The sequence below is a fragment of the Rhinolophus ferrumequinum genome, chromosome 16 (genome assembly GCF_004115265.2).
Source record: "Rhinolophus ferrumequinum isolate MPI-CBG mRhiFer1 chromosome 16, mRhiFer1_v1.p, whole genome shotgun sequence".
NCBI lineage: Eukaryota > Metazoa > Chordata > Mammalia > Chiroptera > Rhinolophidae > Rhinolophus > Rhinolophus ferrumequinum.
The window spans coordinates 23833063-23949764 of NC_046299.1; the positions used below are offsets into that span (position 1 = coordinate 23833063).

General features: G+C 50.8%; 1 protein-coding gene across 5 annotated transcripts; it reads right to left on the minus strand.

Annotated features, from left to right (window-relative positions):
• Positions 1–3460: 3460 nt before the first annotated feature.
• PAX2 (paired box 2) lies at positions 3461–83275 on the minus strand. Of its 5 annotated transcripts, XM_033131427.1 has the most exons (12): positions 83174–83275; positions 82015–82569; positions 78340–78508; positions 77362–77559; positions 50229–50314; positions 48610–48729; positions 42992–43060; positions 25379–25554; positions 23008–23134; positions 8577–8678; positions 6293–6379; positions 3502–5782 (listed from the first exon to the last, which is right to left on the minus strand). In XM_033131427.1, the coding sequence occupies exons 1-12, from the start codon at positions 83184–83186 to the stop codon at positions 5661–5663; spliced, it is 1824 nt and encodes a 607-aa protein (XP_032987318.1). In that variant the 5' UTR covers positions 83187–83275; the 3' UTR covers positions 3502–5660. The 5 variants fall into 5 exon arrangements, with proteins under 5 accessions (XP_032987321.1, XP_032987322.1, XP_032987318.1 ...); XM_033131428.1 differs by lacking the exon at positions 42992–43060; XM_033131429.1 differs by lacking the exon at positions 42992–43060 and having other exon boundaries at positions 3502–5801.
• Between the last annotated feature and the right edge of the window lie 33427 nt (positions 83276–116702).

Below are 116702 nucleotides of genomic sequence, written 5' to 3' on the forward strand. Positions count from 1 at the left end.
GAAAGACAAGAGGAGTCAAGGAAGATTTGGGGTTTTGGGTCCAGAGACTGGTAGACGGGACTGCCCTTGACTGAGATGAGGAAAACTGGGGAATCCCCTCAGGGTCTCCATTGGGCTTTGCCTACCATGGTTAATGCCTCATTCTCTCCATACTTCTTAGTGCTGTGTCCTGAGAGAGGGGGGCTGATTGGCGCAGCTTGGAGTCATTGGCATAAATGTGGTGGTTACATGGGCAGGAGGGGCTATGAGTGGGACAGCTTCCTTAAAGAAGCTGTGTGTGTGTGGCCGGCCCAGTGACTCAGGCGGTTAGAGCTCCATGCTCCTAACTCCAAAGGCTGCCGGTTCGATTCCCACATGGGCCAGTGGGCTCTCAACCACAAGGTTGCTGGTTCAATTCCTCGAGTCTCGCAAGGAATGGTGGGCTGTGCCCCCTGCAACTAAGATTGAACAGGGCACCTTGAGCTGAGCTGCTGCTGAGCTCCTGGATGGCTCAGTTGGTTGGAGCGCGTCCTCTCAACCACAAGGTTGCTGGTTTGATTCCTCGACTCCTGCAAGGGATGGTGGGCAGCGCCCCCTGCAACTAGCAACGGCAACTGGACCTGGAGCTGAGCTGCGCCCTCCACAACTAAGACTGAAAGGACAACAACTTGAAGCTGAGCGGCACCCTCCACAACTAGGATTGAAAGGACAACAACTTGACTTGGGAAAAAAAAAAGTCCTGGAAGTACACACTGTTCCCCAATAAAGTCCTGTTCCCCTTCCCCAATAAAATCTTTAAAAAAAAAAAAAAAAAGAAGCTGTGTAATTGATAAATACCATTTTGACATTTCCAGCTGTCATGGCTCTCAACTACTTTTAAGCTTGATCTCCTGCTACCTCCCCCTAACCCCTCTGTCTCTCCCCAGGCACATGATGCTCTAGCCACATTTTATCTGGTCTATTTCCATGCCTCCATGTCTTTGTTCCTGCTGTTCCTTCAACCCAGGAAACCTTTCTTCACCTATTTCTAACTGTCAAACTTGGTGTGCCCCAGCTGTGGAGGGTGGGGTGGGGACAGGACTAGCAGAGTCAGAATTAGGTGACTTCTGGAGAACACTGAAGCTGGAGAACAGGCCTTATTTGTGTTTAGGGTATGTATATGGGACTGCAGTTAGAACAGGCAACTGGCCAAGGACTACAACAAGCCAATTCCAAGCAGAAACCAGCACTCCAGGAAGGATAGAGCATGAAAGCTTCTGGACAGAGGTGGTCACTGTCAACAGTGGGACCTATGCTGTCCAAATCAGACCAGAAACAGAACAGAAGGTGAGGAGCTCTGGTGAGAGGCCCTGGCTCTCAATTTGATGTATTGAGGAAAGCAATGCTCCCAGTCTGGGGGCACCTGGAGGCAAAGCCAGGCAATGGGGCCAAGTAGCCTGCTACATATGATGAAGGCAGCATTGACTAGGCCAACCCAGTGCCCTGACAACTTCCAAGAACATACCTGGGCATGAGGCAATAGTCAGATGTTCTGCTATGCTGCGTTTTGATGGGTTCTGAGCAGGATCTCCAAAGGGGAGTGTACCTCTTCTGGGGGTGGTGGCAAGATAATCCATTTAGGCATGAGAAGAGAACATTAGAATTTCTATGTTTATGCATTCCAATCTCATTCTTTTTCTATTTTATGTCTTAAAAATTAATAATATGTTAGTTCAATAGCACATTTATGCAATTTTTAAATAAGTAAATATTTAACTATATAAATAAATATATAAATATTATACTGAGAGTACACATTAGGAATTCTTTTTACTACCATGTTTCCCTGAAAACAAGATCTAGCCGGACAATCAGCTCTAATGTGTCTTTTGGAGCAAAAATTAATATAAGACCTGGTATTATATTATATTAATTATATTATATTATATTATTATAAAGACCTTATAGTAAAATAAGACTGCGTCTTATATTAATTTTTGCTCCAAAAGATGCATTAGAGCTGATTGTCTGGCTGGCTAGGTCTTATTTTCAGGGAAACATGGTAGGAGACTGATGTTCAAGAGGGGGAGCACTGTGCAGGGTGGAAGCTGAAGGTGGGACTGTCATTTAGTGAGATGGGGAATAGGGAGGGGACACAGGTGGGGAAGAAGGAGGAAGGGGATGGGCTTCACTAGGGGCTTGCTGATTCATTGGGGATGCTGGTATCCTCCTGCAGTGACATGATGGGGGTGAAGCTGGGCAAATAGGCTTGGGGAAAGAAAAGCCTCTGGGATCCTGGTGGGAAGGAGGTGTCTGGGACAGACTGGCCCCAGCCAACATAGAAGGTCACTCTTTAGTCAGCCTGCAGGTCCTGTTTGCAGCCCCCCCCTTCTCCCCCAGCCATGCCTGACAGCTCAGAGCGTCAAGAGCCTTCCATGTGGAAGGAGGCTGAGCTGGAAAATGAGCTGGGAAATTTTCCCAGGGGCAGAAAAGGAAAGTCTCCAAGGGCAGAGACCATGTGGAGGCTGCGGCCTTTTGGGGAGGGCTGGAGTTGGGAAGTGAAGGGATAGAGAGGGGACCCCTTCCAAGAATCTCAGATGCCGCCTGGACAATCCTGGACAATCACTCCATCCCTCCCAAACAGGAACAGAGACAGAGGACATACAAAAATTCTTCACTGGACACGTGGGCACAAGAACAGTAAGAGTGTCTGAAAAAGCAAACAGTTCCCCAATTCCCCACCCCCAGAACCACCCAGGGACATATATTACCTTGGACCAGTAGAAACGGAAGCACCGACTGACCCAAAGACAGGTTCCTGCTCTCCCTCTCCAGGACACACCCAAACCCAGCAATCCTAGCTGCTGCTTTCCCGGGCCCGGGACTCCACAAGACACAGGGGGCGCGCGAGGTCTCGGGAACCCGCAGGTTCCCCCCGGGGCTCCGCGGGGCAGGGCACCGTCCGCGCCCGGAACAATATGCGCGGCGAGGGAACTTGTGACAAGCGTTTGCGGTCTCCGCAGTCTCTATGCGGACTTGGGGGATAAACTTGCGGCTGCGCGGGGAGCGGAGGAAAGAGACAGGACAGCAAACAACCCCCCACCTACCCGGAGAGGGCCTCCGAAGTCGTTCCGAGAGCCTGAACCTGAATCTGGGTGCGGGTGGAGAGGCAGGGCGACCCATCGGTCTGGTATAGACACGTAATTCGAAGTTACTCTGAAGTTTTGGAAAGCTCGTTGCCCCAAATGAGAGGCAGGTGGGGGAGGGTGGCTACTAAAGAGCCCACTCATCTCGACCTTGCCTGCTTTCAGCTGCCCCCAAGAGGGTCTTGGCAAAGGGGTGGGATGGAGGTCGCAGTGGGAAAGTAGTTGGGAAGATCATTGAAGGGGTTTTTTGGGATCGACCAGTGTGAGGGGAGGCCTGTCCCAGAGACAGGGAGAGACAAACCTGGAGCCATGGGGAGTGACATACAAAATTTTTTTATTATTATTATTATTTATTATTATTTATTATTTATTATTATTATTTATTTATCATGTGCACAAAAAAAAAAGAAAGAAAAAGAAAGAAAAGAATAAAAACGAACCGACGCGCTCAAAGTGGCCAAGGAGACCAAAGCTGTCAGGGGCTCTCTCGAGGGTTCGCTGGGTCCTGGCTCTGAGAACTCTGACCCTCCAGCCCTGCGAGGCTGGGATGGGCCGGCGCTCGGAGTTCGAACCTCGGCGCCCTGCCGTCTAGCTCGGGCCACTGGAGCCTGGCTGGGCGCCGACAGTTCCCTTAAACTATTCTCTTTTCTCGTTTTCCTTTTCAAATAAAAAGGCTCGAAGGGGAGAGAGATCTGGGCGAGGACTCCAAGCCTTTTCGCATTTGTTCAAGGATTTTTATTTTATTTATTTATTTTCACTTTTATTGAGTTTGTTTCTGTTATTTCGAGTCGTCACGATCCACGGGTGAGGAGACATGCAGGGCGCATCGCCGCTACCGAGAGAGCAACTACGGGACGGGGCTGCCCGGCCGCCGGCGGCCCAGGGCGCGCGTGGCACGGCCGCAAGGGGACAAGCCCGGGGGTGGAGCTGCCACCTCTGATCTAGGCTGCGAGGGCAAGGCGGCCGGGGCAGGGCTGAGGGAGGGACAGAGACAGAGAGACAAAGACCGAGAGACACAGAGATAGACGGGGAAAGAGAGATGGAGAGAGGGGAGAGATGCGCAAGAGAGAGATGCAGAGGAGAGAGCGAAAACACGGAATTAGAGAGAAATAGCTAACAAAACAGAGGCGAGAGGAGTCCACAGGACCATGTTCGTCATTTTGCATAGAGATTTCTTTTGTAATTTTTTTTGTAACATAAAAAATGCCACCCTCCCCCAGGACGTGCTGTGCTTTAGTGTGTGTATAGCTGTGTCCCCCCCTCCCCCCCCAGCGAGCGGCGACTCTCACAGCAGACAGCGGGGCGCATCTACAGGCAGGGCTGGCGGGCAGCGGGGACTCTACTGGGCAGGGCGGGGCGGACGGGGCGGGGTTATATACACGGGTTCGCCTTCACACGACACACACCGTCTTTCTACAAAGCAGCAGCCTGTTGGGTTTTTGTTTGTTCCTTTTTGCAAAGACCATCATATTAAATAAATGTAGACTTTTTTGCGGTTCTGTTCAGTTTCTGCGGGAGGAGGAGGCTGGGGGGGAGTGGGCGACCTCCACTTCCACCCCGCCGCAGCTCAGACGCCAGCTCAGAAAGAACCTGCTCCTACCACCCGCAGATGGAGAGTCTGTGTCGGGGGAGGGACATCAAGTAACTGCTGGGGAAGACCAGTGCCTCATGGCCTGTGGGAACTGGTCCTGCGGCAGGCACCGGACAGCCTCCGATTGGGCAGCGAGTTAGGGAGGAGAGATGCAGAGCGATGGGAAAAGGACCGGCATGAGGGGAGACTGGGAGGTCAGCAGATGGTTGAGACGCTGAGGTAGGGGCAAGGTGGGGTTGAGAGTCTGGTCACTAGAAGGAAGTGCCTGGGCAGTTCAGATGGAGAAGGGAAGAGCCAAGAGTCGGGTTCGGTGGCTGCGGGCTGCTGGGGCCTCCTTGCCTCGGGTCCCAACCTTGGAAAGACCTGAAAAACCCAACCTTTGTCCCTAGAGCCCAGCCCCCATTCCATTCCACCTCCTGCCTGGGGCTGGGCACACTCGGAAGGTGGTGGCAGTCCAGTGGCGCGGGGTAAGGACTTTTCCCCGAGGGTTCGGCAGGAGGCTCTTACTCCTTCTGCAGAAAATCGGTTTGTTCTTTTAATTCCCTTTGCCCAGTCCCTTCAGCGAGGCCTCCTGGCGCAGGAGCGTCGGAGGTGGGCTGCTCCGGGCCTGGACCGCGCTGCAGTCCGCGCTGATTGTGTGTCACAGAAACGTGTCCCGCGCGAAGCGGGCCTGGCCAGAGTCCGACGTTGTAGATGGTGCTCCGGGCCGGCTCTGACGAGGCCGGATGAGCTGGGTCGGGCCCACCTCGCTGCGCCGCGCAGTCCAGGCAGGCGGGGATGGGCAGCGGGCGGGGTTGGGGGCGGCGGGCCCAGGCCTGAGGGTCCCGCCCGCGGCTCCACTCGTCCTGTCCGGTCTTCGATGGGGTGACTGTGAAGGGCTGCAGGCTTCCTGGGTGGGGATGGGGCTGGGGCGGTGGCGAGAGGCTTCGCGTCGCATCGGTTCTCCCTCTCTCCGGGGTGGGCGGTCAGACAGGGACGATGTGGAGGCCGAAGCTATCGGCCTGAAGCTTGATGTGGTCCCCGCGGTAACTAGTGGCGGTCATAGGCAGCGGCAGCAGCGGCAGGGGCGGAGCCCCGGGGGGCGGCACTATAATAATAAGGGGAACCTGGAAGTTAACACAGGAGAAGAATGGGCTGGGTGAGAGGACAAACAGGAGAACAAAAAAGGAAAGAAAAGCAAAGCAAAGACCTCCCGGGCCTGGGGTCTGGTGGGATCCCGGCAGGGAGGCTTTGGCTGGGCTGCAGGTCGCTAGTCTCCTGGAGAGCTGCATCACTGGGTGGGAGGGGGACTCAATCAGCGACCACAGCAGCCCTACTGTGGACCTCCCAGGAGGGTGGGGGCGGCGCAGGGCCTTCCAGGGAGCTGAGAGGGAAAGGAGAGGAGGGGTGGGGAGGGGGGAGGGGAGGGGAGGGAAGGGCGGGAGGCGTGGGCATCCTCAAGGGATCCTGGCCCTCAGTGATGCACTAACGAGCCTGCCCGGCCAGCACCCAAAGGTGGGATGGCGGGGAGCCAGCCGGACGTGTCCGGAAGCAGCCCCGCGGAGCCCGCCGGTGGGCGGACGCGCTGAGCCGCGGGCCAGCCAGGTGGCGTACTCACTTAGTAAGGCGGGGTTGCTGAATCTCCAAGCCTCGTTGTAGGCGGTGTACTGGGGGTGGCTGTACGGGTTGCCGGAGAACTCGCTCCCTGCGAGAGGGTAGGGGAGTGCGGGTCAGACACCAGCAACACTGGGACAGACCCGACACCCCTGACCAGCGGCTACCCCCGGATCCAAGGTGCAGGTGCTGCGGGCCGGGCGGAGGTGGAGCAATCCACTGAGTCCACGTGGGGAGAGCCTGTGGTGTGTGTGCGGGGGGTCGGATGCGGAAACACCCACGCGCCTCGCGTCCCCGCATGGAGGCAACTGCAGGGCAGTGCCCGCCGGGACCTCCCCTGTGGAGGCGCTCTGGGCCACCCAGGAAGGGTTTGTTTCAGGTCTAGGCTCCCTGCCCCGTTTCATTCGAGGGCCAGAGCCTTTTTAGTGGAGATTCTGGTTCTGGGAGCCAGAGCACCACGGGGTGGAAGAAGGGGAGGGTGGCAAAGAAAGGCCCTCGGGACACTTTGTCCCAGAAAGTCCTAAGAATAGCATCTCAGCACGGTGCCAAAACAAGGGTGGGGGCTCTGCTGGGAAACACCCTCTCCCGCCTTGCCCTCTAGAGATTCGATTCTTGGGCCTCGCAGCAGGGGAAGGAGGCGGCGGGGAGCAGGTGGACTGCCTGCTGGTCCTCGAGCTGTGAGAGAAGGGCCTCGTGGGCTGGAAGCCGTCGGAAGCGGCTTCACTCCCTCCGCGGGAGAAAGGCCAGGCCTCCGGGTTTCCCCCTCGCCCTTTCTCCTGTGTGATGACCCCAGACTGTTTACAGTGATCCCTAACCGCGGGTTAAGTAGAGGAGAAGGGGCCCCTCTCAGAGAGAGAGCTGGGGTGGGGGTGGGGGATGCAGCCACTGGAAAGCCTGTTTATTGACGAGGAGGGAAAGCATGCGTGCAGCAGGATAATGAGCTTCTGAGCTCAACTGTGACCAAGAGGAACTGAGCTATCTCCTTCCCCATCGCTAATGAAACAAGTGTAATTTCCTCATCAGCACTAGATTCTGTTTAACGACTCCCCCCTTGCCACCATGAGCTCTCTGCGGCTCCCCTCATCCCCACCTCCTTGCAGACTCCCCCCTCCCTCACCCCCACCTCTCTAAGACCTTCTTCAGCCTCCACCTGCTCACTGCTAGGACCTTCCTGGAAGAATCTTCTTGCCCCCAATACTTCTACTCCCTCTACCCCACATTTGGGTAGGACTCCCCTCACCCTCACCTCTCCTTACCCAGTTCCTCTAACTCCCTTCAGCCCCTATTCTACCACACCCTGCAGCAATGCCCTCTTTATCATGCTCTCTTCCCCAACTCTGTTTACCCAGGGCTGTCCCTAGTTGGACAGTCCAGGAATGGGGCCAGTCTCCTCTTCTATGACCCCCCCATGAGAGTTGAGCTTCAGGGAAGGGGCACACAAAAAGGCAGCCAGCAGGAGTGGGTATAGGCCCAATGAGTCTCACTGTCTTTAAAACAAGAGGTTTTTTTGGTGTTTATGTGAATAGGAGCTTCTACTCTCTTTGGCTTCATGTCTGGCTCCCACTCTGGGAGCCAGGGTTTGGGAAGAGTACAAGCTCCAGCTGCCATCACCAGAGCCTAAATGCAGCCTCTGCCTCTCTGATCCACACAGCCCAACCCAGCTCCTCTCAGACCGCCGGGTGGAGCAAGGAGAGCCTGTTTCCTCTGAAGATATGTGGGAGTGCTCTATCTCATCTCTCTGAGGTCAGCCTCTCTGGTTCCTGCTATAGCCTTCCTCTGTTCCTCTTCCTTAGGGACTAGCTCTCTCCTCTCTCTGGGGTGAGGTGGGTTCTCAACACTCGTCTTCCCTCTGGGTTGGTGTGGACCAGGCTTTGTCTGAGTGACTGACATGCCCCTGGAAATGGTTCTTGATTCCAAGTTTCCATGGAAACCAGGGCAACTTCTTCCAAGCAGTGTCAGCTGGCTGGGGTTGGGCTGGGGCACTGAGGGCAGAGCTGAGGCTGAGAGCTCCCTGGGCACAGGCTTGGATGGGTGGACTCTGTGGAAGGGCCATGAAATACAGTGGGGTGCACATAGGGGCACTTCCACAAGCTCCCTCTCTGGGTTGCTTATGAGGGAGGATAGGGGACCTATTGCAGCCTTTAGGGAGAGGGATAGAATAGCAATGGTTTGGGGGAAGGGATGTTGGGTCTCCTTGCACCCCCAGCCTCAGACTATAGATCACTCAGCAGCTCACCCACAATTTCGTTACCCCACCTAAATTAGGCAGCTGCAACATTGTCACCTACCAGGCACCATTCCTGCCAGGGTGGAGGTGGGGTAGCTTCCCTGGCCAGTGGGGGGCACGTGAGGGGGGTAACCAGGCAGAGTGGTGCTCGCCATGTCACGACCTGGAAAAACACAAAGGGGAAGGGGTGAGGCCTAGAAGAGAGGGGGCTGCTTCTACTCACAGCAGGCTATTTCATGGAAAGAGAACCCCTAAGAGAGGAAAGAGCTGTGTGCAGACACATGGGGTGCGGATGATGAGCAGGTCCAGGTGCCTTTACAAGTATCTAAGTTCGTTACCTAAATATCTGTCCTATGATAGCTGTGCGTGTGCACCTCTGCTCTGCTAGCTCTCTGTCCAAGTATGTGCATATGTGTTTGCCTTTGCTTGTGTCTCTTTGTAACCCAAACCCAGAGGGGGTGACCTGGTTTTACTCCTCCTTTCCAGCAAGATATTTGGCTGTGGTCTCTCCAGTAGCCAAATGGACCTCTGTTACCATATCTTGCTCACCTCCCCCCTCCCTAACACTCCATCTTTCCCTTCAGCTTGGAAGACACCCCACCACCATCCACAAAGGCTGATGGGTATTCCTTGTCCTTTGCAAGTGGTGCTGCAGGTGCTGGACCTGGCAGGTGTGGAGAGCAGGGGGCCAGCCAGTGGGCTTTTTTGCTGTTAGTGTTTATGGCATTTAAATGGAAAACCACCCCTGAAGCGAATCAGGAGCTTTTGAGCCAACAGTGCAAGTGGATCAGATCAAGTTCCAACGAGCAAAATCTGCTCCCCCCACTAACTGCTGGACTTCTATCCTGGGAGGCCTCTATTAGCTAGATAGAGACTGGAGGGTGGGAGACAGGGATTTCCTAGTTGCCTGGAGGGAGGGCAAATCAAGTCAATATTAGGGAAACACCCATAATCCATACACATCTCCTCTGGAACACAGCTACACCTGAGTGGCCTCCCTTCCTTGCCTTCGCCCTCCATCACCATGAAGGGGTCACCACCTCCCTTTGCATTTTAGCATGCTCCATTCTCTAATGACAATAATCTGCCCTCCTTCCTCTCCCCCACTTCCATGCCCTAGAGACTACTTTATGCTCTCCTGGATCCCATTCATCCTCTCCAGATTCTTCTTATCCTCCTCTTCAGCCAGTGCCACTCTCCCACTCTAGTGCCTCTGTCCAAATCTGGGAAGGCAAGGTGTGGCTGGAGGAAGCCATCCAACTATGCATATCTGGCCCAGTTCAGTTTCTTTTTATCAATCACACTAATCCGCATCCTCCTGATGGCTAGTCCAAGGTACCTCTCTCTCTCTCTGTCCTTGCCACTCCCCCCTTGAAATTGACCTCACCTCCTCCTTTTCTGAGACATGTGAGTTTCCTCACCCTCACCGTAACACATCTGAGTGATTCATCCTTCCTTCCCTCAGTCTACAGAGATACAGCTCCGATTTCTGTATTTCCAGTTGCCTGCTGAACATTTTCATTAGGTGTCCCACTGTCACCTCAAACCTGACAGGAATAAAAGCTGATTCATCTTCCCCACAATCAGTTCTACTGATGACCCACTTGAAAACCATCAGACCAAAAATATTGGAGTCCGCTCTTGACAGCCTTTTTCCTCCCCCTCTGTATGAAGTCAGTCACCAAGTGTGGCCAATTCCTCTTAGCAATGTCTGTCACGTCTGTCCCTTCTCATTTCCTCTACCACATCCATAGCTCAGCTCCTAAGACCTGCCCTCAGTTTCTCACAACAGTTTTCTTGCTTGTATAGTGTGTCTCCACATTCTTCCCCCTCTGGTGTCGCCCAAATGGGACTGCTTGGCTAGTCCTCGTGAAACCTTGCTCTCATCACATCACTTGCCTTGTAAAAACCATCATTGATTCTCTGTAGGCTATAGTTTGAATCTAAACTCTGCCAGGCTTTTACAACCTCCCAGGTACTCTTCCCCACCCAGCTTTCTCAGTTCTGATTTGCACCCACCCTGGTTTAGTTTGACTGTTTTCACTGGCTTGTGCACTGTGAAACCTCTGTGCTTTTGCCATATAGTTTTCATCTTCTTACTCATAGTTTCCCTCTCCTTCCAGCTGAAGTCTTACAACCCCTACTATTCTACTTATCAGAGAAGTTTCTCTTCTAAATTTCTGTAGTATCTCTGCTCCATGGTTTACCACGTCATTATATTTCATAATGGACCAGCCCTGTTGTTTCATATCATGGCTTGCTTCCTCAAATAGATCAGAATCAAACCGAGGGCAGGACCCTGTCTTCTGTATTATCTTGCACAGTTGAGAATATGATAGATGCTAAATAAATACTTGTTACTTAATTTTCTATCACCGTTGCTTTTATAGCCAACTCCAGGTGGGTTATATTGTTTTTTAATTGTTTCCTATGTGTTGGTCTCCTTTGAAGTGATAAAGGCTGGGGCAAAATGTAAATGTTTGAATCTTTTTCTCTAAAAATAATTTGAACAATGGATAATGGATTATGAATTTTTATAGGATCATGAAAGATTTACAGTGAGGGACTCATCGTGTGACTTAGCTTTATCATTCAATAAAATGATTTTCCTCTACATTTATCTGATATAGCTAATATCTTACATTTTAAAACTCAAGAATAAACAACAGAGTAGACCTGTAAACAAGAAATCACAGAGAGACAGAAGAATCTGTGTTTGCTGGGTTTGTGGGTTTTCTTTCATTACTTCTATTATCAATAAAAGGTACACTCCTTTTGACCACCTCTCACAGGAGTAGACATGAAGTGGACGAGGACAGCAATGTCTATCAATTCCTAGAGAGGTTAATAATATGGCACTTACTGGTTAAAAAAAAAAAAAGGCCCATGACAGGAGAGTTAGGGAGGATGTAGAAGTTTTGAAATTAGAAAGACATAGAAACCCAGTTCTACTTGGTCCCGCGATCTTAGTATCTACAAAGCAGCCAGGAAAATGCTTCTTTCTTAATAAATAGGAATTTAAATGCATCTGAATTCTGATTTTCAGCTGCATGGTTTCCACAACCTGTCACACATGAATTCCTTGTAATCTAAGGTTTTGTCACACAATCCTCCAACTAGCTTCAGGGGAAAGGAAGAAAGGCTGGATGACTGGAAAGGTGTTTCCAGGTAACCTGGAGGTACACCTACTGCAATGTTTATTTTCACTTGCTTTTCCTCTTGCAAAATGGTAAGTCCAACTTATAGAAAATTTGCATGCTGAAAGTCACCCACAGAATTGTTAATTGAAAGACACATTTCCAAATTCTATGGATTTTTTTTATGAAGGTAACATTGGTTTATAACATTATGTAAGTTTCAGGTGTACGACATTATAATTTGATATCTGTATTTATCCAAAAAATATGAAAACACTAATTCAAAAAGATATATGAACCTCTGTTCATTGCAGTATTATTTAAAATAGCCAAGGTATGGAAACATCCTAAGTGCTCATCAACTAATAAATGGGTAAAGATGTGTTATTATATATATAATGGAATACCACGCAGCCATAAAAAGATGAAACACTGCCATTTGCAACAACGTGGATGGACCTTGAGGGTATTATGCTAAGTGAAATAAATCAGACAGAGAAAGACAAACTGTATGATTTCACTCATATATGGAATATTTTTTTTAAAAAAGAAAAGAAACAATGAACAGAACAAAACAAAAACAAACTCATAGATACAGACAACATATTGGTGGCTACCAGACATTTTTAAAATGTGAGAGAAGAGACCCATGGTGAGGAAAAAGCTTGCAAGCTTCCTAATATTCAGCTACTCATATGGCTGTGCTTCTGCTGCTGCAGATTCTGGAACACGAGTATCACCACAAAGAGGTGTCTGTTCAAGACCCCTAAGCCAACAAAGGTGCAAGCCACTGCATACAAAGCACTCTCAATGGCTTCATTAGTACACAGGTGACACCTGATGAGCAGGAAAAAAATTGACCAAACTCTTGCCAGAGTCATATATTCTTCTAGAACACCATTGTCAATAATGGAAAACACATACTGCAGGAAGTTTTCAAATTACTAAGACCATCATACCATTTGCCCGGCAGCATTCTTTGAGCAAGCCTCTTTTAGTGAGAGAATATGAATGGATAATGGAATCTGTGCACGGAAGAATCGACAGAGCACTGGGCCTTGCATTACTATAGACAGATGGACATGGGAGCGGACACGATCTCTAAAACTGTAAGCACAGCCACGTCCTTAAAAAAAGCAAAAGTGCAGAAAGAGAAGAAAACAGCTATCCAGCAGAATACACCAGTTATAAAATATGTGCCATCCGACATGAGATAGGAAGCGCTAAAGTATTTGCTTTGCTCACTGACAACGCCACTAACATGAAAACAGCACCAAGAATCACAAATGGATAAAACCCCACATATTACAAGAAGATGGGCATTTCATGTTGGATACTTGCTTCCTAAGGTTACAAAGTTTACAAAAGTGGAAGGGCCTTTGAAATGATCAGCCTAACTTGCTTTTGAAGTTGAGAAAGTGGAGGCACGGAAAGCCCTAATGACCTTCCTATGGCTACAGAACTAGTAAATGATACAGCCAAAGTTTGAAGCTACGTCTATGCCACACTGCCTTTTAATGATAACACAAAGCCAGGTACTTGCCAAAAGAGCCAAAGAAAAGGAAAATAAGTCATTCAACAAGCAACATCTCATATTGTCACTGCCATCGTTAAGACGAGGCAAGAAAAACAGGATACAAAGAATAAAATTCCGACACCAAAAGTCTGTAGTAAAACTCCATGGGGTGGAGTATTAATCTCCTTTGAGAGTTTTCTGAAAAACAAAGAGGCTCTTCAAGACACAGTAGTAGCTGAGAATCTTAAAGTACCCAGAAGTGTTAGACGCACTGTACTTGATGAGGATATCTTCTCAGTTCAACTGCAGAAGTCCCTGAAGATTCTAAAGCCAATTTCTACAGCAATCACTACATCTGAATCAGACAGTGCACTTTTGTCAGACATTCCTTACCAAATGGGCCAGATCGAATCAACTGTTCTGGAGAATCTAAGTACCCTCTTACAAGTACAGAGAAAAGCAAAGGGAAAGACTATTAAGAAATTGGAAAATTTCAGTCACCAGATAATTTACGCTATTTTTGTCAGGTCTAAGAATCAATGATAAAGTTGTGTTTCTGCTTGCACCTAGAGTAGCTAGCACCTACTATATGGTAGGCACTGTCCTAAATATTTTCTATGTGTTAGCTCATTTAATCCTCATCTCAGCCTATGATGTGGATCTGTTTTTAATCACCGTTTTATAGATGAGAAATTGAAACTCAGAGGGGCTAACTAAGTATTATGTCCAAGATTTCACAGCTAGTAGATGGCAGAACCTGGACTACAGAACAAGCAGTATACTTGGGTAATTCTAGAATGACATTCTCAAATACTGTAGACCCAGAAAATAGATAGGTATTTGGTCCAGGAAAGTGCCCTTGGTCTAAGCTAAGCGAATCCCTCCCTATAACAGAACATCTTGTACTTTCTTGTTTCTTGCATGTTTCAGTTTCTTCCATTTTCTACTGCAAGAGGTTTAAAATGGGGTTCACTGGTCCTGTAGGACTCCACAGATGTGCTTCAGGGAGTCCATATAAAACCATACATAAAATGTTATGGGTACACACATAAATAACATCTAGATGGCTTTCATCATATTCTCAAAAGTATTCATGACCCAAAGATTAATAAGCACTGTTTATATAAAAAGCAAAAAGAACCTCTGTTCTTTGGCCTAAGAAAGACACTGATTTGTTTGAGACCACTTGAATTGTACCAATAAATAAGGTCATACAAAGACTAGCAAAATAACATGTGAAAGTGCAGAGCGGCTTACCTCAAGTCAGGAAAATGTCAACATTCAGAAGACCAAGGAAATAATAAAAAAGAAGCCGCCAAAGCAGCAGAGATGCTTTGGCTCAGTGATGGCTCAGACGACAAGACTTATTAGACATAGATTTATACAGCAAAAGTTATATTCAATGAGTTTAGAGATGCTTTTCCTCAGCATCTTTCTCTGAAAATGAGTGCTTTCGGTATCCACTTGACACTGTGGAGGACCCTAAGGCCAGAAAACATAACTCTTGTTTTACTATCCTACCCTCAAGTTTGCTGCTTCTCATAAGGTAGCGAAAATGAAGACATTAGATTGCTTCAAGGTTGGCGGTCTGTGGCTGCATTTGACACAAGCATTTATATACTACTTCCAAAGAATACACAGTTATTAAATTTGTAATCACTGCCTAAATATACTGTATGCTTACATTTACTGTACTAATTATGATCACTTTATGACCAATCCAAGTTACATAATAACCTAAAGTAACACACTTGAAATCTGTAAGCAATGCTTTAAAAGGAGAGGGGAAGAGTTCTTTTGCATGTTTCATTCTGTTTCTTATTCCTCAGGTTTCCAAATCCTCCCCAAGGTACCTACTCTAAGGCGGAGGTACCTGTGTGAGGGCCCCCAGCCTTAGGCCCGTCTTGGCCCCAGCTTCTCATCCTGAGGTTTGCCTTCTCTGGGCTCCAGCAGAGGGGGCTGTGGCTGCTCTCCTAGCTGATCTTGCTTCCCACTGACAGTTGGCCCTTTCATCTAGTCCCTGGTATGTCCTAGGCAGAGATGCCGCCCAGATCTGTGTGGTCTCGTGAGGTCTGCACCTCCACAGCCAACCAGCTGGACACAACCAGTTACACTGTTGCGTCCCTTCTCACAACACACAGCCTTCATCTGGGCCATGGTAGTCTGCTGACCTAGGGCCCCACAAGAGAAGACTTCCAATTCTAACGCGGCTGGACCACGGATGGAGCTGCAGCCTCAGGGTCCTGAAATACGGCTAGGGAGTACTGGGGAGAATCATGTTTTCAGAGGGCTGATAGGGAATTTGGTTATCTTCTAGTTCAACTTCCTCAGTTTACAGAGGAGGAAACTGAGGCTCAGAGAGAGGAAGACATCCTAGCCCTCTCTTCTTTTCACTTCCCCACGCTGCCTTCTCTGGCTCCATTAGCAAACCATAAGTGAAGATTGGAGTTGGGCAGCTGCTGGCACTCTGGAGGCTGGGCTCCGGCTCACTGATGGGCTCAGAGTAAGACAGGCCCTCGTGCTGGGTGGGCAGAGGTTAAGCCTGTTTGCACAGTCTCCCGGTACTCCAGCTCTCCAGTTCCTCTCTGGCTTTATTTTGTTCTCGGAGAGCACTGAATTGTCAGCTCTAATCCTTCTGAAAGCGCAGCGTTTTTCAGGCGCTCTGTGTAAGTGAAACCCTAATCCCAAGGAAAACGGCCACTTAAGCTGCTGGAGCATTAGGCTGCTCTCTGAGCCTGCCCAGGATTTCCTCCCTCCCTGCCTGCCAGCCCCTCCGCCACCAGAGAGGAGAGGGGGGGATTCCAGGCTGAAAGCGCTCAAAGCCTTCTTAGAAGTAACAATAGTGGCAGGGCCTGCCTTCCAAAGCTCAGGGCTGAAAAAGTGCTGGCATGTTTGTCCTGAGGCTACAGCTAATGGGAGGGAAGGCAAGATTCTGATCACCCTGGGGAGGGAGTACGAGGGTCTTCCTGTCACCTGTGTGTGTGTGTGTGTGGGGGGCTGGCTCTCTGGGGGAAACAAGCTTTCAGGTCTTGCCTAGGTGGCTTTGAGGCCACCTGGACATTTCTGAGCCCTTGGTCCCAATACATACCTGTAACATTCAATGGGATACCATTATTTACAATTTCTGGTCATTCAGAAAAGGTTAGGTTGACTGACTTTACTTTTACTTAGCCGAACTTTACTTCGTAGAAAGTGCCAAATAAGGGAGCAAACAAGCTTAGGGCTGGGGTATTCCCCCCTTTGGAGGACTCTTTTTTGGGACAAACCAAGCATCTCTAAACATCTACAGCAACCAAAATGTTCCTTATAACCTGGGTAATCATGAAAGCAGTGCCCAGTGTTTTCTACTAGGCAACCCTTTGTTAGCCAGAGTTGGCTACTACATGCGCTTGAAATACAGATCATTGATTTCTTGAAAATATTGTCACTAAGATTCAAACCGGCCTCTCTCTGATCTCCAAATGAATTGGTGAGACCAGGCTGTGGAGGGCCAAGCAGAGACCAGAGAGCGTGCTCAGCTGTGGGTCTCCTGGATGCAGGGAAAAGATGAAGGGAGGAGTCAAGAATAAAGGCCCGGGGCAATGGGTCAAATTTGAACTCAGCTTAGAAAGACCATAGAATTACATCTTTGCTAAGATGCCTGGGAACCATCCATACCTTCTTCATCTTCCCCAGGGACTCTCCTCCCCTCTGCAGCTCCATTAGCACCCCAGGTGCTTCTGCCCAAGGCACCCTGCTGTGGAGGGCAGCAGATCACCCCTGGGAGGGCTGGTGGGCACAGACATGGGCGTGGGATTGTGGCTGGAGAGTGAGGTGGTACAGCTTTTATTCTGCTCTAATTTGACCTGATTCTCCCAGTCCTGGAGTAGATGAATGCCTCTTCTTTTCAATATCCTTTCTCTCTAGAGCTGGATGGGGTAAAGGAGGACGAGAAAGAGCCCTGATCCAACGATTCCCTAGGCTGCAGGCCCAGGGCCCTCGCCTTATCTGTCAATGTCTCATTGCTATGGAAATGCCCCCATAATTAAATCAGAACTGAGGTCTGGTGGCTGGAGGTCCTGGGGGATGTGACTGGAGGCCTCAGGGATTTGGGGAAGAAGCTAACTCTTTCCATGGGGCCTTCTCAGCTCACATGAAGGGTGTAGGGCCTGGGGGTGCTGAGGAGAAGCCCTCGGGCTTGGTTCAGCCTCCACAGTAAAAGGCTCTCTGACTTGCAGCATGTCGATGTTGCCCTAGTCTTCTCCTTTCAAGGTTGGAGAGAAAATCTGATGTCTGTGCCCTAAATTCCTCTAGCTAATCAGAGGCTTTGAGCCGACAGACAAGGCTAGGAGACTCCCAGCCTCCTTCAGAAACATTTCTCAGCTTTTATTGCCCTCTCCTCCCCCAGGGGCTGGCCAAGGGCTAAGCTGTTTGTTTTATGGAGGGAAATGCAGTCGCATTGGAAGGGGGTTGTTAACTACAGGAAAGAAGCAGTTCCTGCAGGTCCTCAGGACTCCCTGAGTAGTAGGAGGGCTTCCCGGGGTCCACACCGCTATCTGCTAAAAGGCCACTTCTCTGACCATCCCAGATGTGGGCAAGGAGTCTGAGCTTCTAAGGGTTTGCAATCCTTTCTCAGAAGCTGAGCCCACACGGCTCTCCCTGGCCTCCCTCCAGGCCCGAGGGGTGGGGTGGCGGGGCAGCCCGTTGCTTTTTTAGAACTTTGCCTTACTGGCACCCCCATCTCTGCTCAAATCTGCCAGCTTCCAGGAAACCAGCATCTTCGGCTCCCTCTCCCTGTCCTGGATGCATCCCTCTTGGGCAGCATGCACATCTTCTTCTTGTTCTTAGCTATCGGTTCCTTCAGAGCTGCAGTGTCTAGGCATCAAGAGAAGTTTCTCCCAAGCTTTTGAATAAAACCACCTTCTCTCCACCAGGGTGGAGAAGCTAACAAGGCTTTTTATTTTTTAACCACCACCCCCTCCTCGCTGGGAGGAATGAATCGCCCTTGTCATAGTTCTCCAATGTTCTGACATTTTTCCAAGGTAAAGGGAAGATTCTCTACTGAGACTTAACCATCTGGGAGCTTGGAAACGCAGGGACAGGCTCTACTTTCAGGGCTGCCTGAGGCTTCTCTCTTTCCATGGCTCCAGAACCCCAAAACAATAAGCCATAGGTATGGTCTTCATTCTTTACCCTTTATTATCTCCATTATCTTACAATTTGCTGAGCCGTGGTAGGGAAGGGGCTGTGGGGTCTGGATCTGTGATAAATGCAAAACTATACTTCTCTCTTATCTTGTTTAGAATATTAAACATGCATCTTTTATAGTTGCTTTTGGATTGTTCTATGATCTCCAGTTCTTGGGGGTGTTAATTGTCCTATTTATTACTTCTGCCAACTCTCCCTCATGACAGTTTGTGTTCATATGAGGTGCGTAATTTTTTATAGTGAGCTCATCTTTAGTAGTGGATTTTTTTCCCCCTGTGGGAGTCCCAGTGCCCTGGATTATGGGATGTCTCTGCAGAGAAGGTCTGCTCTTCTTCCTGCTGGGGTTTCTGAGTGGATTACTATCCTGGACACATTTTTATGTAAGTTCTCGGCTGGGAGTTCCTGTCATATATTCCTGGTATAAATTTGGACTCTGAACCAGGGTCAGGGTTGGAGTCCCCATTTCTCATGGAGATTCCCCCCACCCCTCACTTGTTTCCCTGGGCCACTGGGATGAGTTTGTTGTGTGTCCCTTTCATGAATAGTTGTCCTGCTCTGTTCCTGGCTTTATGAAAGGTAGTACTCTATTCTAGCTTCCTGCTTCTCTTGGGCCCAAAGTCATGTCTCCTATCTGGTGGGTTCCAACCTCAGCCTCCCCCCGTTAGGGTTTACCTTCAGCGTGACCCCAGCAGTCTCTCACACACTCTGGCTTGGAGTTTCCCTCTATTTCTGGCACCAGAGAATGAGGTTTATTTGTGTATTAACAATTCTTGTTATATTTTACACAGCTATGTTTTGGTGAGTTTGATCTGCCTTGTTTCTGGACCTCAATTTCATTCCTCCATTACCTGTCTGGGACTAAAGTGAGGGTGGCAAGAGCTGCACTTGCATGAAGCGCTCCCAGTGTGTGGCAGAGATGCCCGCTCGAGGCCAGGGAAGCCTGTTTGGCGTGGCTCTGGGGGCTGGTGTATTCCTCTGCTTCTGGAGTGAGCCCAGAGAGCCTCTGCACACTGTCTGACTTCTTCCAGCATCATCGCACTCCATTCAGGCTCCAGGTAGGGAACCTGCTCTCACCTTTAAGGTGGACTTTCACCAGGTCAGGGGACTCTCTAAATGCTCCAAAACATCTCCAGGGGACTTTGGGAATCCTGCAACTACTACTCATCTTCTCCTCCCAGAGCAACATTACTGCCAGCGTCCCCTTATGTTCTTCCATGGCTGCAGACCTGGCCAGACATAAGAAGGGAGGGGCTGAGGGGAGGAGGTCGTGGGGAAGAGGGGCCCTTTTCTACCAGTGATGGGAGACTTGAAGGAATGAAAGCACTAACTTGCTGACGAGGCCCTGACCCAGCGGCCTGGACTACTGAGGGCTTGAGGGAGGCCCCCTGTGGGGTCCTTTGGAAGGGCAAGAAGTTGCTGGAAGGTAGCAGCCACAGCCAGCCAACCTGAGGAAGCCTGGGGCCAGAGTGCCACCAACCCACTCTCTCATCTAACTGGTCCCGTTTTCCTTATCACTTAGGAGCGACTCGGCTCCGTTCCAGACCAGCAGCCTAGAGCAGTGGGCTGGAGAGAAGGGACGCCGCTGAGCTAGAGCAGCCCAGCGGCGGAAGGGAAAGTGGGTGATAAATTTAAATAACCAGCTTGACTTGGCAGCTTGCTGAGTTGTGATGCAGTGAAATTAAAATCTCGGCAGAACTTGCAAACACTACCCAGAAAAATCGGTCTCTCTCCTTGGTTCCATGATGGAAGGTGCAGAGAGGAGGCTATCGGCCGAGCCCCAGCCTCTGGCAGCCACCCTTGCTTGCAATGTGATTAGCTATGTCCTGGCCCACTGGGCCCCACACTCCCCTCCACACAATAGTCCAAGCTCCTCTCTCCTCTCAGTCTTGACCTTGTGGAACAGATGTATCAAGTGGCTGGTGAAGTTTGAAATCAGCCTCTAGTGCCAGGAGATGGCAGGAATATCAATAAGGTCAGCTCTTCAAGTTAGGCTAGGGCATTCCTGGGCTGGTTTCCTCAGGACTCATCCCTGGAGGTTTGCAACCTCAGCTGCCTGTCCCCAGAGAAGAGGATAAGCTGGGTGCCTGAAATGTAGGGGATGAAGAGGGCTCTTTGAACCCCTGGGTACACCTAAGCCAGGCTGTGGGCACAGAATGACCCCCTTGCCCTCTCACTTGGAGTACCCACCTGGCCAGTATCATCTACCTGAAAGGGCCCTCCTGGTTTTTCCTCTAGCAAAGCCCTTCCTATTTTCCAACAAAATCACCTTTTTAAGAATCTTTGTGGGAAATTTCTACAAATACACCAAAAGCCTCTAGCACACGGCAGCCATGCTTAGAGCCTGATTCTCACAGATGCCCACATCTTTCTAGAAGAACTCTTGCGTCTGTTCTCCTTGCATCACTGTTCACTGCTCCCCAAAAGCCCTGGCCTGAAGGCCAACATGCTGGCCCCACTCCTGAGATGGCCCATGAAGTCTCTGGGCACTGCCCCCTTTCTCACCTTGACAGTACCTCCAGCAAATTCTGTTTGTCCCCATAATAAACACATCATGAATCATTCATCTTTAATAGATTATGCAAATTAGGAGGACATAAAATCAACAAAGATCAATAACTGCAGCCGTTTAATTGCCGGCAAAAACATTTTAAGAATGAGCAGCCCTTTCTCGAGTAATGGCACCATTCATCCAAACATTGGATCTTGGCCTAAGTGTAGAAAAATCATTTTGTGCTCCCGCCCCCCACCTCCCCTCCCCCACCTCTCCACACACTTCTCTCTTTTTTGGTAATTTCCAGTTTCTGAGCGAGTTTCCCCGTCATTACCACTGGTGAACAGCTCCGAATGTTAATGGTTCTGCTTTTGTTACTCCTCGCTTGATTGAAATGTCGCATACAGATTGAGATGTTAGTGCTAACTTGCCACCTGGGAATGTCAAGCTGGGTCTGAAATGAACTTTTCTCACACTTGGATCCAGATGGATCAGCCGGAGATGTTCCCAGGCTGAGCTGGGACCGTTCCAGGGCCATGGGGGGGAGGCGGGCGGGGGAGGCGCAAGGTGGAAGGACTTTTCTGCACCAGGCCAAGTTCTCCTGCAGCAGAAGCTCTGCCCCAAAGTTCCATCTCTTAACCCCAGGAAGCCCCTGCCTGCCTTCTGGACTGGACCCAGGGACGGACAGCTGGGATTAGAGAAAAGCCTCCTGGGCTCTCTTTAGGAAGAGACCACTGTCACTCTCAGCAGGTCAGGAGAAAGGTAGCCTGGCCTAGGCCATCTCTCTGCTTTGGGTCAGAACACTCAGAGAGCTTCCAAGGTGGGCTAAAGTGGGCTCATGCCGAGGGCCAGTTGATAATAGTCTGTGTCCTGATCCAGCTAAGGTTGTCATTCCCAGAACTGGTCCATCCAGTTCTCTGACACTTCCAGAACTCAACCTCTGATTGTCTAGCCAAAGAGCTCTACTGTGTCCAAGCCAGAAACAGTTGTATCAGGACACTCCTTAAGAAGATTCTGGGAAAGCTAACAGCAGGGCTCTCCAAAGACCCCAGGTGGCCACTTGCATCTACCTCAGACCTGAGCTATACCCAGATCAGACAGGTCAGAAGCAAGGCCCTATCCTACAGCGAGGCCAGGTCTGCTGCCAGTCTTCGCCACTGGCTGTGATGCTAGCTGCTTGCAGCCTGCTGCCAGGTCCCTAGGCCGCCTCCGCTTGCCTTGCTCTGCAGGTAACGCCTCAGTGTCTCCCAATCCCCACCGAGACCCTTCTCAATCATTCTGTCTCCCAAGGAACAAACGGCACATTGGCTTTAGTGTCTCTAGAATAATTAGGTGAATTTTAATAACACCTCAATGTGTGTCTCTCCCACTTGGGCACTTTCCTGGCCTGGAAACCCTTCTGCAGTGCCAGGCGCCTTCCACAGCCGGCAGATCTGAGGCCTAGAGCTTCATCGACTGGGCTCTTCACTGAGCCACACCTCGGCGTTCTTCCACTCTAGCTGCCTCTGCTGCTCCTAATCCATGGGAGCACCTGGATTAGGTGCCCCCTCCCCCTGTTTGACTGTGGGACAGGCCGGACCCTGCCTGGCCTTAAAATCAAGTCTTGGGCTCTGATTTTTCTGGGAAGCAGAAGGGCTGGGATCATTGTACTTATCTATAACCACAGAGCTGGATGACATGTCCTGAAGCCCAAAGCCACAGCGACCCAAGCTGCCCAGAAGGGAAGGAAAGCAGGTTCCCAGCTGTCTTGAGGAAACAAGGGCATGGAGGCTGGACACTGGGCACTCATGCTCTGTTCTTGCCATTCTGGCCTATTTACCCTCTGCGTTCTCTCACAACAAGTCCTAGCAACAGGCTTACAATTCTGGGCCTTGATGGAGGCAAGAAAAAAATGCAAAGAGAGAGGCAAGAGGATTTTTGCTGGGCAAAAAGAGCCAGCAATAACCCCCTTTCTAGGCTGAAGTACACAGAGACCCTGACCGCAATTTTTCCTGCTCACATCTGTACACATCTATTTGGGAAGCACCCTGGTTTTTGGAGGCTCACTCTCTCTGCAGATATCATGGCAGGGGGGCCCACTTGTCACACTGGGCCCCAGATGGCATGGGCTGAGGCACCTGCATTGAAAGCTGTGCCCCCACCCTCCTGGAAGCCCCCTTACCGGTCACAACGGGGTATGTCTGCGTGCCTGACACGTTGCTGCCCAGCTCGGGGTTGGTGGACGCAGATAGACTCGATTTGACTTCATCAAGCCCAGGGGTCAGGGCTGGGAGGGAGTACTCGTTCCCCTGGGAGGAGAGAGAAAAGCGACAGCTCTCTATTGATGCGCGCACACACGGAGAAAGGGCTCAGTGTGCAGATGGGGAGGAGGACCGAGGAGCCCTCCCAGATGGGGTGGAAGGAGATGGCCAGGCAGAGGGAGGGGAGAGTGGGAGGGGCGGGCTCCACAGACGATGCAGAGTTTTGTGTGGGTGGGGGTAGACCTGACCTGTGAAGCTGAGGTGCAGCCTATACTTTATCAGTGGTTATCCAGCACCCTGTACATTTCTGTAACAGTTCCTGCCTAAGAAGCCCCAAGAGTGGAGTGTAGCAGTGAGGATCCCACTGCCGAGAGGCAAGGGGAGTTTTAAGGTCCCCCTGGGGTGGGGAACCCTGAGGAGGAGGGGCGACCATGACATGATGGCAAAAGCAGTAGCTGGGGGGAGGGCCTAGTGGGGCCTCCAGCCTGGCACTGCTGGGCCAGCTGAAAGGGTGCTGGCGCCCCTTTTTTAAAAACAAACAAAGACAGCCCCACAGGCCCCTTGCTCTCTGCCTGTGCACTGGGGTATGAAATTGGGGAGGGGGAGAGTCCACATGGCTAACAGAAGGGTGGGAGGGGGCCAGTCATTGACTCTGAAAGGGTGTCCTGCCCGAAACACTCGGGTAATTGCCTTTTTATTGCAGCCACCGCCAAGCCAGACCCCAGAGCTGGGCAGGCCAGGAGCCTGCACAAAGCAGGAAAAGTTGCTCTGATTAATATTACGTTAAATTAAAACTGATTTTCTGCTCTTTCGGGTCCGTTTTTTTCCCTTCCGCTTCCTGGCCCCCCCAGAGAACCCCCTCCCCTCCCTGGCTGGACGGGATTGCCTCGTCATTTCCAATTCCTTCTTGTATTGATCTTCCTGTAGAAATCAGTTTTGTAATTAGCTGCAAATTAGGCCTTCTACTGGGGGTGAAGCTGCCCCCTGATTTATCACCAGAGTAATTCGCTGTGATCGGAGAGAAATTAAAATGAACTCAATTAGGCTTCGGATTTGCTTTATGGGCCCTGCTCCGAGTTTCAGGGGGAAAAATGACTGTGCTGGTGTTTAATAGTCTAATGAAAGTAAATAAAGGTTATTCATTGTAATACAGCCGGGGACTCGGGGAGGGTGCACCGAGCCGCCCGCCTCAGCCAGCTCCTCCTTTGTTGGTTTATGGCTCAGGGCACCTTAAAAAGACTTTTGATTTTTGTTTTATGAAGACAAACAGCTTATGGGATAAAAGGACGGGCGGGGAGAAAGGCGAGTAGCTGAGAGCTGTTGGAGTCCTAGAGCCGAACTGTGCTGTGTGGAGCCAGGGTAGCTGTGCTGGCGTGTGTGTGCTTGTGTGTGCATGCACGCGCTTGCATGTATGCACGTGTGTGTGTGCGGGTGCAGGTGCAAGCAGTGTGTGGTGCTGCGGCTGTGGGCCTGGCCTAGGCCATAGATCTAGGAGGAATGGGGGTGTGCTCCTGTGTTTGAGCACATGCACTGCAGGCTACACTGAGGTGAGGGTAGAGGTGAATGCTGGAAGGTGCTGAGCTGGTGGTCTGGGGAGAATGCTGTGAGTACTACGGGCTGTGGGGGGGGGCAGGCGGGTGGTGGTGATGTGTAAACATGTGCACTGGGGTAAAGGTGAGGAGTTAGGAGATGTGTTTCTATGCTGCATAGTGTAGAAATGTGCTGTGGGATACGTCCCATGCTGTGTGTTCTGAACTGTTCTGCATCTGTAGGACTCAATAAATGCCAGTATTGGGTCCAAGAGGTAGGCAGTCAGCCGGCCTGGGGTCACTTTGTACAGCTGGGAGCAAGAGGCAGACAGCTGGGCAAGAAGAGTGCCACAGGCTTGCACAGACTTTCTGTAGGACCCTGGGGGGCATTTAGGCAAGAGGACATTTCCCAGTACTCTATGGCAGAAGCAGGGAATGTCAGGACCAGAGGAGACCTGTTAGATCATACATCTTAGCCCTTTAGTCTATAGACAGGAAAACTGAAGCTCTGAAAGGGATAAGACTCACCCAGGGCCATACTCGAACTAAGAACTCACCATTTCCAGCTACCACATATCATAATGATTTGTCCTAACTACTATCATGTCCTATATGAGCCTATTCACACGGCCCACACACGGTATACCCATATGCAGCACATGCAATGCTGGGTGTACACATGGCCGATGGCTGTGCACATTCTCCAGAGGCCTGTTCTACCCAATTCCTTTCTACTTCTGCACGCAGAAAGCGCCTTCCTCACCTGTTCTGATTTGATGTGCTCTGATGCCTGGAAGACGTCAGGGTAGGAAGGACGCTCAAAGACCCGATCCAAAGCTTCCAGCTGCTGCTGGGTGAAGGTGTCAGCTCGCAAGTGCTTCCGCAAACTGTCCACGCCACTCTGGGAGTCTCCATTGGGGACTGAGCCCTCGGACACATCTGGAGGACACATGGACACTCGGGGCATCAGTGTAGGCCAGCAGAGGCACAGAGTAGTGCAGTGGGCAAAGAGGGGGTGCCCTGGCTTGATCCCTAGGGCTTTGCACCTCTGCTAGGACACCTTACCCCCAGCTTTGAGGCTAGAGGGGCTGGCCCAGGAGCTGGCCATGCCTCAGAGATCTGGCTGATGAAGCCAGAGTCTCTGAAAGACCTAGGAAGAGACAGGGAAGTTGTCCCAGCATGGACGGCGGGGGGCAGAAGGACTAGACAGAGGTAGAGCCGGAGGGGCTCCCAGGGGCCATCTCCCCTGCACCCCTTCTGTCCCCTGGCCTGGGTCAGCCTGGGGGAGGAGCTGGGTGTCTCAGATCGGTATTACCCAGCCTGTGGAGAATTGAACTTGGCTCTGAGATGAATTTCAGTTCCACTGACTCCAAGGGTGGAAAATCATCAAATCTCCGAGGCTGAGTGTAACAGGGAGACTGAGTGAAGTAATTAACTTCACCACCAAGGGAGGAGGGACTTGAAGTCAAGCTGAGGCATTCTGTTTGCATTAGGCCAGGACTGAGACCAGAGCAGGAGGACAGCAGGTGGCAGGTGAGCAGTAAAATGCTAACTTGGGCAGAGACTGAAGACAGTGTCTTTGTGGATGCTGTCGTGCCCAGGCCACCCACTCAGCCTCTGTGCCTGGCCTGGACTCCGGCTAGGCCTCGATCAGAGGCCAGTTCCTCAGCCACCTGGGTCCTCCCGCAGTTCTCCATAGGGAGCTGAGACTTGCTCCATGAAGGAAAGGCCATGGGGGTGCCACACTAGTGCCCCTCCCTGGGCTGCAGGCCAATCCTGTCCACGTCCTGCCCTAACCAGTCTCTCTCACCATTCTGTTCCCCTCCCACCCCAGCCCTGCTCTTCTGCATTGGGTCCACTGTAGTTTCATACTATACAGTGGGCCTGCCACCTCTCACTGAACCCCTCCGCCACAACTCCCCTGGACCAAGCTGGGTGGGTCCTTCCTAGACACAGCTTGGCCAAGACCAGCTGGGGAGGCTTAGGCCTGGGGCCAGCTCATGCCTAGAGTGTTTCTCTGTAACTGTTATATATATCAGTTTATAGGTGATTATACGATATGATATAATCAATATTGCATTATATACAGTAACACCATACAGTATCATTCGGGAGACCATAGAAAATATTACATATTGATTAACCTCAACCTGCAGCCATCCTCTCTTGCTGGCCTATCAGACGAAGCACGGGGGTCTGCTTTTCTAATGGGACCTCTTGTCTTCCCTTCACTGTAGTCTGGGGAGGGGGGGAAGCAAAGAAAGTAGTGTGCGTGTGTGTGTGTGTGTGTGTGTGTGTGTGTGTGTGTGAGAGAGAGAGAGAGAGAGAGAGAGAGGAGAGGGAGAGAGAGAGAGAGAGAGAGAGAGGAGATGAAGAGGAGAGAAGGAGAGCGAGGAGAGGAGAGAAGAGAGAGGAGAGAGAAGAGAGAGAGAGAGAGTGAGGAGAGAGAGAGGAGAGAGAGGAGTGAGAGAGAGAGAGAAGAGAGGAAATGAAAATCAGATCAAGTCTGAGGAGGACAGAGAGAGACACGGGGACAGCCTCAATGGTATTTCTGTTCTCTCTGTTCCTATGGACACAAAACTCGGTGGGTGTGTATTTTTCTGTGTAAGCCTCTGCAGTGATTTTCTGTCTGAACCACTCCATATGAGTGACATACGCATCTCCCCATATGAGTTTGAGTTAGGGTGTGGCATATTTATTTTTCCCTTTTGTGTGAGTATTCTCTGTGTAGATACATTTCCACACACATAAACATCCAGATAAGTAAGTGTCTGGGTACGTATAAGTGATAGACAAAGAACTTTTCTGAACAGATGTGTGTGATTACACGGGGGGCAGGCGCCCACGTCTCCCACGTTTCTCCTGTGCTTTCTTCTCTTTCAAGGATTGCCATCATCTCGGTTCCACCCCTTATATCTATTTGCCCGTTTCATTGTGTCTAATTCTCTCTTGCTGGATTCCTCCTAGCTTCTGGGAAGCCCTGCTGTCAGGGTGGAGAAAGGCAGTGAGTGTCCTTGCGTGTGGTTATTGTAGTGTCACCAGTGGGTTCTGGGGAGTAAAGTGTGCATTTATCTGTGAGTGTGTGCTCACACACGTATTATGTACCCGGGTGTAGGCATGTGTGGCGAGACTCATACCATACCTCTGCATAGATTTGTGTATATGCCGGTGTGTGACTTGGCTCAGCCTGTGTGTGTGTGTGTGTGTGTGTGTGTGTGTGTGTGTGCGCGCGTGCACGCGTAGGGGCTGAACTGAAGCTTTGTCCTCAGGTCACTGGCTGGAGGAGTCTCTTTTCCTTCATTATTCAGGGGCCCTTCAGATCTTGACAAATCTGTCACTCTAAATTTGCGAGAGATTATGGTGCTCTCTCCCCCAGCCCGCAGAGAGGTGATATATGATATCTGCTGCCCCTATTGATTGCCTGATCTGGTGGCAGAGGCCGGCGAAATGAACTTGAAATGAACATCATGCCTCAACTCATTGTGCGTATAATACACTACTTAATCCCACATTTTTCAGCCGCTATGGAATTCAATTGATCAATCATGTTCCACTGATAGTACTGTTTTAGGGGTTATTGCTGCTCCCTCCACGCACTGACCTTTTTATTTATTTATTTTTCGGTATACTCAGGCCCTGGTGATAAGACAGGTTACAGAGGCGGCAATGGAGAGAAACAGGGTGGGAGGAAGGAAAGGCAAAAGGAACCCTGCTACTGGAAGAGGTGGCAGTGGGAGGCGGGCAAAGGGGAAAAGAGAAGGAAGGGGGTGGGGGAGAAGAAGAGAAAGAAGGTGCTAGAGGAGCAGCCAAAGCAAATGGGTGTGATGAAAGCATGCAGAGAAACCCCAGAGAGGGTAGGGAAGCTTGAGGGAACTCCCAAAGGAGAAAGAAGGTGATAAGGAGGCGGGAAAGGTGGCAGTAATGATGAATGGTGAAGGAGCACAAAAGAAAGTTCTGGGAGAACAGGGAGAAGAACCACAGGGCAAGGAGAGGGCCAGTGACATGATGGGGGGACAGGGCGGCAGGCCTCCCAAATCAGCCAACGGGCCCATGGGCTCTCCCAGGCTCTATCCAGAGGACCAGATGGCACAATTCCTTCAGCTAGAGAAGGAAGAGAGGAATGAAGGTAAGGAGGAAGGGTGGGAAAGGAGTGAGGAAAGGAGGTTGGGAGACGCCTGAGGAAGGGCAGAAAGCAAGAGGAAGGAAGGGAAGAAGATTTCCATGCTAGGAGCCCAGGGCAGCATTGGCTAGAGAGAGAGCACTTGCCACAAGAATAAAACCAGCTGGCTCTGCTTCCCCGGAAGCCTGGGTATCCAGCTAAGGAGGGCAGCCCAGAGTCTGGATGGGGGTGGGTTTGGAGGAGGAAAAGGAGATGAGAGCAGAGGAGATCAGAAAAGACAAGAGAACACAGAACAAAAGAAAGAAAAAATGAAGTGGTTGACAGTGCCAACCCCTTGGAGGGACCTCCTCAGGACAGTGGAGAGAGAGCTCAGAGTGGGATTTCCCAAGGGTGGAGTCTCAGAGGTGACAGGCAGAGGGTAGTAGAAACTGCGCTTGTGACACCCCCTGAAAGGCTTTTGTTAGAGGAGGAGGCAGAAGCAGGACTTCATCGAGGCTTCTGAGTGAGCAGGGAAGGAAAGTGTGTGAGTAATTGGATACATCTTCCCCTCGCGAGCTCCTTGTGGGCAGGGACCATGACAGATGCATCTCCGGGGCCCCAGAGCCAGGCACAGAGCTGGGCATACAGATGGTACTCAATGAATGAATGAATGAGGCTTTCTGGGGAGCATTCAAAGCCAGACCCCAGGCAGGAGGTCTCTGGACTGGCCCCCTGACGGCTTGGCATCCCAGGACACCCATTCACTTGTCAAGCAAGTCCCATGCATCCCTAGCTATCAGAGGACATGGGAAGACCCACAGAGGGCCCCTGGGTAGACCTAAGCCCCTCTTCACTCACCCCCACTGCTTGTCAGCTTCTGGAAGCATTGACTCTGGTCCACAGGAAGCCCTTCCTTTTCTCATCAATACCATCCTGCCCACCTATAGTGCCTCTACCGAAGGGACAGAGAATATTGTGTTCCCAGTTAAGAGCAGAACTTAACCTTGGAGTTCAGAACTGCCATCCAAAGCGGATGGGAGAGGTTGCTTGAGAACAACGTCCAGGTGACCTTTGCATTGGACCCCCCACACCAAGGCTCCAGTCAGAGAGAGCAGGGTTGGGATAAAACAGGCCTATTTGCCTGTGGTGGGAGCTGGTTGCAGGGAACACCTTTCTTAAACGATCAGAGGAGACCCTTGGCCTTCACCTTGATGGGATAAGAAGCCCACTCCTTGTCAAGCCTCCAGGAAGAGGCTGGAGTATGGTGGTCATATGCCCTGGGCTTTCTGGAACAATTCTAATTTCCAATATCCTTTCCTACTTTCAGGCCACGTTTTTCTACTGAGGTTGGAAAATGTGGTTCTGTAGGTTTAATAAGACTGCACAGAGCAAGGAGCGAACCGTGTGCTAGTTGGTCTCCATATGTGGAGAGTACAGCCTTGTTTTCCTGCTGTCCCCAGCCTCCATCCATTCATTAGCAGCTCACAGTACTGAGAGCTTATTACATGCCCCTGCTGTACTTTGTACAGCTCTTTTTAAATCCTGCCCCCAACAACCCTGGGAGGTAAATACTGATTTAGGATCCCTATTTTAAAGATGAGGAAACTGAGGAAAGAGAAAGTAAGTAGCTTATCCAAGGCCACGCAGCTGGTAAATGACAGTCAGGATTTCAATTCAGGTCTTTCTGATTCCAGACCTGCCCCCTACATCATTTCACTCTGCTGCTTGGGTGCCAAACACAGGGTCCCAGCTGAGCGCCACTTGGCCCCATCTGAGCCATGGTTTCCAGCATCCCCATTTCTCTGCCTTGCACCTCTCCCTATACTGATGCTGCAGCCCCTGAACTGACTGCCCAGAGTGTTTAGAGGACACCTGGTCTGAAGTCTTCATTTTACAGTAATGAAAACTAGTGGGGTGGGCAATGAGGTGGAGGAGGGGAGGTGACAAGTTCAAGGTCACACAACTAGGTACTAGACTCTAAGGACTGGAGCCCATTCCAAAAGCTTTGTCCACTACAGCATGGAATGAAGCAGATACAAATAAATTAAATTAAACAAACTGCTGAGTTAAAACTTTGACATACATTACTCTTTCAAGGGGAACAAAGGTTCATATTGTCTTCCCCTCTAATTGCTTCATATTTGTTTAGCAGTTAATAAAAAGCTTTCAAAAACCTTAGGTTATTTGGGTGGGGATTATAATCCCTTTTTTACTGGTGAGAAAACTGAGGCTTGGAGTAAATGAGCTGCAGATTAAATGAGGAGAAGTGGCTAGCTCAAGGACATATCCACCAGGGAGCCTGGCACAAGGAACGTATCCTGTAATCAGTCGTGGACTAAACCAATGAGCAGCAGCAGCTGCCTGCCCAGCCAACATCCTGAGCATGGGCTCCAGCAGCAGGGCCCCAATCTCCATGCAAATGAAGACAGCTGCAAAACCAAAGACCATCTTGACTGGCAGGAGAGCCACCCACATGGTAACAGTGGTTAGTTCCTGATCATGAGCAAATTATTTTCTTCTCATCTAAGTTTTTTCATATCATCCAGGCTTTGTACAAAAAGCACGTACTACTTCTAGAATCATTAATAAAAATGTCTTTTACTCCTCAATAAAAAGATCTGATCTCCTCATTCATTTAGCCTTGTCACTCCCCATCTATTGATTCCTGGGCTTCTCTGGAGCAGAGCTCTACCTTCCACTTCTCTGACCCCAGACTAGACCCTCTCTATGGCCAATCACAAATGAGGCTGCCCAGTGAGGTCTCAGTAGCTTGGAGAGTGGGAAGTCACTGAACGCCATGTTTTTAAAGGAGGAGAGCTAGGGATAAGGACAAAATAGAAGTGTTCTGTCCTCTTCATGTGTGGATATTTCTGCCCAAATTCCAAAGCCGGGACCTGCGAGGGGCAAGAGAAATTCTCCTGCACTGACCAAAAGGTAGGTGGGGGTGATGGTAATAGACAGAATGAAATAATGCCATTCCTTGGTCAGAAAGTGCCAAGGTCATCAAAGTCTACAAAACCAAGATGGAATGTGCAGGAGCCGCCCACCAAAACCCAGGAAGTAGGAATGAGGCATTTGAGGGGACTTTTTAAAAGTATCGTAAAAAAAACTTACTAACTTCAGTTTTATAAACCCAAATACAAATATTTACCTGTTTGTGGGGAAACTGACGATATTAGGGCTTTTGCATAAGCTAATTAAATCCATTCAAATTTACAAAATTATTATTATTATTATTCTCATTTTTCAGATGAGAGGCAAAATTATTTGTTCAATATCATCCAACTAGTAAGTAGCAAAGACCGGATATTTGAACTCAGGGATGTCTGACTCCAAAGCGGTCTCCACTCTATCAAATTTGCCTTCTTTGTCAAAGATTGTCATTATCATCGTATATTGAGCACTAACTATGTACTAGGGAGGCTTGAGATGCTTTACACACACTCTCTCTAATCCTTACAGAACACATGCAACAGAGATACCATTAGTTCAATTTTACCACAGAGGAAACAAGCTCAGGGAGAGTTAAAAGCATGTGCAGGATCGCGTAGCTGACAGGAAGCTGGGGGAAAGTAAGTCTTATTTCATCCACAGACAGAAAATGACCTGAAAAAGTGATACAGGAAGAAAAGAGAAAAGCGTGGAGGAAGTGGGAGCAGTGGGTGATGGGCGTCAGGCCTCTGGGGGGTTGGGGGGAGCAGGAGGGGTCAGCTGTGGTTGGGGTTGGGGGCTCTGTGTAAATGTTTGCTCCATACCATTTCGACCTATGGCCTCTGCCCCCCTCTCTCTCCTCCTTAGCTCCTCTAACACCCCTTTCCCCTTCTGAGGGGTTCACACCCAGGCTGTCCCCCCAGTCTCCCCAGCTGCCAGTTGTTGCAGTTTCAAACTCAATTGTTCTCCTCGGTACTGAGGCAAATGGAGTCATTAATTACCTTCTATCGGCTGGGCTGAGTTCAGAATGCGATCAATATCTCCGCTTGTCATTCAGGGCAGCCCGCCTGTGCAGCCCCAGCCCCACCCCCACGGCGGCAGGATGGAGGAGGTCTGGGCTGCCACCCTGGCCCTCCCATCTGATTGAGAACAGGGAGTGAGGTTTGGGACCAGGAATGGGGCTGATTCCAGACTGAAGAAGAGAAAGGATTCATGGAATGGGGAGGGGGTGGGGAGGAGGGGAGAGGGAAGTAGAAAAGAAGGGGAAAGAGTGTGAGGGAATGAGGAGAGAAGGGCAGGAGACAGGAAAGGGGGAGGGGAGAGGAAAGAAGTGAGGAAGAGAGGGTGAGGGGAAGCATGATGGAAAGGAGAAATAGATAGGAAATGGAGGAGGGAGGAGGAAAGCAGGTGCTGCAATGTGCTAGGAAGAGGCTGGGCTGGAGACCATGCTGGCGGAAACACTGTCTAAGGAGCTGGGCTGACATACCCCATGACCTCCCATCCTTAAACTGGACGATCTGTGAGACTGCCCTGGCCAGGAACCCCAAGACGAGCTGAAGAGGAGGCTACGAAGAAGCCCTTGGAAATCTGGCCCCAAAACAAGGTTCTGGTCAGCCTTTCAGCCCTGGCAACCCATGAGCAAGGGGCTCTCCTAGACCAAGCCCAGCTTCAAGCACTCCATGAGTTCACGACAGGGTGAAAGGTGGGCACTGGCATGACTAGCTTCCTGTGCCTCTGTGGGCACCAACTGCATCGTGACCCTAACTTAAATGCTGGACTGTTAGTACTATCTCCTGGGTTGAAATCCTAGTTTTGTTGCTCACGTGCCATATGACCTTGGCCAAGTCCCTTGAGCTTTTCTGGATTGAGTTTCCTCAGATGTACACTAGAGGCTTGCTGGTTCCTCCCTCAGCATTACTAATTTCTCCTTTCTCTGTATTCCAATAGCCATCTATCCAAACCTCTATTGTAGAAATAATAATAATAACTAAAATCGATCCAGTTTCTATTATGGTGCCAGACACTCTGCTTAATGTACATCCTTACAATAACAGCAGCTAACATTAAGTGCTTACTATATATTAGGCGCCTATCTAAGAATTTTACATATATTAACTCATTTAATTTTCACAAGAATTTAAGCAGGGAGCTTCTATTATCATGCCCATTTTGAAGGCAGGGACCCACCTCTTTCATCCTTCTAAGCCTAACATTGGGTATGACACATAGTAGGTGATAAAAAAATGTTGGCTGATTTGTTGAATAGGACTGCAAACGCAAAGACTAATAAACTCTTAACTTGCCTTACTCAATGTTTTACCTTTTAAAAGGAAAAAGAAGCAACAAAGGAAATTGCTCTTCTGGAGTGAGTGTCATCACATTTTACAGCTGGAAAGTATAGCGATCACTTAATCCATTCCCTCTTAGAGATTAAAAAAACAAAGAGGCCCGGAAAGGTTAAGTAATTTCTCCATGTCACACAGCTAGTCATTGTTAGGATGGGAACAGAGGTTCTCACAGAGCCGTTTCCATTATTTCAAATTGCTTAACTTTGACCAAGATAGAAAAACTGATAAAAGGGAAGTGATGAGGAGAAAGCAACCATGTCCAGAGTTGACAGTAGCAAAGCAAGGGGCACTGGACAGAATCCGAATTGAGGAAAGCAAACTGCTATGTGTTAAGGGAAGGAATGGTTGTGTGATCCCATGGCAAGAGATTCTAGAAGGGAACATAATTCCAGAAAGATAGGATGCTCTAAAAATGAAATTCCTCCTCTACAAGCTCAAAGAATCAACCTGACAAAGTGAAGAGAGGAAGCGTGGGGGAGGGGTGGAAAGAGAGGACATTTAAGGAAAATCATTGTTGTTGCACACGAATAAGCTTTAAAATATGATGAGCCTAGATTTTAAAAGGACATGTACACCGAACAGTGGAAGATTATGCGGCCATTAAAAAATCATGTTTTCAAAGAATATTTAATGATATGTGAAAATGGTCCTATATAATGTTAAGTGAAAATAGCAAGACAAGCTGTATATACAATATCATTCCAATCTTGATAAAAAATTATATGTATAAAATTATACATGCATAGACAAAAAAGACTGTAAAAGAACATACCAAATGCCAACAGTGGTTATGTCTCAGTGATGAGATTATGGGCGAATTTTAAAAAAATTTACTGTATCTTCCAAATATTTTATAATGAGCATATATCGCACTTTTTATCAGACAAAAACATTTGTTTTCCTCTGGTGAAGGACACAAAACCGATGGAAGGAGGAGACCATAACCAAGGGTGGGTATAAGAGTAGCATGAGCCTGTCAGGAAGACAAAAGCTGAGACAACAAAAAAGGGCCTTGGTAGCTCTCTTTGGAGAAAGAACAAAAACGAAGGCAGGTGTAGGCTCAGTGCTGGGGAAGAGGATATAATACTGAGAGAAAAGAGAGAAGGCGGAACTTCTCCAACCTCCAGCTTGCCTTTGTCTTGTCCACCAAAGAAAAGAATCTTCAAAATGGGACCAGCAGAGGCTGCCCAGGTCGGGAAGGGGCAGGCAGGTACTCCTAACCATTTGAGTTCACTTTCCTAGGTCCAGATAAGTCATATAGCAGGACCCTAGGGACAAAGGTAAATAGGATCCTAAGATTTTTGTTGATAATCCTTGAGAAGTCATAATGAAAAGGTGAGGCAGTGACAAAGCCCAGTGCTATCCTGCCTTGCAAAAAAAGGTAAGCTTACGCAAATAACACTCTAATAAATTTAATGGTAAGGTCTGGAAATCTTCTAGAAGAAATTATTATAATTTATGGGCACTAGAAAAGAAAATGGTGATACCCTGGAGCCTGCGTGTAGTCACCAAGAATAAGTCACGTCACATTAACTAGAGATCAATGCTTAGATAAATGCCATCCCCACTAAGACTTCAAGGCCCCTGGTTGGAAGCAACTGCCCTTTTTAAAAAAAAACAAAAACAGAAACATTCATCATGGCATTTTATAACTTGATCATAGCACCTATCACATTCCGCTTGTATAATGATGTGCACATCTATCTTCCTACTAGATTAGAAGCTTCATGAGGTCAAGTATTGTGTCCTATTTACCTTTGTAAATCAGTCCTGCCATGCTTCATACACAGTAGGCACTCAATCTGCATACCGACTTAAACTGGATTTTTTTTTATCGATTGATTAAAGAAATGCTGTGAATGTAGTGAATGTTAACAATTCACAAAGAATCTCCTTCCTAACTTTATGGACAATATGAAGAAAAGTGACATGGTTATGGCTGCTGGACTCAGTAGTACCTAAAGCATTCATGTATCGCAACCAGGAAGGAGGTCTCCACTGGTGGGCCATGCGGCTCTCCTTCACTTTAAAGGAAAATAACTCTTTTAAAAATCTACTAGAACGGTGATAGAGAAGATATGCTTATGATTTTAATCAGGTGGAATTAAGAGCCAAACCAACGAGATGAAATGGAATACCCTATGTTTAGGTTTTGAAAAATCAATCACACAAGTGCAGAACGGGGTAGACCTGGCTTGATAGCAATTGATGTGAAAAATATCTCAAGGTTTTAGTTGACCACGAACTCAATATGAGTTTGAGTCTGACATGGCTGCCAAAAAAAATAAATAAATAAAATAAATAAAATAATAATAATAATTCAAATGTAATATTGTAAGTTTCTTGAGCTCCACGTCCTGGGTCTTTGCTCCCATCATACCTTCTAACACAGTGGACACTGGGGCCCACAGTGATACAAATATCCCCAGAGAAGTAAATGTAAGTTTTCTCAATAGTTCACCTATTTACACGCCAAAGCAAAATCATAGACTTTCAGCAATCTGAAATGGTTTATAGGAAATCTTCCCAAGGACAGAGTGATAGGTTGAAAAATCATTTAGGGCCCTCGTAGTTCCTAACCAACCAGGAAAGAAGAGGGAAGTATGGGGGAGCCCTAGAACCCCAGAGAATTATACCAGTACAGTTACTTTCCCTGTTTTGAATGTTAGCTCCCACCCTCCTCCCGAACCCCTAGGTTACCTAGGAAAGAAGGGCATGGGCACCCACTGCCACGACCAGCCTGAGTGTGTGCAACCCATACTGGAAGAAGTACAAGGCGGATGAGCAAGTACAGAGGAGGGAGGAGGAGGGGAGGCCAGAGGCAACACACCGGCAAGGGAGCAAACAGGTAGTGGAGACAAGACAGATGCACAGAGAGAGGGGAGGAGTGAGCAGTGGGTGGGTTTAGGTGAATTCCCCAGAGTGATCAACTTTCCCGCCTGAGAGCATGCGCAGTGTCTTCCTGCTGGCCTGCTGGCAGAGGCTGGGGCTCCAGGCTCACTGGCCGCTGGTGAGGAAGGAGGGCTGGCTGAGGGTCTGTCTGTGTAGGACCTGAGTCCTCCTTCAGCCCTCTGTGAGCTCTCAGGGATGGGCTGGAGCCTTCTGCAAGGTCCTGGACTCCAGCTGGGGCCAGAACCAGTTAGAAACCTCTCTGGAGCCAGAAGGAAAGGGGGCTTTGTTAACTCAGAGAACACAAGCAAGACGAAAAATTACATACCAGGCCGCTCTAAGTATGCTTGTTTAGAGAAACTGCTTGCATTTATGAAGTCTTTGGTGCGGAAAGCAGGGTTGCAAATGACTGCATCAGAGCGACAGTAAAGGCCATTAATTTCCTGTTATGTTTTCCTGTGTTGGGGGCTTTATTAATTTAATTTTACACTGTCGAACAACAGCGAGAGCTGACACTGCCACACCGCCAAGGCTGGGGTTTTCTTTTTGTGTGTGTAGCAAGGCTTTGCCTGGCATGTAAATCAACGCTATTACCGGAACCAATAAAGATGTGTGGAGGGAAGAAGGGAGGGATAAGGAGGGGAAGGAAAAGAGGGGAAAGGAGAGAGAAGGGAAGAAAAAGGTCAAAAGCCATCCCTGGCCAGTTGCAGCTGCCCTCCATGCCGAGCGTCTCCTGGCTTCCCAGAGTAGCCTCCACAGTCGGCAATATCTGCCCGTCCTTCACTTTCCCTTCTGTTCTCTTCTTCTCTCCAATCTCTGCCTTCGGATACCTCTAACTCTGTTGCCCTCCTCTGTCCCAGCAGAACTTGAAAAGGGACAAGAAGTTCCCAGGAAGAGGCGGGAGACCAAGTTCTCCCACTGCCCATCCCCAGCGAAGGCGGGTCTCGGAAGCACAGGGGCAGGAGACCGGACGTTGCCCACCTGACAGGCCTGAGTAAAGGCCTTTGCTACATCTTACTGCCCTCTCCAGCCATTTCTCTCCTCCATACAACCCTTTCCTCTAAAGTCAAGGATCCTTGCCCATTTACGTATTATTGGTACACACACACATGCATCCATGTGCTGCGCACATGAAGAAAAATCTAGAAAGGCAGATATTCCAGCTTGCTTATAAGTCCCTCTAAGAGCTCCCATATCCTAACGTTGTCAACCATTTATTTCTTTTGAATTTCCAGGAAAGAAAAATACTGTCTCTTATTGTTTCTCCTTAAGAGAGTCCAGCAGTAGTTGTAAGGTATCTACTCGGTCTAGTCCAAGGTGCCAGAGAAAAATGGATCCCCAGCCTAAGAAAAAAGGCAGGTTTCTGGCAGACCACATCCTGACGTCTTTTATTCCCTAGACCTCACACCCCAAGACCACCCATACTGCCCCTCACCCAGAGTGCTTCCACAAGCTTGTTGCCCCAGTGGTCCACACTGCCCTCGGCCCAGCTTACCACACCAACAGTCCACCAGGTGTCCACACTGCCCACGTGTCTGGGTTGGCCACACTGCCAAAGGAGATGGGGGTAGGGGTGGGAAGGGAAGCGGGAGGGAAACGGAAGCTCCTGGAGTCACTCCTACCACACTGTCTGCATCCCTCCATCCTAGTCTTCGAAGTCTGTGGGGCCTAGGGAGATCTGTGTGAGCCAGTGAAAGAGAGAGAGAGAGAGAGAGAGAAAGAGAGAGAGAGAGAGACAGAGAGGGGGGGGGGTGCGTGCCCGCGCACACGTGTGTGTATGTAGGTAAGCACACATGTGTCCATGCATCTCTCCCTCTGTCACTGGCTTGCCCACGCTCCTGCCTGCACACTTACTGCTTCAGGAGCCATTTGGCAGGCTCTGGGAGGCTGTTGGATAGAATCCAGCTCTCCCTGGGAGGAAAGCATAAACTTCATAAACTACATTTACTTTAATGCAGGTTGCTGGGGCAGTTTTCCTTAGGCTTTTCTTCCTTCCCTCCTCTGCTGTGTCTCGATCACATTTTATCCCAGCCCCTGTGTGCACTCAGACCACACACACACACACACACACACACACACGTGCAAATATGCACACACGCGTGCGTGCACACACACACACACACACACACATTCTATAGCCAGTACTGAAAAAGGTGAAGCCTGGGGCAGGACGAGCATGGGCAAGATGTACAAGCTCTGTTTAAAGGAGAAAGCCTCCGCTGACCCTGGAAAGGCCCCTGTGAGATGCCCACGCACTCGTCTCCGGGTGGAGATGAGCACAAAGGGTGCTGCAGTGAGGCAGGTGCCTCCGGGAGGGAGGGATGCTGACATTTCCCGGGGATGGCCAAATTAGAAGACACCTGGAGGCTGGGCTACAGGGCTCCAAGAAAGGGAGGGCCTCCAGGAAGGTGGAGGTTTGTGAGGCCTCCCTTGTCTAGTGCTGTCAAGGTCAGCAGGTTCGGGTTCACTGAAGGGTCAGGATGGTTTGAATTACTGGCTCTGCTGCAACTCAGCTCTGAGGCTCGCGCTGTCTCCCAGCCCTCCCCCAACTCTTTCCCAACCCTCCTTGCCTTTCTACCCCCAAGGGGCAAAATGGGGAGGGTCATGGAGAGCCCTCCAGCCACCACGGCCCTGGGGAAGGCAGGCAGGGGAAGGGTCCTTCCCTGGGCTCTAGGGCTCCTTGTGTAGCCACAATGGTCAGAGAGGCTGCTGAGACCCGGTCCCCTGGTAGGCAGCAATCCTGGGTCTCCCCAGCCTCCCTTCTCTCCAAACCCTTTCCCTGAGGGGTCCCCCATGCCCCTGCCCTTCTCAGCTGCCTGCTGGCCTGCAGAGGAGGAGGTGCCCAGGGAGGCCAGTCCACAAGCAGCAGCAGGGCCTGGGGGACAGCCTCAGAGCCTGGCTCCTCCCTCCTGTCCATGGCCTGCACTTGGGGGAGAAGGGCAGTGCTGAGGCAGCGGATTTCTCGCTTGGTGCCCTTGCCGGGTGGGGGAAGGAGAACGATGCCTACCTGCAGGGCTAGAAAGTAGTTGCCAAGTGGAAGACTAGGATTGGAGACGTAGTGTGACAAGATGGTATGCACACAGGTGCACAGGCGCGTATGGACACGGTGGGGAGGAGGACCTGAGGCCTTTGCTGAGAAAGTTGTAATACTGTGCTACACCCACCCCAATTTCCAGCGGTAGAGGGGCACACACAGCCCCCTCTAGGGCAACTCTGTACGTCTCTCCTGGGCCATGGGGTCGACTATCTATTCTGACTTTTGGGCACTTCATGAAAAAAAAAAAAATTATTTTGTGCTAAATCACAACATATTTCTTCATACAAGCAAATATAACTCTTTATCCACAACAGCACGAACTGCCTGGGAACCTGAGATGGTTAATGATTTAGCTATCGTCTCTGGTATAAACGCAGGGATTTATGGACAAATTCATGCCCCCATGTCAGCTACCCACTGCCATGGCTAACCCCTGGTCCTTCCCCACAGAAAAAAGTAAATCCACGTATACACAGGGCCCAAAGGAAAGGTCTTCATAAAACATTGACATTAAACTACACCTACCTCTGCATAACGACACGGTCAGTGTTTAACAGGCTCACTGCCAACACTGCCCAGAGTTTGGCTAAAATATGCGATCCAACTAAGATAGAAAAATTCTCCCCTCAGTATGAACGGTCTGATTTCCCAGGTTACTGGGAAGATATAATCATGACAATGAATGTGTGTTCATAAGTGGATTTTTTTTGGTGTCTTAGCAAATGCTGACCTTTGAACCTTAGCTCTTTCTCGGACTGGAGTGGACATTAGCCAGAGTTTGAAAGTTTGTTGGAAAATGAACATAGGTTGAGCTTTGTTAATGTAGTTAAACTCAGGCACTTGTCTAGACAGATGATGGCCTTCCTGTGGACTTAGTTTCTGAGCTTTCATAGGACCTGCCTCATGAGGGGCAGTCCGGTATGCGAGAAATCATATAATTCTAGCAATAACCCACAGAGCACCTCTCCTTAGAGAAACTCAAACTCTGCTCGGCTTCCCTTTGCCAATATGTCTTCTTACAGAGCCTGGCCAGGGCCTGGAGGAGAGGGAAAGCAAAAAGAGGCTCTGCGATTCCCGGCCCGAGATGTGAGCTCACTTCAGAGGTCTGAGGGCATGTGACCCCAGGTCCATACTCCTGGGTGGCGGTTCTCTAAGAAGGGAATCGGATGGCTATGTGTGTGTGTGTGTGTGTGTGTGTGTGTGTGTAAGGATTAGGTAGTGAACAGATAGAACGGTGCCCAAGTGCTAGAATCAGTGCAACCTCGTTCTATTTACCCAACATGGTACAACCTCACTGTGTCTTCTGGGCCCTCCATGGCACCCCTCCCAGGTCCTTCGGGCTGAATCCTGTCCCACTAAAATGGTGTGTACTCAGCGAAACCTCCCTAAGCTCTTCCCATGCAGGCAGCACTCAGATCCCTCTCTGCTTCTGCCAGCCCCCTGCATCTGGACCAAAAAGTCACAGAGGACAGGCAGGCTGTGGGCCTGAGAGAGTCAGTCTCCAGCTCCTCTCTGTCTCTAAATGTCTGCCCATGCAAACCTACCAGGGAGCCCTCACCTGCAGACTTCCTCCATCAGCCTCCTCCGGGACCGCAGGCTGTGCCCCAAGTCCCCAGGCCTGGCAGTGGGGCCGGGGCAACCTCTCTACCCTGGGGTCCTCCTTTTTCTGACATCGGCACTGCTCCCAATTCCTCTCCAGAAAGAGAGCGGGGAAGAGAGACTGGTGACCAGGGCATGCCTGGTTTACATTAATGAGATACACCGTGTGTAATCCAGCATGGATGCAGCCTACAAAAGGAGGCGATCCCGGGCGGCCAGGAGCAGAGCTGCTCAGGTAATTGGTTTATCTATCTGGAAGCAGGGGGAGCAATCTCAGCACAGACAGACTAGCAGTAAAGTCTCTTCCTTAAGGCTATTTCCTTTGTCTTTTCAATTGCTTGCACATCCATGTGAGAGAGGGAGAGAGTGTTAAAGAGAGAGGGAGAGGGAGAAATGTTAATTTGTGAATTAATGGCTTTTCTCAGCGGAATTGTAAATTCAAATGTCACCTCACACGGTGACACCACGGCTGGTCTGCTGAAGAAGCAATGATAAGATCCCCCACCTCCCTCAGTGCCCCTCCCTCCCCAAAGATAGCTGTGGAGTGGAACATGCTACTTTTAATTTGCAATAACAACACAACGGAGGTATGCAGTAATGACTGCCTTCTTCCACCCTCCTCCTGGTTTCCTTCCCCCAGTCCAGTTGGCTCTCCATTTCGTCCCTCCCCACCCTTTTTGCTCTTCTGAAACAACACCTCACCCCACCCTAGCTGCCCCCCTCCCCACTGCACCCCAGCCAGGGCCTGATCACATGGGGGGGGTGCCTTTGGAATTGACGATGCTGTAACCCTCTCTTCTCCTTCAATAATCAGGGAATTAATGACCCTGAAGTTAAAGTGAGGCTGATACCAAGGCCCTACCCAGCGTTGGGAAAAAGCCTTCATTGTTTTCAAGCAGGAGGCGGGCAGCAGTGAGGGAGATTCATGGATGGAGATTGAATATGCAATTTTCTTTCACCTTGCCAAGAGCTGCCCCTGGGCTGTGCCTGGCCTAAATTTTTCCTTTTACCATCTCTGCCTTATCCGGCCCTCCCACCTCCCTTCCATTCTTTCCAGAAAATTACCTTCAAAATTGATTTCCACTTTTACAAACAAATATAATGGGAACACAGGAAAAAACTTGGGCCGTGATGAATTAGGGCTGTCAGGTGCTTCCAGGTCTCCTTTGCTTTTGTTTTACTACCCGATCTACTCTTTGTTTTTCCAAGAGCTGGAAAAAGTGCCCCCTTCCACTGAGTGCCTGACCCTCCATGCCACGGGGCCTCGGCCCCCAAACCCAGCAGTGGCCCATGGTGGAAGTGATTCAGGCTCTGAGACTCTTGTTAGCCTCCTGGTTTCGCATTGGAAGCCTGAGCCACCTCCTCCTTTTCTGCTCACTGGCCCTTAGGAACCCACTCTCTGAATAGTCTCTAACCGCCACCCCCCAGCTATTTCCCCTGACCCCCACACCATGTTCCCTCTGGCCCCCATACCTCTTAAAGTCCAGACCAGATGCAAACCTCCACCTCCTCTAATGTGGGCAGGATCAGTGTATACCTCGACTAGAGCAAATGAGAGACAGACAGACACTGAGAGATCCCGAAAGACAGGCAGGTAGAAGATGGGGGCAAGACTCCAAGATTGGGAGTCCAGGCTCCTCTTCAAAGGGCGTGTGAGGGTTCTGAGTGGCAACTCCCACACAGCCTGAGGGCATAAGGGCTCCCAGCCTCAGTCTCCCTCGCCTTGGGCCCAGGCCACCCGTGGAGGCAGGTTCAGTACAGTCCATCCATTTGCCAACAGGGTGCAGGGTGATGCCTACGGGGCCCTTTGGGCGAAAGTCTATATACACACCTGTGCCTCAGGACCATGGACCCTAACACACTCAGGCCTGGCTTCAGTTCTCCCTGCTCACGGGCACTGGCGGACATGTACCTGCTCACATCTGATCACTTCTTCAAGTATATACACTACCTAGAAGACGGCATACCTGCCCGACGCATGGCATTCCACATCCCCTTTCATCCAAAGACCTCAGAATGGCAGAAAACACACATATACACACATTTTCATAAACCATGCAAATAATTACATGTGTCCGTAAACAAACATACATTTCCCAAGTAAAAAATAAACTTGCCCTTGGGAGTGGAAATGCACGGCAGTAGATAGAAGGATGCCTCCATGTTAGAGAAGAAGGGGGTCTTATATTTATTTACATGCAACCAAAATGCTTGCAGATGCGAAGGAAGGACATGTGGCCCAACTGGGTAATTGCAGAGCAAATGAGCAAGCAGAGATGGCCCAAGGTCCTCCCAATCACACATGGGAGGTTGACATCTTTCCCCCACTGCCCTGGCCCTCCAGGGTAGCTTATCCCAGAATCAGCTTCCCTCGGCTGCCCTACTTAAAAGGGACCACACCAAGATTAGGGAGCCTGTGCCCAAATAAGTTTCTTTCTGACACAACTCCATTTTCCCGCAAAATATGAACTTGCCAGTTAGGCCTTCCGCCCCAGACACACAGCAACCCATCTTCCAAGACAGAGTTGGCTCAGCACCCTACCTCCGTGAGCTTGCTAGTGCTCTCCACACTCCCTGCGAAGTGAGTGCTGTTACGATCTCCACTTTTCAGAGAAGACGGAGCTGATGAAGGTTAAGTGACTTGCCCAAGGCACTAGAGTTCAAAACTGGCTCTGTCTGACTCCAGAGCCCACACTCTTCCGCACTGGGCCAGGCTGCCCATTCATGCCGTACTCCAGGGACTGCCTGCTGGCCCCCAACCCGAATTCTCCTTCCTGATGGAGGTCTGCAGCCTTCTCTTGCCTGAAGCCAGGGCTCCTGGACAGGGTAGGTGCCACTCATTTCCACAGTCTTGTCCCCTTATTTGCTCCAAGTCTAACCTGAGCAACACACTTGGGGACCTCTAGGAGGGCGACTAACTGAGGAAATAAACCACTTCTTCCAGTTATGGCTCCATCTAAAGCAGAAGGGAGCTATTGAAGGCAGGACTCGGCCATTTGCAGCCTTGCAACCTGCCCTGCCTGCAAACGCACAACTGCACCAGTTTGGCACCACTCAACTGCACAACTCATTGTGCACCTAATTAATGGAATGCAAAATCACAGCCCCCTGCAATCTCACACATCAAAGGATGCGACCAACACACCTCCCTTCCGCAGATCAACAGACTCAGACCATATGACTTCATTTAGATTTTTGGACAAGTTACGTAATTGCTCTGTGTATCAACACCACCAATGGGCAGCAGTGCTTTGGGCCACGGCCGAAAGCAACTTAAGTGAAGCCAAAGGACTTTGGTTTTTCAGCTTGAAAAAAAACACAAGCATCTCTATCCTCCAGCCATATAAGCAAGGGCAAGCAACATTTAGGGAAGCACTATCCCTTCAGAGGACCCCACTACACCCACCCATACTTGTAGCCAAAAAGATATGAAGTTTTAGCAGGGTCCTGAACGGGGGTCTACCCTCTCAGACAGCCTTCCGGGTGCTTTGTGACGTAACTTCCTCATTTATCCCTGGTCTGCCTACATGTCTCATTCTGGGAGCTCCTGGTCTCTTGGGAGTTAGGGGTCAAAGCTTCTTGACTAGCACATTTCTCAGAGGAAAGTCTGGGGATTCTTCTATAATTTCCAAAGGCCAAGGCATGAGACGGCATCTCAGGCTGGCTCACAGTCACTGTCAGGTTCCTTTCTTCCCCGAGTCACAGCTGATCAGCCCTGTACTAATATCCCCACAGATATGATTGCTGCAGATACTAATAACACTGTCCATATTCCGCGTGCCAGTGCCAATACTGCTCTGGGTATTATCACTGTGAACACCAATAACTACTGCTGAGATTGTCTCCAATAACGCCGCACACGCTGCAGTGACTGTCCTCGCTAATGCCCACCACCATGACATTGTTAGAGCTGAAGAATAGGCTGAACTGTACCCAAAGGCAGAAGCGGGAGTGGCTTCCTTGAGGACACAGAGGCTCACAGCTTGCCCTTGGGATATGACACTTCTAGGTAGATGCCACAGTACATGGGGCCAAAGGAAAGCCAGCCAGGCAGAGGGCATCAGGGTTCTCCTGGAGGAGATGTGCCCCTCGAGGTCTGGTCCCTGGACACATACACCTGTTCCCATCCCAACACCCGCCTTCCTCCCCCCACCCCCAGTATCCCACGCCAGTTTTCTCCTTTGTCTGCAGTGCTGGCCCAGTAGCTAAAGGACATACCTGGGTGTCTCTGCAGCCCCTGCCCGAGGCTGCCTCCTGCGACCGGCCTGCCAGCTGCTGTGCTACCTTGGCCTGACTGCAGAGTTGGGCTACATCATCTTGACACATAATTATCTCCCCTGTTCTTAATCATCTGAGCTGCTCCCTAATGCAAACTGGGCCTGGCTGCTTGGAGGCACCCAGAGTGGGGGAGGGGGATGGGCTGTGAAAGGTCTGCCTTTGCTCTTGCCTTTCTTTTCCTCTCCCTTCCCACCTGGGTCTGATGGATCAAGTGTGTGTGGTGTGGGTACGAGGTGTCAGAGAGAACAGGCCTCCCTCATAGGCTCTGGCCTCTACTAGGGAAAGGACGGCATCATCTGGTCTGTGGTTGGTCAATAGGAGGGGAGTCCAGGGCAAGAGAACCCTCCCACCTCCCAAACTGAAGTAAGGCCTCTGATCCTTCTTGCTGCCTGGCGAGGCCCAGGAAGTAAGTATTTCAGCAGTAAGAGGAAACTTAGAGACCCCCACTGTCCCTCACCTAGAAGACTTCAACTGCTTTCTGAGACATCTATCTCCCTGCTAGTGGATGATCTTTCCAAACCCAGCCGTCCTTCCCCCTTCCTGCTCAGACACTTTCAGTGGCTACTCATGCCTGCAGAAAACAGTCCAAACTCTTTATATGGTCCGGTCTTGACCTGATCTCCTGTGACCCTCACCCATCTGCTTAGCCTGACTTCCCACGACGTGCCCTCCTGCCCTTTCATCCTAGCCAAAGCACCCCTGCATTTTCTCATCACAGTACCTTCTGGCCATAAGGCTGGCTCCATCAGCCAGAACTTCACACCACCATTGTCTTTGAACATGCCCCTCGTCCATCCCTCAGGCCCCCCCTCACAGAGCAGCCCTTCCTGGGGTTTATTCCCTCCCCACTCTAAGCCGTCATGGTCAGCAGCCCAGACCTCCACCACAACACAGATATCTGATGGGCCTTTCTGCTCTCTGGGCTCCCATGTTTTATACACCCCACTAGAGTGTAAGCTCCTTAAGGACAAGAATCATATCTTGTTCTGCTTTGGGATCCAACAGCACGAAGTCTTTCTTGTGAATGACGTCTAAGAATGGTTCACTGAACTGAACTGAATTGAAACAATGAATGGGATCAATTGCTTAGAGAGGAGAGCACTCTGTTCTGGAGCAGCTGGGCCCAACCTGGGGGGGCCACAGCCTCACACCAGTGCGTCCCTATGCCCAGCCTCCTTTCATGACCCACAGTAGCTCAGGAATCAGAAGGCATTCTTGTCCCCAACCTCAGACCAATGGGGAAGAGTAGAAAGGGGGTCCTGTGGCCTCCCTTCAGCCCCTGGACATCTCCCACTCTAAAAAAATGCAGGGGCTGGTAGTTAAAAGAGAAACCCTTAGGGTTTGAGGCCAAATCTTCCAAACCATTCAGGGTGACAGGAAGCTTGGCTAAGGCCTCAGTGTGGGAAACCCCCAGGGAGAATTGGGACTTAGGGCCTTTCAATCAGCCTCCCCCTGCCCATCAGGGGCTGCCGCCAAAACAACCACAATGAAATTTAGTGAGTGGCAAAGGCCGTGGCAGCCAAATGGGTTTGGATATTTTGGAAGAAGGAGAAATAGAGCCAGACAAGCTGTTTCCCTGTGAAACGAGGCCATTAGGGCTTCTGGAAGGAGGCCAGCACCAGGTCATCACTGTCTTGCCAGGCCCAGGCCTCTCCTACTCTCTGTCCCTTCCACTGGAGGCCAGGGTTCCACATTCTTTTTCCCTCAGCCTGGGTCCAGGGAATCTCAGCTTTGTTCCCTTTCTCTGTTCCTTACCCTCTAAAGCTGCCCCAATCAAGGGCTTATCTAGGCTTCGGATGATCATGTACTTTATTGTCTAAACAGGACATTTTTGAGAGAAAAAGGAGATGTTAACTGGCTAAGATACAGGGACAAAAGGCATAAATTGGGACCGTCTGGGCTAATGGGATATACAGTCACCCCCTTCATGCTTATCTTTAGAGGACTCTATTTCATAGTATATACCCTTAAAATCATACACCCTCCCTAAACCAGGAGATTCCTGCTTCTCCAGCAGAGACCATGAGCTTGGGGCAGGAAGCAGGCTCCAGGCACTGGGTCTCTGTTTGTGTGGGCCTGCCAGCCCTGTACCCTGGCCTCATGCATCAGAAGAGAACCAAATGGTCACCAAGGGACATCTAATGCCATACGTTTGAAAAACACCTTCTCCCAAGCTCATCGCTACCACTCTGTTCTCTTACTTCCTTTCCCCTCTCCTCCTCCACTTCTCTCCCCTCTCTCTTTACCTCTTTGCCTAACAGCTGGCTGCACATTGAGATATTACAGGGAACGAGGGGAAGGCCCGGGAGGAGCCTCCCATAAGGGAGCACAAAGAGGGGCCCATGTCCAGCTCCCTGAGTGGTTTTAATGGGTGTCCACGTGTCACAGAGAAAGGACACCAGGGTCAGCTGCTTGTGACATCACTCCCCTATCTCCTGATGGGTTGGGATCAGGTAAGGACAAGGCAGGTTGGCCTTTCATCCTCAGGTCAGAGACCAGATGTCCCCGAACCTCCAAAATCTTCCCAAGATACATGGTTCATGCTTCTCTTCCTGGCATCCCACAGGGATATTGGGGGTGAGTCCCAGCGGAAGGTAAGGCGGTCGGGGCTACAGAGCAGATGGTGAAGCTGATGGCCCCACCAGCAGCCTGCCTCCCTCTCTCCAGGAGCCAGCAGGGCAGTGGGGGGACCTGGGCTTTGCGACTAAAACTGATCTCATAGCAGAGCAGCTGCGAGGCCAGGCCGAAACCGGAGCTCTGAGTCCAAGGACAAAGCATGCACAGGGAAGCCAAGCCTCTTCCCTCCTCCCTACCTTCATCACGTTTCCTCTTCTCGCCATTGGAGCGAGGGATCCCCAATATCCCGTTGATGGAGTAGGATCCCACTGGATCATTGGAGGCGCTGGAAACAGGAGGGGAGGCCGTACTAGGAACTGGATGAGAGTAAGGAGGAAATGCCATCAGGATAGCAGTTGTGATCACAGGTCAAAGCCCCAAGGCTGGGGGCAGAGAGAAGCAGAGGAAATAAGGAAGGATGGGAAGCCCTTATTCCCCTTCTTCCTCTGAGGTTTAAGGGGGAAGGCATTGCTACATACAAAGCAGGCTATTCTCTTCTGTCCATTCCTGGGCTGAGTGGTGACCAGTCAACCCCAGGCCTTCTCTGAAGACCTATAGATTTCACTGGAGCCCCTGAAGACGGATGGAAACCCCAAAGCTGACTCAATCTAGAAAGTGACTCAACAGTCCTTTAGCGAGTACAGCTCCTAGGACGCCTCCTTGCACAGCTCGTCCAATCCCTCGGGCCAGGAAAATCCTTCTAAACAAACCCCAGCTCACTATCTCTCAGTCTCTTGGGCTGAGTCTTTACCAGTCTTGATTTAGAGCCTGTTGGTTTCTAAGATCTGTCTCTGCATCTGTGGGAGACACAAGAATGGTCCTAATATTCCCCAGGAATGCATAGCTCCTCTTTCCTAGTTGCTTCTGGTCTTGAAATCACTTGAGAAGTTCCTAATTTCCCCCTCAAGGCACAGACTAGTGAACACATTCACTCTGTAATGATCTACTCAGGTACAGCCCGGCCCAGTTCTTCCCAGCACACACTGTAATACAGGCCTAGTAAACAACAGCACCTGCCAAGTCCAGGAGGATTGGGACTGGCCATTCTACTTCCTGCTGGTCAAAAGAGAAAGGGACAGCTGCCAAGAGGGGCAGCAGGAAAAGTCTGACCACATCCCAGCCCCTTAAGCCCTAGTACCAAACATCCTTGGGCCAAAGGGAAGACTATATGTGGGGGGTTGGGGGGAGTGTTAGCAGGTGTTCTGGAAGGCCTGGGGCAGGTCTCTGGAAGGCCACGAGCAAGGATACATAAGGAAGTTGGAGAGAGGCAGAGAGTTACCAAGTGGATGAGAAAGAGACAAACGGGTCAAGAGAGACAGGCCAAGAAGAAAGAGGCCGTGAAGAGGGAGGGAGAGAGACAGAAGAACAGACCCAGAGCCATACATACAGAGAGGAGAAAAGAGAAAGGGAAAGGCAGAGAGAGGAGAGAAGAGGAGAGCAGGGAAGAAGAGAGAATGATCATTTTAAAAATTAAAAAAAAGTGGAGTAAGAAAGTAGATATGAAAGAAAGAGGGATAGGTAGGGAGACAGGATCAGATAAAAACAAAAGATAGAGAAGAGGGAGAAGGGAAGGAGAAGAAAGGCTAAAGGGAAAATACTGATGGGAGAGAGGTGGGGGGAGGGGGGGGGAGAGAGAGAGAGAGAGAGAGAGAGAGAGAGAGAGAGAGAAGACCTAGTGAGCTAGTCTCTCTTTGAGAGACCCCTGAGCCTCTAGGAACTCAGAGAGAACACAAATTGGGGGGAAATCGCTGGGGTGGAGCTGCACAACTGGCTCTCCCAGGTGGGATCCCGCTTCGCCCTTCCTTGAGCCCCTTACCAATGGTGTGTCCGGGGGCAGTCACGCCGGTCCCAGCCCCATCCGGTGTTGGGTGGAAAGGCTGCTGAACTTTGGTCCGGATGATCCTGCAACAGCACCACAACAGCATCACACATCACATGCCCCCTCCTGCCCCACCAACTCCAGCCCGGCCAGCCGAGTTTTCCCCAACCCACCAGCGACTTCCTCCTCCAACTGTTCCCTGCACCCCTGCCCTCACTGGCTGCTCCAAGTTACTAGCTTTCCTCCTGTTTGCTCTGCAGACCGTGCCTAGTGCAGTTCTGGGCAGAGGCCGTCTGCATTCTGTCCTACCGTGTGCATCATCCGAATTGCAGCCTGATTTTTTTTTTTATTAGTTTCAGGCGTTCAATTAACATGAGACATCACATCAACAAAATGAAAAATAAAAATCATATATCAATAGATGCAGAAAAAGCAATCGACACACTCTAACAGCGATTTATAATAAAAAAAAACTCTTAGCAAAGTGAGAATAGAGGGATCATATCTCAATATAATAAAGGCCATATATGATAAACCCAAAGCTAACAGCATACTCAATGGGGAAAAGCTAAAAGCATTGCCCTTGCGATCAGGAATAAAACAAGGTTGCCCACTTTTGCCACTTTTATTCAACATAGTTCTGGAAGTTCTAACCACAGCAATCAGACAAGAAAAAAAATAAATAAAAGGCATCCAAATTGGAAAGGAGGAAGTAAAATTGTCATTATATGCAGATGACATGCTACTATATGTAGAGGACCCCAAAGACTCCACCAAAAAACTATTAGAACTGATAAATTAATTTAGTAAAGTAGCAGGATACAAAATTAATATTCAGAAATCAGTTGCATTTGTATACACCAATAACAAACTATCAGAAAGAGAAATTAAGAAAACCCATTTACAATTGCTTCAAAAGCAGCTTGATTTTTTAATTTTTTGATTGTTTTCTTTTTTTAAGGAGGGCACAGCTCACAGTGGCCCATGCGGGGATCGAACTGACAACCTTCTACCAGCACCACGCTCTAACCAACTGAGCTAACCAGTCGCCCCCAGCAGCTTGATTTTTGATATAGCAAGGATAGGGGCAGCAGAGTGAAGGGAGCACAGCATCCTTCCCCTTTCTGGGGGTGGGGACTGCCTGGTGGCTTGCTGTCCACACCCCTCTCCTCAACCACGTGCAAATCTCCTCGTGGAAACAGGACTCCCTGGGTCTAGAGGTCATTTTGAAGCTGGCTTTCCTATTGGGACTGTATCACACACCTCCAAAGTCGAGGGAGGAGGCAAGGTTTCCTTATTTCCTGAGCTAAGGAGAAGGAGCCAGGGAAGGGCTGGGTCACAGGTGACCCTCTTGTCCCCAGGATTCCAACGCAGCAAGACATGGTGCTTTGCCAGATGTCAGGCCCTGAGCAACTTCTTGAGTCTATATACTGCTTTTAAAGAACTCAAAGCCCTATCTCTGTCCAGCTCAGTGGCCCAACAGCCTCCTTTTCTAAGGTCTTACTTGAATCACGGCTTCTTTACCAGCCTAGTTGAAAAGCCTGGTGTGCCCCCCACCATGCACTGGAATGGGGGGAGTCAAACAGCTCAGGGTTGAGTATGAGCTGGCTTGCCATTGATCCAAAGGAACCAGGGCTCAGTGATACAAAAGGTCAACCCAGGGGCCAGGACCAAGCCATGCTCCTCTCCACCCACTGGACACAGTAGATGCCCTTGGAAGCAATTTTTCCAACAGCATTACTCCTCCCTGCAGAGACGTGTGTGAACCAAGTTCACTTCAGCCAGCAGTTGAGTCACAAGCCATGAGTGGACTCTGCTCTAACCAGCTTTTACTGAGCGCTGCCAGGCAATAGAAATAAGGCCCCTGCCTCACACTGCTGGAAATAAAGTTGGGGAGGAAAGACACGACCCAGACAAACCTAAGTAACCCCAAGGGAAACAGGCCGTAAGTGCCAGAAGGAGGCAAAGGAGGAATCATTCCCCTTGTAGGTAGGGAAATTGGGAGACAAGTCACTGAGGAAGTAGAACTTGATAGAGCTCTTCAAAGCAGAGTAGGGCTAAACATATAAATATATATATAGGAACCAGAGGTATGGAGGACGGTGGACAGGGCACTGGGCTACATGGCAGGCCCTGAGTCCTGCTTCGGACTCTGCCATTAAGCGGCCACATAGCTTTGGGCTCATCATTCTATTTCTCCGGGCCTCAGTTTCTTTAGCTGTAATGTATAGAGATTGGACTACAGGATCTCTAAGATCTATTTCCCCAATAAATAATATGATTGTAAGATGGACAAAGAAGTAGAGGCAGGGCTTTCTACGCAGGTACTGGAGGAAGGTAGAAGCAAAGCATGGAAGCTGAATAGACATGATGTTTTAGGGGCTTGTACCCAGACCGCTCAGCCAGAACAGGGGAGGTATGTAGGGAGTGAGAGGAAATAAGGCTGCAAACTTGGAAGCGAGGATGATAATTGTGATACTCCCATTTATTAAGCATCTATTATGTGCCAAGTTATACGCAATTTATACCACTTACATATACTACTGTTGATTCTCACAATGTCTCCAAAGTAGATACAATTATCCTCATTTTGCAGATTGAAAACCAAAGCTGACAGAGGTTAAGTGGCTTACTTGAGATTACACTGCCAGCGCGGGCAGAGTTAGAATTCAATCTCTAAAACGTGTGCTTTCGTTATTTTGTCACACTTCCCCCAACATATGAGCACCAGGCTTCGAGGGTCTTGAGCCATGAGCGATTTCTAAACTAGAGGGGACATGTACAAACTGATTCTGGTAAATCAATGTACGTAGGCACAAGGCAATAAAGGGGTTGGTCTCAGGAAAGGAAAGAATTTGTAAGACATTGTGAAGGCAGAATGGCTAGGATTTAACAACTAACTTGAGTCAACCATGGCTCTAAAACCCCAAATCTGTGTAACTAGAAAGCTGGTGGTTTGTACCACCATCAGGAAGAGGGATGCGGGGAGGGGACTGGTTTTAGAGGGAGGTGGCAGTGTTGGTCCCAGACATGCAGCATGTGAGATGGTTGAGTGTCCAGGTGGACGTGCCCATGCACCAGCTGGCACAGCAGGTACGGATTTAGGGGACTGTCAAGGAAAGGAGTGTTGAAAAGTTCAAGAGGCCTGAGGAGTGGATACCAGAAGACCCACTTTCAGAGACTGGGGAAAAGAACCTGACCTTGTAGAGGGGTCAGAATTGGTCACACAGGAAATGGCATGTTCACCTAACTCAACCAAGAGCAATGTTTCCAGAAGGATAACATAATCCAGTGTCAATAGCGACCTAAGGATTGAAGGGAATTGGGAATAAGATTTGGGAGTTCTGGTGACCACGAGTAACCTTGGGAGAGCGGTATCAAAAAGGGGAAGGAGCCAGACAGAAAGAGGTTAGGAAGTACACAGGAGCAAAGAGAGGCACTGAAAGTGGACGAGTGTTTTCAGAAGTTTGTAGAGAAGGAAAACAGAGAAAAGTGTGGAAGCCAGGAGACGGAACTGGCAACTGAGTGGACAGAAGGCTTTTTAAGGTAGGGAAGACCTGAATAAGTTTATAGGCTGAGGAGGAAGAACCAGTGAAGAGGGAGCAACGGAAGTTGCCTGAGAGAGTGTGGGTGACTGTGAGAGCAAGGCGAAACAAAGAGAGAACAGAAGGGGGGGGCACGGGGGAGAAGTTAGGGGGAAATGGCATATTCTGAGGTGGCCAAATGCTTTGAAAAGGAGCTTTCATGGCTTTTATCTCTCAGCAAAGCAGAAGTCAAGGTAATCTCCCAAGAGTTAGGGAGGGTGGAGGTTTGGAGCATAGTCACAATAGGGAAGTGTGGCCAGTAGCTAAGGGTAGTATAGACTGGTCTACGGGAAAAGTCTAGGAGGCTGAGCAGTTCAGAGCAGCTGCTCCTAATTCATTGCATCAAAAGCTTCTGGGATCTCACTGACATGCGGGTGGCTCTGGCTGGAGGGCTGATGGGCTCTGGATTAAGGAAGCCCCAGAGCTGGGGCTGGGTGAGATGGCCTTGTGGAGTTTCTGTCTTTGTTACCCAGAGCCTTTGACCCTTGGGGCACTGGTGCAGATGTAGCTGATGAAAAACCACTACTCCCTGACAGTCGCTTGGTGGTACCTAGGAGAGGAGCTGGGCAGGGTGCCTGCTGTGAATTAGGAACGCTCTTGGTGTCCATCCATGCCTCCCTGGGTGGTGGGCACTTGCCAGTCCCTAGAGCTGATCTCAGGGAATTTAAGAACTGGGATTATAGAAACCTGATGGTCATCCATTGCCTTCCTGCATCCTGTATACAGCCCAACAACTCATGAGAATATCACCAGGGGTTAAAAAAAGAAAGGCACTTGCTTTGGGAGATTTCCCGATACTATTTCCCCCAGTTCCTGCTCCAGTTCTTTTTCATTCTTGGCACTACAGACAGCCAGACATATCTGTAGCCTCCATAGTCACAGGCAGGTTTGGCCTAGAAAGTGAAGTCTGGCATATACATCCTTGGAGGGTGCAGTTGGGAGCCCTGGAGGGCACATCTCTATTTGGGGGCTGGGAGGTGCCATTTCCTGTTTCCAGAAAGGCTGTCCTGTCAGGGTGTCTGCTTACCATTTCTCTTTCCAGCATGCTTGCTTCCACAAGGATATTCTTTTTTCCCCCAACTTTCCTGGGAACCTCCAGAGCTTTGCCTGGGCCCAGCATGGGGACTTCTGGTACTTAACTTCTCTCACACCGCCAAGGGTGTGACTAAAGACAAGGGGAAAAGGGCTCAGTCTGAGCCCCAGCTCTGTTACTTATTGTCTGTGAAATCCTTGGCAGTTCCTTATTCCCTCATCTGTGCAATAAGATAATACTACTATTTACTTCGTAGGACTGTTTTGAGGATTAAAAAGAGTAATCCATGGAAAATGATTAGTATGACTCTTGGCTCCATAAATGCTAGCCATAATAATAATAACTAGCAGTCATATTATTCCTAGGGGTGACCTGGCTGCTTTCTATTTAGGGGCCAAGCCAGGCACAGCCAGGAGGTCTCTCAGCCCAACATGCCCCAACCTGGTCAATGCAGCTGCTATGGACACCCTGGGAAGAGCACTAAGACAGGAAACAGCAGCAGCAGCAGCAGGTGTTACAGCCTGACCCCAAAAGAGGCTGCATCAGAGAAGACAGACTGGGGCCCCCTGCCTGGAGGCCCTGGGAAGGATCTGCAGACAGTATGAGCAACAGCTCTGCCTGGACCAGAGGGATACCAGGGAGTGTGGCAGAGCTTTAGAGTAAAGAATGACAAGGCAGGTGGAGTCACTCCCTCATTGGTTAAATCCCCAGGAGGCCTTCACTTCCCACCAAGCTGGAGAGGAAAACAGTCTTGTGGCTCTGTGAGTTAGAATGAAAGCATGTAATGAGTCTCCTAGTAATAGTTTGTTAAACTCCTGAAGAAACAGAACCCCTCAACTTTCTAAGAAAGCACTGGGGACATTCTTACTCCTCTGGTTCTACTCCCTCTCTCTCTTCTTCCTTTTCTCATTCCATCCTTCGTGTTTCATTCTCTGCCTTTCCCTGCCTCTCTCTCTGTCTCCCTCTTTGTCTGTCTGTCTGTCTGTCTCCTTGCACCCTGAAGTCCCACTGTGGCTGCGTGAGTTTATTGATTCCTGGGAGCTGGGGAAAAGCGGGAGGCAGGGCTGGGGTGCAGGCTCAGGGATGGAAATAGAAGGCTATAAATTATTTGTGACAGGAAAGCAATAGTGGCAGAGTGCTGAGCACAAGTCCTGTGTCACTATTAGATTCCTTTTAGCCTGATGACACTGTAAAAAAGGTTAAGTGTCTGCTGGAATCGTACACCTGGGGGGCCGGGGCAGCCTGGGAGCAGAACAAGCCAGTGAGAGCAGGTATATCAATTCTCCAGGCCAATAATATTCCTCTCATTGATCGCCACGCAAAGTTCAAAAATCTCATTACAGCCAGGCAGACCGGGAACTTTTTACAAATCAATAGAATGATATAATGTATGTATACTTAGTACAAATGTATCTATCCATCTATCCATCCATCCACGGTCCGCCTCAGGGTTTCCAAGTTAACCTACCCATCATATTATGTTATGTTATGTATGATATTATATTGCATTATATTATATGATAATAAATGGTGTGCAAAAACTCCCCGAGGTGGAGACAAGAGGTCCTATTAGTATTGAGGTGACCTGAGACAGCTCACCTTGGAGGGAGTTAGTTAGCAGCTTTTCCAGGACTAGGCGGGTCAGGATTTCTAGGAGCAGTGCTTCCTTAGTGGAGGTTCTAGTAATAAAGACTATTGTCTACTAAATATTTACTAGGAGCTAGGCAATGTTCTAAGTGCTTTAAACAAACAGTTTACTTAATCCTCACAACAACCCATTTTACAGATAAGGCATATTTTAACTTGGCCAAGGTCACCCATTTAATAAATGGCAAATCTGAGGTTTGAATTTAGGTAGACTAACCCCAGAGCTATACTGGAGTTAACCACTAAGCTATACTGTCTTGAGGGTAGAGATACCCAAAATCCCCAAATCCAAACTCCTGGATTCTAGTTCTCTTGTTCTGTTGTGTCCTGAGAAACAAAGGCTTCAGTATTCCCCTCTATAAAGTGGGAGTCATAACACCTGCTAGAACCAGTTGCTAACAATGTGACATATACATGGGATCCTCAAGCATGTCCCCATGAAATCCTACCCAACCGCCTAGAACAGGCTGCTTTCTCCACTTTGGAATTCTTAGTGGAATGGCAGGCTGACCCCAGACCTGGTCATGTCACTGGTTTGCTCAAAGAGTCATTGGGGCAAGATGTCAAGTATGTACATACATGTGTCATATACATGTGTAAATCAGTTTAAATTGTTCTGGGATAGACTGCCCACTTTAGAGTTTTTGCAGAAAGTATTTAGTCTCTGGTATACACAAAGTCTTTTCCTGATTTGGTTAATAAAAGGAACTCCAAGGTTGGAGAATGTTTCAGACTAGCCGGCCCCACTACCCACTGAGCCAGATGAGTGGTGGGAGGGCCCCCCACCACCCCACCCCGCCAGTGACTTCAGGCTGCCTGGGTATTATTCTAGGCTGGATCATACCGGAGGACAAAACCATATTTGCTTCATCAAAGGATATTTTGCCCAACGAATGCAGGTAATTGTTTCACCTCAGGTCTTTCAGAGCTGCCAACATCAGGCACGTGTCCCTGGCTCAGCCCCGAGGCAAGTCAGAGAGCAATACAAACATCTGGAGACTTTTCACCGCAGAACCTCAAGTGAGGTATCATAGATCATTTGGGAAAATTTCACCTCTCCCAAAAATTGTTCCTACCTCTCCCCACTCCTGAGAACTCTAAGGATCTAAGGAACTGGAACCTTCCCCCCCCCCCCCCGCCCCCGTACATCCCAGGAACTGAAAAACTGAAATGTACTACCTCCTCTCCACAGAAAAAACAGTATCCACTCTGCCCTCCCCCCTGGCAGCTCAGAAGTGCTGCACATAAACTCGGTTTTCCTAGGCTCTGGCTCTGCAGTTTGTGCAGAATTTAGAGTTGTTTGCCCACACCCACTCACATGCCCTGCAGGCTTCAGTTTGGACAACTGACCATATGTCAGGCAGGGTTCTGTGCATGAGAATGGCCACTGATGAGCAGGGGGCAGCTATGGGCAGGACCTTCCCTTCTGGCAGTAGCAGGATGTAGCTGGAATACACAGTTTCCAAGGTTAGCAGGGTTCTCCCCAAATGTGTCAAGAGCTGCTGCCTCTTTTGTTGCTTCTCAGAAGTCATACGTGAGCTCCAAAAGATGAGAGTCCTGCTAAAAGGCTTGCAGAAGTGTTTCCTCAATCTACAAACTACCGGGTGCTGTCCTTGAGCCACCTGCATTAGCAGCATCCCCTGGGGGAGGGGGGTGTTAAAATGCAAATCCTGGGGCCCACTTCAGACCTCCGGATTAGAATTTCTGATGGTGGTCTGGCCCAGGGATCTGTATTTAAGCAAATTCTCCAGATTTTTCTTAAACTCATTCTTCTTCTCATATTTGAGAAGACTAGCTTCAGCCAGGGGATGAAGAAACCAGTCCGGTTGTTACACAGGGGAGGCTTGAGAGAGCTGGGAGCAAGTCTTAGTGAGTTAAGAAGTTTCCTTACTCATACTCTATGAATGCATATTCTCTCCATCTGCTCATCCTGACTCCAACTGACACAGTAACCAAAATTTAAGAAGCTATCAGTTCCTCTGTGTGAACTAAACTATAGGTTAAAAATAAAAATAATTTCAGACTAGCTTTTGGTGCATTCCAGATTTAGAGATTCCCTGTGGGTTCGTTAGATACCAGACATATTTTCTGCATCAACGTAGCCTTCTAAGACTGGCACTGAGGGCAATAATCTCCCACCACGTGTCCCCAGGAGCCCAGGCCAGATACAATTCACCGGGTTAGATGGGCCATGGGGCTGGCCCAAGGGGGCAATAGTGATGGTTTAGATGATGAATGGTAAGCATATGGATTGATTTAACTTCAAGATAGGCATAGGTTTAAAAATTAAGGGGCAATGTGCTTAACTAACCATTTGGAAACCAGTCTGCGGTGCGTGCCAAGCCCAGAGCGTGACCGGACTAGCTCTTCTCACCAGCGTCCCTGCCCTCATCTATGAGGGCTTCCGGTATAGAGCTGGGGTCCACCAGCTGTGCACCCCACAGTCCTGCCTGGGAGGCTGCAGAGGTTAGGAGACTGCCTCACATGATGCTGAAATGGGTGCTGCTGTAGACTCGTTGTGGGGACCAAGTCCTCCCTGTCCCCGGTCCCTGCCCCTCCACAGGCACACCCACTGTATTCAGAAGCAGAAGGAAGCCTGGAGGAAGTGCCCTGTGGCAGCAGCAAACAGGGGGCCTCTTAGAGATTGTCTGGCCACCCTCCCTGGTTACTCCAGTATTCAAAAACAACCCATGGTTTCTTTCTGTCTCCTCCTAAAAGAATGTGATGTGGCTAAACCCTCCAATTGCTTCCTATTACCTACAGGATAAATTCAAAATTCCTCAGCCTGGCCTTCAAAATCCTTCCTAGTTCGGCTCCACCAGGCTTTCCAATCTATTTCTCTGTCTCCCTCTTCCCCTTGGGGTCTAGCACAGAGCTGAAACCTTGTTTTCTTGCTTACTCAATTCGCACTGAATCTTCCCCTAGACTGTGAACTCTAAGAGAGCAGAGGTCATGCCTATTTTTCTCACCATTGTATTTGTAGCACCGAGCAACAGTGCCTGGAATAATGTAAATATTTAAAAACTATTTGTTGAATAACAAATGAATGTTATTATGGTTAATAATAACAGTAACATAATCTTAAGGGATATAGTGAGTTAATACATGTTCATTATGTACCAGGCACTGTGCTAAGCACTTTACATGGATCATTTAATTGATTTCTCACAACTTCTTATAAAGATTATTATCTCTATCTTATAGATGTGGCAGTTTGGGCTCAGAGAGGTTGAGTAACTTGCCCAAGGTTACACAGCTGTTAAGTAGCAAAGCTAGGATTTAAACCTGGAAGCCTAACTCCAGAACCCATGCTGCTAACCGCTGGTAGAATAAGTCAATCATATCAAGAACAGATGGTAGAATCCATGAGAGGCTGGGCCTGAATAGAAGAGCTGCATATAATAATAGGAAAAGTAACAACTACCATTTATTTCATATTCACTATATGACAGGCATTGTAACAAATGCATTTTCTCATTCAAATCCTAACTACAACTCTATCAAACAGATATGTTCTCTATTAGACCAAGAAGACAACAGAGAGGCTAAGCAACTTGCTCAGGATCACATACTTACTAGCACTGGAGCCAGACTCTGGGTCCAGGCCTATGACTCCAATGTCTGTAGATCGAACCATAGTACCTCTTCTGGAAATTTCTATTTTAGTAGTTCTTTGTGTTTATTACCTGTTTGAGCATGAATAAGTTTTCCCTTCAGTCTCTTCACATCCATGATCTGGACAACTGAGCAAATGTATATGTAGACAATTAACAGAGATTGCATGTAGCCGAGATTCTAAAGATGCTTACCCTCTCCCTGCATGTGCCAAAATTGTATTTGATAAGCATCATGTCTGTGTTACAAATGAACTGCAATTTTAGGTTAAGTGGTTATGGTTGCAGTGTATTTTATATGCACCGGTAGGTTTCGGGTACAGATTTTCCAAATTTTCTGTGTCTATCTAATGTAGCTATCTATCTTCTATCTATGCATCATCTATCTATCTATCTATCTATCTATCTATCTATCTATCTATCTATCTAGTTTTCAAATCATATACATGATTATGTGGAGATACTGCATATAGACGTGTTTCTCAGTTTCTATGTTTCTAGAAACTATTTCTATGATTAGTGTATTTTTATATTCATGTCTGCTCTAATGCATTGATCCAAGATTTATAATACTGGATATATGCAGCAAAACCTACTTAATGAATTTCTGCCCAGTTATGCGTATTTCTGTCAAATATGTAAGCCACAATCATACATGACTCCACACTCACCACTGTTCCCTTCCCAGGGTATTTGAGACGGTCACATCACAATTGTGTTTTTGTATTGGTCCATGCACCAGTATTGATGTGCATAAATGTGCATTTGTATACCTGTGTATCTTTCTGTCTATGGCCAGGATGGGGTGGGGGTAGGGCGATGTGGAAATGAGAGAATTATTAAATGCCAAGTAGATGTGCAATAAATTCCATTGATTTTATAAACTCCAACTTGTCTTCAGTCTCCTTCCATTCTTTATCCTGGGGGCATTGCAACAAAAACCTATTTTAAATACCTTTACTTCCTCCCTCCCCCTCCCCAAAAATGTGTCAATATTTTATTTGGATTTTTAACTTCGCTCCATAACAGTTGTTTGACCTCCTGACTCGTGCGAGTCACATAAATTCTGGGACTTTATTCAGGAGCCATGTTCCTGCTATTGAATAAGCAATTTGGGAGGGTGAATTAATGACTTGTGCTGTTGCTGGAAAGTCCCTGAAGAAATATTAAAATTGCTTGCAGACTGAATCGATACTCAGTGAACACCCAGCAAGAGGGCTTCAGCTCTGGAATGACCACACAAGGCAAGGCTTGGTGGAGGAAGGGGAATTCCTGCACCCAGCTCGGCAAGCCCCCTCCTAGCCCACCCCCACCTTTCCCTCCATCCCTGGAGTGCTGTCATTTTCAGTAACAGCAAAGTCTGATTAAACCCCAACCAGGACAGAGCTGATTTGTCCTGTCTCAGGAAGCAGGCTCAGGGGACAATTTATTCTCTTACTAGCAATGAGAGCCCGGAGGCCATATTGGAGGTGATGATCTGGACACATCCACCTGCTGAAGAAACAGGATGGTATTGCTTTCTGGCAAGCTGCCTCGTGCTTGGGGATCAGGAGAGCACTGGCCTTGGAAAAGCTGGGGCTGTGACCATTTTCTGCTGGGTACACAAAAGGGTTGGGTGTTGCATTGCTGGCTCCATCTCTGTGTGTGTGTGACCAGCACTTATTATCACTCAGGTGGCCACACGATTTCAGCCTTTGTGTATGGGTGTGCCTGTGGGTTGGAGAGTTTGAATTGTGTTTTGTTACCGTGTGGTGCATTGTGCCAACACATTCCTCCAGCAGCTGGCTTAAGGTTTGTTACTTGGTGTTTTGTGGTATTGTATCGAGGTGACTGCACTTTGCGTAACACTGAGTTGGAGGAATTTGAGTATTGTTTGGTGGCAATGTCCATCTTTCTGCTTTGGATTATTGTGTTCGTTGATCATATCAGCATCTTTTTCCCCCCATAATGTATGTCTCAGAGATTAGGTTAAGGAGTGTCTCCTTGATGATGTGGGTTGAGTAATGAAGTTGGGTCTAGGTAGTGGTATGTAATTTGGTAATTGCTTTCTCGGTGTAGTTGTGGGTGAGAGGGCCCATCCTTTAGCTTTTTAAAGCTTATTCTGACTTAGTTATTTGCACTGCTCCTTTCCAGAAGGAAGATTCCAGAAATGTAGAACAAATCTCTTCTTGATTACCAAATGCCCAGTTCTCTTCTTCTTAGAAGAAATGTCCCCTGCTCAACATAACAGTTCTGACCTTATCTCACTGACACAGGTCCTGGTGCCACCCTCTTTACATCTGCCTAATTTGGAGGGTTAAGTCCTTAGACTAAACCCGATACCTGTCAAGAGTCTAGATCCCTGATGGGGTGAGAGGAGGATGGATGAGAGAAAACTCCCCAATTCCAATGGGAATAACAACAGGAACTCTAGTTTCAAGAACCCCCCATTCGCTTCACTCTGTAGCTCTGGCCATCAGCATCTTCTTCTTTCCCAGTATCCCCAGAGGATGCGGCTCAGCACGCACAGAGACCCCCCCACCCCATCACACACACACACATCATGGAATAGTGCGGGAACACGTGCTAGTCGTGACTTTCTACTAGGGTGGAGGGTCTCTGTTTTGAGCTTGTAAGTAAATGTATGAATACATCACTGGGCACGAGACTGCAAAATGTACAGACCTCCCCAAGAGATTACACAGCCTGCACTTGCTTTGACCAAAAGTTGATACAAAACATGGAGTAAAGGATAAGCACATGGGTTTCAGAGCCAGGACTGCATGAGTTCAAATCCAGTTCTGCTACTTAGCCTGTAACCTGAGCCACTTATTTAACTCTTCTGTACTCCTCATATATACACAACCCTATAAAGCTCTATGGGGTTGTTTATGAAATTTAAATCAATTAATACATGCAACATGCTTATAACAGTTCCTACTGCAGTAAGCAGTTGTTAGCTATTATTATTATGGCTATAAGCACTTATCAAATAAAGCATCCATAAGATTGGACTCTGCATGTGTACAGACATGTACAAATGTGTGCTAATGTACATTAAAACCCTAAGATAAATCAAGGTGTTTGTGTGATTTAAGCATAAAAGTGTAAAAACTACAGTCAGGTGGGGGCAGGGGTAGTTCTCTTCTTGGCCTTCTGGTCCATTTGGACCTTGGTAGGGCTAGGGGTTGATTGAGTTCACCACTGCCCATCTCCATACAGAGGGCTGCATCCAGCACTGTGGCGATGAATAGGCAGAAAGAAAGATATTGGTCCTTATATATTTACTCTTATAAAACATTTTTAAGGGTGCCAGATGGGCACTGGACTTATTAGGAAGACCACTTCATAGACTGTGTAGATGCCTGAGCATTGTGCTATACACCTGAAGCTGAAGGTGAATAATATGGAATGTCAAATATATATATATATATATATATTTTTTTCTTTTTTTCCCCCCATGGGATGAGGAATACAGCATAGGGAATATAGTCAATGGAATTGTAGCAGAAACATACGATGTCAGAGGGGTAGTAGCTTTGCGGGGGTTATCACTTCGTGAGGGGTGTAAATGCATAAATAGTACATTGTTTTGTACACCTGAAACTAATAAAAAAATAAATTTTTAAGGACGATTTGAATTCTCAGGATTCACATTTAGCTCATTTAAAATATTTGTTTTCTAATTCAAAAAGTCAGGACATTTACTAGCTAATAGGTATAAATGAGGAATAGTGCAATCTAGGTATTAAATTTGGGAACTAAGGAAGGGGTAAGAAAGGAATCAGATAAGTGAATGTGAAGGCATTTGGGTGTGGATTTTACGGCAAGTCCCTTGAGCTGAACTCGGGTACCTCACTAGGCCAAAGGCGCGGGGAGAATTTGGGGTCTCAGTCTTATTCCATGGGCTTTCCCATAAAGATGGGAAACCAGAACACATCATTTTGGGAAACTTTGGGTTTTGTCTTTGCTCTTGCTGGGCACAGAGGAAATAGGAAAACTTGTAGTTGTCCAGTTACTGTGAGACATTGCATTGAGTACAATAAGCCCAAAGTAAATTTTTTTCCCTGAATTTTTTTCTTAAAATCTTTTATCCCTCAGCAATGGAGATAACTGCAATGATTATCAACCTCCCATGTTTCCTTGGAACACGTAGGTATGTGGGAAAATAGTGGACAAATTTAGTTTGAATTTGTCAAATATTTGCTCACTTCTTCCTCTCCTCTTTCTTCATCCTTTATCTTATCTCCATGTTCTGTCCTCTCTTTCCCTCCTCTTCCTGTTTTCCTTCCGTTTTCTTCCCTTTATGACATTTAAGAATCAGAGGAACCCTTCAAACCGATCAAATAGGATTTTTTTTCCATTGCCATTTCATTTTATCTTTTAAAAAACCCACAAAATGCAAAACACCACAACAAATGAAAATGCCGTGAAGCCCAGAAAATGCCAACCTTCAACTCTTCAAGTAGTAGGCTCATCCCAGAGACGGAATGTGCAGTCATACGAAGGAGAGAGAGAGAGAGAGAGAGAGAGAGAGAGAGAGAGAGGGAGAGGGGAGGACTCTCAAAGTGGACAAAAGGGGGCAGTTATATGACTAATTCTGTTCAATGGTCAGGTAACTGAATCACAGAATTATCGTTTTTTTCTGGACAGATACAGAGCAGGCCCCCTTCCTAAATCCAGCTGGGCTCACAGTGGACCACAATTCTCACTGGCATTCATGATACACAATTCTGCTCACAGAATATCCTTTTGGCTCCTCAAGCATTTTTATTTAAAAGATTTCAACGTTTTGGCACACACAAGTCAGAACTCACATATGTTGACAGAGACACAAAACAAGAAATATACACTTGATGATTACTATTGCCATAATAATAACTAACATTTATTGAGCACTTGATATCTGCCAGGTGCAATTCTAAGCTGGTTTATGTGGACTAACTCATATACTCTCACAAAAACCTATGAGAGAGCTATATGATTATCCCCATGTCAGATGAGTGAGAAAACTGAGGTCCAGGGAGGGTATGAGATTTCCCTCTAACCACACAGCCAGTGAGTAGGAAAGCTAGATTCAAATTCTGGAAATCTCTCCCATTTCTTACATGTTCTATGCCACATAGGTTTATATGAATTGCTTGGCACATAGCTGGTGCTTAGCGAAGGTTTTCTGAATGAATGAAAGAATAAATGAATGAAAGACCATATATACTAACAACACTGATATTCTCCTTTAAGATAGCAATGTGTATTTTCTTATGGAAGCCAGGCCTAATAGACAACTTAACCTTATGTGGACAAAGTGATTTGCCCTCCAGACCAACTTTCAGGGCGAAGTGTCCATCAGCTGTGCCTGTTCAAATACTAAATGCTCTAAGCCCCAACTCTCCACTTCACTTTCAGGCCAAGCCCAGCCTCCCTTCAAATCAGAAATGAGATGCAAATGTATCAAAGATGCTTTCTAACCACAACACTTTGTTTCTAGAATCTTTTCTTCTGAAAACAGGTGTTGCCCAATGAAATCAAACACCAATGAAATAAAAATGGGTGTTGATACTGCACCTGGATAAAAAAAACTAAGAAATTCAATCAATTACGTAGACATTTCTAAATCACCAAATACTTGGTGTCATATCAACAACTTTTATAGATGATTGACTAAAGGTTTTGGTTTTCATCCAGATGTTTGGGAGTTGCCACAATCATTAACCTGTTCGTCAGCATGTCCTCGTGGATTTCCAAGAGACATAAGTGAACACTAAAGAGAAAAAGAATAACCCAGAATAAAGCAGACTAAAGAGGACAGGGATAGCAGCCATTCGATGAAACTAGTCAAGCAGATTCCATTCTGGGAATGGGTTGCTGCCTTGGAGGTCCATTAGAACATGGATCCAGCTCACATGTGCTTAAAGACCTTTAAAAACCTTACAAGGCTGAAGCCTTGAGTATCCATAGAACCAGACCCCAGTCAGACCCCTGCATGACGGAGCAGATGGATCAGTCTCAGCGTCTGGCACACAGAGCCTACATTGTGGCCAATCCACCCTCTTCATATTCACACAGTCTCATCCACTCCTTGGACACCTGCATGCCTATGTGCCCGTATCTCTACGTATCGACAAGCCAAGCTGTAGATTTTGCAAAGCTTGGCGTAAATCTGGTTTGTGCCTTGTACATGTACTACTATGTGTGATTTAGTGCTCTGCCTTTTATCATCTCTCCTACTTCCATTTTCTTTCCCTCTCTACTTTTTAATGCTATTTACAACTTCCTTATCCATAGAGCAGCACAGCAATCTTTCAGTGTCTCTACTGATATACCCAAATGATTTTTCTTACCCAGGTTTTCTCTCCACTTGACTTAATTTATGTTTTAGCAAACAGGAACTTTAGATCGTTCTATTCAATAGTATTTAGGGTTATCACTTTTATCAAAGGGACCATGGCACTAAAGGACTCCTTGCAAGGGACATTTGTTTATTCTTATAAGAGACCGGCTCTCCCTACCTGAGAGAAGGCTGTGTGCGTGTGGGCGTGCATGCACAGCGTCCTCAGTTTGTGCCACTATGCTCCACTGCCCTGTGCCAATGCTGCTTGGCACTGGCAATAGGAGCCCAGGGAAACCATGATGTGGACAGCAGCCGCCCCTAAAACTGCTGGGGATAAATCCAGGCCTTGGGCCCTCCCTGCTGATAACCACTCAGTTCTTTTAAGAGCAGGCCCACATATGCCTGGCAGGGCTGCTTCCTCCAAAATCTCTCTCCCCCACACACCCTTCATCCCAGAGCTGCAGAGGAGGCTGTGATGACATTATTCACAAGCAAGGTTTGCGGGCGCACGGGGTGGGGGGGTGGGGGGTCTCTTCTCCTAGAAGTATGAGTTGGAGGGTAGGAAACCAGGACGATGTATCCTGATATTTCTGGGTCATCTATTGCCTTTTGTCCTTCTCTTCAATTCTTTCCACACCTTCTCCTCATGTTTCACTCTATTTGACCTTGAACTCTGGCCTCTCTTTTCATACCAAAATGTGTCCCAAAGGGAAGAGCACCTCCAAAACACAGTTACCTGGCCTGACAGGCCTGGAGACCAGTAGACAGAGGGGCCAGCCCATCACTCCACTCCTGGAAATAAATCCCATTGTATCTGCATTTTAATTTTCCACATAAACAAAGGCCCAGAGCACTCGCTTGGGCAGCATCACTGGACGAATTTAATTAGAAATGAAAAGTTTATAGGGCCCTCTTTAATGCGATTAATGCTCAGTTAACATTTATCACATTCGTATGCTGGCATCGCCTTTTCTAAGCAGCCACTGGCCATGAAATGAATTTCTCTCAACTTTTTTTGCACCTACCCTGGGAGGTCATCTCCTAAGGAGTCTGTACTGCCCTCCAGGCTGTCTCCCTGGGGCCAGAAATTAGCTGTTCCTCAGAGCCAAGTTCAAGAGAAGTAAGGGTCGGGGAAGAGGCGCATGTGTACGTGCTGGGGTGGGAGGGCCAGGTTGTAAGAGTGAGGGGAACACGGTCTCTAGGAGGAGCTGGACCTGAACCAGGGCTGTACCCTCTGCAAACAGCTGAGTGCTCAGCCCACCAGGCTAGCTAAAAGGCTTCAGAGCCTCTTCCCTAATAAAAAGAGACCCCCTTCCTAACACATGTATACCCCCAGTGCATTTCTGTGGCCAAAAAGGAGGCTTTAGCTGGAGCTGGTCGGCATCAATCCCATCTGGCTCTCACTTCTCTCCTCCTGTCTCTCGACGTCTCTCCGGACCTCTGTTAGGTTAGACGGTCCTTCTCAGGCCCATGGTGACTGGGAAAGGAACCCAAGCCTCGACCCTGGGGAATACGTCCTTTTCTCTAGCTCTCCTGGAGGCCAGACAGTCACAGTCAGTGGGAAGGCCTCCTGCCCTGGTGTCAACTCCTTAGGGAAACAGAGCGGAGTGGGGGAACATGAAACCTCTATTGGTCCCCAGAGGGAAGACGGCCTTCCTTATCTCCTCAAATGATCTTCAGTCTTCAATTAGAGTCTACTGAGATTGGCCTCCTAACCCAAACCAGCGAACCTGAGTGATGAGGAGGAGGGAAGGAAGGACAGGGTAAGGGATGGGGGAGGGAGGAGAGGTATCCTCTCTGCAGATGATAAAAGGAGATAATAGCTTTCATCTCTGCCTCCACCTAAATGCACACACCCTTTGAGGACCTCAGCAGACACAAACCACGCAGCTGCTACCAGTTTTACTCATAGTAGGTTACATACACCCCCTACCTCAGCATCACACACAACTCTACACCCTCACCTCTAGCACAGCAAACGCACGTGCGCATGCACACAGACAAAATGTGTTGTGATGTGGGGACCTCTGTGTACCTGACAGGACCCCCACTCATCAGCCCGGCAGAACATCTATAGTGCATTCAACCCCATACTCTGCAGATAACATTTACTAACACCCCGAACAGGCAGGCTGTTCAAGTGATGGCAGACTATTTCGTTTTGGAGCCAAACAATCCCTTCAGCCTGAAACCTTTTGAACAGTGAACTACCAGCTCCCTGTTCGACAGGACTGACTCCTTTGAAGAGCTCCCTGGAATGCCAGGGCCATTTAGACAGCTTCCCAGGGCATGGATACCAGGCTCAGCTAGATACCACAAGCCCACACACTCTTTCAAAACACAGGCACACAGAGCCCCCAACACATAATCACCAACTTCTCGGTACGACACACAAGACAGGCACCGTGTTGTCCTCAAGAATGAGGACGAAAGGTCACAGGCTAAGGGGCAGAGTGAGGGTGTCCTCCGTGACCATCTCTGTGGCCTGCCAGGCTGCATACTGCCCACAAGGCCCCTGGTTTCCTTTGGCTTCCTTCACCAGCACAGCAACGACCCCGGGGTCAAAAGGGAGCATCAGGACCAGGGAAAGCTGCCCCCACTGCTGGCTCCGACTTGCTCAAGCTCTAGGGCCACTGTTGATATCCCTTCCCACCCTCTGCCCTTGTCTCCCAGTCCTCTATGTCCTTCTTTCTCTGATTTCTTGACCCTACTGTGCCTACAAGGTAGGTACAGTTCCCCTTCCAGCCTGCTGCCCTGTCTCACAGCCTTTTTCCTCCTGCCAGGAGCTGCCGGTCATGTCCTCTGGCTTCCTCTGTTCCTGGATGGCTGCAGAGGGAGTTCACTGCAGAGGTACTTGAGCAGGGCTGAAGACAGGCAGAGGAGGAAGTCCGCAGCAAAGTGGCCAGAGGCTCCCAGGTGGAAGGGGCTCTAATCTGGAACAGGGGACCTCCTTCCCTCTTGGCCTCTCTCCCCTATCCCGTCTGCCAGGGTCCAGGCTGGAGTAACTGCACTGCAGCAGCCCCACAGCCATTACGACTGGCCTACCTTGCGGTGTGCTGCCTGGTGCAGGCGCCTGTGAGCTCCAGGTCCTGTGATTTTACCCCCACCCCCATGTTACCTCCTTTGCTCTGTCAGCTTTCTCCTCCCTGGCTGACCTCCTCCTCTTTCCTTTACCACCTCTGAGCTCCCTCAGTCCCCCTCGGCCTGGTCTACCAATTGCCCAGAGCTCTGGCTCCCTTTAACACTTCTAAGACCCTGCAGGGCTACCAAAGGCCCTTGTTCAGATGCATGGATCCAATCCCCCTTTTCAGGCTTCTGTTCCCTGTTCTACACTCTCAGATACGCTCCATTCCCAAACAAACCTGCCAAGCTGAGCCAGCTCCGAGACCTCTCCCTTTTCTCTCTCAGCTTCATCGCCTCCTTCCTCACTCTTCCAGTCCTCATTCTTACATTTGTCCTCCCCTTGCCATCCACATCTCGCCCTCTCCTTCTCCAGCTAGAGAGAATATACTCTGTCCTCCACCCCCCTTCCTCGGAGGCTTCTGGACTAAGAGGATCAGGAAATGTCACATTCCTCTTCACCTGCACTGAGGTTACTGTCTGGTCTGAAGCAGGAAGCTAAGTTATGTCCAGTTATGCAGACCAGGGGCTGCAGACCGCTGGCCCATGAACTGAATCAGACCCAAAGATGTGTTTTATTTGGCCAGCACAGAGTTTTTAAAAACCAAATCTTACTGCCTCTGGGCCGGGCCTGTGGGCTCCAGCTCTCACTACCTCTGACTTTCCCTACAAAGATCCCTAGAGGCATTTGTGCTCTGACACCTACAGCTACATGGCATCTCCATCGCTGTTCCTGATTAATACATTCCTCGTCAGTCTGGACTTTTGGACCCTACTTTCCTCACCCCACATCCCTACAATAAATCTGACCTCTTTGGAATGCCAATGACTCTCAGTTTCTCTCTCTCTCTCTCTCTCTCTCTCGCTCTCTCTCTCTCTCTCACATGCACACGCATGCGCACACACACACACACACACACAAAATATCATATTCTCTCTCAAAAACCAAAAGAAAGGGTCCAGTAATTATTGTGATTGTTGAGGATGAGCTATAAGAAAAACCTGGCTCTATGGCCTCTCACATCTCCCTACCTCCCTCCTACACGCCTTCTTCTCCCCCCTGAGAGTTCCCAGGTCTATACAGGTCCTTCTCCTCTTGTTTCCTACATCCGCAACTGCTCCCTTATGCCAGCCCTCCCCAGGAGGCCCCAGGCACCTGCCTCTGCCATCATGCTCTACCTAGTCTCCAAGCCTTCTCCCGTTCCAGCTATGCGTTTCTCCCACATAGTTTCTTCCTTATTTCCCTGGCATCTGGATCATTGGGAAAGGATTCGGAGGCTAAAACTTGGGCCTGGCCCTTGGGAGAGCTCTGCCAATGATTGTGTCTCAGAGCCACTGCCATGCCTCCTGCTGGGGGGACCTGCACCCTTGGTGGGTCACTGTGCCACAGATCTGCAGGAAGGGGGCTCACCAGGAAGAACATCTTCTTGGCTGCTTATGTGGTTGATCCCTAACCAGTGCTGCCAACTGGGCTGGTACTTAAGTTTTGAAGTAAAGATGGACAGCTGATCACACAGCTCTCCATCACAGAGGTAGCCTCACTGTAGCAAAGACCCTCTTATCGGGGACTACCTGGACTATGAAATGTTACAGTGCAAAAATAAAATAAAAAAGAAGGAAGCAAAATTTGGCTCCACTTTGCCCAAATTCTGAAATGAAGAATCTGTGGCCCAGCCGCATAATCACCCAATGGCCCAACCACTGCCTCCCTGATTGACCTGAAGGGCCCAGAGACAAGGAGTCCAGATTTCCTCTGTGACTGCAGGTCATGTCCTGTGGGCCTGCCTCCTTTTCTTCCTCTTGGCCTCAGAACCCTTTCACAACATAGCAGAGACAGGCTGGTGAGCGTGTGTGTATGCACGCGTGCACACACACACACACACACACACACACACTCACTCACCCCAAAGATATCAAAGTCTGTGCCTAGAAACCATTGTAAATATATTCAAGCTGCACCTTTACAGCACCAAAACAAATAATCTGTTCTCCACGAGGAAAATATCTCAACCCAGTAGTTGAGTGGTACACAGATCAACCCAAGGTGAGTTAATTTCCCACCTCTTTCACTTGTTATTTGCGCACTGGTTGTGAGACAGTGTTTCCCAGTCTTCAGATCTGTCAGAGGATCTTCTCTAGACTCACCCACATGTCTGGGTGAGCTGACTGGCCACAGCTATACCTAAAACTGCTTCCCCTGCAAGAATCTGAACACTGAACACCTGGCTTAAGGGGTGGGGGGGGGGCCGAGAAGGGGTGAGAAGGAACAGCAGGGATTCAGAGAATTGGCAGGCCAGGTTAGCACCTTTTACTGCATTCTTTTAAAGAACAGGAAGTGAAAAAGAAATTTTTTCCAGTATACACAGTTCTTTTACTAATAGCTGTAGCTTTCAACTCCAGGTAGCAACAAGGAGCGGCTAAGGACAGACCTGAGCATTAAGAGGCAACGTTGCAGCGAAGCTCGAGCTAAAGATCTAAAAAGCTGGGAGGAGACGATGGCTTACGGTGTTCTTTTATCAGTCCTGCTGAGAAAGCTGGGAAGCAAGACCCCTATCCCACGTGAGCTCATAAGGAGCCTGCTCTTCAGAGTGCAGGCTCTTGGTAGTGGTGGTGGTGGTGGTGGTGGTGGTGGTGGTGGTGGGAGGATTGATTCATCTTCTGCACCAGTCAGTACTATCACTACTCTTCTCTGAAAGCTGTAATATTCTAGTCCACAAACACATACCATCACATAAACAACCATATGATCCCATGTGTACCACAACAAGTCCATTTCCCAACTGTTCCCTCCCACCCCAACTTCCAACGGTGCCTCTCGTCTCCTGGATCTACTCTGCACAGTAATTCTCCCCTTGTGTCAATATGCTCACATATCCTGCTCTCAGCCAATCTACTGCTCTCCCCTGCCATACCCCACTCTCTCCCCAATACTCCCTTCTCCTGGCACCCAGTTTCCCTGCTCCTGCCTTTCCCATCTCCACTTGGCTAATTCCCCCTGTGGCCCCTATATTGAACTGTTGTGTTGTCCATTTCCCTGTGACAAGGGCTCTGGTTACAGAGTTATTGATTGGTTTTCATGCAGACAGATGGGCCCTTCCTGAGTTCCCATCGAAATCCCTGGCTGTATGGGTTGATTGTTGCCTCTCGGGGTGTAGGATTGCACTGGAGACCACCCTCCACGTAACCTCCTTGGCCCAGGCTATGGACGGTAATAAATGGAGGCAGCCTGAGCAATAATAAAAGCAATTGAGTGGGTTACCTGTGCAGACATAAGATTTATGCCTCTTCATTTTGATGTTATTGTTTTATTGAGTTCTCAGAATAGTTGGGACACCATTTATTTATTTAGGGGTTTCCTTCTCTTTCCTTCTTTGCATAACCCTCCAAAATCCACCTGGAACTTTCTTAAAGAACAACCCCTCCTGTCTGCCTCTCCTCAAGAGTTACCAGCTGAGGTAAGAACTCAGGGAACGCAGCCATTGCTCTCATCTGAAAGCTATTTTGTGGCCTGAACACCCACTCTAACCCAGCCAGCAGGGAAACAGACCAATATGACTGCTGGCCAAGAAGTCTAAAATAACTAAAGGAAAAAAACTGGCTTTTTAGGAGGACAACTCCAGCTCATTTTAAGGAATAAGAGAATCAATAGTCATACCTGTTTCAAAGTGATTCTAATGGTGGGTGACCTCTTTGGGAAGCAGTAGGAGACCCTCTTTGGGAAGCGACAGGTAAGCAAGGCTTCTCAGACAGAAACTGACATGTGTATTTGCTATCTGTGGTCTGGTCTGGTAGGCCCAGGGCCACAGAAGGCAACTTCTCTGTCCATATTTCTCCCATTCCTCTGAGGGTAGAAATCGTCTAAGCCCATCAACTTGCCTTGCCTCTTTGCCATGAGACCAATAGCCTGACCACCAAACAGCAGCAAGTGTATGGAGATGTGGCAGGAAATGCTACCCCTCTGGCCTAGCTTCATGCCAAGTGAGATCCAAGCGTCAAACATGCAGTGTTCTAGAACCTCAGTTTCAGAGGGGGAGACACAGACCCTAACCCCGAACACGTCCTCAGCATTCCCTTGGCTAGGATGAATGGCTCCCAGGTTATTTGGAAAGGTCTTTCAATGAACAGCTGGTAGACCACTGCCACTCCACTGCCAGAGCTCTGATGAAGACCTGTGAATAGCTCTGGGGCTATAGAGCCTTCTTGACGCCAGTGCTGCCCCTGCTAGGAGAATGAGTATGCTCTCTTAGAGCCAAACAGGCGAAGAGAGAGTGTCGGTAGCAGGTGATCAGTGAGAAATGGACTCTGGAAGAATACACTCCAAAGATCTAGGGACAGGGAGTGCCCTGATCCCAACGAGTGTAGGACAGGCTCAAAAAGTTAAGACAGTGATGGCCTTCTCGTCAGCTCATTCCAAGAGAGTGCCCTGAGGGGATCTTCAGTAACCCTAGACTCTTTCTGGAGTTTGTGCCTGTTCTTTCAAGGAACTGTATTCTCTTGTTCTCAGAGCAACAGCTAAACCAGAGACTTTGGCATATAATCAGGAAAATCTTTCCTGCCTAGTCAATTGCTCTGGGATGTAACTAGGTGACTTTTCCCCATTCAGTAGCATGGATCTCCCTCCATCTCTTCCCCCCTGCAGGCCATTTCCCACAGCAGGCCATTTCAATCTCAAGTCACCTGTTTATAAACACCTGCCCTCTATAACAACAGCGTACAAGCTGAAGAACTGGCAACTCCATGCTCAGCGATCAGTCACCCAATATTGAGAATGATTCAGATAAATTCCATAGATTAAGCAATCCAGTCAACCCTCTGGATTTTTGACAGTGGTCTCTGAGGGTGGGGGTGGGGTGGGAGGTCTCCCTGACCTACTCCTTTGGCTCACAGAGGTATTTCTATGAGGATTTGCCAATAGAGAATGTGGCTTGGCTGTCCAAACCTTTATCGTGACAGGATCAGAGAAAGCCAAACCCATTTTTAAAGCATGAAAAGCAATTTAGTTTATAAATATAACAGCATATTTCAAGTGCGGCGACAGCATCTGTTTTGAGGAGGAAAGGATGAAAAACCTTACAATTTGGCTCAGGTGGGTGAGCATTTGTGGACTCCCTTTCTTGCCAACCACCGGCACATGCACACCCTCACTCATAACAGTTATGAAGTCCCCAACACACGTGGGCAGCTCACCAATAGTCAAGCTCGCATCTCGAGAACCACCCGTTCCAATGCATCGCACTTTCTGCACCGGGGAAAATCTCCAGGCTCTTCCCACAGAGAGTGAGATTTCACAAACTTTCTGACATCATAAGCACCAGCAGAAACACCCGCCTTTGTTAGGCTTTAGGGTGAAACAACACGCCTCAGATAACCCTTCTCCCTACCGGGATGAAGCTAAGGGCATCAGGCCCAGATGCATCCCACCAGCCCCGACTCAGCAGCACACTGGGAAGCCCCAAAAACTCTTTCCAAAATATGAACCACGGTAGGATTCTCTCCCAAAGCAAAATTGAGAATACGCTGACTACTCCTTGTTGTCAAAGCAAGCTGGGACGCCTACCTTTGGACCTAGGGCTGTCTGCACATGCTGTCAGTGGCTTCCCCATTCCTTTCTTCCCACTTTTTCTCCATCTACAGCCACACCTGCCCACAGATGGCTATTTCAGTCTCCTTGCCCCTCAGGTAATAGGGCTCCACACTGACGAGATGCTGCAGCTGTTGGAGATGTCAAGCTGAGGCCATTCTTTCTCCCACTCTCGTTTCACCTGAGACTCACTTCTGTACTTTCTCCCAATTCTAACAGATGCACTTCAAGGCCTCTGGAGCTTGATCCTGGGGTCACCTGTCCCCTGCTCTCCATGGCTTTTCAGGATTAGAGCATCCCCAAACTTTTACCTAAGCCAAAACCATCTCAGCCAGTGAGGGGTATATGTGGGGGAGAGGGAGGCAAGGGGTGCTGCCACCATAGCTGCCTTGATTACTCCGATCCTCCGCCCATCAAGAGGGGCAAACGGCCTTAACCACACATGTCATGGGTTCCTCCAAAGCAAATCCTATCACGAACAACGGCATGCTCTCCAGAACGTCAGCACCCAGTCTCAGCACCATGGCTCCTCAGCAGGGCTGTTCACCTCCCAAGACCCCAGTTCCAACTCATTCCCAGAACCAATAGCCAGCCAAGAGGATAAATCTCTGGCAGGCTCAGAAAACAATGCTTTGTCCCCTTTCCTTCCCTAACCGCCACTCCAGCTTCAGCCCCAAAGCTTCCCCAGCCGCCTCTTCTGGCTTTAAAATGCAAAAGACTCATTACCCCCACCCTCCAAACCACCCAGTGTCTTTCTCCAGCTCCTTTGGAAGGTGTCTGAATGTCAACTGCTATGCTTTCAATACCTAGCTGAGCCAGGCCCAGGGAGCTGGAGGGTTTTCGGAGGGTGTATAATTAGCTGATCAGTATTATGTTACCCTGTTCATAACTGAATAACCATTTTAATACAGATGGCACACACCGGGATAATTTCTGGGGTCGCCTCGCAGTACGTTACAGCACGAGAGTGGCAGAGGGAATCTTCTTTAGCCAAGGTACATTCTACCAGCTAATTTTACCTGCTGTTTTCAGGATGATTTGGGATAATTCCATATCATTTGCAAAATATTAAAAAAAAAAACCACCTTGATACGTGATGCCAGTTACAGAAAAAAGCACCATCTGAATTATTAGTTGTCCTGATAATGAGCCCATGAAGAGTGCAAAGAATAACAAGGGTATGAAACCCTTAACCCTCATCTCATTTGGGGATTTGCCTTAAAATGAGGGGCAGGGGTTGAAAGGCTGCCCAAGGTTATCTGGAACTTGTACAGAGTCTCTGCTGATGTCAGGTTGTACAGTTCTGTGATGGTAAAGCTATCCTGGGTTCCTGCATCCAACTGCTGCTTATGTGTGCTATACCCACCACAGATAGACAGATACATTTGCACACTGGCCAGGTATATGTACATGGAATGTGTAAATGTGTCCTCCCTGGGGGCATTTTGGAATGGCTTGGGGAGTGGGATACTAACTATCTTCTGCTAGTATATGTTGAGCTGACTCCAGCCTGTGTTATCCCCACGTGCCTGAGCTTGTCATCAGTGCACACTTAGGCTTGGACATAAGGACCCAGGTGGTTAGAGGCATCTCCTAAAGTTCAGCCTCTGAATCCAGAGTTCTCCCTCCCTGCCTGGCGTCCCTCTCCTTGTCCAGCCCCTCTAGTCCCTGCCAATTGCTGGCTGGTGGCTGGCATTTGCTCTGCAGGCCTAGATATTCCTGCTTGCAGGCCGGAAATTTGTGCGGAGCTGGCTCGCAAGGTCTGGGCTCCGGGGAGGCAAGCTTTGTGGGAGTTGGCAGGGAGGGTGGGGGAGCCAGTACAGGCAGCTGCCCCTGGGGAAGGGAGCATGCCTTTAGAAAGGGAAGTCTGTTTGGAGGCGATGAATAGACACTGGTCATTTTAAAGGCTTCGGCTGTGGGCTGTGATTGTCTCTAGATACCAAGGCGCGTAATCTTGGAGTCTTAATTACCACAAACACTTGGATTCATTTCCAGTACTCCGGCGGGAGAAGCCTGGCAGGGAATACCCAGCCCTAAGCTGGAGACAGCCCTGTCTGTCTGTCTGTCTGTCTGCCTCCCAGGTGCCCTTTCCCTACCCCAAAGACTTTAGAGCTGGAAGTTGGGGAGGAAGGGCAGAGGCTGAAGAAAGAACCAAGATTCTAATATCAGGTGCTGGGGTGCCCTAGTGGGCAGGAACTGGAAGCTGGAGTCCCACCCTATAGCCAGGGGTGGCTTGCTCACCTGTTGATAGAAGAAACGCTGGGCACGGTGTCATTGTCGCAGATGCCCTCAGCCAGGAGCCGGTCGCGGATCTCCCAAGCAAACATAGTTGGGTTCTGTCGCTTGTATTCAGCAATCTTGTCCACCACTTTGGGCGTTGCCACTTTGGGCTTGGAGCCGCCAATCACTCCGGGCTTGATGCTGCCAGTCTCGTAGTACCTGCCCCGGGAAGGCCGGCGGAGTCAGGGAGAAGCGACCATGGCAGGGGCAGGGGGGTGCAGGCTCCGGAGCCGCTGAGCCACTCTCCCGCCTGAGGCAACCACGCAGAGGAAAAAGGTCCAGCGTGGCTGAGCCGGCTTCCAGAGGGCGCTTGGCTAGGGCAAGGGCGCATTAGAGGATGAAGGGGAGGGTGAGAAGGACACTCCCTCCAGGAAGGCGGTCATGCCAAGGGCTGCCAGCACACCCGCTGGAATAGGCGCCCCGGGGAGTGAAAGCCCGACCTTTCATTTGGGAAGAGCAGGAGGAACAGCGTTTCCAGGCCTCCAGGCTGACAAGGGCTGAGGCACCACCTCCAGCCCTTTCCCATTGAGTGCAGAGCCCCTATGAGAACCAAAACCCTCCTTCCGTCTACCCACTGCTGATTTTTATGCTCTTGGGGACCCGTTCGCTCCTCACACTATTCCTCCAACCCCTCGCTCTGCATTAACTCTGCTAGAAGAGGTGTCCCCCCTTTTCTGAAGACCGCAATCAAGCTGCCTCCCCGTGAGGACCCTAGAGCTGGGAAAGCGCTGTATGACCCTGCTCCACCCTGGCTCCTAGGGCCTCAGCCACCACCTGAGCGCCCTCTCCAAAAGGAGCAGCTCTCCAGATACCTCGGGGTTGGGCATCTCCCTCTCCCGCTGGCATCCTCGACTTTTAGCCAAGTCCTGGGGCTGGAGACCCAGAGCCGGCGGGGGGAAGGAGGCAGGGCGTCTCCCAGGGGCAGCTAGAGGCCCTCACCTGCCCAGGATTTTGCTGACACAGCCGTGGCTGACCCGCAACTGCCGAGAGATGTCACAGGGCCGCACACCCTGGTGGGCCAGCTCCACGATGCGCTGCCTCACCACGTCGGGCAGGGGCCGGCCGTTCACAAACACCCCCCCGAGCTGGTTCACACCCCCGTGCCCTGCTGGGGAGAGACAAGAAAAAAAACACAACACCCCACACAGCAGGGACGAGCCATTAGTCAGGGTCCGCGGCCCAGGACGTGCGAAGGAAGCAGGCAGGGCGGAGGGGCATGTTCCCGGAGCCGCGGGAGAACGGTGGCCCGCGGACCACAACGCGGAGGATTGGGGATTGGACCTGCCGGCGGGTAGAGACGCGGAAGCGCAGAAGCTAAATGGAGGGCTGGGAAAGAACGTGGCGACGCACGGGAGAAAGGGAGGGAAAGAATGGAGACGCAGGGCAAGAGAAAATAGGGGAGAACGGGGGAAACAGCAAAGGGGGAATGAATGCCAGCAAGAAAGAATGTAGGAAAGAAAAGGAAGAGCCAGGCAGAGGACGGAACCTGCACGGAGCGGGATCCCGCCTGAGCCGCACGCTAGAGGGAGTCGTCGGTGCGTGCGGGGCGGCGTGCTTGGAGGCGGATAATTTTGGGGGGTCTGGGTGACTCCGTACATAAAGGCTCCCAGCACACAGAGGGACATCTCTAAGTCCCTGACATTCCCCTTTTGCACCCTACCTTCTTCCTTGTATTTATTTTTAATCGGATTGGAGTTTTCCCACCTCTTTCCCTGTGTTTTTGTTTTGTTCTGTTTTTTTTATCGAATTTTCCTTTCCTTTATGTTTTCTATCTTCAGGTATTTGGAGGGTCCATATTTTCTTCTCGCCTCCCTAATGTCTAAAGTTCAGAGAAAGCCAGGTGGAGGAGGGAAGACTGAAGAGGTAGGGACCCTGAATTGGCTGCGCTCAGGCAGGGAGGCAGAGCTGAGCAGCGCGTCGCGCGTAGCAGCCAGAGAACGCAGGCTGCTTTGGCTCGCCGGTCTGCTGCGCTGCGCCAGGCTCGGGGCCCACCGCCTCGCCCAGGTCGCCTGGTACAGGTCGCCCAGGCGAGTTGAGGGCTCACGGGGCACCCTGTGCAGCCAGCCCAAGCCAGCTCTCGTCCCTCCGACCTCTTAGATCTCGGCAGCCGCCCAGGACACCGCACAGCCAGGGCGTTTGCTCGCCTGGCCAAGAGGAGGGCGCTGGGTCTCCAACCCGACTCCAGCTCCGGCTTTCCACCACGGAGCCCAGGTGGTTACCGGATGCCAGGCCTGAGAGCGCTGCCCGGTGCCCCATTCTCTCTGGCCTAAAGCAGTCTAGAAATCCTGCACTCAGAGCGATCAACCCGCAGCCGCAGTTACTGAGCAATCCAAGCTCAGAGACTTCTAGCGGCCGAGTTGGGCCGGACCGAGCCGGCAACCTGCCGCCCCTGCCCTACTAGCCTCAGGCGACTTTCGGAGAAAGCGGGGACATCTGCGTCCCGCTCAATTCTTTCCCGTCCCCTTCTGAGGGGAAGGAGAGTAAGGGCGGTAGAAATCCCTGGGGAGAAGCGTCAGATCTGGAGGCTGGTGAAGGCCGGAATCTCTTATTTTAACCCCCATCTCCGCTAGTCTCCCTACCTCTAGCCCCACTCCTCACCCCTCCCCGCCCTCCAAACCCGGACCATCAATAATTTAGGCCCCGGGAGAACTCGCGTTACCGGTATGAAAAGGCGGCAGCTGCGGGCAGATTAAAGATGAATAATTCAGCTTCCCCGGGCTCCGGGCCCGGCCCCTCGTACCCAATCTAAGGGGTAGGAGGAGAAGGGGGCACGACAGGAGTCCAGGACTGGGGACCGGAGCCGGCGCAGAGTCGGGCCTGGAATGCGCCACTGCCGCCGGCGCCGATTCCGGCGGCGGCGACTTGCCTGCTCGTTCGCCGCCAGCGCCGTGGTCTCTCCCTTCCTCCGACCACCTTCCGCTAGCCTTGGTCCTCTTTAGGTTTCAAAGTGGCACCCAGTGGGCGGCCGGGATTCGGCAGGTCCCCAACGGAATCGGCCAGAGAGGAGTGCGAGAGTAGAGGCAGCCGGGCCCGGAGGCCGGCGGGCAAGGCGAAGACGGCGTGTGGACCCGGTTCCACTACCTCGGAAAAGGAGCCTGGATTTCTGGCTCTGCTCGGAGAGACTCGCGGCAGCCCGAGGCCCCTGGCTCGGATTTCCCGTGCTTGGATATTATTTAGGAAAATATATTTTATCCCAGGAGTATTTTTTAAAGATCCTCCCTGTAACGCTAAATATATGCTTAGAGAAAAATTCAGCTCTCTCTCTTCGGCTCTTTTGTCCGAAGCACAGATCCAAGCCAGGTCTAAAAAGTTTCCCTGTGAAAAGTTACAAATTATCTTTAATTATTAATCTACAGAGGAGGAGATGGTTTTTATTTAGAATCTATTTATCTTTCTAAAAGCCTGGAAAAAAATCTCTGAATTGTTTTCCAAGCTAAAGACATATGATATGAATTAGATAAATTCAAATTTCATCAAAATAATTCCCTCTTTTCTTATTTTTTCATTTATTTTCTCTCCTCTTCTTTTTCTGTCACATTCTTTCTGTTTTCTTTTATTTCCTTTCTCTTGTTTTGATTTCTCTGTCCTTTCTCCCCAGCTTTGGCATTTGCCTTCCTTTTGTTCTCCCCCCCACCCCCACCCCCTCACTTTCTCCCTTTTTGCCTACCCCCTGGCCAGGTGGCTGGCTAAACGGTCCTGACCAGGGAGTGGGAGGTGGGCAAAGAGCCTCCAGAACTAGAAGCAGAGCCTTGCTCTGCCCAGGGGCCGCCTGAAAGACTCCTCTACTCCATCTCTCACTGACTTCGATTTCTCCTTGGAACCCCTCTTTGTTTTTAGAGCACCTCCTGGGGAGAGGGGGAAAAAGAGGACTACTACATCCTGCCAATCTCAGACTCCCAACTCAAGGAGGAGAAAAGGGGAAGGAGAGGAAAGGGAGATAGGGGGAAAAAAGAGGAGAGAAGTATTGCAAACCAGCCTACAAGAAGCCTTGGCTGGGCTGGCAGGGCACAGAGATGCTGGGAGCTGAGGGTCAGAAGGGGGCACCCCACCCCCCACACTCTTCTGCCTGACTTCTGACCCAGAGGGTGCTTAATGCTGGGAGTCTTCTCCTGGACAACCACACTCTAAGTTCCAGAAAGGTATAGATGAGGAGAGGGAGCAAGAGGAGGCAAACAGAAAGGGGGTGGGAAGAGAGACAAGATAGAGAAAACACAACACAAGCAAAACCCTGAAAACTGCCAGCGCATTAGTTCCCCAGCCCAAGGCAAGAGAGTGACCAGGGAATAGGGTGGCTGGAGCCTGGATGGCGGTGCTGTGGATCCAAGACTTAAGAAGGAGCAGGTGGAAGGAAGGCAGGCAAGTGATGGGCACCAGGGAAGGTAGGAAGGTAGGTAGAAGAAGTATGGGTGACAGAAGGCAGAAGAGAGAGAAACTGGAGGCTTTAGAAACAACTGGGAAATGAGGAAAAGAGGAAGAACGAAAGGGGGAACTGGGAGAAGCCAACGTGGCCTCCAAGGTGGGACCTGAGCACAGGGGGCCAGGGCCGCGGCAGGACGGGACGGGGTTGGAACATGGAGCCCCTAGCTGGGACAAGAGCCGGGCGCCGGTACTCACGGTGCATCGCGGAGAAGGGGTCTGCTTTGCAGTGCATATCCATGGGGAGGCAGAGGAGCGGGAGCAGCGCGGCCGCCGCCGCCGTGTCGCCTCTCAAACTCAACTTCAGGACTTGAGGAGAAAAGGGAGGGACGGTGGGGGGGTGAGCAGGTGCCCGGCTGCCGCGGGGCGCACAGGGGTTGAGGGCGCCGCGCTGCGCTCCCCGCGAGGACTCCTCCGGGACCCGCCGGAGTTTGCAACCGCAGCCGCCGCAACTTCCCACCGTCTGGGCTCGGGGCTGGGCGGTCAGCAGAACGGCCCAGAGGCGGCGGGTCGGGCGGGGGGAATCTGGGGGCGCATGGCGCTGGCGGCCACTGCGGCCAGGGCTGAGGCTGGGAGGGGGAGGCGGCTCGCTCAGTTCCCCTGGAACCTGGTCATCCGAGAGGCAGCGATCGGAGAGGACGAGGCGCTGGGGCGGCCCGAGGGCGCCGGGCTGGAAGCCGGGCCGCTCCAAGTGCCGGTGAGTTGGCGAAGTTGGCAGAGAAGTAGCAATCCTTGGGTTGTCCGAGCGGGCGCCTTCGGGAGGGGAGAGCGCAAGCTGGGCCCCCGCCCCCGGAAAAGGCAGGCGCACTCTGCCGCGGCCGAAGGGCCGGGAGGGAGGGAGGGAGCCGAGCGGCGCCGGCAGTACTGGGCTGGCCCCAGGTGGGTTGCGGCTGCGAGAAGACTCGGCCGGAGACTGGAGCCTCGGCTCCCGGTGTGTGTCTCTCTAAAAGCTGCAAAGCCCCCTCCAGACCCCCTCCTCCTCCCCGCGCTGGGAGATGGATGACTTGTCAGACAAAGGCAATAGATTCCACCACTCTGTGATTCGCCAGTGCCGGAGCCCCGAGCTTCGGCGAGGAGGGCCCCGCGCCTGTCACTCCGGTGCCGGTGAGGGGAGGGGAGGGAGGGGGAAACGGGAGGGAGGAGGGAGCAACGAGCGAAGGAAGAGGGAGGGAGGGGAGCGGGCCAGGGGGAGGGGGAAGGGGAGCCCGGGATTAAAACTACACTGAGAAACGAAACTCGCCGATAAGATAAACGTTAGATAAGGATAAAGAGCTGCCAGTCTAATGAATATTCAGGCAACGACGGAGGGCCGCGCAGCGCACCGCGCTCGGAAGCCTGGCTCGCGGTCCCTACTCACCGAGCCCTGCCATCCACCGGCCAGTGCCCGTATGGGCCACGCCGCACCGAGCCGAGTCCACATTCCTAGTCTTCACCCCCCTAGTCTCCGCTCTGAGTTCCCTTCCGTTCCTTCCTGGTTTTTCCTTCCTCTCTCTGGTCCTTCCCTTTCGCCTTTCCTTCCTGAGGTACCTCTCCACCCACGCACCCCCCAATTCTCATTCCGGGGCAAAGTGCCCGGCAGTTAGTCCTGTCCTGTCCCACGCGCGGCTAAGTGTAGAGCTTCCCTCGTCCCCTTACCCCTAGGGGTCTGGGCAGCCCAAAACGCTCGGTTTAGAATCGAGCTGGACCCACCTGCCTCAGTGGGACCCAACGGACAGTGGGAGAGCCCGGGGACTTGGCTCCTGGACCCTGGGGTGGCCGAGGAGGAGAGCTTGGGGAGGGAGACAGTGCAGAACGGCTGGTGGCTGGCGGCAGAGAGCGCGAGAGACCAAGGCTGGCTCTCCCCGGCTGGGGAGAAGAGGCTTCGAACGAGGCTGAGAGCCGCCCCCAGCAGCTCCGCGGCTCCGGAGCTAGCGCAGGGGGCGCAGCGCGCTCGGCCGGGCCCCGCTCCTGCCGGAGCCGCTGGCCCAGCCTCCGCAGCCCTGGTCCGCACTCGCTCCCTCTCTCGCTCGGGTCCGCTCGCACGCACCAGGCAGGAGAAGCCCTTTGTCTCCTAACTGGTTAAGTACAGAATATCCGGGAGATCTTTATGAAATATTTTCCCTCGTCTCATAAATCATCTTGGCACTTCAGCTGATGTTTTAACTCTCTCTCCCTCCTTCGTCCCCTCCCCCTGCTTCTCTAGGTCTACGAAAGGGCGGCTCAGGGAAGCCCGCGCTGCGCTCCTGCCTCCCGGACTCGAGGCGCTTCCGGCCCCTGCCAACAGACCCTGGCGCCCGCGGAAGCGCCTCGGACTCGCGTCGCTGTCCCGCTGGCTGGAGCCCAGGTGGTAGCTAGGATGGAGGCCGCACCCGCCCGACTCAGCCAGAAGGAGACTCCTACTGGGTCTCCTACACCCGGGTTTTCTGGGCGCCCTTAATCCTCGGGCGGAGCTAGCACCAGGCTCAGCCCAACTGGGTTCTGAGCCTCCCACTCCTTAGGGGGCCGGTTCTGCTGGGATCCTAGCATTTGCCCTACTTCCTGGATCCTCCTGAGCCGGATCCGCTTAATCCACCTGCGGGGTACCTTCTGGGAGGAAACACCCCTTTCTGCCTTACCCCTCTCTCGCAACCCCTACCCCACCCACTTCCCTTGGCGGCCAAGCTGGTTCCCTTGGGCAGGAGGTTGAAGGCGCAGGGTCCAGCCTCGAAGGTCAGTCTCTTCCTCTCGAGACCTGCAGATGGCGCTCCCGGGTTTGCTTTGGCCTCACAACCCCACGAACACGCACTCACTTCGTGTGGCAAGTGAAAAAGGAAAACAGAGTTCCCACAGCCCAAAGGGAAAGGCTTCCAGGCCTGGAAGTAAAGGGCTCTCAGGTGGTATTAGCTGGTACAGCCTTGGGCTTCCTTCTGGGAGGTAATTCACCCAGAATTGGGGTGGGGGGAAAGTATCGAGGAAGGGTCCTTACTGAAAGGAGCTCAGATCTCAAGGAACCCTTTGCCCCACCTCTCCCTGTGTTGGTCCAGGAAGTTAAGTTTTGGGGAGTCTGAACTATTGGAGAAGCAAGACTGTGGGCAGAACCCCCTCCTCACATAGACTGACAGATTTTTCTAGAACCAGCTGTTCACATCTCTGTATTACACATATGATGAAGTGTGGATGCAGACCACAGGCATTTGAAAAGAGGCATCTTCACCTTTTGCAAAGACGGGAACTTAATGCACAAAGTATGCTGGAAGTTGTACTTACATACCTGTCCTTCACATGTACCCCCTGAGAAGTGAAGACTCCCTCCATGATACTTCTAAGATTCTAAAACTCCCCCCTCCTAGGAACCTTCCTCAGCACTGCACTAGCTGGACTCTCACCTTCCCCCCAAGTCAGCCCCTGGCAGCTTCCTCAGCTCCAGCAGATTCCTAGGTCTAGAAACCTGCTCCCTGGGGATTAGAAACCCTTTCAGCCAAGGCTCTGCCTTCTCCTAGGGCTCCAGGCTGAAGGGCTGGCCTACAGATTTCTCTTTAGGCACTGTCCTCTCCCTGTGATGCTCCATTTCCTGTTCTCTCCTTTCTTCTTCTATAGAGCCTGATAGAGGAGAAAAAAGCAAGAAGGAAAAAAGGAAAGAAGAAAGAAGAGGAAAAAGGAAAAGAAAGAGAAAGAAAGAAAACAACCCAACCCCAAACACAACCCCGGCTCCAACCTGTCAGGGTTGGTTGCTTTTCCCGTCTGCCTCTAAATGAACCTTTTCTCTCTGGTGTTTTCAAAGCGGCCCTTCCACCCCCCAACCTAGGGGCATTTACACTTCAAACAAGGCGCCCGCCTCCCTGCGGAAATTTAAAGGCAAATAAACTTTTGGGGAGTTGCTCTGATACCCATCTCGGGATTTGCTTCATTAGCCGCCTCTGTGCATCTGATCTGCCCAATAAATCTTCCTAGTGGATCTCCGTTCCTTTGCCTTCTCCTCTCCCTTCCCTGCCAGTCTTGCCTGGCGCCCGGCGCCCCCGCCCTTGCCTCCTTCCTCTAGTGGAGCTGCAGCCCGCCTGAGTCTCCGGTTGTCTGGAACCTACTCTCCCGGGGTGTAGGAGGCGGTGGTCTCCGTTGAGATCCTCTCTCCTCCCCCACAATATACACATGCACAGGCCCCCAAGCCAAAACAAAGCGCGACTAGCACCCCAAACTTCAAAATGCGTTTCTAGGCACATTGTGCACGAAGCGAAGTGCATGTGTAAACGCTGTCGCTGTCCCAATTGCACCCGCTCCTTTTGCGACCCTTCTGTTCATTTTCCGGTTTCCCGGTCCCTGGCCCAGGGCTTTCTGCCCCGGCAAGGAAAGGCAGAGGCGTGGTTGCCTCCCCTCCGCAGGCAGGGCCCTGACCTCGAGTCCAGGCGCCCGACCTCGAGCTGTTCGCGAAGGCGGCTGGGCCGCGGGGGCCCTAGTGGGGGTGGGGGGGAGGAGGACTCGAGAGCCCCCCAGCTGCGCCCTGCCCGGGTGGCCTGGGCCTGCCTTCCTCCTTCTACTCCTGACACCTCCCGGGAACGGCGAGGGGAGCTAGGGCCTGGGTTCTCAGGGAGGGGATTAGAAATTCCGAAATTAAATGTATCTCCCTAGGAAATGCTCCCCACAGCGCGGACCAAATTAAACGCATTAAAGTTCAGGGCGGGGGAAAAAGCTGTTTAGAACCGAGGGGGGAAAAACTAGTCCGAAGGGAAGAGAAACAGAAATGGAGGAGGGTAGCGCAGTGCAGATGCTCCGCAGCCGAGCTCCTTTCCTGAATTATTCCCAGTTTTGGAAGTCACCACCACCCCCCCCCCAAAAAAAAAGAAAAAAGAAAGAAAAAGAAAAGAGAAAAGGAAGGAAATAAAAAGTTCGTCTAATAATCCAAGTCCGGACGGCCGCGGCCCACTTGCCCCCAGGGTCCTGGCAACACGCCGGGAAGCACACTCGGAGATCAGATCCCAGGCAGCGGGCGCACGCACCCGGCCCCCTCTCCAGCTCCGCCGGACCAGCTCCCGCCTGGCCTTGTCCCCTCCTCCTCCCCATTCTCTCCCTGCCCCTCCCCCTTCCTAGCCCTCTGGTCACGTTGGAGGATGGTTTTTTTTTTTTTTTTTTTGGAAGAGCTTCTGGTACAATATGGAGCACCATGGGCTGCAATTTCACACTCCACGGCACATTCCCCCTAAAGCTACTTTCCTTTTTTTTTTTATCTAAGACCCCCTAATTTCTGCTTCCTCGCTCCCTCCCTTGCTCACTCCCTCCCTCCTGCTTGTACTCTTCTTTTCCCGCTTTTGTTCCTAATATTTGGGCTCCCCGAGAGAAGCCCAGGGGGCCTGACTCTCGGCTGGCCCCGCCCGCTCGGTCTGTTGGTCCTGTGGCGGCCCCGCGCACGTGCTGCGCCTTTATCCTCCCCTGCCCCTCCCCCTTTAACCCGGCTTCTCCGCACTAGAGGTCCAAGCGACACGCCCGGCCCTTCGCAGCCCTTTTGAGGGGAAACGACAATGCTAGCCACTTGGCCACCAAAGCGGCCTCTTAGTGGCACGGGCCTGCCAGGTGGCTGCCGCCGGTGGGTCACCCGACTGAGGAGCCGAAAAAATAGTCAAGCCAGGAGGAAACGGGCCATCAGGTCTATAGGGTAGGAATAGAGGGCTCTGTCCAACAGAGAACAAGCTAAGTGGTGGGGCAAGAGGCCCGTGAGGCCCTGGTCAGACCTGGACACTGGCTGTGCCCCCACCCCCCCACACACACACACTCATGGACCTCTGTACAGCTAAAGGGACCACTCACCCCACAGCCCACGGGAAGGATCAGCTGCCACCACCTGCACAGTCCCTTTGCCTCTTTGAGCCTCAGTTTTTTCGCCTGCAAAATAGGGATAATTACATCTGTCTTGCCTATCCGTGGAGCAAGCCACTAGGAAAGCATTTTGCAAATCAAACATTTCCATAGTAGATGAAAGAATAGGTGCCTAGCTTTCTGAACTCTTAACCTTCCACTGATAGGGAAGGGAGGGATCTGGGCGCTTAGGGAAGGCAGGGGATGGTATTTTCCATCAAACTTCTATCCTATAAAGGTAACTAGAGGATTCCTCACCGCCTTCCTTCCTGTGTTCCTCTTCTTCAGGAATTTTTTCTTTCCACTAACTATACCACACCCCATCCATGTTTATCACTCCACTCTCTATCTTTCCTGCCACTCCTTCATTACCACTTCTTCCTGCACCCTCTCCCCACTGCAACAGCGCAGCTGCTAGAGGATCAGTTAAATTCTCCCCTCCCCCCAACAGCCGGGTTAATTGTGGCCTCAGGCGCGGTCCCCTTTGGGCCAGTCTGCCAAAACCGTCGGGAGGAGCTGGCCCGTTGGCGGAGACGTGGGGAAGGAAATCCCGTCCAGTCCGGTTCCAAACAAAGAAAGTTGGTCTTCCCAGGACCTGCAGTCAACCTGCCAAAGCCAGAGCAGAGATGAGACAGTGGGGAGAGGCCTGACCAAGGGGAGGCGTGGTAGGGAGGAGAGGCGTGAAGAGGAAAAGGACGTGAATGGGGTGCTGAGCGAATGGAGTAGGCACCTGTCTCTGGAAGGCCTGCAGAGGCAAGTTTGGGCGATGCCGAGGTCCCCACCCGGCCAAAAGTCCCTTCCCTTCCTCTCCAAGCCAGGGTGAGAGAGTCTGAGTGAGGTTGAGCGTCCGTGGTGAAGTAATGATTAACCCTCTACTCAGCCAGGCCCTGAGCCAGCAGCCTGACCTGGCTTTGGTGGAGGGAGACAGTGCCGGTGGGCCCTGGATGACCCGGCGCTACCCGCCACTGCCACCGCGACGAAGGGGGCTGCGGAGGAAGGGGGCAGGCGGTCGCAAGTAGCAGCTAAGAGGGAACGGAGTGCTAGAAGGGGGAGCGCAACTCCAAATTTGGTCTGCCAGGCAGACCAGGGGGAGCGAAATAGCCACAGCCAGTGTACAAGGAAAAGAAGGGGCCAAATCCGGGCGAGGGAGCTCGGCTCCGCAGCGCGAAGGAACAGTTGGAGAGGGGCGGGAGAAGCCCGGCGGGCTGAGTTGTCCGGGAGTTGCAAGCAAGCACCAAATCCATTCTCGGATCCATCCGCGCAGCCTGCCCTCCCTTCCTCCTCTTCCATCAGCTGTGCGGTTGTGAGGAGCAGGCGGAGAACGCGTCAGAGCCGGGAGCGGGTAAGGCAGGGGAGACCCGCCAGAGACCCAGGGAAGAGAAGCGCAGGGCCGCCCAGGCGGGGACGGGCTGATCGGCTCCGTGAAGTGGCAGCAGACAAAGGACCGGAGCGGAGGGGAGAAGAGGGACCGGGGGAGAGGGGGACTGATGAGACAGGAAGAGAACCAAGGAGAACAGGGCTCTGGAGGACCCGGCGAGGTTGGTCTACTCCTGCCGCCTCCGCCCACTCCAGCCTGGAGCTGGACATCCCGGGAGCTCACTCCCGCTGGGGTTCCTGGCCCGCGGGCCTGGGGTCGGGGCAGGGGGTGTCGCTGTGGCTGCGGGGTCCGTGTAAATGTGTGGGTTAGTCTGTGTGCGCGCATGTGTGCGCGCGCCGGGTTAGTTAGGCGGGGGAGAGTTGGGAAGGGGAGGGCCTTCGCTGTCGGGTTAGACCTCTGCCCCGGTGGCTGCAAGCCTCGGTCCTTCACCCTCGCGGTCCATAGCCGTCCATTCCCCGAACTTGAGACAAAAGGGCTGAACTGAATCCCTCCAGAATCAGGGCAGTGGCTCTTTCTGGGAAAAGTGTTTTGGTTTGAAACTTTAAGGGTTACCCGCATCCAGGAATGTTTCTTAACTTTTGGTAACTGTTCCTGAGGGACGGGGGGAAGATGCAAAGTAAATCTCAAACAGAAAAAAGCTCGGATCCCAGTACCCGCTTCGCCACCTCTTAACCAGAGGGGAGGTCTAGACCCGCGGCTAACGAATATATTGAAGAAACTGACTCATGGAGGGAGGAAGCCTCTTTCAATTTCTAAATCAATTAAGAATTTCTGTTGTGTCTCCTTGGGGGCTGACCGTCTCTTGGTGAGGGGATCATGGGAGTGTGTGTTTGAGTGCTGTAAGAGTGTGTAAAAGGTGTGTTTGTGGAGAGTGGGGGGTGGAGAAGCGTGTCTAGGCAAACAGCTGTGTCCCAGGCAGGGCTGAGGTAGGAGCTCAGGACCCATATCCAGCACCTCCCCCTCCTCCCTCTGCCCTCAGCTGAGGCTGCTCGGAGGCCAAGGCCTCTGCAGCCTCTTCCAGCGGGGCCACCAATCAATCCTGCAGGTCAACACAGCAATTAATAACGGGGTGAGGAGGCCTGGCAAAAGAGGGGGGAGGCGTCAGGCTGTGTCTCCCCCAGGCTCTGCGGGCCCTTCGGCAGGACCAGGGAGTGGGAGGGGTCTCCTAGGGCAGAAAGAACCCTGGGAACTCAGTGTGAACCAGGGAATGGGCCCAGGGTCCCAGGAGGGAGAGGCACGGGACCAGCGAATGGGATCCTGAGAGCCGCTGGGACAGGCCAGAGGAGTAAAAGGGAGGACATCAAATAAAGGTCTTGTTTTTATGGTTCTGGGGGTATACGCGGCGATAGCCAAAGACCACAATTGACACTAGTTGCCGATTCTCTCTCCCTCCTCTTTCCCTCGCTTTTTCCTGGTGGTTTTCGCTGCTCCCGAGAAGGCTCAGCGGCACTAAATAAAACCCGTATCCTTCGCAAACCCGGCTGCGGCGGTTGCGCTCGGGAGTATTCCAGGCACGCTCGCTGGCTCTTGTGTGTCATTGTCATTTTGAACTAGCCGTACGGGGCCAAAAGGGACGCCGGGGACCTCTGAGGACGGGTCCCTCTCACCCCCAAGCTGTGCACTGGCCAGACGCGTATAAGGTGGAGGTGAGGGCAGAAGAGCGGGAGGGGGCGGTGAAGAGAAAGAAAGAGCAAAGGCCGCTCGGAGGCTGCAGAGCTCGGTGGGGCTGCTTCGAAGGGAACAGTGATTTCCTTCTGATAGAAACAGCCCTGCCTCCTTCCCAGTTCCGCAGCTCCTCCCCACTCTTCCCCAAACCGCGACTGGCTGGAGTGCGATCTCCGAACCTGCAAAAGCGGGGGGGGAAAGGGGAAGGGAAAGGGAGTGCGGTACGCAGCTAGTCTTCCCGGCTGCTCTGCACCTTGCACTGGGACAGCCGCTACTGGTAAGCGCTCTGGTCTGGTCTGGAGTGTCCTGAGCGCCTGGAAACTTGGGATAAGAGCCCTGACAGGCGGTCAAGGATGCCCCACAAAGCTCTGCCTTCTCCTTCCCGCGGTGCTGGGGAGGGGCCTGGCTGCGCCTTCTGGGAGACTTGCCTGGACTGGGAACCAGGTCCACGCACCTCAGGCCTGCAAGGCAGGGAGAGCCACCCTCCCTGCGGGAAAATGGAAAGTGGGAGTGTAAGGAGCCTCAGCAGACAGGGCAGGGAAGGAAAGAGGGGTGGGGGCAGGAGGCAGCACGAGGCAAAATAGATTCAGACAGAGGGAGAGAGAAGCCCTATGCGGGAGAGGAAGAAAGGGGGAGAGAGGTTCCCAGGAAGGCCCAGCCATTAGGTCTGTCCTTGGGCTGCATATTTATACGGTCGAGGGGGTGCACAGATGGGCTCTCAATTGAATTCCATCTTCAACACCATCAGAGATTGATTTTGTACTCGCTTTTAATTTTGCCATAATTAATTAGATCATTACAACTGTTTGCTATTGATCTCCCTACTTAAACCTCTGGTGCGGAGGGGTGGCCCAGAGCCCTAAAAGCCCAGGAGGCCACAGTTGACACTCCTGGGGCTCCGGATCCCCCAGCGGGGACAAGGCCCCCAAGGGGGAATGGAGGTGGTCCAGGGACTGGGCCAGGAAACTAGAGGAAGGGCAGTGCTGAGGATGGAAACGGGATTATCAGTTGAAAGAATTAGAACCTGAGTTGGTGAGGGGTGGAGGAGGGAGAGGGAGAGGAGGAAGGAGATTTGGGGGGGAAAGGAGGAGTGAGGCAAAAAGGGCCTGGACTTAGTCCTTGACCTCTGTGAAATTATTTGTAAACTTTTGGAAACCTGATGCAACCCTCTCCCTCCCCACCAATCCAAAACTAAATTTGGATCCCTACCCCCCAACCCTGCACTACTCTGGGGCATCTAGTAGGCAGGCAGAGTTGAGTTGGCAGACCTGTAGGAGAACGGAAGGAAGGGGAAAAGAGAGATTGCAGCCCTCCACTCCCTTAGATTTTTGGGTCCCCAATTGGGTCCCCTGGGGCCTACCATCCCTCCCAGTGTCCCAGGCCCCCCTTGAATTGTTTATTTTGGGGGCAGAGCCCTCTCACCACACATATTAGGCATATATATCTATACTAGCATTTACACTTTGGCTTCTACTCAAATACACAAGATTCTCACACGTGCACACAGCATGTCCCCACCCACTAGCACACATGTACACACACCCACATGTCGTTTCCACTAGAAACTAAAGCCTTCCCAGTGCACCCAACTTGGAGGAAGTTGTGCAAAATACTTATACAAACTATGTGTATGAACATCATGCCTTTGGGACTCTAGAAGCCTGAGTGAAAGTGGAAAGACAAAGTCCTAAATGTACAACAGAAAGGAGAGGCCAGGTTCTGCAAAGAGACCAAGAGAAGTTGTAAAAACACATTTTCTGGGTGGAAAGTTTTTAGTAGATTTAGAGGACATTGTGAGGGAAAGCCCAGGAGGCCCCAGTGGTGGGAAGAGGCCCTAGAGCCCAGTCCCCAGTGGTTACAAGGGCCCCACCAGGCAAGAAAGGAGTGGAGTCCGCCCTCAGCTTGGTCGCCCCCATCCTTCTCAGCCATCCCTCTTGCCTCTGTCACTCCCCGCTCTCACCTGCCCGGCCCGCGCGATGTTCCATACTCTGCTCCCCCTCGGTTGCCTTCTGGGCCTGGGTCTCACTTCTCCGCTCCTCTGTGGCGGGACAGCGCGTCTCGCTTTTGCCGCGGCCGCCGGGAGATCTGGGCGCAGCCACCCAAGACCGAGAGGCTCAGATAACCCAGGCTGCCCGCTCCGCCGGCTGTGCGCTCCGCTCGCGCCCGCGCTCACACAGCCGGTTGTGCGGCGGCACAGCCACGCGCGGGGGAGCCCCGGGCTCTCCGCCGGCGCACACGCATGCACACGCCCCCAGGCCCCAAGCCAGCCGCAGGCAAGCGACACCCGCGCTGCCAGAGGCATCAAAAGACCGAATCCCCAGCCTAGACGACAGCACACCCTCTTACCCCACCCCCTCTTCTTCAGTGTCACACGCTTCCCGTCAGTCTACAGCCTCGCTTACAGGGACGCCTTCATTCTCATGCAGTCCCCAACTTTGTGTGGCTCCCCTTCCCCGCGACTCACAGCGCTCGCCCCATCCTACTTTCCCCACCATCAGGCTCCACAACCTGCCAGACACACGCGGGTCTCAGCGTCAGGTTCCAAGATCCCTACCCATGCACCCAACTTTCTTGGTCCACACATTTGCTCCTTGGAGAGCCCTCTCACTAATACATTGCCGAATTGCTCACTAAATCCCTCAGAATCTCTTTGTTCTGGATTTAAAAAAAACAACAACTCAGAATAAAATGAAAAGTCCTGGCTCCTTTGCCTTAAGGGTCCTACAAGGGAGAATGACCAGACCCCTGCTAACTCCTGCCACCCTCAGATGACCACCTGCTTGAGACACACCATTTCACAATATTCTGGTCCTCTTACCCCGTTTCTGGGACCCTCAGATTCACACCCTAAGTACACTCCTGGTCTTTCATCCCTGATCAAAGTTTCACCTTACCCTTGTCCCACATTATGTCCTTTCAATCTGGAATTTACACCTCTCACCACTTTGTCACAAATTCTCCCTCAAACCTCTAATACACACCACTTTCTCACACGCACCCTCTTGTACTCCTACTTATTACATACACATACCTCTCAAGCACTATTGTTCCCACTTCTACCCCCACCCATGTACCCCCTTCTCATTGTCCTACTTTATACTCCCTACTACTTGCCCTAGGCCTTCCATTTTCACACAGCCTTGCTCACATGTGCTGAGTAACACTGAGAGGCTGTCAAGGAAAGTGCCCCAGTGTGCAGGCAGGGGGCTATGGCTGGCCCCATCTCCATGTTGTATACACGCACCTCCAGGCCCTAGGCAGAAAGGCACCAAGGCAAGGAGCAGAGCCCAGGTCCATGGGGCCCCCTGAGTCCACTTAGGCCAGGAACTGGAGTTCTTCATTGGAAGGCCCATCCACTTATGCTGAAGGTCTTCTAGAAAGATTTTACAACTAGGGACAGGAAGCTGGAGGGGCACAGGAGCCCAGAGGCAAAACCTATGTCATAGGTCCCCAACTTAAATTTTTAAAATCTTCCTACAGGCACATGAATTTCTGCCGTTTCAGGCAAATTGTGGCCAAATTATCCCTTTCCAATTATTTGTGATTTAAAACATCAGACTTTGCCAAGTCCCCCCCCTTTTTTTAAATCAGTGATTTTCCAATCTAGGAGCACAAAAACTTAAAAGCACTCTCATGTGGTTCCTCCACTGCACACACGTGTGATGTTCACACACATAGTTAGCCTCTCTGTCACCTACTCAGAACCACACCCAGTCACACACAAGGGCCACCACCCCGCTGAGTCACACCTTCACTGCAGAGCTCTTTGTGCCTTTGTTACCTCTTCTCTAAAGTAGTGGTCATAATCCTTGCCCTTCTCACAGGTTTCTCACAAGATAACTTGTGTGGAAGTGATTTATAAAATGTGAAGTGTGACCACAGACACGTTTGTTACTCTTGCTCAGAGGCAGGAACTGAGACCCAAAGTTCCTGACACACATAGCAGAGAGGCACTCACTGGGGAACCAAGTGTTTTGAACTGGGGTCACACACACTCAGCTCAGTGTCCCTGCCTGCTCCTGAGCCAACTCGTCACAGTTACCTGAACACAGGGCCCAGGGTTGGGGCAGTGCCAGGGCTGAGGCCTGGGCTCAGGGGCAGGCAGCTGAGGCCATTGTGCTAAGCAGCCTGTCCCATACCAGAGGGACCAAGAGTAGGAAAGAGCTTTCTTAGCTCTTGGCTCTGATACTCTTGGAGCCTTGGGGACTCCGGAAGCCTGCAAAGTGATGCCCAGTCACAGGGCTCAGCGCCATACCTCAGCCTCCCTCCAGCCTCCTTCCTCAGGCTCTGCGCCTCTTTGTCTTCAGCCCTCACCTTGTCCCACACTGTCTCTTGGGCCCTTTTGCTCATTGCCCGCCCCATTGATTGAGAGTCTCTCTCAGGTTCTCCAAGGAGTCCCAGGAAAAATGATCCGCCAGCCTATTGATTCTTCATTAGAATTACATTTTCACGTGTGCTAAATTGGTTTTAAAAGCTTTTTCTGTTGTTATTGTCTTGTCAGACCCTGCGGTCTAGGGCAAACCAAGTTTAAACGTTGTGGCTTCTTAGGGGGAAAAAAAAAATCACCGGACCTAGGTCTGTGATTACTCGCTTTTCTGCCTTATTGTTGTCAGGATGACAGTTGTGATTTGGTGTAAGTATCTTTAGGAAAAGGGCCTTGCAGGAGACTGCTGAGTTCAGGCTGGGCCTGGTGGGTGTGGTGGGTATGTGTGGAGAGGGCTCCGAAGCTCCTGGAGGAAGCACACCAGAGCAGTTTTTCTTTCCTTGAAAATTAAATTTAGCACTTGAACCTGTGTTAATTGCTTCTGGGACAAGAGAAAAGGTGAAAGTTTTAAAAATCAGTTTTATTTTCTCCCTACGCTTCCAAATTTAATAGAAGAGAAATAGAAAACCCAACCCCACTTATTCTAGCTTCCTCCCCTTTCTCCTAAATAGCTGGGGAGATGTCAGCCCTTCACAAGGTGCTGAGGGAGAGGTTGCAGCCTCCGGCTTGGTAGCAGGGTGAAATCCCAGTCACAAGGATACTTTTAATCATTACACTTTGTGCTGGGGAGGAATGAACCCAAACGAGGGGGAAGGAGCGGGAAGAGAGGTAGAGACTCCCATAGAGATTGGGGTTTTGGGATTTGGGGTACCAGACTAGGGGAGACAGGGTTGGGGGGGACAACCAGGGACAGTGTGAGAAGCAGAGGACAGAAAAGAATGAAAGGAAGTAAGGAAGACAGAAGAAAGAAAGAAGGAAAGAAGGGAAAAAGAGAGTGAGAAAAGGAAATGTACAGAGGAGGGGGAAGAGAAAGAAAGAGAGGGAAATAGACGAAGGCAGGCAGAGAAGTAAAACCCCAGGGGGCTGGCAGCCTCCAGCCCCCCACCCTCCTGGCCTGGCAGCGGGGCAGGTCTTGCTGGGAAGTGGGCACTGGGCGGCGGCTGAGCCCAGGCAGGAGAGCCGACTGTCTCTATGATGTGTTTATCCCCTAATCAGTTCATTAGTTATAAACAACATGACATTAGAAGTTAGGAGGCAGTTGATATTAATTTTTATTTAACTAGTTGATGTTTAATCCGTCACGCCAGGCTGGGTAGCAGCGAGAAAGATCTTCCTGACACAAAACCAGTTAGAACTTCATAAGGCGCAATCAGTGTCCGCGCGTTGAAACAAACAAGAGAGACAGAGACAGAGAGATAAAGAGAGACACAGAGAGACGGAAGCAGCCCGCCAGAGACAGAGCGGGAGAGGCGAGCGGGGAGAAAGCGAACCCCGGGCGAGGACGGGGAAATAAGCTAGAAAAATTGAGAACGCATAGAGGTCGGCTGGGCGAAGGGATGGCAGGCCCGAACTCGGGCTTGAGCCCAGCACGGCCCCACGCAATAGTGAGGGGTCGCGGCAGACGCCCTAGGAAGGCCTGGCCTGGGCAGTAGCAGGGCTGTCGGCCAGGGCCCTGCCAAGCCTCGCCGCTGCAACCATTAGCGCCTTCCGCTGTGACCGGCATCCTGGCGGACCGCGGGGGGCTAATGTCCCAACAAGCCGAGGCCCAGACTTTCGGAAACTGTCCCCTGAGGGCCCAGGTTCGAAGGCTGAGAACCCCCTCCGGTCCTGCTCCTGGAAGAGCGGGCGGGCAAGAGAGGGAAAGGGGAAAAGGCGTCGACTTTGTGCCCAGCGGCTCAAGTTTGACAAAGTTTGCAGTGGTCAAAAGCCAGAGCAGGATGTGTGTGCTTGTGTTTTTGGGGTGCCTGGCAGTGGCGAAGAAGGAGGAAGTGAGAGACAGTCTGGGGATTCTGCAGGCGGCAAAGACTTTCTCCTGAGTTTGCCAACGCCTCGACGAGCGTCCCCGAGTGCGGGGCTCCAACTAGGGACCAGGCTGTACTGGTCGCAGGCTCCTCGGTGGCCTTGCCCGGCCACGAGTCTGAGGTCCCCCAGGCTGGCCTGGGTTAGGCTCCTCTTAACCCCGCCCCCAAGCACTGGCGCTCGGCTTTTTCCACCTTCACTCCGGGCACCCGCCGGGCACTGGCTCGGTCACGGCTTCCTGCGCCCGCACGGGGGTGGGGGCGGTGCTGTAGTTTTCCGCTGTCGCAAAGGACACTGTTTGGAGGGGAAGAGGCATCCTGGCCCGCGCGCACACTCAAGCCGAGCATCTCACAATTTGCATGTTAATCTGCCTCCACAGCGAAAAGGAAATCGCTGAAATTCCGAAGAAAATTGCCTCTCGCCAGCGGTTAATAGTTAACTCAGACGGGAAAGTTCCCAGGGAAAAGCGAAAGCCGGGACAAGAGGTTCAGGGGAGGCCGGGCCCCGACCTCTCCCCTCGACCCGCGCGCTCGGCCCGGCCCGCCTCCCCTCCTCGAGAGGCGCTTCCCTCACCTTATAATTAGCATCGTTTAGTTCACAAAACCCTTTCTGGGAGAAATCTGTTCCGGGGCTCGGTTCAGCACCTGATTCTGCCGGGTGAGGCGAATAAATCACTGCAGCGGCGGAGGCGGCGGGGGAGCCGGACCGAGCCCGCCAGACTGAGGCCAACGGGAGAACGAAAAAGTGAGAAAGAGGCGGAGGAGTCAGGAAAAATGATGTAGGGAGATGGCACAACGGGACAGCGAAGGGCCCTGGAAGGGAGACCCCATAAAAGAGAGGGACCCAGAGGCAGAGAAGGGGCCAAAATAGAAAAGGGAGATACGGGAAAAGATGGACAGAAAAGAGGCAGAGAGAGTGGGAAAGAAAAGGGAACGAAAAGAAAGGGGAAATGAGGAGGGGATAGAGAAGTTAGAGAAGAAAGAAGAGCGAGGAGGGAGATTAAGGAGGAGACAAAAGAATAAAGAAAAGAAAACCAAAAGAGCAAACGCTTTGTTTATCTACAAAAACTCCCCTGCGAGGCTCAGCAGTGAAAGCGCGCCCGGCGGCGGCCCGGGCTCGTGCACAAGGGCCTCAGACTCGGGGGCCCTGGCGGGAGCGAAGCCTGCGTCCTGGGGGCTCTAGGCTGGGTCGGGCGCAGAACCCGACTCCGAGTAGAAGTTCCAGGGCGCGGGCGCTCAGGAGTAGTATGTGCTCCTGTAAGGAATGGTGTTTGTGTGTGGGTGTCATTCTGGATCCGTGACTGGGGAGGAGGATGAGTAGATAAAAGGCGCGAAGCTCTCTCTTGGGAGCCAATTGGGTACCTGGGACTTCCTGCCCGGGAGCTAAGGCAGGCGGGGAGCCGAAGGGAGGGCTTCGGCCACCTTAGCACAGACCCCCCCACACACACACACCAGCGCCTTCCCCCCCACCAAAGCCCCCTCTTTGGCAGGGCCTCGGAGAACCCACCTCCCACCCCCTGCAAGTCCCCAGCACCTAGGGGCGCGCCCAGAAAAAGCTGCGAGAAAAAAAAGTAACGCAGCGAGAACCGCGACCGGGTGCCAGCGGAGGGCGCATTTCCTGAACCTCCTCCCAGCGGCGACAGAGAAGCGCGACGCAGATTCCGCCGGCTCTAGGGGCCAGGCCCCACACTGGGCTGCCCGGGCCTGAGACTGGGCAGGAGAAAAGGTTAAGAGAGGAGAAAGCAGGGAAGAGGGCGGGGGCGGTGCAGAAGAGAAGCAGAGAGGAATGAAAAATGGAAATATGGAGGCAAAGGAAGGAGCCAGGGTGAAGGCAAACATCTCCCGTCTGGTCTGACGAGGTCTCCGCGAGGACAAGGGTGGGAGCGCCCCCTCTCTGGTGTCACTCATTTCGAGCCCCTGTGCTCTGGCTCCCCCAGGATGCCGGGTTGGAGACTGAGACCCAACCTGGCCGAAGGAGGCCTCTGTGCCTGTGGGACCCATGGTGAGGAGCTGACGGCATCCCTGCCTGTCAGGCAGCCCCTGGGAGGACAAATGCCCCGAAATTTTCCAACCTTTGGGACTTCTGGGGCAATAGACACACTGTTTTCCTTTCCCCTTCTTCCCTCCCCCCCCTTGCCTTGTCCAGCCACAGAGCTGGACTAGAGGAGGAGGGAAGGGGAAAAGGCCTCCAGGAAGGAGATGGGCAGTCCAGTCAATCCCTACTTCTGCAAGGAGACAGCATGAAACTGATACCTAGATCAGAATCCTTTGGGCTGAGGAAGTTGGGAAGACAGCAAGCAAGCTGGGCCAGTTCCCAGGGCACCAGTCAGTCAATAAACCTGGGTCAGCTCTGGGATGGATACTGGGCTTACAGAGGTAAATCAGACACTGGCTCTGCTTTCAAGGAGGACATTACCTGGTGGCAAAGAGAGCTATAAACCAAGGAACTCTGCAAAGTGTCAAGTTCCGGGCTGGAAGGGTGACTGGGATACAGGGAAACACAAATGGAGAAGTTAGAGAATGCTTCATAAAGGGGGTGGGGTCTTGCAAGATGATTGATGTGCGCTAAATGCAGGGGATAGCTGGGTAACATAGTCCTAGGCAGAAGGAAATCAGGAGCAAAAGCATGGGGAGGGGGCAACAACCCACCTAATTGGGGAACTGTAAAGGATTCTTTGAGGCCCAAAGGGGGTGAGGCAAGGGAAATAAGGTTGGGAGGTGGGCATGGCCTAGATCAAGGAACACTTTTGCTAAGGAGTTTCGATTTGCTCCTCTAGGCCATGGGGTACCATCGAAGGATTTTAAGCAGGGAAGAGAAAAGATCTGATTTGGAGGGGAAAGACCACTCTGGAGGTGTGGACAATGGGCCTGGATGTAGAGAGAATAGCAGAGACTGGGAAAACAGTCTCAGCAAGAGAAGGGGGTCTTAAAACAAACCAAAAAAAGCCCGAGGGAGATAGAGAAGAGAGGATGAATGTGAGAGGTGGAGGCTGGGTGGTCAGGACTAGGGCAGATTTTATGTGTGTGTGTGTGTGTGTGTGTGTGTGTGTGTGTGTGTGTGTGTGTGTTGTGGGATGAGATGATAAATTAAGGTCCATTGTCTTTTGGGTAACTTTAGCATCAACTCTGGCCACTCCCCTCTCCTTACATCCTCTCCCCTCTGTAGTGGTTACTAAATATGTCTGGAGGCAACACCTTCTCCCCACCTCATGCACCCTTACCAGGCCGTCTCATAGAACAATGCACACCACAGAAGGGGTTCTCACCAACCCCAACACAGAGAGAGCAGCACCCCAAAAGTGAAAAATGGAGTCAGGTAGTCCTGAGGTAGACACCACCTTTCTCAGATCTAAAACGTACTGGTTATATGGGACTTTGGACACATCCCTTGAACCCACTGTGCCTAAATTTCTTCATCTGTAAAATGGGGACAAGAATATCTGCCTTATGGAATTTTTGGGTGGTATTAAACACAGGGTATATTAACTCCGGACACATAGGTATTTGACCACATCAGTTCATTCTCCATGCCCATCCCAGACCCAGACCTCTGCATACGCAGATTGAGCATTGTTTTCTGTGCAGGAACAGGATGTCGGGAGAATAAAAGAGCAGTAATAGAGAGATACTTTGGAGAAATCAACATAAAGAAACTGAGGCATACAGAGTTTTAGTAACTTGTCTATAATCACACAGCCAGTAGGTGGCAAAGATAGGATCTATACCCAGATACTGCCTTCATAACCTACACTCTTAAGCACATGCTATACTATATATTCCTCATGCCCAAAGGGCCGTCAGAGGGAGAAGACACTGCCTGTGGCTCAGAGGTTAAGTGGGTCTGAGAGGACCCCTCAGGGCATCCATTTGGTGAAACCCAGGAGCCTTCCTCCCCTCTCTCTCTCTCAGATCCTAACACCAGCCCCCTTTCACCACCTCTGTGCTCTATTCTCTGCCTATGGCCTCTGAGTCTGGGAACTCAGAGCTGGCTCCGGTGATCAGCCAGCCAAGTCTATTTGGCTGCAGGGCCTCCGGGCCTCTCCTGGCCCTGCAGGAAGTTTGGAGCCCCACACTAAGAGCTGTCATTTGTATTGGTAGACTCTGATTTTTCCTAGCCGGGCCTTGTCCCTCTCCATGGGCCTCAGGCTTTTCCAGCTTCCAGACCTGCATCCTCTCATTATGGAGTGGGATGGGGATTACTTTCATGCCTCATCCCAGCTGGACTCAGCTTCTGATCAGGCCTGGGTGGAGCCTGAATCCTCAACACCAGCTACAGACAATAATTTCCTGGACTGATTCTAATGTCCCACACATGGGCCTGACCTGAGCTCTTCTTCCCCATACAGATCCACATGAGCTGGGCCAAGGTGTCCTGGGAACTGCAGAGGAGCACAAAGGACCCTACTTTTGAGTGCATTCTTTCTTCTGGCTGCTTGGGGTCCACACAACAGGCACCAAGGCTGTCCTCAGAATTGACCTCACTGTGACCAGAGAGCTGCTCATCCCCTGTATGCTGGAACCATCCTATAGTCCCTCCTTTCTCTAGGCCCACAGAGGTCTTTCCCCCCTTTGGGTAGGAGTTATCTTTGCCAAAAGACAGAAGTGGAAGAAGTTCTGGAATGATCCAGGTCTGTGGAGACTGTCTGTGCCTTCTTTTAACCGATCCAGGTAGATAGTGCAGGAATGAATATGTGTGTGTGTGGGGGGGGGGAAGGAGGGATCTGGGCCTATATTTAGAGGAGTTTCATTTTGACTGGAATTTAACCAATTCTACAACAAATGGCCTCTTCTAAATGACCTGGAGTTCTTCAAAATAGTCACTATAGCCAGCACCATGGAGCAAAACCATTTATGGGCTTCTTTTAGGTGTCTGCCTTCCTGGTTTGCAGCCTAGTCTTTTGAAAATCTTCCTTCAAGATGGACAGGGTGTTAGGCAATACGCCAGATCATTCAGACAAGACACTAGGATGAAGGTGACTGGATGGATGTAAATTAGAGAGAGGAGCTTTCTCTTTTGCTGCCTCCTTCCTCCCCCAACTCCTTCCCCACTTCAAGGAAAGGCGTTGTGTATGGGAGGGGCGGTGCTGCCTGTAGCATCCTCGAAGCAAATATATTTCCTCCCAAGGATAAATTACTCTCTAAATCGTAGTTTCCTCATCTGAGAAGTGGGAAGCTCATCCCTTCTGTATGGGGACATGAGAGCATTAGAGCGCCCAGCACCGCGCCTGGCACACAATAGGGACCCCTATATATGTCCTTGTTAATGTCGTACGCCTTTAAATGAGCCAGCACTGCGTCAGTCACAGCCTGGGGGATGGTGTTCAGGGGCACTCCTCAACACCTGTGGGAGCTGGGAGCTGGAAGGGTTGGCTTCCTGGGACACCACCGCACCTCTGGGTTCCGGGGCTGCGGATACACTTGTCTCTTCCGCGCAGAGCCCGACGGACGCTCGGCGGCGCCGTTTCGAAGGCCAGGCCGAGAGGTTGGACCGTCAGTCTGATAAGGGTAGGGGTGCGGGGTGCGGAACACGCGCAGGGAGACTTGGCGGCTTCCAGCCGGCGGCCAAAGAGCGCCTGGCTGCCGCCGCCGCGAAGCCCGCCGGGCTTGGAGCTGCCCCCCGGGCCCTCGAGTCCTCCGCGCTGTGAGCGCGCTAGCCCGCGGCCCGCCCCGCCCAGCGTGCCAAGCGCCGGCGCTCTATTAATAATCATAAACCCCCGCTCACCCTCCTCTTAAAATTAATAACTCTGTAATTAGAGTCATTTCGGAAGCCTCCTCAGCCGCCGAGGCCGGCCGGGGCGCCGGCCGCCCCGCGCGACGGGCAAAAGGGAGGCGGAGGCCGGGAGCGGTGGCCGCGGCATCTGCAGGTACAGAATGAGAATTAAAATCTCTCTCAACAATCCAATACACTTTTTATCAGCCATCTATCTGAGAGCGGGGCCCATTCATCATCCGAGGCATTCTCCCTGAAAACAAGACCCATTCAGATTTTATACAAATTATCATATTTATCATCGTCTCCAACTCAGGAGTAACATCTCCGCAAAGTGTCTGCCGTCTCCCCGGGGAGCCGCGCGTCTCGGAGCGCCCGAGTACCCGCCCGGCAATTCCCCCGCCGAGCCCCCTCCCCTCACCCCTTCCCCCCCACCTCCATCGTGGGCCCCGTCTCTGGCCTTTGATCCACTGTTTCTGCTTTCCCCCACCGCTCCCTCTGTTCTTCCTACTCGCTATCAATCTCTCTTTCTCTCTTCTCTCTCTCTCATCTCTCCCCCGGCCTTTGATCCAGATCTCTCTGCTTTCCCCCTCCCTCCAACACGCTTCTCTCTCTCTCTATCTCTCTCTCTCTGTCTCTCTCTCTCTCTCTCCCCTTCTTTCCTACTTCCCAACGTGGTCTCCAGGTCCTGGTCAGGTCTTCCTTCTCTCCCTATCTTTCTCTCTGTTTCCATACCTGTCTCTCTGGGTCTTTGCTTTCTCCCCACTCAGCATGCCCACTTCCCTGCCAATTCCAAGAAGCAAGAAGGGCTTTTGGTGACAAAACAGCTTGAGCCTCCCGCTCATGGACTGAGGAGGTGTTCCACAGTGGAGCGCCCCAGGTTGATTCCAGGAGCCAGCTAGGGCCTATGTCCAGTTTGAGGAAGTGAAGCCTGGCCACACTAGACACACGTTCATGCCCATCACACACTACAAATACACACAACACACAACACATACACACAGCCACACACATACCACACGGCTTCCACCACACACACACACACACACACACACACACACACACACAGCTCTCCCAATACACAGAACCCCCAATACACAGCCTTCAATACACCCCCCACACAGCCTCTTAACCATACTCTTGTAGCCAATCTCTGTATACACATAGCCCCCCTTGTACCACAGAGCCCCCTATTATGTACATAGCTACCTACCACAGACATAGCCCTCCATACATACAGATGAACATAGGTGCAGGAAGGCGCACACATTCCAAACTCCCAGTGTATTGATATGCGTTGTCTTCTCACGTCCTCTTACCTAGTTAGAACCCTCATCTCTCTCCCGGCTTTCTGTCTCAGCACAGACATACACTTTAGGCAGGCATAGGTCAGGCACCACCACCTCTACAACAACTTCTGACTTAGGTAGGGGAGTTTGCCTGGAACCAGCAAAATCTCAGCTGCCCCACCCAGCTACTAGGGGACTCCATTTCCTGGGCACTGACACCCAGGGTTTAACTGGGCCTCCCTAGTTCAGGCCCACAGACACTGGGACATTTCAGAAGGGGGGTTTATTCAGATTCTAAGGAGGATGACGTCAGAAAAAGCAACAGCAAGAATGCTCAGAACATAGATAGGCTTCTGACTCAAAAAGCAATCCGTAGGTGACTGCTTCCTTTCTAGGACTCAATCCTGGGGGTGGCCCTGCTGGCCTCTCTGGGGGCAGCTAGACTCCAGCATTATATTGAAGTCCTCTCTGACCCATCCTCATTTTCCCCTCAAAAGCCTGCTTCAGTGGGTTGCTGTGGAGGAGCCTACGGCTGTGTCTCCTGTGGGCCGTTGGTCAGTTGATTCATGCATTCCTCAGTCATTAATTCAACAACCATTACTGAGTGTTTTCTCTGTGTCAGCTCTCTGCTTGACATGGAAATTACAGTGGTGGCAAAGAGCTACCTAGTCTCTGCCTCCACGGGTTATAGTCTAGCCCTAGCACTGCTGTCCAATAGAACTTTCTGTGCTGGTACAAATGTTCTATATCTGCACTGTTCAAGGTGATGGCCACTAGCCACATGTGGCAAGTGAGCACCCAAAATGCAGCAAATGTGACTGAGGAGCTGAATTTTAAATGTATTTATTGAAATTTAAATTAAATTTTATTTGATTTAATTATTTCATTGTGGCTAATAGCTACTGTGTTGGCCAGCACAGGTCTCACGGGCAGGTTAGTCTCAATTTTGTTCAATGGGGCAGCATATATGTGAAGGAATTCCCTCCCCCTTCCAGAGCTGTGGAAGGTCTGCGAGTGTGAGTGGAGGCGGGGGTGTCTCTAAGCACAGCTCCTCTTCCTGTTTGGACCACCAGTTCCCTACTGCCATAAGAATGCAACCCACCCACATGTACAAGAACCAAACAGTCTCCTTCTAAAAACTGTGCATGAGTAATTCCCCACGAAAGAGTAACAATTGCATTTCTTGAGAATTTCTTGGCTACCAAACACAATTTATATATGCTATATCATAAGTCTTCCCTGGAGTTTATGAACCTAGATGCCTGTGAGGGCAAGAGGGTGGGGAAAACAACAGGGAGGGGGTTCCGGGGCAACTTGAAATGGCAAGGCCTCTCTAAAGTTCGTGATTGTCATGCATAAGTGGGGGTCAGTGATGCCAAGTTGTCTCATTTTTAAAGAGCAACCAAGACTTTTGGTTTTTATTTGAAATGCACTGGAAACTATTTAAACATTTTTCTTTAAACAACCTAAGCGGGCAGATGATCAAGTAATGACGTGCAAGGATAGTCATGGCAGCTTTGTTTGCAGATTAGAAGTAATCTAAATGTCCACTAGTAGGAGCCTGGTTAAATGACTTATGACACATCTATTCAACAGAATACTAGGCAGCCTTAACCAAGAATGACGTGAATCTTCATATACAGATATGGAAAGATTTCCAAGGTAAATTAAGTGAAAAAGGAAGGCATGGAACAATGTGTAAGTTACCATTTGAGAGAAAAAGAGATACACACATACATGCATGCACACATTTGTACCTGTATAGACTAGCTCTGGAAAGATATAGGAGAAACTGGAAACAGGAGTTGCCTCAAGGAAGAGGGCAGGGGTGGAAGGAAGACTTAGTTTTCCCCGTATACCCTTCAGTATGTTTTGACTTTTGTCCTAACTGCATGATTTATGTATTTACAGTGTAGGCCTAGCTAAAGGCCAGCTATGGCCTATAGGCCACATGTTTATAACTCTTACCCTCATGGGGTGTCCTTTTGAGGTAGGTATTACTGGTGCCATTATACAGATGAGGAAGCTGAGGCTCACTTGGATTAAAGTTGCACAGTTGTTCAAGTTTATAAACTGCTTCGATTCTAACTGACTAGGTCCCTCTGGCTCACTGCTTCCTTTCCAGAAGAGGGAGGAATAATGATGCTAATAAGATTATGTTGTCAACAACCATGTTTATTGGAAACTTATGTGCCAGGTACTGTGATAAATATTTCAGTTTATTAACCCTTCTAACAACCTTATGAATTAGATACCATTATTATCCCATTTTACAGATGAGGAAGCTGAGGCAGAGAGGTTAATTAAACTGCCCAGAGTTACACTGGCCAGGAAGTGCAACTGAGATCCTTACCTGGGTATTCTAACTCCAGAGTTTGGTGCTTAACCATCTCAGTGCACATAGAGAACTCCACAATCGATTGTTGCGCTCCCAGTGGCTCATCCAAGAATGCTCTAGCACACCTCTCTGTGGCCTGCCATGAGTGCACTGACCTGCACAGTGTGGACCTATGTACATGTCTATTTGTCCAAACACATCTGCACAGCTCCAAAGAAGATTCCCTTGGGGGCAGACTTCCTGTGTCCTCTTCTGTGGTGAGAAGAAATGGGTATCTCCCTGTTAGCAATGGGCCTTCAGATTCCTTGTGACCTGCTCTTTCTACTTATACCCCTGCACTGCCCATGACTGAGAACAACCAGAGTTGCCTCTTTTCTCCAAGTAAATGTGAGAAAAGGGCCCAGGAACCCAGATATTAATAATACCAAATGATTGTATAGCACTTTCTCTTTTGAGTCTTTTAACACCCAGTGAGGAAGGCAGGGTTACTATTCCCTTTTTGTGGATGAAGAAACTGAGGCTCACACATCACACACACATGTACAAACATGCACATACTTGTAAGAATTAAAAATACATTGTGGTGCAAGTTAATCCGCTTATTCCATTATCTCATGGCAATGTCTCCAAAGTCCCTGTCCCCATCTGGGGTGTGTACTACCCAGGGGCCCCAAGCTGGAGATGGAGAAAGACAGCCAAAGAACCACAGAAGTAAGGGCAGAACTATGACCTTTGAACAAGAACTCACCCCACTGATGGCTTGAGTTCTATGGCTAACATTGTGGCTGAGTATGACCAGTGGTCTGGTGTAGCTCTTTGTGCACAAGGACATGTGTATACTCCACAGGCTCTCAAAACACCAGCTTCTCACACAAGTTTCCTTTCCCTCACAACAATTTTGAACTGGAAGTCCAAAGATTCTCAACCTGTCCCCAATCCCCTCAGCCACAGGCCTAGATCCCTGGTACAAGCCCCAACCCCAGCAGGTGATTAAGAAAGAAGAAGCAGGCAGATATTGAGGGAGTATCCCCCACCAATGTGTCCACAGTAATGGCAAAACATAGGCTCTGGCAGAATCCAGAATTTTGGAGGGCCCAGGGTAGCCAGGGGCAGCCTTAGAAGGGAATGGCAAATGTGGCAATTGATTGACAAACTAGGCTTCCCTTAGGGCATCAAGCATCACTTCCAAGGAATTTATTTAACAAATACTTATATGGCACTTGCTGTGTACTTGGCACTGTTGTTAGCACTTTATAAGTATGTTAGTTTCCTATTGCTGCTATAACAAATTATCACAAACTTAGTGACTTAAAACACATTTATTATCTTACATTTCTTGAGTTCAGAAGTCTAAAACTCTGGGTCGGCAGGACTGTGTTCCTTCTGGAGGATCTAGGGGAAAATTAGTTTCCTTGCCTTTTCCAATTTCTAGAAGCCATCCTCATTCCTTGGCTAATGGCTGCATCACTCCAATCTCTGCTTCTGTCCTCACATCTCCTTCTTTGACTCTGATAGTCCTGTTCCTTCTTAGAAGGACATTTGTGATGACATTGGACCTGTTTGGATAACCCAGGATAATCTTCTCATCTCAAGATCCTTCACACAATCACATCTTCAAAATCCCTTTTGCCATGTAAGGTAACATATTCATAGGTTTCAGGGAGTAGAATGTAGACTTTTCAGGGGGAGGAATCATTATTTTGCCTACCACAACGAGTTTTATAATAACTCATCTAATTCTAATAACAATTCTATGAGGTAGGTACTATCATTGTCTCCGTTTTGCAGATGGGGAATCTAAAGCAGTCACAGGTTGTTTGTTCAAAGTCTTACATTTAGTACATGACAAAGCTATCATTCAGTCCCAAGTAGCCGGTCTCCAAAGTCTGTGCTCTTAACCAGCACACTACAAGTATTTGGGGGCCTGATATAAACAGATGCTCTGTATCTGTACCTGCAGACACACACCCTCCACATACTCAGACATCTCAGATAATTTCTGTGTGTTTTTCATACACATATAACACACACACACACACACACACACACACACATATATATATGCCTTTCACATATATGTATTCTGTTCACCAACATATGCACTACAGATACTTGAATATACACAAAGTACCTGAACAAACCATTCATAAATATCCACCCTGCTCACATACGGTCACACTGCACACACATACACATGCTCTAAACACACACATACACATTTATGCACTCTCTCCCAGAACCTATGCATAAATACATATTCTCCACACATAGCAAACATATTATACTTTCTATGCTATTTGCACACACAAACATCCTGTGTTCACAACCACATAATGCCCTGTGATATATTCACCTTGCATACTCATGAATAGAACCACGCAAACATATATTCCCTTTATAAACACATCTTGCAAAAAGATATATAATATGCCTGCAATGACATACATATCCTGTACATAGATAAACTATGTACACACATATACTCAGCAAATACCAATGTTGTCTAGACATGCACGTATCTTACCCACACATAGATTCTATGTATATACGTATATACCCTACATAGAGACTCACTTGACATACATACATCATATGAACACATACACACACACAGACACACACACACACAATCCTTTCTCAATACATTTTGTATGCACATCTTGCAGTTACAGAAATGAATATCCAGCAGGATGAATTCCATGCTGAATTTATCTGATTTAATTAACACTTCACACACAAAAATATTCTTGCAGCCCTATCCAAGGTTTTCAGGTGCTTCCTCAGGCATTCCCCAACATTCGCTGGGGGTTCTTCCCATTTTCCTGGGGAGGAGGCTGAGGCTGGGGAGGGGGCGGGGCTACCCCGGGGCCGTCCCTCCCCTCCCTTCCCACCGCCCGCTGAGGAGGTGTGATCAGCCCCCGGCTCGTATCCCTCAGCCCTAGCAGAAAAGTAGTTCCAATACCATGTTTGTTAACTAGGTTATCTAGGCTGTGGAAGATTTTAATGTTGAATTTTATAGCTTTACCACGCTCTGCCGTCCTTGTGAATATTGTAATATTGCATTTTTTACAAGTTACTCTTCTGTTAATGTTCCAGCTAGTAACTTTTATAATCCTCCTCAATGAAATTTTTTTGTATTCTTCCGCACCGTTAACCCCAATGGCGGCGCCTCGGCCCCTGGCAGGAGGCAGATACGAGATGAATTCCTCTTTAATCAGAAATAATAATAATAAAAACACACACGCGGCTCCGCTGCCTCTCACTCTGGCTTTCCTCGCCGCCGCCGCCTCTCAGGGCCGCTTGTGTGCCCTGCGGCCTGGGCCCCGGGTGGCTGCTGACAGAGCGAGGACTGCACAGGACCAAGGCCCCCGCCCTCTAGGCCCATCTCGAACCCTCACATCTTGGGGTCTCCTTCCCCAACGCTATGACTGCTGGAATCCGAGATTTTCTCTTGCTTCAACTCTTCAGCCCCCAGGGCACCCTCCCTCTTTTCCATTTCTGTTTCTGCCTTGTGTCTGCCTGTCTGGGCCTCTTCCTCGGCCTCTGCCAATCACTGTTTCTCCCTCTTTTGTCTTTACATGGGTCTCTGTCCTCTTTCTCTTAGGAGCGCTTCTTTCCTCTCTGCGTGCCCATCTCTGCCCTGCCTCTGTTGTGGATCTCTTCTTCCAAATGTCTAGGTTTTCTCTCAGGCTGTTCTCTTTTACACCACTTTATCCTCTACATTTCCTGTCACTACATCGTTCCCTTCTTTTTTTTTTTTTTTTTTTTTGTTCTTAGAAGACCAGAAGCCATTTGGGGTGCAGAGTGGGGAGTCCTGGCAATGGGATGGACCCTGCTTAGTGAAATGAGGCTTTGGACTACATTGGGGATGGGTTGGGATTGGGGGTACATTTGGAACCACTAGGGAAAGGGGTGTTGGAACCACTGGTGGCTGTGGCCGTGCAAACAGAAAGGTTGGGGTGGGGAGGAAGAGGAGGATGTCCAAGAGTTGGGGGTGAAGGCTAAGTCAGAGGGGCCTAGGTCCTGGGGCTTGGGGAGAGAAGCCAGCTGGCCAAAAGAACCCTGGCTTAGTGTCAGACATACTCTTGGCCTGGTGTCCCCTTCTAATGTGAAAGATCCATCAGGTAAATAGGAAAAAATGGGCTGTTACTTAGAGAGATGGGGGCTCCAGTGTGTGCATGTGGTGCACGGGGTGAAGGACCTGTCTTCACTGATAACTGCTCAAGTATGATCCAAGACTACCGCAGACCACATGAGTTCCTTCATTCAGTCAACAAATATTTATTGAGCCTCCACTATGTGCCAGACCCAGGGCTAGACCCATGGAACACAATGAAGAGTGAAATACAGTCTTTGACCTCCTGGAACTCATGGACTAGTGGAAGTGACAGATATTAATCCAATGATCACACAACTATATTTTTGCAAACTGGGATCCCTGCTAAGGATTTCAGAGATGGGGGAAGTTTACATCCCTGTGGCTTTCTGGAACCCTTTGTGGGTTGGAGGGTACCAAATTGGACTCAGAGCCTGATAAGGGCTCCATCTTCCCTCTCATGTTCCAGCTCCCAAGAAGGGGGAGGGACTCCTGCCCCAATTTTACAGAGGGCACAACTTCTCAACTGAAGTGAGCTTTTATCAGCTGTTTTTCAAGACTCCATCCGGTCAGATTTCCCTGTGGTCTTCCAGATCTGACTACTAAAATACTCTCCTCCCCCGTCATGCAGAGGGGATCATGGTCCCACACGTGAGAACAGAGGTGCCCAACATCTGGAAATCGGAACCCCAGCACAGCTGAACATCTGGAGCGCTAATCGCAGGAGCCGGTAGCGGCCCCGGAGGTGGGGTCGGGGAAGGGGATGGAGGGATGGAACAGCTCAGCTAGCGGGGTACTCGATGCCCCTGCCCTTGCGCTCCAACCCCCAATCCGGAGTGGGCTGCGAACCCGCCTCAACGCAATACTGGGTGCCGCCTCCGCCCCGCCAATGCCCTCGCGGGAACCCCCACCAGCAGAGCCCCAGGTCCGCTAGTAAGGGTTAATGACCCTGCGCCCACTCCTACCTCCACTGAGGGCCAGGAGCGCGCAGGTGAGGGAAAGATTTGTAAACGACTACCAGGGGAGGGGAGAGCAAGAGGGACCAGAGGGGGAAGGGCGGGGGCGGGCGGGGCGGAGACGCCCGGCGCGCTTGTGCGGAGCGCCGAAGCTGCGAGCGCCCGCGACAGTAAAACATCTGTAATGTGCCATTCGCCGCTGCTCGCTGATTGCTCATGGATTAAAGATTAAAATCTCGGCTTTGGCAGATGGGGAGAGAGAGGAAACTCTTACGAGCACGTTTTGCATCTGCATTTCATTCTGCTCTGTTCCCTGCTCCACGCCTGGTGGCGCCTGCCCTACCCCGCCCACCCGGCTCCCCCTGCGCGGCCAGGCTGGGCCGGACCTCTCGGGCCACCGGTCCTCTTCCCGCCCTTCCTGTCGCTTGAGCCCTAGGCACCGGGACCCCCTCGTCTCGTCTCATCTGGGGTTCTCACCTCTGATCCAGCGTTAGTCATTCCCCGCTCCCAACCAGACTCCAGGCACGACACGATGAACATCCCCAGAAAAGGGGTACACTCCATTCCACCGGCTGGGGGCGCCACCCACATGCCCTCGGTGTTAGGCTGCCTAACCCTGGCGAGTACCGAGGCCGGTTGGGCTGGGGTGCGGGAGGTGGACCCAATCTTGGTAATCCTGGCCCTTGGAGATGGTGAAAGTAATGGTGGTGAGGCCTGGTGGGCTCGCCTGGGCGGATGTGGCCCCTCAGCAGTGGAGGCAGAGAGTTGGGGACAGGAAAAGAGACGGGGCTCAGGAGAACTCTTGGGAACTTTTAGGGTCGGATGGGTACTCTTGGAACAGGGTCTGTTCTGGCTTTTAGACAATCTCTGTAAATGAGCCTGGTTCTGAACCACTGAGGAGAGGAACCGTGTGCTCATGTGCTTAGGCACCTGGGGGCAGATCCACTGGCTGCTTCATTTTCCTCACCTCCCAGAGTGTGTCTCTGGCATCAAACCTTGTTGGGGAGGGAAATCCAGGCAGTGAGAACTAGAGACAAAGGACTGTCAGAAAAACAGACAAGGATTTGAGAAACGAAAAAAGGAACAAAAGCTGCAGAGTAGTGTGGCAGATGTGAGTACCTGCATCTGCTGGTGGGGGGAGAAGGCTGGGGAGGAGGCAGGAGGGGGTCCCTGCCTGGGTTCTCAGGCCCCAACTGGGAGGAGGAGGTTGGTTCAGGGTGAGCAGAAGAAAAGCTGAAGAAGGATGAACGAGAGGAGGGTCGGTGTGGCAGATGTAATTAATTACTACATATTAAAATGTTTGTTTACAGAGATGAACAGCGGCCGGAGGTCTGATGGTAATTAATTCACAGCATTTCTCAGTCCTCTTTGAGCCCAAACCCCTCTGGGAGGTGTGGGGGTGGACTGGTCTGGGTGAGGTGCCGGCTTGCTCTTGCCCTCCTCTCACCAGGGACTGGAGCCCACATGCACACACTTGGGGAAACGGAGGCCAGAGATGATTAGTGATTAGCTCAAGACCACCAGTTTAGTCAGTGATGGAGCCAAGACTGTAGCCCCTGTTTTTTTCCTCCCGGAAAGGTATTCAAGGCCAAAGGAACACTGAGGAGATGGTGATCTTGGGCCGAGACGATAACAGAGAGGGCAGAAAGGGGAATTAGAGCTGAAGGAAGGGCTTGGGAAGGAGACAGACTGAGGGCCCATCACAGAGAGGGGACCAGAGGCCCCCTTACTCTGGAGAGATGAGGTGGGCAGCATGATTACCAGAAAGCAGCTCCTCCCCGCTGCACCATCCTGGGCCATGACAAGGGAGGCAGAAGCAGTTAGTATCCCTGGCCTTAGAGGCTGACAGTCTGGCAAGCTCTGCCACTCCCTGTCTTGTGACCTTGGGGAAATAATGTGACCTCTGTGAGCCTCCGTTTCTTTCTAAAATGGACACTTCCCGCGAGGGGTAGTCCAGAGGAATACATTGGTTGTTAGTACTTTCATAGAGAAAACAGGCAGTGACACTTACCCCCTGTGGCTGTCTCTGCTCCCACCTCCTCTTCATGCACACACACAGTCACACTCAACAGCAGAGACACAAGCCATATTCACAAACATCCTTCAGCTCATTCATTCATTTATCAAGGAATCAGCCGAGGACTGCTAGGCAGATGCGGGTAGAGGGTTGCAAAATGAAGTGCAGATCTGCCTGTTTTGTAGGAGCTCACAGAATTCACAACCATGAAGAGAGAATCACAGGTGCAGGCACGGAAGCAATGTCACCTGATAAGGGGTAAAATCGTGGGATAGAGTGCCAGTGGGCAGCAGGCCTCAGGCTAGTGGCTCCAGGAGGGGAGGTTTCCTGAAGAATCTAGGTCCCAGGCTAGGCCACAAGGAATGAGTAGGAGTGAGGTAGGAGTGGAGGAAGGGGGACGCTCTGTGGGCAGGGTCAGCGGTTCATAGGTGGGAGGCAGGAGGGGCCCACCACAGACACAGGGATCCCGCATAGACCTCTTATTGGGGGGTCTTGGTAGGAGATCCCTCATTTTCTCCTCCAGACTCTCCTCCTTTCATGCCAAACCTTTGTCTGAAGTCAGGTGGTAGAGCAGGCAAATTTTCCCTTTTGTCTCAGGACTGAGAAGTGAAGTAGGAGCCTAGGGGAGAGGTATAGGAGAGGCCCATAACCAGGCGGTTGGGTCAAGGTGAGCAGCAAAACAGCTGGAGAAGGAAGAATGAGTCATTGGAGGTGAACGAGGCACTCACTCGCTGAAAGATCTGGGCTGGTGGAAGGTTTCGAGCAAGAGGCCATGACTAGTATTTGTCTGGGGCTGTGAGGGACATGCTGAGTGTATGAGTACAGGAGGGCTGCAAGTGCTCCTGGGAGCAGTGGCTGGGAATGAGTGTGTTCTTGGGTGGATCGCCATGTCTACAAGGATATGTTCATAGGTGTGTGAATACGTGAAGCGTGGGTGTGAATGTGTGCCAGCGTGTCAGTGTGCCCCTGCACGTCTGAGCGTCCATGTGTGAGGAAATGTTGAGAGGCGACTTTTGTACTTCTGGGCTTTTCTCCTACAGCCTGGGCCCTCCCCACATATGCTTCACTTCTGCAGACAAAGTGGGGAGGAGGGGCAGGGCCACTGATGGTGAGGCCCATTCCCCAGCCTGGTCTGACACCCAAGGCCCATCCAGAGTGCACTTGCCTCCCTCGCTGTGGCTGAATCAGTGACAGGGCCTGGAGTCCTGGTGGGAGTTTCCCTCCCAAGCCCTTGCCCTGTCTTGGCTTTTATACCTTTGTGGGGAAGTCACACAAGCTATGTTTATTGTAAACAAACACTCAAAGACAAATAAGTAAGTAAGTCAAAGGAGACCCAGATAAGCAAAAAGAAGGAAGGAAAAACCACCCCTCAATTCACACCCAGGGAGAGCCTCCTGTGCAGGTTGGTATATTTCTTTCCAGTCTTTTTTCCGTGTGAACACTGTGAAAACAGAGGCAGGGTGGTGGAAACAAACCGTTCTGCTGCTGTCTGCGTCCTCCCCACTGCCAGCACTGACTGCTGCCACGTGCCTCCCCCGGTGCCCCTCTTGTCCACACTCCCCTCACCCCAGCTCCTCCTCCTTCCCTCTCCTCGGGGGACAAACGGGAGGGCTTGGTAGCGACTTGTTGGGCTGGGTCGAGGGGACTGGGGCACCTGCTAGGGCATTCCAGCCGTACTGGGCCTGGAGCGGGGGCGCGGGAGCGGAGCAGGGGAGGAGCCGCGGAAGGGAAGGGAGCGGAGGGAGGCGGAGCGGAGCTGTCGCTTCCCATCAGGAGGAGGATTGTTCCCGACACGCGCAGGCCCTGCGGCGTTTCTGTGTCAGGGAGTTTTGCCGGCGCCGTGACCCATGCGAGGGGGGTCGGGCTGCGCGCGGGGAGCGGCCAAGAGTGACCAGCGCGGCCGGCCGCATCATCACCACCTGGCCGGGTCACTGCTTCCCTCTCCTGCCGGGAGCGCCACAGTGTGGGGGGAGGGGTTCAGGGATGGGGAGGGGCGGGTTTCTCTTATCACTGCCCCTCGGTCCCCCTTGGGGAAGGTCAAGTGGGAGAAGCATTTCCCACATAGAGGGAGAAGCAGGAGATATCACCACTTTGGGCCTCAGTTTCTTCCCTTTGGAATGGAGGGCAGGGGTCTTTCCTGGTCCTGAACTGAGGATGTCCTGTTCCCTGGGAAGAGGATGAGGCCACGGGCTGGAGAATGCAATGTCCGAGGGTGGGCAAGTCCCCCAAAGAGGCCAGGGAAGGCCTAGCCAGGCCCGGGTTTGGCCCCAGAGCCAGAGCTGCTCACATAGGACTGGAATCTGGACTCTCAGTGGAGTGAGGCCAAGGACCTAGAAGGCTGGGGGTGGGGTGTCTATGCAAATAAGATGCTAATGGGGTTGTGAGGGGCTGAGGTTCCAAAGAGTGGCTGCAGGGAGGGCGGGGCAGGCTCCTGACCTCTTCCCCCCACCCACTGGTCCCATCTGAAGTCCGAGGCTCCCATCTTCAGCACTTAATGATTTTGACAGGCCCCACCCGCGCACCACCGGGGCCTTTGTGTCTGCCAGACCAATGGCCCATCTCCTGGGTCCACCCATCAGTCACCCGGAGCTCCAGCTGTTCCCAGCCTTTGGAGCAACCTCAGCCGTCACCACTACAAATTGACTATCAACAGCCGCTCAGAGACCCCTTCTCTCCCATTGTCTCAGGACAAATGGCCCTTCCCCTGCACACTGCCCCACAGGCCCAGCCCAGGCTGCCTGCTGCTTCTGGGAAGGGGAGGAGAGCCCACTGAACTCTTTGGGGAAGGCTTCCTCCTTCTCCAACTCCAGTAACCTAACCAGGCTGGGCCAGCAGACAGTCCCCACTGCCCCATCTGGCCTAGACACACTGTCCTTTTCTCAGTCAGATCTGGCTTCATGAGGCCAGAACTGAAACTCCTGTTTCTCCACAGCCCCGTGAGCTGAAGAAATCTTACTCTGTACTTGTTGACAGAGGCTGACATGACGGGTAAAAGAGGAGGGAGGGAAGGATTGGTGGGGGAAGCATGGGAACTGGGAGCCAGGGTTCCCAGGAGCCACCGCGGCCAAGCACAGAGCCAAGGCAATTACATGCCTAGTTTTGCTGATTGCATTAAAATCATTAGAATGAGGGATCTGAAAAATCGTACATTAAGGGTAGAATTAGGAAGGGCTTTAGAGACTGGCACAGGCATCCCCAAAGTGAATCTGGTACAATTAGCTCAAATTGTGTTACACAAACAGACACTTTCACATATCATCTCAATGACCTTTTCACCATACCACCCCCATCCTGCCTTTCCTTCTTTTTCTCCCACGTACAGGCTCTCGGCTCAAACCCTTTCTCCTCATTCT

Bases quoted from the DNA above. Each gene is read 5' to 3' on its own strand.
- PAX2 (XM_033131427.1), bottom strand. The intron at 77,560-78,339 runs GTGAGGGCCTCT...TTCCCGGGGCAG, and splicing joins GTCAGCAAAATCCTGGGCAG to GTACTACGAGACTGGCAGCA. The intron at 23,135-25,378 runs GTGAGGAAGGCG...CTCTCCTCCCAG, and splicing joins AGCACATCAAATCAGAACAG to GGGAACGAGTACTCCCTCCC.